Source organism: Parambassis ranga, chromosome 1 (genome assembly GCF_900634625.1).
Source record: "Parambassis ranga chromosome 1, fParRan2.1, whole genome shotgun sequence".
In the NCBI taxonomy this organism is placed as follows: Eukaryota; Metazoa; Chordata; class Actinopteri; family Ambassidae; genus Parambassis; species Parambassis ranga.
In genome coordinates, this window is record NC_041022.1 from 13,225,881 (window position 1) to 13,370,059 (window position 144,179).

Sequence of the window (144,179 nt, forward strand, 5' to 3'; positions counted from 1 at the left end):
ATAAATAAATACATAGCTTAACTCCTATAGTATGTTTTTAATCTGCTCTCATTGACAGAAAGTGCCTCTGATGTGTGTAAAAATGAACCAGAATAAGTAATGTACTAACATTGTGCTGTCCTCTGAAGAGCTGTCATAATTTTGGAGCTTCAGTATTATTTTATTATCTTCTTTTCCATTAAACATAAATGGAAGAGGAACAAGATGTACCTACATGCTGTTGGGTGAAATTCTGAATGGCAGATACTGAATAGAATATTAAAATCCATCATTTGAAGCATTCGAACTGATGAATGTTTTACATCATATGTTTCTGCTCTGACCTGGTTAGATAAGAGTACAGATAGAGTCCTTCTGTCCTCAGGTGTCTCATTTCTGATGAAACCACAGACAGCCTTCAGCGAACACAGACAATCAAATTTTACTACTTAAATAATCTTCAAATCATGGATGACGGTGCAAATGTGAGGTTTCCTGAACATTACGCACCTCCAACCTGTTGCTTTTGAGGAACTCCGTTTGTCTGCACGCACAGCGACAACAACAGGAAACATGAGGCTGCTGCTGCTGCCGGGCGGAGGGTTGGCCTCCCGGTAATGACTGGAGTCAGGTAACCACCGGACAGACCCACTCTGTTCCTCCACTCAGACGGAGGGGAGCTGGGGGAGGAGGGGGGGCTCAGACGCGAGGAGATACAGGACGGACTCACCTTCACTCTCAGTGCTGCTGCCACTTTCTGCTGCCGTTTGAGGAAAACTTTGTTTTTTAAACTCTCAAGTTAAACTTTGGAGCATTTTTTGTGACGACGCGTCGTCCTGCGTTCATGCGTGACGACCGCGTCATTTTGGAGACAGCCAGCTCAGCTCAGCTCAGCTCAGGTGTGCAGCTACACGGGGGAACTTTGCGTCGTGTTTAAAACTCTTTACCACACTTCACTGCGCCTGACGGAAGACTCGCTCCCTCTCTCTCTTTTTACGCGGATCTAGAATTTCTCCTCTTCCTCTGTTTACTGGACTTACAATATCAAGAAGCTACATCAGAAGCGGTAAGATAATTATTTATTTTGGCATATTTTTGGGTTTCATGCATGAATTTTAACAGAGCTTTGGTGTACATGTTCGGTTGACACCTTTTGAGCCTGGGCCAAGTGGTGGAAGTGAGTCCGGGCAGGCAGAGTGGGACAGCCCCGGCAGCTGTTGACTTGCCTGACCTCTGTTAAGCTTTTAAAACTAATGAGTTATATATTGATTAAAGCCTCTTGAAATAACATTTGGCCGTTCAAAAGTCAATTCTGTTACGTCCTGGCAAACTTTGGCCTCTTACACCCTAACCTCAAACCACCACAAAGATGATTATGCATTGTCTGGAAGTATCCTTTCAGAATAAAGTACATGATGAGCAGTTTTTCATACAGTTCATACGGTTTCTGTCACTGATTTGTATGAGTCTCAGGTCTCCCAGCAGCTTCTACTGCTGTAGTTGTTTCAGATAGTGACACTTTTGCAGCTACTGTTGCAGCTGCATCTCACCTCCGACCCACACAACCCCCCCCCCCCCCCCACACACACACACACACACACACACACCTCACACACACACACAGGCAGATCAAGATTTCACATTATGCCCGTCAGATTAACCGCACATGTTCTCCGGGAGTGAAAACATGACTCGCCTACTTACAGCATAATGCACAGCTGGGTCATCACTTTTTTAACCACCGCCATGTCAGATCTATGTTAAAAAAAGGAGCCACTTGCTAACTTGCAACCCATCAAACAGACTCTGCTTAGCATGCAGCTGAGCCTGCTGATTTACAAGCAGAGATCCCAGCAGGAGTTCCTGACATGGCTCGTCTTCTGTCAAGACAGGAGAAACCAAAGGGTGCCTTGAGGCCACATCCAGCGGGTGTTACTCACCTCTGGCTTAATTTGGCTCTCAGGAAAGACTTAACTTTCTTGAAGGTTTATTAACAAGCATGCTTATGGCTCAGATTTCAAAGAGACGTTGGCTCTTGTAGAGAGAAGTATGTGTACCAGTGACCAAAGAGGCCAGCAAATTACAGATAAGCACTGCTGGTTTATGGCACAGTTAAAAAGAATTAGGCGACACTTTTCTTTTTAGATGTTGTGAGGTTGACAGTGGGATCAACAGACTAACCCTTCGAGAGACCTCTTCACACTCTGGCTCCTCGAGGTGTACAGGCTTCTCTGATCAATATTATACCGGCTTTAAAGGCTTCACACACATGATTTGGGTTAAAGTGGATTGTTTTACAGTGTTACACATAGTAAACTTCAAACTTTTCCCACTTGCAACAAGCTACTGCTCATTTTATCTGGTGATCATGATGACAGGTCACACCCTGACCTGAAGATGCCCTCATTCAGGCGACCACGTTAGGATGTATATCTACCTACATGCATAAATCGCCTTAAAAATGTGGCTGGCTGAGTTTCTCTATCGCATTTTCATCATTCAGAAAACAGATTGAACTGTTCAACACATGAAACACTATTTTAAATGTGGTCTCTTTCAGTGTCTGTTTCTCTGGTGCCTTGTTTGTTAGTGTTCAGCTGAAAAGTTTTGTCTTTGATAAATACAGCGTAGAGAGCAGGTCGTCAGGCTCGCCTTTTGCAAAGCAGCACAGTTTTGATATGAATCCGCACATATGTAGCCAAATGTACAAAGAGGGAAGGGTGGGCGAGATGGTTGGTAAAGACAGATAAAAAGGCAGGAGAAACTGTGTGGTCGTCAGCAGCAACACCAATCAGCAGGAGTTTTATCTTTTCAAATCGTGTTGCAAAGAGCAGAGGAGAGTCAGCCTCAGTGGGAGATTAAACAAGAGAAAAGATAAAGGGGAGGAGACAAAAGAAAAGCTGGAGTGATGAAATCCACCACTTTTTAGCTTGGAGAATTGGGTGATGGATGAATTTTCAGCGGGGTTGGGGGGATTCCTCACAGTCTCATCACCTCTAGTATCTCTCTGCTTGTCTCGCCACCCTCAGCAGCTTTACACATCTCTGTAGCAAGAAGGCAGCTGCACTGCGATGCCCCCTGCACACTGTGTTGCAATAAGACTTCTGCCCTCCACTCTCAGTCTTTACTGTGTGTGATATTTCCACTGCTGTGTTTGTGCAGCGTGAACAAACAGACCTTGCTTCAGGCTGTAGTTATTATTATGGCTAAACAGAGTATTAAAGTGAGATGGTTCACCTGGAAACAACAGATTATTATGACCACACAGGAAGATTTTTTTTCTTTTTTTCCTTGTTGGAACAAAGAAATCTCACCACTCAAGTTTGTTCCCAAGGAAACAACTTTGGCACAAACTGCTGAGAGAACTCACAGTTCACTGTGTCTGTGATCAGACTTTGGTAATGTAACTGAAGTCTACGGCTCTGAGGGGGCTGTTCTGTATCAGCTTTAGGTCCTCATAGGGAAAGACATAGAGACTCTTTACTTGGTCTGATAGTCAGCACAATGTTTTGACTCACTTTGGTGATTCCAGTGGTGACCCCCGACCTACTGAATATTCTTTAGTCAAGGGACTAAATGAAACGGCTGGCTGTCTTTTCACTTACTTCACTTTGTCTTGTTGCTTTTATTGCTTACTGTACGTTTTGTGACACACACGTGCTGTCAGTGTATGCAGGGAGTATGCTTAGCAGTTGGATTGGACTGAGGCCAGAGGTTGTTTATTCTACCTGTAACAAACACCGATAAGCTGGTTAATCTGAATATTACAGTTGGTGTTGATGGACTAATTTCCTGTATGTGGACACATATTCTCCTCAGTGAGCTCACCTGACCTGCAGCATGTTTCTGAAATATGTCACTGACTCAGTCCAGACTTGAAAGCCACACCCCTGCATTCAGCACTGAACAACAGTGTGAATTTCATCCTTTTGTCTTTTATTTTTGTGTCTTGTTTATGCTCAGAGACTCAGACATTCTTTAAATCATTCAGTGTGTGTGTGTGTGTGTGTGTGGGTATTCCTTTCATCTGCAATAATCTGTTGACTTAAAGCTTTAGAAATCCAGTCTGACAGTTGGGAAAAGGAAGAGGACAGAAAAACATTTACTATCTTCAGTTTACTGTGCTGTACTCGGAACACATTCTCTACTTTTATCATCGCCAACAATGTGTTAATCAGGCGGACAGGGATTAGACAGTTAAGTAATGTGATACGGTCGTAAGAGGAATGGTCTGAGGAGATAACTTTCTGACAGACCTGAGCTGTCTAACAGGATAATGAAGTTTTAGCTTTCTGGTATTTACCAACAGCCTACCCATGTATATCTTTTAAAATTACAGTCTAAGATTTTAATCTCCATTAAGCTGCTCACAGTTCATTCTTATTTTACATATTAGATCTCAACAATGATATAAAAATAATAATTTTTATATGTCTACATAGAGAAAAAAAATGACTCAGCTGGTCATCTATTAATTATTCAGAGCTAAAGCTGCAGATGAACCCTCCTCTAATGGGTCACAGAATATGGTGTAACATCAGGACAAGAGCTAAGCTAACCTGTTTCACTTTAGCAGAGGAACTCTGTCCACACTGTCTCCACAGACCAGGTAAAGATGGAGGAACCATCTGTGACACCACCCATATATTCTAAAGAGGTGTTAAGCTCAGAGGCATCAAGCTCAGCCATCTTTGCAGTGGCTGACTTTGTCTGACTTCTTAATCCATCACTCTTTAATTATTGATGTGTTTAACCCTCAATACAATTTAATGAAGGGCTTCATGATGATTTTTTTTTGCACCAGATTCAAACTCTTTTGTCCTGCTGTAAAAGTTGAGTATCCTAATATTCCTGCAGGGTGGGTGTTGGTGCTTAGGAGACATGATCATTGCTCACTGGCTAGTACAATATTTGGAGGTAGTGATGTAGCTTGTACATTTACCCATCTTAAATAATGGATTATTGTCTGAGAGTTAGAGGCGTGTGGTTTTGTAGCTCTGGTTTTCTTTTTTTCTCCTTTTTTTCTAAACTCTAAACCTCCCTCTACACTATAGAGACTATTATAAATTTTATAATAGAAAAGAAAAAAGAGCAAAAACATTCTTTGATTCCTGCTGCTCAGTTCTGAAAATCTGCTGTTTTTTAATGTATTATTTTATTATTTTTATTCATTATTTATTTGTTTTATATAACAAAAACAAGATGATGATCGCGTGTTGGGAAATTTCGAAGGGTGAAATTTATCATCTTCACATTTAATAGACAAAATGATTAATCAAATAAAAATAGAGGATATAATGAGGTAATCTAGGATAATGAAGGTAATTATTAGTGGCAGCTCTGATCCAAACACTCAGATACACTTTGCTGTTTCTTTTTCTCTGTACAAATGAAACAACAAAGATGGCATAAATAATGCAACATATCAAGATGCCAAACTGGAAACAAACACATGTGGTTGTGGTTACTAAGTTACAGTGTTGGGTTAGCCAATACAGTAGAATCCCACAGCTCCACACACATCCAAATTATTTTTATCTGGCTGTGTGTTTAAATGCTGGCAGAGCACGGTTAGAGCGGGTTACATGCACTAAATTGATTGAACACAACAGGATGTTAATGAATGCAGAAGTAGACCCACATTTTTTGGTTTGTCTGTATAATTGCAATGTTCCCATAATGTAGGGACGCCAGCCAGCTGTCTTAATGCTACATATACATCCTAAGCTGTGGCTAATGTGTGATGTTGTTGTCCAATTAGTTTTATGGTAAAATGTGTCTCGATGACTGCCAATTCACTACTAATTTGGAAGAACCTCACCTGTTGAATCTATGTGAAATCCACTGATTTACCTAAGCTCATCCTGTCTGTGGGTTTGTTCTGCTTCCTGGCAGAAATGCACAGAAACATCAGTTTTCATCATCGGAGGAGGTGCAGCATGTCTTCATTTCTTTTTACTGCTTTCCCCTGAAAGTCTGACTTTCTAATTAGTAACTGTGTCCATCACACATTAACACAGCAAAGAACAGTTATCCATAATTGGAAGTCCTCCCATGTTAAATGTGACCGTGACAGATCGAGATGAGGGTTTTGTACTAGTTCATTTTTAATATGATTTGGCCTTAGGCAAAGCAAGGCAGCTTTCTTTGTATAGCACAATTCATACGCTGGGCAGTTCAACAGAAGAACAAAAAGAGACACTGTCAGAGTCAGAACGTCTTACATCGTCTCTGAAGTTATTCCAGTTTTTTTGCTGCATTTTAGGTAGACGGTTCAGAAACATGTGCATCATACTCACGATCTGAACGGATGCTCTGAATGTTTGCGTTCCCACACTTCTTTTATTTGACCTGGCATGCAGATTGTGATGGAGACTTTTTAAACCTGCTGTTCCATTCATGTCTGTTATCTCTGATCAGCGGTAGAGAGGTCAGGTCAAAAGAGAGTTTATGGTATGTTTTCTCAAATGTGTTTATTACCTTGGTGTATTGACTAACACGTGAAGAACATAATCAGTTGCTGCAGAGAGAGGAGAGAGATTCCTCTGAACCAGCCTGTTGACCCTTGTGGTGGTGGTGGTGGGCAAAGTGTTGTTGACAGAGTTATTAAAACCCACAGTGTTAGGTTGTGGGAATGAGCCAAGACCTTTAACCCTGGTACAAATGACCTTAAGAGCAAATATGCTTAGAAAACATTGATTGAATGCTTTTGGAATCAAAGCACCCCAGAAATGTCAGATAAATGTGATCCATCCACCTGATCTATCTCTGTGTTCTTTTCACATATTGCAGTAAGCATGTGTTGATTATTGTACTTCACACTTTTAGGAAAGAATTGCAGCGTAAGGAACCTCTGTGATGACAGGTGATCATCAGGTGTGTTGAAATAGGGCAGAAAAGCCCTCATTTTTGGCACCTTCTTCTTGCTATAGCGAGGCTGTTTCTTCAAGCTATTTGCTTGCAGCAGAAACAATCTGCCTCCAGTGTGAAAGCACTGAGGAGGAGGAGGATGCAAGGTTTCCATACTGTACAAAAAGAGTCAGAACTGATATAACTGTTAACTGTTTCTAGCCACATTTCACTGCCCAATCTACCAAGCCATTGCTACCCCATGTTCCATCACAATAAACCCCCTGATGGCTCATATCTGAACAGTCCCTCTTTCCCTCTGTACACACAGAGTGCCTCATAGACAGCCTTGCTGCATGTGTTCAAACAATAGTTGTGGGTTTTGTGAGGTCAGCTGATCAGGGTGCAGCGAGAAAGCTGTTGGTGTGTATTATTGACTGAATGGTGTTTCCTTGTGTTACCTGCACTGCAGCGTTGTGTTTGCAGTGTTGTGCTGTATTGTCTAACTGTGATTTGGGCTGCAGTGTGTTATGTGACAATATGTGTGTAATTGTGACTGAGCTATGAGGCCCAGCGGCCCACAGGCCTACAGGCTTTTGACTCCATGACAATAGTGAAAATGAACCGAGACCGGATTACACCAGTCCCGCATTCCTCTCCAAACCTGTTTCACACAGACACACACACTCTAATCCTGCACTCGCAGACAGACAGATCACTGGAGCAAGCCAATACATGCTTTTCACACTCTTGTTCAAAGTGCAAAGAGAACACTTACCAACAGGAATACTGTCTGCACATGCTGAAAGTCAGAAACTACCTAAAAACAAATCATTGATCACCATCAGTAAGTTTAACTGTGGTTCATCAGTTCTGCTGCATCACTGCTGTGTAGTCGTGAATGAACAGTCCTGATCTAATCTGCATAAACATTACTGACATGTTTAAATTGATTGGTATTTAAACCACGGTGAGTTCACAGCCTTTGTTTATTGCATTCCATGGCACTGTGGGTATGCAGCTTGTCAAAACCTGCTTACCATTAACGCCGTTAACCGTCTCCCTAACTCAGAGCGTGGTGAGTGATTAAACCACAGAGCAGCAGGAACACACAACCTGCAGCCGGCAGCTTCAGTGAAGATCCACACTGACGGCACACATCAGTGAACAGAGGAGGCACAGAGCCACTGTGGGTTAAAAAAAGGTCAGCCTGCTTTTATTTCAGTGACATTTTCTGCACTCTGCTTCTAAAGTGCTGCAGTTGGTAAAAAATCACGTTCAGACTTTTTATTTTTTTTGTGGAAAGGACAAACCGAGTCTGTCCAGACCTTTTCAAATGCTTCCTCTTACACCATCTCTGCACAGGACTCTTATTTCCAGAGAAATGAAATAACACACAGCCACCATTTCTTTTTATTATTCATTCATCTACCAGTTATTGTTATTCTTAACGCTGAAAAAGTTCATCACATTAAACAATAAATCCCCTAATGGAAAAAAAAACAACAGGATTGGGTATTGCTGAGCTTTTCTGTTTCCGGGCTTTCATTGATCATTTAACAAAAACAAAAATCCTTCAGACGGACTCTCCAGCATCAAAATTCTCCATGCTGCTGATGTCACGCCACACTGCTCTGCTGTTCCCACTCATGTCACAATCGTGCTTCCCTCATAATATCTGGCCTTCTCTAAATGGATCTGCCCACGCACATCTCCTCCAGCCTGGCAGCCAACAATCAGTGTAAAGGAGGCGGAGTCATTGTTAATTGACCTATTTGTTGTTTAAGTATGAATCCATTTTTAGTAAATCCTTCAAAATGTCACCATAAAGATATCATCAGATATGCAGTAAACACATGCCTATGACTTTGTATTTCTGTCGGTGCAGTGATGCAGGTAAAGCTACTGTCACACCTCAGAAAACCTCTGTGTATGTGCTTGGACACACACTGATGAAATGGAGAGAAGCTCCTTGTATAATGTGTGAAGATAGAAAGTTTATCTGGTGTCACAGCTACAGGTTTCGTGTCAACACTTGTCTGAACAGGTGCCCTAACCTCAGATCCTGCTCTCTTCCCACCACTTCCTGTAATTTAAGCTCTCACTGTGTTTCTACACAGAATTTTCCATTTATGTTGTGTCTTTATCTGTGATGCAGATTATGTGGAATTAGACACTACAGTATAACCAGCTACAATGATGTCCAGTTAGTGGCTCGAGGAATCCTTACCCTCAGCCACAGCTCGCCTGTAGACTTCACTCCTCTGTAGACTGTGACTCCTCCGTACACGCACTCATTCCACCTCAGGGTTCAAAAGCAGTGCTTCCCGCTCTTATCATGCCAGTTAATACACGCCTCGACTCTGTCTGTGCACAATGTCTGTGGAGATAAAGCTGTAAATAGCAGGATTTGGTGAATACTAAAACAATGAAAGCACAGTGATTAACTGTCTGACTGGGTGAAGGACGACAGTTAAAAACCTATTGTCTCCAGTTCTGAAGTCGTACGAGGTCATGACTGAGTGTTCATGTAAACAGAAGGCCGGCAGTGGACCAACAGTTACCCAGTGCTTTTATATTGGTATGTTTGGGACTGAGCAAACAATTCCTTCATGTTTTACCTCAGTCTGTGCAACAAGTTTGAAATCTGTGTAAAAAAACCTATATCAAATATTTAAGAACGGTTTTTATTTGATGCAAAGTAATATTTATGATCCCTGAAATTTCAGTGTTGGTAAATCAGACAGTGCCAAGTGTTATTTTGGGTAACTACAAGTTTCAAAATACAGCCACCAAACAGCCTGGTGTACACCACACACTTTAAATAGGAGCTGAGGAGTTACCTTCTAAATCCTGATGGCAGTTTAATACACAGTTCTTTAACAAACCCAGAAATATCGCTGAAAGTCACATCTATGTTAAGATTATTGTACTAATAATGTTATAAACCTCTGAATCCCACTGTCGGACAGCTGAAGTGGTTAGAAGACAGTTACCTTAGAACAATCTGGTAGATGAGTGGTTTGTAAAAAATAAAATATGATCATAAATATATCCTTGTAACCTCTAGTGACAAACCTTTAGAGCCACACTGGCGGATCAGAGCTCTTCGCATATCACAGCTGATCACAGTGCTGATCAAAAGAGCTGTTGCGTTTCAAGTGATTGACATTTCTAAAACTGAACCATAGAGGAAATACATGCACTTGACCAATTTGACAATCAAAGTCCTTCACATTTGGATTAACAGAACGGATAATCCTGCACGGTAATCATTTTCCGTGAGCCTAGATGAGTCACTCGAGCTGCTTTTTCCTCTTCACCATGCATATGTATGTTCTGACCGTGTAATCTCTGCAGCTGCTCGGCTGATTTGATGAGTGGATGACAAGTTTCTCACAAAGGCTTCAGCACGCTGTCTCTTCTGATATGTTGCTTGGCTTTAATGGCCTTCAGGACTGATTTTCTTACCCAAACCATTACGGACGTAATGTTTTAAATGTTGTGCGGCAGATGGTGATTTTTGACACAGCTAGTGATCAGACGCTTGCCCATATTGGGAGCCATTCAGAGGACAGTGTCAAGCAGTAGGTAGTCATGTACAGCAGTTAGACTTTTTTCTCAACCATCTGTGTGTTTGGCTGAAGACAAAATGACTTCACAAACTGTAGTTGCGACAGCTTTGAATATGTCAGGAAGCGCAGGAAGTTAGACCTGTTTGATAATTATGGAAGAGGCCATTTTACTGTGTGTCCAGGTGTCCTAGTCTTCACTGTGTAATTGCTTTTTGTAAGCTATTTATGGCACGAGAGAAGAATGCAGTATGATCTGCTTCAATTCTTTTTGTGTATCAATGGAGCTTTGATTCATGAATTTGTTGGAAACTATGTACCGGTACATCATGTTTTTCCTTACTTCAGCCAGAACAAACATGTAATCAGAATTCAAATGTACTCTTTACTCTCCAATAACGGTCAAGATGACAATCTTGCTCTCACTATCACTTTCAACACAGCACAAGTCTGAACGCTGTACAGTCAGAGTAATGGACAGGCATGCAAAACATTACAACCAAACAACAAGTCCAGGCGTCAGCGAAGATCCGAGGAACTGTGCAGACTTGTGGCCAACATGGACAGAAACTAGAATGAAAGAAAGGGCGTCCTTGTCCAGCAGCAGAGGGAATATGAGGCCAGGGTTTGCAGAGAGGCAGAAGAATGCATGCTATGGCTGTCTGTCTCTGTTATGGGAATAAAAGTGCATGTAAATGGTAAACTGTGTAAGCTTAACAGGGGCTTTAGAGGCACCCATGTTACATGGTGTCAGGTAGCAATGGCAGCAGGCTAAGCAGGATACTGTCGATGTCTTTTCCCCAGTGACGCTTCTAGTTACTCCTGGGGGATCCTAAGGCATTCCCCAGCTGCAATCCCTCTAGTGAGTTCTCCGTCTACCCCAGTGTCTGCTGTCAGCTTGGTGTATCAGGTAAACCTCCACCAAGCAGGCCTCCTGACCTGACACCACCTCAGCTGACTTCAGTGTAAAGGAGCAGCTGCTCTATGCTGAGCTCCTCACCCTGCAGAGGAAAATTTGATTTTGTTCCGTTTACCTCGTTCTATCAGAGACTACCTGATTCTCCCAGACAGTTGAGGTGTAGATCATTTTGTAAATACAAAGCTTTGCCTCCTGAGTCTGGCACAGTTCCTGCTTTAGTGCTGACATCTTACCACTCCCTATGTCCATCACAGTTTAGATGTTGCATTAGTTTTTGCCCAGAGTTTCTGTGTGTGTGTGTAACCTGTCAGCATTGATCCCCCTCAATCCTTTTTATGACTACATAACTTAAGAGACAAAATGAGAGCAAAGAGAGTCAGTGCCTTTGAGTTGGTATTGTTTCATCACTCTTTCCTCTCTCAGCACTCTTTAGTGCATTAAACTTGCTTCGAGTGTAGCCACCGTACACTGGGACCTGTTAGCAGACTTCATTTGATATTCCTTTGCCATGATTCCTTTGATGCTCTCAAGCTAACATGCTCCCCTGTGATCATTTGTGCAAGCTTAACACACATATCTGCATAGCTGATAAATATGGGATTGGTGTGTTGACGATGTCTTCTGTGCCTGTTATTTAAGCCTGAGAAGTGCAACAGTGACGGATGACTGGGACCGACTCTGTGATGTGTGTTGTTGATTTTGATAATCCCCGACATGCTCCAAAGTCTACTACACTGTTAGCTTAGTGACGTAGGACACATCGCTCATTAACCCTCCATTTTGTTCAGATGGACAGACACACACGCACATGCACACACAGAGCAGTGGAATGCAGTGTTTTCATTCCCCTGACCTGGACTGTCAATCAAGGGAATTTGGCCGTGTGCTGTGTGCAGCAGCACCATCTAAGCAACACAAATTCCACCCATACCACCCACACATGTACACCACACACACACCCTCTCACTGTGTGTCAGATTTATTTCTATCCAGATACACAGGATATCCATCTCCAATAATGCAATTTCTGCTGCAGAGTCTGAAAAGCAACTAAAAATCAATAGCTGATGAAAAAGCACTTTACAACAATTCGCCCTGTCCATCGCTTTAGCTGGAGAGTGATTGCTTCTCTGATTGCCCCGCCTCTGATTGAAGTTTTATCTAGGAATTTGTTTGTGGGCTGTTTTAAATCAGGTTCTTCCTGAGCGATGGGCAGTGACGGCAGCAGAGGATGCACAGGTTCAGAGATCAGGGTCGATGCGATGGTTGACGTTCCGCTGCATCGTCTGGAGGATGATGTTTGTGCTTTTCCTGTTCCTAAACACATGGGTGGACGGATATTTTGAACTCTCTGTGGCCTTGGAATACTTTCTTTTCTCACAGACCAGGAAATGTAAAACTTGATTGCCCCTGAGGTTTAAATGCTACACCCGAGTGCTCCGTTCCTACATGAGCTGAACAGAAGCAGCACAGTGAGCAGCGTATAGAGGCAACTCTGCAAATGAGCCTCAAGCAGCCACTTCAAAGCAGAGCTCCTTCTCACATAGCATCACTAATACAGGTATTGTAAATAAATAAAAGTATCAGTATCAGTACACAGGCGGGCTTACAGTGTTCCATCGAGGACACACAGACTGGCACTGAGGACGTACCAGCTTCCTGCTTTCTCTACTCATTCTCTGTTATTACTCCCATCCCCCCGAACGTTACTCCAAGAAATGGAACAGAAACTTCAAAAACGCAGAGGAGCGGCGTGGCCAGCGGCGTGGCCAGTGGCGTGGCCAGCGGCGTGGCCAGCGGTCTAACAGCGTCGAAATTTCCTCAACACACAAAAACAAAATGTTACCGGGTGGCCTTTTAATGACTCCCTCAGCTCCTTCTTCCCCCACCAATATACCTGAAGCTATTTAATGACTCAGTGTGCCTTGTGTATTTACAGAATCAGCTGGTTTAAAGGTCTGTTCATGCCTTCCTGACAAAAACGGAATTATATTTAGAGGGACTGCCCTGGTAGACTAGTTCAACGGAGAGGTTTTGTCAATAATTTAGCAACGCCCAGACTGAAAGGTGCCCTGTGTCGCAGTCTTGTTAGAGTCTCATGACCGAAAGTTCAGTTTTCACTGACCCTGTACTCTAAACCCATGCTCTCATATCAGCATTTTAGTCAGCTGTTAGGAAAGTTCCAGATCTTTGAAAACCAGCATTTAAATTTTTATCATTTGTGCGTCAGTGTGTCTACATCACAGCCTTTGAAAGAGAGAGTACACCAGCACTTACATTGTATTCTGTAAGCCAGCTAATGCAGACCAACAGGAGCCAGCGGTGGTATGTAAGCGCTGCCTATCAGCTAACACTGATTGTGCTGATTGCCTCTCCTGCGGTCTTTTCACAGGCCTTCTTTTTAAGCCCTCAGAAAATGAAATGCTAATGCTTTGGCTTTTGTGGTATTTGCTCAGAGAGAAAATAATATGAAGTCACTCTCACAGTCATTTGAATTTAGCTCAGCACCAGAATAGAGAAGTCGCTCTGGTCTTTTGATTAAAACACACTGCGCCGTCTTGCCTTGTAGGAACAGCAGTACTGCTTAGACACCATCGCTTTTCGGCTGCCTGCAAGTCGGTGTCACACGAAAAGCCAACGAACTGTGAGCCGTGATACTAAACGATTCTTTTAATTTCCATTCCAGACTCCCTACTGCTCCTCCATCTGTTCCCGCAAAGCTCATTATATAGACTTCATGACACCCCACAAGGCAAATATACATTGCTATGTAAACATGCACACACACACTCAAGGAATATATACACTACGTGCGTGTGCACTGGGATATCCTGCTGACAGTTTGCAGTGAGGCTGAATGCAGACATCCCTTCTTGTCATTATTTTCACTTAATCTGTCTGCTGTTTTTTGTGAATTATTTAATACAGAGCTCAAAAAGTCAATTAATTGATTAGCCAATCTGCAGAAAGTGAACTACTTTCAATGGACTTCTTTAACCCTTTCAACACGCCTTGCAAACACATTCCTGTTTAGCTCACGTAGCCGTTTTCATAGAGCATGTAGAGTTTATTGAAGAGTACCATTCTCCTCACGTACTCTGCTAGCCACTGTTTGACGTTTGTTTCTTGTCATTTGTCTCTTTAGCACATTCTCTGTGTGAACTCATCTGCAGAGCTGACTGCTGTCATCATGTGTTTTTGTTGTCCATCAAATGTCAACAATAATTCACACTTTCTACACACGCTCTGGGGGCCTGGAGGATTAAATGCTCACTGTTATAAAATAATGTCAACAGAATGTGAAGTACAAAGTACAAAAGTACCAAACATTTTTTTTTTAAATTTGTTACAGATATTTAAAGCTCAGAAATGGACATTTCTTTTGATAGAATATGAACCTGTCTTGCACATTTCCATCTCCACGACCAATCCTCTGCCTGCCTCAGCTTTTCTCTCTCCTTTTGTGTGACTAAGTGCAAATGGAGTATAGGGTTGGTGAGAGAGAGAAGAAGAGACTGGAAGATGTCTCTGTGAGTGTGTGTGTGTGTGTGTGTGTGTGTGTGTGTGTGTGTGTGTCGGGTCATACCACTGAGGTGCCAACTGCAGGACACACATTACTGCCTTGAAAACCAAACATGCCTTAAATGATCTGATCTGTGCTGGCAGGTAACAGGTGTTACAGGTGAACCTGCATCTGTAATTAAATACTGCATTCATGTCCATTGCCGTGTGCCTTGTAGGTTTTGATCTGCTGCTGCCTGGCTCTGGGATGAATTGGATTTAGTGTGAATTAACAGAGAAGAGGCTGCAGTGCAGTTTTTGTTCAGACACGCGGCACATTTTGCGTCGTTGGGCTGTATGAATACCACAAGATGACTGTGGGAGTTGTGTGAAAATTCACAGTTAAGGTGCTAAGATTCATGGTTAGATAAAGATATCACATTAATAAAGCTTATTAAATAAAATAACAGAGAAGAAGCAGGTATTACTGAATGATTTATGGTATCTACAGTTATCCTCTGCTTTATTTATCTGTTCTGTATGCATGCTGTATGCATGTCTGCCCATTCAGGAAGAAAGGATCCTTCCTCTGATGATTTCCTGTTGTTTGCTAAGGATAGCTCGGGTTCTTTAAAGTCAGGTTGCAGGAGGTAGACAGCACATTAGCTACAGCGGGTGGCTTTGTCATTCTTTTTAAACAGAAAACTGAAGACTTTAAAATGATTTATGCTCCACCAGGCTCCATGGCAACAGTAATTTTAGTTGCTTATTTATGGTCTTCCATAAATAGGTCAGCTGTTTATGTTATTTAGTAACACCATGTTAAACATCACTCTCTAAAGAAGTGAGGTGTGCCTTGTTTTGGGTGGCTAAAATTTGTTTTTTATGGAAATATTTTTTGTAGCACCAGCAAAAGAGGTAATACAGCTTGTTGGTAGTAAAAGATATTCTAGTGTTATATAGTGTTGTCTAAGTTAAAACTGTCTGTCAGCCTTTGAGTGCTTCATTGAACAGGCTTTCTTGGCTCAGATAATAGCTGGGTACAAAAGCCCCAAAGTGTGCCTGTTGCCTCCAGAGTGTATCAGACACAAAGCAGGAGCAGATTGATAATGTTTAGACCTGAGTTTTAAATGAGTCGATTTCATGTCCTCTTTCATCTTCTCCTTACCCATCATTCTCTTTTCCATCCATCTTGACTTTCTGTGTCTCTTAACTTTTTGACTTTGTCAGCCTTCCTTTCCCTACCCTCCTGTATCATGTCTAATTATCGGAGTCAGTGTGTGTCTATGGGGAGCTCCTCAATACCTCCTCATCAAAGCCTCTGTTTGTGTTTGCTTGTTTATCTCTGGCTGCTATTCTAGGCGCTCTCCTGTAGCCCTGATGAGACACAAGCCTGCGCTCCCTACGGAGGCTTATACTGTAAGCTGTCACCGCACCTCCACTCATTCAAAACCCTGCCACAATAAGATTTTGTCTTATTCTACATATAGTCGTCTTGAAGGTTGCATTCAGACTTGTCTTTCAGTCCCTCTCTATATGTTGGCTATATTCTCATGTGTCTTTGCCTGCTCTCTGTCAGTTTTCAATGTAATGAAAGGCACGCTGGGGGTTTTTCCCTTGTCAAAATATTTCCCTTTCCTTCTTCTATCATCTTCGTCTGTTTTTACCTCCATGTAAAGTACACCTACATTTTCATATTGTTCTTTGTGGGTGTTTTTAACTCTGTGACCCCTTTGCCACCCACCCAACACCTGGAGGCTGCCAAAGGAACTCCTTCAGGTGGTGGTAAGTAAGTAAGAATTTCTGGCTATAATAACTTGCTCTACCTAAGGCCCTTAAAAGAGCTTCCATGTCGGAGGAGCAACAATAGCACTGCTGAGATGCCTTCTGGGGAGAAGTGAGACCTCATTTGTTGAGTGTATATGTCAGGAAGAGGAGGGTGTTTGGGGAGTAAATGAGCAACATGGCCGGGGGTTGATGTGTCAGAGGCTTTTCTGGCTGCTTAGTTTATTGAATTTTAGGTGTCAAGTGTTGTAGTAACAAAAAGGTCACAGTTTAGAATGCATATTCCCGTTGGTGTCTTTAGACCTTGTGTATGCATCTGGAAAGCTGTGTGTGTTGTGCTTCAAAGCCCTGTGATGGCGATACTTATGACAGTGTGGCATTTGATCTAGAAATGGAACCATGCATCGCTCAGATCTCTGCCAATCTGTTGCTCTGATGGCTAAATGTTTGCGGGTGTATAGGACAGAATTCCTTACATGCCACACAGGATTGCTAATAAGAACCCACCCAGTGCCGAACAACATGTGCGCCAAAAATAAGTGTTGCTGTTGACTTTTTTTGTTTTCCTCTAAACACAGGCTTATGGCAGGAACCCGCTAATGACTGAGTAGCTGTGAGCCAGTTGCTATGTATGTCTCTTTGCTATGCTGTCTCATGTACCTCTGAGTTCTGGGGAATGCAAACATCCCGTTCAGTGTCAGCTGCAGGGGAAAATAAATATTATCTATGCTGATTTTCTTGGAGATGACTGAAGTAGGACAAAGGACAAAAAGCTTAAAGGGGGGTGGGGAGGCATTTTTTTGTGATGATTGTGGGTCATAGTAGCTTCACCTTTATTGTGCAATTACAAACTTTACAAATAGCAGCAGAGGCTGACATCCAGCATCTTGTTACCTCTCATCAGCTACTCGTGTACCTACTCTGACTACAAGAGTTTTGCAACTGGCAGAGACACAAAGCAGTATCCTAGGAACCAGATAAATCTGAGGGCTCATTTAATTTGCTCTGACAGAATACATCTGGCCTCATTCCACTGATTTCCACGGAGGCTTGCACATGCGGGCCAATCACATTTCATAATACGACTGATTCGGCCACCGCCCAACTGTATCAAAGTAGAATGAGTCAATTTGGGAAAATTATAAAATCAAATAGTCTCCTCCCACATTTACAAATTTAATCCAACATTCATGAGGAGCATAAAGAGTCCCTGTTTATAGAATTCTGTGTCATCCTGGGGAAGTGGTGGGAGGCTTCGGGTGCCAGATCAGGTGAACACTGGATGAATTCCACATTCCTGGATGGCAGCCGCCACCACTGTGGGCTGGTGGAGTGATGTCCTGCTCGTTTTTTCAGCATCCCACGCTGAAATGTTTTTTTTTTTTTTTTTTGGTTTAACCTGTGTTTATCTCCAGCCATCAGCACCAGCTTTACATCACATTGTCTTTTAAAATGGGACCACCCCGAACTGACACCATGGTGATTTTAGGTCTTCGTTGACCTGTCAACGTCATGTCGTGTCATATGGTTTTAACGAGAGCTCTATATCGCCTTTTACTATAAGCCACAAAGCCAACAGGGCAGGTGTGATGCAGTCACTCTTCAGAGGAAATATAGAAGATACCTACAACTGATTTGTTGTAAAATATATCCACTCATGTCACAATGCATTTTAGTCTGAGCCTGTTGATAACTAATGAACTGACAAACACATTTTTTTATCTGGCAGTAGCAGATAAAAATGCTCCTAAAAACTCCACTGGATACATCCAAAGTAATGTCACACAGTGAACTCTGGGAACAAATGGATCCAGCTGAGGTGTCTCCTGTTTGTTTAACCTCTGATCTCTAACCTTCAGTCCTGTCTTGTTGTGTCACAGGTGCTGGGATGGATGAGGCAGAGAAGTACAAACAGCGACTGGAGGCCATTGCTGTAGGTCCACACACACACACACAGACACACACAGAAAGTTTAAAGAGACTAAATTTTGCTGTTGGAGCTGTCCGTAACTCTTAAATGATTGATTGAGTGTGCAGTGTGGTGAGTCAGGTTGTCCCTGGTCCCACAAAAACGGCACCACGACAACTACTCTCTGAGCATGATGGGAACTGGAGTAAATTAGTGTCATTGTCCTTATAACAGATGGTTGACCGACTGTACTTTTACTCTTTCCCAGAGATGTGATATTCACTGATCCTCTATGTTTTTATGTATTTATACATAAAAACATTGTTTCTATGTTTGCTAACCTGACTCTACAGTTCTACCTTGAAAATAATGTCCCTCCTCATAAGACTAACCTCTCATGATGACCTTGCTTGTTACTGATTCCCTCTATTTTTTCAGGAAAAGCGTCGGCTGCAGGAAGAGCAGGAACGAGTCAGAAGAGAGATGGAGGATGAGAAGCTCAGACTACAGCAGCTCAAGGTCTGACACACGCACACACACACAGTCAGGATGAACTAACCTCATTCATTCACACACACAGCCTTAATTTCACTCAGCTAAAATCCTCTGCAGACTCATTCCAGCTTGTTAGCTAGCAGATTGCCTTCAAACTTATTCCCTTCTCTCACACACACACACACACACACACACACACACTGTGAGTACAACCTTCCCCATATCCTGATTCTGCCACTCCTGTGCAAGGTTAAAGGCAAGCCTTCCTTTGCTGAAATCACTTTTTATGTGAGTGTTTACACACCCAGCAAGTCACAGAGCTGCTCTATTGTTTTCACTTCATCATTTCCAGACTGGCGTTCCCACTTCCTACTCAACTGCGTTCGGCTGGCCTGGGGGCACATTCCTGGAATTTTGTGAAATTTGTGCAATTAGTTTTAATGTCCATGCAGGTATGCATGAACGTATGTGTACGCGAGTGTGTTTATGAAATGCTTTTTCATGAAAAATGTTATGCATGAACTCAGCTGTGTGTGTGAGTAAATGTGTGCACGGTGCTTTAAGCTGTTGCAACAGGCTTCAGAGATTAATCTTATAATGATTATTCTGATACTGACTGTCTCACAGGAGGTAATACATCGCAGCTTTAGTACATTCATTAGCCCTGACATTGACTGTAACCCCCAGGTAGATGGAAGGATGTGATAGGAGGGAGCAGCAGCTTATATGCAGGTCCTGACCCGCATATAAGTTTTTAGAGGGGATGTTTATAAAGGGCTGTGTCCAGCTAGCCAAAGCACAGGGAGGGGAACAGAGCCAGGCTTGTTCTGTGCCGCGGGTGGAAACACAGAGATGGTATTGTGACGCTTATAGTTGGGTAAGTAGCTACAGTTAGCAAATTTTGGTGCCATGAGGTGGAAGAGGGCACATGAGAAACGGGCAGATAGGATCATAGTGTTGTTGACGTTTCAAACTGAATTTTCATGCATAAGAACAAATAAAAGTTCCTCGCGGTTTATTTCTCCTTCTTAAGGTCAGCAACACACAACAGGATTTCCCAGAGGTGGGAAAAGTAAACTGTCTGGCTCAAGGGCATTTTTCCTGCACAGATGGTTGCTGAAACAAGCACAAACAGCCAAGATCAACTGTTTCAATAAGGTCATTCAAGGTTATTAGTCCTGACATGGAGGAGATTACAGCTGGCTTATTATATGTTTGCATGAATTAGGTTGTTTTCTTTCTTTCAGTTTCCTGTTCTCAGTTGTTTTTATATCTACATATAAATGCAGACAGAGTAGCTGACAATTGGTAAATAGCATAATTAGCGTCTAATTAGCGTAATTAGAGATATATACACTTTTTAATTATACTTTTTAAATGTTTCTGTAAAGCACCTGGAGACCATTGTTATTGTAAAAGGTGCTTTATAAATAAAATAAAATTGAAAATAAAATACATTTGGAAAATGTAAATGTATGTATCTTGTGCAACAATTGTCAATGAAAAAAATGTCTTGACTAAAACTGAGCATTTGGTTTAATAAGCCTAGCAAATGACTCCATGACCACCATGACTATAACATCATTTTTTATTTTACTTGCATCATCAGAGTTCTCTTTCTGATTGTGATATATTACCAAGCTTATTTGACACCAATAGTAATACCTCTCTGACTGTGTTGCTATAATGATGAATATATTTTTTAATAATGTTGATTTTTTTCTTAATACCTAACACGGATTTAGTCAGCCGCGAAACAACTGCAGAGCATAAGCAACACATTTTTATTGTGTCTACTCTACTGCAGCATCAGTCCCCACAGGATGTATAGTAATCTGCCTGTTAATGGTTAATGTGCTCGCTACATGTTGGGTTACAGAGCACATTACTGAGTGACCTGAATGACCTCTGTGTGTGTTAAATGTTCTTTAGAGGACACTTCAGGTCAGCTGGACCTTTGCCATGTGTTAATAAACACAACAAGACACATAATTGTGATTTTACATCGACATGTATTGTACGTTTGAGAAGGACTGTCGGTGAGTGTGGTGTGAACCCGTGTGAGAGATGGTTGAAACTCTTACAAAAACAAACACACAGCTTTTAAAGGGTATGTGCTAGATCCCAAGTGGGGGACAGTTGGAATGTGGAACTGGTAAATAACACAGCAGTGTGAATGAAGCAATATCTGGAGAATGTAAATGAACAGGGTGCCTGTTCGACATCTGTGATGCCTTGGATGAGAATGTTCAGAGAGAAGTCTGCTTTAAAAAAAAAAAACTACAGAGGAAACATGAAAGTACGTGGTTTGGTTTTCTGCTGCAGGGTCAGGTCTGTTCACACGGAGAAGGATGTAGGAATAACGCTATAAATCTGTGCGTGCATTCTCTCTCTTTGATATGCTCATTGAGAGGAAGCCTGGTGAGGTGGACACACAGGTGTTTCTGTCTCTCACCTTTTCTCTCACCCTCACCTACTTCAAAAAACCACATTTCCTACCTTTCCCATGTCGGTTTCTCACTCTGTGTTCCTGCTCAGTAGCCTACACCTTACTCCTCCCCTCTCTTTATTCTTCACCCTTTTGCTTCAGCTATGTCCAAAAACCCCCTCTCCCATCCTCTCCTTGATTAGTCATCATCATCATCATCTTGCATAATGTTATTTTATGGGGAAAAAGTACGTTCTGGGATTGAATGTGACTTGTGTCCACAGTGAACACTCATCAATAAGCCGGTATAGTTATTTGTGGATGTGGACACAGGGCTATTAATCTGTTCAGATTGATTTAGTCGTCAAATTTTGGAGATGTCACAGTGATTTCTGCCTTTTCTCTAATAAATTATAACTAGCTGTTGGCCGAGTGACAGCACCGTCTGTGGATTTTTTTTGAGCAACAAGATCATGATTGATGCATTGCTAATTAGCTTCTCAGCTTTATCTCCTGGACTGTACTCAAAAATAACATTAGAACTTAAATTCACTCGGTTTCCAGGCAACCACAAACCTGTTGCTGCTCAACTGTAACCACTGGAAATCTGTTAAGAGCAAAAGAGCAATCTGACTTCTACATCTGTTGGTTAATTTGGTTAATTGGTTGTATTTGTGTCTACTTCTTCTTGGCCTTCTTGACCTTTTTCCCACTGCAGAGGAAGTCTTTAAGGGACCAGTGGTTGATGGAGGGAGCACCCTTGTCTCCGACCTCCATGGATGCGCCTCGTTCTCCTCTGTGGGGCACTCAGGCCCAGGATATGGAAAAACATGTTGACAAGTACGTCCACAGTGTGTGTGTGTGTGTGTGTGTGTGTGTAAGTTGGGGTTTGAGGTCTGTGATCATCTGAGACAGGAATGTTATGTTTTGTTGTCTTTGGATGGTAAAAACTTAATGTATAATTGACAGCAGCATTCCCTTTTCTATTCTGGCTCCCTTGTAATTTTTGCTGTAGTTCTACATTATTTTTTTTCTTCCTGCTGGTAGCGAACATGCAGACAGAGAGTAAGAAGGTGAACTTGTATGCATACCTGCCAGACTTTTTTCCCCCACCCTGGACAATGTTCTGAGCTCTCTGAAGAGTACACTGTAAGACACCCATCTAATTATTTTAAAGGTCCACAGCTCTGCCTTACACTACAACCTCACACTGTACAAGGCCTCAGGGGGAATTGAATCATACTGAAAAGAAATACTGCAGTATTTTTATGGTGCATTTGTTGTAATATTATTTAAACATTTATTAATCTATAAATCAATTTCAGATTAATTATTTTGTTTTGTATAGTTTCAATGTGTTTTGTTTATGTTGCCATCTTAGGTTGCAGTCAGAGAATCAACGGCTGGCAGAGGAACAAGAGAAGCTGGCTGCACTGACAGAGGATGGCCAAATGGTGTGGAACTCACACACACACACACACACACACACACACGCTGTGTGGACACAAAGGGGAGTTGGAATATGTGTTGAACAAGCTTACTCCATCATCTTCCATTAGGCAGAGAATTTCCCACAGATTCTGTCTGCGGCTCTGTGCCATGCATAATGCATTTCCTCTCCTAATGTACCTTTGATGTAGCACCTCTTGTTCAAAAGCAGGAACTTTGTGAATGCTAGCAGCCCCATTACATAAACAATACAGCACTTGATCCAGTCTGGAATTATTGTTTCGAGCTGAGCACAAATATGTTTACCTCACCTCACTGGTGGAGCCGTTTATAGTAGAACAAAATGAGCCGTCTGACCTCTTTCACTGTCTTCTTCAGGGTGTCTGAGTAAATTGTCTTATATTATATTTGTCTTAACCTTTTAGACCTAGAGCTAAAATCAACTGGAGTCTTAAGCATTTAATTTTAATAGCTTGTGCAGCTTATTGGGCATGCTGTCTGTGATGGAGGAGACTTGAAATGTATGACCTTATTCACTGAAGTGAAAAATAAGCAGCAGATCTTTGGTTGTGTTTGTATAAATACTCTCTGATGTGCCAAAGACTGCAGTGACACATTAAGATTCTTAGTCTGCACAACCACACGTATTTTACAGATTACTGTCCATCATATTTGTCATTATAAATCTGAGCACAATAGGTTATGGGTAAACTGTCCATTGGTTCAAGGAAGACCCAGAAAATCATAACCTCAACACAAACCAGCACTCACTCAGTCTACCCATGTCAAGTTGGCGTCTTAAGCATCCGAACCATTTGTGCTGACCAAGTGAAAGATGAGCTAGAAAAGCCCAGTCTGCTCTGATTGGTCAGCTCCGATGACCTGTGCAGGTACTGCCCCGTCTTCCCACATCTGCTCTGCCAGTGTTTTTGTAACCAGGGAAGCTTGTGACAGATAATATTGACCTGGATTGTGCATCAAATTGTTCTGTAGGCCCTTGTTTAATTAAGAATACAGTAGTTTAGTGAACCTGATAACATGCAACCTGCCTTGCAAAAGCCAGTGTTTAAGAGGTTTAAGGCAGATTCCTGCTTTGCTTTTGCACTGTGTAACTGTACATTCAAGGCTTGTTTGGTATACTATTATCATTCATTGTAACCTTTTTCATGTACACACTTATTGTACTTGCAAAGTGTCAGTGGATATCTGGCCTTCCAGCTCAATCACTCCCTCTTGTGACCGGGCATGCAGCTGGGGCTTCTTCTCATCATCAGTCATCTGAAAGACTGAAGTGGAAAGATAAATTTGTCTGTATTTCTCTGAGCTGTCTAGAGTACGATGGGAACTAGACAGCACGAGGAAATATATTTCATAGATTTTTTTTGTCTCTGTTTCCTCAAAGCTCCTGTGATGTTCTAGTATTTGCGTTTCATTTGTTGTCTGCTGTGTTGATATGGCTTTCAAAATACACCAGAGGTTCAGACAACACAATACAAACAGTCTCCTTTCATTTTTTTTTGTTATTAAGTTGAGCAGTAAATTTAATCCGCTTCTGTCTCTTTTACCCGACAGGACGCTGTTAATGTGGCAGAGGCTGGAGCAGGTAAGCAGCGTCGGATTAACCTTTAGGTTAAATTAACATCACAGTTGAACACTTTTTTTGGAACATGACAAGCTTGTAGCTTCAGAGTTTGTAACAGAGTGAAGCTTTGCTTTTTATCCATCTGCCTGCACTCACTCAGTGGTATTCTGTCCAGGGCAACACCTGCAGTTCTATTAACAGCTTAATCAAGAGCTGCACTTCCAATGCTGCTCTTCCCTAATTAAATCAGTACATATTGTGATTTGTGCCGCACATTCTCATCAATATTATGACAAGAAAAGGAGGACAGGTGTGTCGACTAATACGCAATGTACTTCTGTTCTCTCTATGACCTTAAATGTGCACCTTCCTGCAGCAAGTCCTTAAAACAGTCTGTTTATCACAATTCATTGTGTCCTCAGAAACGGTTCCAGATGTTGTACAGAATGGAGAAAAGCATGCAGCCATATCAGGTGGGTGTAGAGTTCAGGTACGTTTCTAAGTGTGCCACACTAAGTTACATCTGTAAGCTTTTATCAACGTCTGGGAGCCTGAAAGCTGCATAGGTCCTGCTCCACTGGTTAATATGCATCTCATCATCTTAAACCTCAAAGAACATGAAATCCCCTGTACATGTACATGTCTAAGAAATTAGAATAATAAAGGAAGCATAGTCATACCTCTACTTCACACAAAGACCATATGGCCCATAGTGTATGAATAATTACACGTTTTGCATTTAAATGCAGTACAAGCAGGAATGATCCATATTGTAGTTCTTGTGTGCGTCACAGCCACAATCAAAGCTCACAATTGGTGAAAATTGGTGTAAGATGATATTAAACCAATAGTAGATTCTTGTGCTTTATATTTTTCAGAAACGACTAAACACGGAGTGACGGTAACCCAAAGCCTACTGGATCATCATTCAGTTGTCCTGACCAATGGTGAGGGAGACTTGAAAGCAGACACTAATCACAAAGCAGCAGAGCATCAGTCAACCACAAATGGACCAATCAGAACCACTGAGGGTGTCACCAGCACGAAGCTGGAATCGGATCAGGGTGTTTCTGAGGCTGAGCCTGGTCAGGTTCCAAACATCATTACTGAGGAGGATGATGATGATGATGAAGGGACTCTGGTGATGAGAGCAGAATGTGTGATCATCACAGATGAAGGTGAGGATGTGTCCGAAGAGCTCACATCCCAGGAAGAGCAGCAGCCAGCCATAACAGACACAGGCGAAGAAGGAGTGGAAGAGGAAGTAGAAACAGAGACAGCACCAGAAGCCTTCACAGAGTCAGAGAATAGTGAGGCAGCTGTAGCCAGTACAGAGGGGCAGCCAGGCACTGGAGCTGAAGACACAGAGAGCAGTGCAAAGGCAAAAGAAAATGAAGATGCAGAAACAAAGGCTGAAGATCCAGCCTCTGTGCAGCTGCAGTCTCCAGCCGATGCTCTAGAGGGCGCCACAGTGGCTTCTGTGCTCATTTATTCTGAGGCACAACCCTCCAGTCTCAATCCTGAGTTAGAGGCTGTGGGCGAAGCTTCAGTAGCTCCAGAGGCAGCTGAGAAGGCATTAAAAGCCCAGGATCAAGCCTGTCCGCCTAGTCAGTTCCATGAAGTTCCCCTGGGTGAACCACAAGAGACCCAAAGGACAGAGGCAGGCTCCAGGGAGCAGGAACCCCTTCTGGTGAAAGTCACAGCCCCCACCACCAAAGCCATGCTAGTAGGAGCTAACAGCCCAGCCGGCACAGAGACACAGAGCCCGACCAGAGCCAGCCAGGGAGAAGAGACACAGGCACCCAAACGCAAAACCTGCCAGTGCTGCTCTGTCATGTAAATGCCCTCTCTGTACATCCATTTCCTCTCCGCCTGCTAGTATCCTTCAGTCTGCCTCTCTGCAGTTCCATTCACAACACAGTCCTTCCTTCACCTCTTTGTTTTATGCATCCATCTGTTTTTGAATCTGCTTCCCTTTCCTCCATGCTCCTCTGCCAACATTCCTTGTATTCATCTTGAAATGTCCTCACTCCCCCCCCCCCTTTTTGAACATTGATACTGCAACAGGAAGTAAGAGAGGACTTGTTTTCAAGTGTCATGAACGCTCACCACATAGAATATAGTTTTTAAATTTATTCATGGACCAAATCCTGAGGTGTGTGTGTGTGTTTTTTTTAACACTTTGAGATTGATGAATAATTTTCTTGGCGATGATGATCAACATAATATCCATCATTTAGGTGCAGTTTAAAAGACTAAATGTGTATTACTTTAAAACTGGATACATGTGGTTTGGGGGAGATTATTTGTCTAATTTGAAGCTGAATTATTTTATTGATTCTGGACATTCATTAGATAGATTAGGTAATACAGATATAGAGTATCATCTTTATTTACTCTGTACTCAGATGACTAATAATATAAAATGGTCTAATATATAAACAATGTGCACCATTGAATATTTTGTGGGTAATTTTCAATTTTAAAAATATATATTTTAAAGAACCTGAGAGTACGATTCTTCTTTCTTTAGTGTGTGTGTGTTTTTATCAGATGTGTTTTAGTGGAAAGGATCCAGCCTTCTGCAGCGCTCGGTGTGTGTGGATGTATTGATATGATTGGTGAACGGTTTAATAATTAAACAGACATTGTGATACACTGGTTGGCAAACTCATTCATCCAAAACCACAGCATTGCTTAATAATGCAAAACAGAACACACTGAATGAGGTGTAGCGTTTTGGTTCGTGGTATTTACTGGTTTTAGTGGCAGCAGAGTCTCAAAACAGGATTTGTTTTAATCATATATCTTCATACAAATCACACATGTGCCTAACCTGCATTAGTTATTGCGTTAATGAGCATAGTGTCAAGCTGAAGACTAAAGTTTGGTCTACTTTGAAGACAACGTTTGTTGCCCTTTATTCATCATTTAGGTGTAAAGATTGTTTATATTCCTCTTTGTGTTTTGTTTGCTCCTACAGCTCAGAACAACCCGTGTTGCAAGTTTATTCACATGTAGTATGTTTAAATGTGAGTCTAATAGATTTGTGCAGAAAAAAAAATCACATACTTCACAGGGTTGTGCCGGCTATTCCCTGCAGCAAGTGTCTTAAATCCTGCACTTACACAGATGTATGGAGTGTGCCGAAGCTGCCTGACATCACCTGCAGTGTCTCCACCTGCATCTGTAGTTGCTCTGTGGCTAACAGCAGGAAAAGGGATGCAGAAGGATATCCTGTTACTGAAAAAAAGCCCTGCTGAGGTGAGAGCTCCCATGCTGTCCCATCAAAAAATAATGGGATTTCAGAGAATTGTTGCACGAGGAGACAATACCTCTCTAAACCAGGCAGTGCTGAGAGGTCGACTCTCTTTCAGAACAAAAAAAATAGAAGACAGAGGTGTAGACGGACCTCACAGCTGATTTGTATTAAAAATCACATTTTATACAAAGGTCCTCATTTCCCCAGTTTGTCACAAAATTTGAGACAGACCCTCATCTGAAAGATCAGTTATCAATTTATTTATTAAGTCTGCAAATTGGAGTGCATAAAATCCATAGTATATTGTAGGCTATTGTTCCAGTTTAAATACTGTAAATGAAGTACATTTACAAAGTTCCAAAGTACAACTTGTTAAGCAGTATTTTTCCATTTCATTTGATAAACACTATATGACTAATCAGACCACATCCTGTGTAAACGATATGTTATCATTACTTAAAGTCCACATGATGACTCTGCAATGGAATTTTACATGTTGGAAAACTAAATGTTTGTGAAGCTCTAAAACCAAGAATGCTTTTTCATCAGCTGCATTTTTCACTGTGAAAGAGTACAGCTGAGATAAATATCCCAACAACAGCAATAACACAACAGGTCTGCTGTGCTGCTACTTACCGTCCTCTGTCTTGTGTCTGTGAGCACCTGGTCCGACCATTTGATTGGGTCGATACTCACATTTTGTTGGAAGATGGACTCTAATTGCAGGCAGTCAAAAGGAGCCTGCGGCTGCATGCAGTCTACAAAGAAGAGAAGGTATAAATGTTGATTTCCACAACTCCTTATACAGACTAGCTGACCACATCGGTGATAAATGAGGATATCATCTACACACCATCGCAGAGGAAGGCCACATCGTTACAATGAGGGTGCACACCTGTAACTTTACTGCAGCTGTCCTCCATGCATCCTGTCCAGACTGTGTGCTGCTGACCCTGGACATAGTCACCCCATTTTAAGTCATTGGAAATGCTATGTTTGTTTCTTTTTCTATTAGCTCATTTGCTAATGAAAGTGATCTTGTCATCTGTCTTCATGTACACTCTGTGTTCTTTGTTCTGCTTGTTAATAAATAAAATATATAACTCACAACTAAAACGAAGGCCTCATTATCAAAGATCCCATAAGACTGCAGCTTTGATTCAATGTAAATAAATTCATGACCTGTTCATGATCTGGAAATATGTATGCTCATCTTTAATCTATAATTAAATCAGACTTGAAGTTTTCAAAAAAAATCTAATTTCACAATCCCGGAGTTGGCAGAGAGATGGGACTCTGCCCTCTGGCACTGACAGTGTTGCATAACTGAAGGTTTCTGATCCAACTAGAGTACTTGTAGACAAATATTCTCAACACAACCATCACATCTACCATAATATAATGGTGGTTGATAGATGTGGGGTTTCTGTGTACCAGAGGTTGCAGACAGCTCAGTGTGAAGAAACTTTATTTCAAAGCTAAGAAGCAAATTTAATGAGACAGAAGTGGAAATCAATTCTAAGTTTAAAGCAGGTATGTGCTGTGAAATTGAACAAACCAAATAGACACTCAATAAGTGAATTGCTTACTTTGTTATACAGTGCTGCTCTTGCTGTTTGCAGGAAAAAAAACAATACATGAGAGATACATACAAATTATGAGTAATTGTGATGTAAAAAGACCATAAACCACATCTTTGAAAGAAAGACGGTGGGCAGAGGATCACTGTTCTCTCATGCATTTACACTAACCAAGTAGCCAACCAATCTATGAGGTTACCTGAGGTTGAGTCAGTCCAACTTTACAGGATAAATAAACATGTCAACAATCAAGTCTGCAGATAATTTCTTACTTAATTTTAATATTATGCATAGGTGTGACTTTTGAGTAGATCACCTTGACTTCTTGCAGAGGTGTCATCTGCTCCACTTGTACTCCACCTCTTTGGATTAACCAGGAGTGAGGCAGGGCCAGAGACTGCCAAGATGGCGACGGCCAGAGCTGCCACATGGACCTTAATAGAAAAAAGGTGATTTTCAGAATTTGTTCCCTCCCAGCATGGATTTAATGGCACGCAGCCACTTGTTTGTGTTAGTTGAAGAAAGACACACTGAGCGCCGAGTTTGTACAACATGTATGTATAACAAGTGTTTATGTAGCCTACATAGAGCTCATGTTTGTAGTTCATGATACCACAGCAAAGAGCCAACTGGAGCAGTGTTTCCCAACCAGTAAATAATGAAGGTTGAATAAAGGGTGGGGCACCGTGGACTAGAGCAACAGAAGTGTAAACAATAATTACGCACAGACATTACTCGAAATATTACTTCTTTCTCAAGAGCGGAATCCACACATGGAATCAGACCTGTTTTTTCCCCGATTGTGAAACTAGTCCTGTACTAGGGGGGACCAGACTAGGAGGTCTATAAAACTGTGCAGATTACTGCACCAGCCACATTTTAACTTTGAGGTGACAACAACATGAAACTTGTCGTGTGTGCCATCACTATCCTCTGCTTGGCCTCTGTGAGCCATTCAGCTTCTCTGGTCTGTGAAGACTTGGTTCGGCCTTTAGATGGGGTGAACCTCCAACTGTTGGAGGGGAAGTGGGCTATGGTCGCAGGCAGTCTGAACCAGCTCCCGTTCCTGGAGCGATTTAAACAAAGGGACAGCGCTTCTGTCAACTTCTCCAGAAACACCACTGATGCCAACATTTCCTACACTAGCAGCATCAGTTTAAACAACACGTGCCTGTACAAATCCTACAACATCTCCCTGGATGGCAGAAGCTTCAGCTATGATGGGACCGACAAAAGCAACCTGACTGCAAACTTTGTCCACACGTCCTGCAATGACTGCATGCTGATGCGTATGAACGTGGAGTCTGGGAAGCGGCAGCATTTTTACCTGTTCAGCAGGAGGAGACAGCTGGAGCAGAAGGAGATGGAGGAGTTCAGAGCTCAGGTGGAGTGTCTGAACATGCCTCCACCTGCTGTGATGGATCCTACCAAGGAACTTTGTCCTGAAGAGACAGCTGGTAAAACAGAAGAGAAAACAGAGGGACAGAAAAACTGAAAAATCTGACAGAACTAGTAACTGAACACCTAAACTGTACAAGGTGAATGGTTATGAACCATTGGATGTGTAATCTTATGAAATAAATAAATTGTCATTTAAGATACAACTAACTATGTTTGTTAGTTCGGCTCGGGTAAAGATTTATTCTCCTGATGCATTAAATTCAGATTTTACTTGGTTACTATCTGCCATGCATGATTTCATACCATGACGTCTTAGAGTATTACCAACAGTAACCTTGGAAACACTCTTTTCAGGTCATTGACTAGCTCCTCCCATGTAGTTCTGGGCTGTTTCCTCACCTTTCTTAGGATCATTGAGACCCCACGAGGTGAGATCTTGCATAGAGCCCCAGTCCGAGGGAGCTTGACATTCATGTTCAGCTACTTCCATTTTCTAATGATTGCTCCAACAGTGGACATTTTTCACATAGCTGCTTGGCAATTTCTCCGTAGCCCTTTCCAGCTTTGTGGAGGTGTACAATTTTGTCTCTGATGTCTTTGGACAGCTCTTTGGTCTTGACCATGTTAGTAGTTGGAGTCTTACTGATTGTATGGGGTGGACAGGTTTCTTTATGCAGCTAACGACCTGAAACAGCTGCATCTGATTTAGCATAATAAATGGAGTGGAGGTGGACTTTTTAAAGGTGGACTAACAGGCCTTTGAGGGTGAGAATTCTAGCTTATAGACAGGTGTTCAAATACTTATTTGCAGCTGTCTAATAAAAATAAATACCATAGTTAAAAAATCATACATTGTGATTTCTGGATTTTCTTTTTAGATTATGTCTCTCACAGTGGACATGCACCTACGATGTAAATTTCAGACCCCTCCATGATTTCTAAGTGGAAAAACAAAATAGCAGGGTGTTCGAATACTTCCTTTCTTCACTGTACATCATTAACAAGCTAACAGTCTTAAAATAATAGTAAATGTGTGTAAAAGTAGAACCGAAGGAGCATGAAGCAGCTGGGATTATGATCAACAGGCAAAACAGGACAGCTGATAGACTGTGTGGGGCAGATGTGCGGGCAGCTGGGGACAACTACTAAGGGGGTGGAGCGGATTCATCTGTGGAAATTCTCTAAAATGATTAACAAAAATCGATCTTTGATTTGTCACAAAAGCTTTACATCTGTGGACTTGGAGCTGAAAATACAAACTTTGCTTTTTCAGCAGATTGTGATGTGCACGGTGTCACAGACCTGCTGGCCATTCTTGCTGTGTATCTAAAGAAGTACCTGGAAACTAAATGTACACTTTACAAGTTTATTCAAAGGGGACACACAAGTTGGGCTGAAAATTCAGAGGATGAGCAGAAGTACAGTCACCTTGGCAGGCTTGCATCTAAAATGAAAACAGGAAATCAATCCAGATATTTTGTTTTTATTGTATTGAATAGGCCTACATCATTTTTATGTTTTGTACAATTTATTGATGTATGGATTGATGAAATGATATTTTTTACTGCTGGACATTTTAACATGTAGGTCTACAGGGATTTTTTAAAGTGGATATCTCCAAGGCTGAGAAGTGAAGAACATTTGGAAGTGTTAAAAATTGCAGTTCCCCCTGCACCCTCTAGGGGCTGACTCCCATGTAAAAATGGCCATCTTTAGAGCAGAAGTCAACATATTTACAGCCTGGTTCACAAAAGTTTTGGTCTTGATGAGTTTCCTTTTTTGTGACAACTCTACAGAATATATTAAGACTCAAAATTCTGCATTATTATGGGCGTGGCTGCGTTAAGGGACAGGTGAGTTCTGACAGAATGAGTATCCTGCTTTTGCGACTGCCTGCCTGCCTCAGCTCTGCCTCAGCTCTTCATCTGTCTTCGGAGTTTAGGCGCACTGTTACATTGCCAACATGGTGATCATCAGAACCTCCCACAGACATTAAACCGGCTCTGCAGAAACCTGTGGCTGACTTCACGGACACTCTGTCTCACTTTTAGGGATGGCCTCTAGCAGCCACGTAAGAAACTCCATTTGTTATTGCTTTTTTTTCTCTTGCTGTTTGGTTAAAAAAAATACGCTGCTAAAGAAATTCTACTAAGAAAATGAATTATTGAATGAATCATTGTTTGTGTAGTTTTGCAAACATGCTCCAGCAGTTTCAATATGGTGAGAGTAGAAATGATTTTGATTGATATGGTTTTGTTTCAGGCATTATTTGATATCACTAAAGTAAAATATAAACCACTTTAGAATCCTTCAAACAGTGAATATTAGCACAACTTCAAACCAGGAAAAGAATACAGAACCAAAACAGTACAAACAGTACCTTTGTTGTGTTTGATCAACAATAAAGGCACTAGGAGGAGCATCCAGTCCAAACAAAAGTACTAAGAACATTGATTTGTTTCATAATCACAGAAACCCCAATGACAAAAGGACTCTGGTCTCTGGTATTTTCTGTATTGTGAAACTGAAAAGTATATAAAGACAAAACCATCCATATCAAGTCATAAAGTAACTATTCCAACAACATGCAGCAGATTATGGGATCAACACACAGAGTCATGTTGTCTGTGTGTGTCGTTCTCCTTTGCTTTGTGTCTGTGAGCCGTTCAGCTCCTCGGCCTTGTGAAGATTTGCTCCGGCCTTTGAGTCAACTCGATCTTCACCGGTTGGAGGGCAGGCGGGCCATGGTCGCAGGCAGCCTGAGCCATCTACCATTCATGGAACGACTGAGAAGCGGACACAGCGCCACTGCCAGGTTCTCCAGCAACAGCAACGAGACCAGCATCACCTTTAAACGTAGCAGGCGTTTAAATAACACCTGTCACTATGCATCTTACAACGTCTCTCTGGATGGTGGCAGCTTCACCTTTGACAATGTCAGCACTACCTTCATCCATACGTCCTGCCATGACTGCGTGTTGCTGAGCTTTGATGTGGAATCGGGGAAGCGGCATCATTTTTACCTGTTCAGCAGGAGGAGACAGATAACACTGGAGGAGGTGGAGGAGTTCAGAGCTCAGGTGGAATGTCTGAACATGCCTCCACCTGCTGTGATGGATCCTACCAAAGAACTTTGTCCTGAAGAGACAGCAAATCAAACAGCAGGACAGAAGGACTGAAAGAAAATTATAACTTCTTTTGTCCAAATAAAATTTTGGACATGCTGACACAGCATCATCAGCTGCATTTTGTCACATTCTGTTTTATTTTGAATAAAATAGAAATCTTTTAAACTGTAGTAACTGTGTTTTATGTCAGTCAGCAGCATGTACTGTCTGTCTGTGTATATATTTCACAATCACAAAATAAACAGATGGACAAATGGACTCTGCTCAGCCCTATTGTGAAATCTTAACTTTGTCAAACTATAAAAGTGGCTGTTTCCAGCAGTGTACTCCACTGTGTCATAGACATACATGAACACTACCTGCACACAGTGTGGTAAATAACCAAAAGACATGTTTGCTGTGTATGTCATTGCTCTCTTCTGCTGGGCGTCTCTGGGCCATGGAGCTCCTCTGGCCTGTGAGGACCTGGTCCGGCCTCGGGATGGCCTGAGTATCCAGAATTTGGAGGGCAGACGGTCAGCGGTTGCAGTCAGTCTGGCGGATCTAGCATACCAGGAAAACGTCAAGCGCAGAGACAGTGCCACCATTAACTTTGCCAACAGCAGCGACACCTCCAAACTTTCTTTCATCCGCAGCTTCAGGTCTAACGACAGCTGTCAATACTTGACGTCCAACATCACACTAGAAGGCAGCAGTTTCGCATTTGAAGAATATAATATCACTGTCACTTTCCTGAGTACTTCCTGTCCTGACTGTGCTCTGATGAGGTTTGACGACAGCTCGAAGAAACCGCTGCGTATGTACCTGTTCAGCAGAAGACGAGAGTTGGAGGAGAAGGAGATGGAGGAGTTCAAGGCTCAAGCAAAGTGTCTGAACATGCATCCCCCTGTTCTGATGGATCCTACCAAGGAACTTTGTCCTGAACAGATCACCAGAGGAGAGAAGATTCAAAGACAATATGCCTAAAGAGAGACTCCTAATCATCTTCTTGGCCACATAAATCAAAATCAATACTTTTGTAAATGCTGAAGTGTGCAGCTTCTCATGGAGTCAGTGCATCCTCAAATCAGAGAACCTTAGATCCAACATGGCAGAAGTTAGGTAAAGTTTCGTTTGTTGTTATTTAAGGAAACAGAGTCACAGTCAGCTTTATTGTCAAATCTGCTATATGTGCTGGACATACAGAGAATCGAAACTTTGTTACAAAATTTTCGTCTACTTAGAGGACAATGTAAATGTAAGGACTGGATACAGGATATAAAAGAATGTAATAAAATTCCTGTATAATCACACAGATGGAAACTTGCTGCTATAATTAAACTGATGTCTCCAAAAACGATACATTACTCATTTTTCAAATAAACAAAACATTATGTGATCAATATTATATTGTTATCACAAGGTTTATTGCAATAGCATGATAAATGTATAGGTCGTAATAATATTAAAATATCACATTATTAATGTGAATATATCTTTAAGTATCGGAAAAATGGCAAAAAAAACAACTTGTTGGCAAATAATGTAATGCAGTTTCAAAACATGGAAGGACACTGTGGAGTATCAGAATTGGCCCTTACGAAACTTTTTTTTATTTCACAATAATGAAACATACACGTAGATCATTGATGTTTACTGATAGTGCTGCAACACTTGATGCAAGTTGTTCTGCAAAGGAAGCACTGTTCTTGCTGTGACATAATAAAGAGGACATCTTCACACAGAGTCTGATTTCACCCTGTGCAGACATGAATGTTCTGTTTTCCTCCACATTCTTCTGTTTGATGTCTGTAAGCCGGTCGGCTCCTCGGGCCTGTGAGGTCTTGGTCCAGCCTTTGGATCAACTGGTTCCTCATCGTTTGGAGGGCAGATGGGCATTAGTTGCTGGCAGCTTGAGCGATCCTGCTCATCTGGTGTTCCTTAAACACGGAGACAGCATTCCAGCATTTCTTTTCTCCAATGGTAGTGCAACCTCTTACAACATTTCCTACACACCCAGCATCTATGTCAACATTAGGTGACACTGGAAGGCAGCATCCTCATCTTTGCTGCACTATACGTGCCACTTCAGGCATGTTTTGCATGTCATGTAGACACAGTTTAGCTTTCCCTGCACCATGTCATGAAATCAAATGATATATGGCAGATGATGGTTAGGGCTAGGCTAAGGCAGTCTTTACCTCGATGTCCCAAGTATAAATCTATAGTAAAGATGAACCTGGTATACCATTTGATTGCTTTTATTCACTCATTTCATTTTGTAACGTTTTTAAATATAATTAAAAAAATAATGTTGTATTTGAGGATCTCTATTATGTCTGGCATAACAAAGATGGTACATAATAAATCACACAACTTAGGCAGAAGTGCTACTAACAATAACAGATAGTCGGAGCCTTAAGTCTGATTACACATACGTACTCGTTTGTTGTGTCTGTGATTACACCATCTCGGAAAACACAGGGCTCAAAGTTTCAACACAGAACAAACCTTTCTCATTCACTGACTTTCTGTATTTGCACAGTAGTAGGATGTATCCATAGATTATTAACTTTTACTATACAGCATTGCTCTATAAAATACCTGCTGTAAAAAGTACAATTTCACCCACACAGACATGTTTGCTCTCCTTTCCAATACTCTCCTTTGTCTGATGAGTTTGAGCTAGACGGCGTCTCCCAGCCTTTGGATCAGCTGGGTACTGATGGATTGGAGGGCAGATGGGCATTTGTTGCTGTCAGTGAGGGTGACCCACCTTTAGTTGAGGACATAGGAGACAATGGCAGCAAGGCTCAGAAGATGTCTCCACCTATTGTGATGTTAGAATCTTTGTCCATATCAAGAAGTCAGCTTTGATACATTGAACATGATGATCTAGAGAGAATCTGTACTTCCACACACTCATTTATTGAGTCAGTAGCATTTAGAATTCATACTTTAACATATGACAACATTAGACAACATAAAGCCTGCCTCAAAGCAACCAAAAAGGTGAGTTAGTGATTAGTGATACAGTATTATTTATGCAGTTTAGGTGAAGGAAATCAGACAGAAGAAGCCATGTTTGGCTACTCTGAGCACACAGAATAATATCAGCTATCAACACAGACTCGGTAAGAGGTTTTGCTGTGTGCCGTCACGCTCCTCTGTCAGATAACTGTGATCCGCTCGGCTCCTCCGGTGAATAGCTGGTTCATCCTCTGCATGGCTCCACATCATTTTGAGGGCAGATGGGCCTTATTCCCTGCAGTTGTTCTCTCCAGACTGTGTGGTAATGCTGTGAGGTTGTGAAGTCAGTTAAGAGGCATTATATGGACTTGTACCTGGAACAGGAATCTGGAGCAGAAGGAGAGCTGAAGTCTGATGACCTGCCTGCACCTGTTGTGATGGATCTGAACATGAAGCTTTGTCAAGAGCAGCCTGAGAGCCAGCAGCAGTCCAGGAAAATAGAACAGCTGAGAGACACATGAAGGTCATATATATATATATATATATATATATATATATATATATATATATATAAATTCAGACACTTTCACCTTCAATATAACTATCCTGAGTCGTCCATTATTTCATTATTTTGTAATAAATAGAGATGTCCTCTTGCGTACTCTTAGATTCTGCTAATAAGCAGACACCATGAGTGACTTTTTTCCCAGCTAGCAAAATTGGTGTGGCCCAAATCTGTCTAACTTCAGCGCTCTTATCTGGCCTCCTGGAGTGGAATGACGGCACTCAAGTAATCCACATCTGTTTGCCTTATCTGAGCCACAAGCAGGCCAGTAGCCATATTTCCACCAAAACATGAACCTTATATGATGTGGGCCACTAGAAGCTCACATCCATTTCATCAGGGCCAGATGAAGGCCACCAGTGTTATATCAATGCCAGAAGTAGGTCACATTCACCTGCTATCTGGGGTTGGTCCTCTTTCTTTGTTAGCATTTAACAAATAGCTTCCTGATGTAGTGCAGTAGAGTGGGCGGGAACATGGAACGTGTCAGAAATGCACAAAACAATGCATTTTATTCATGCATGTTTGTGTAGCTCTCATAGATCCAGCTTTGTACTGCATATTTTTTGTCAGATTTAACACAGGCAGAGCTGAAAATCAACAGTCGCACAGAGTGAAAGAAAAGATGCACCAAAAGACCCAAGGACAACAAGAAGGAAAACAAAACACAGCGACACAAAACACACCTAACAGTACTTCAGTAGTCACCAAACTGAACACTTTAACATTCACTGTGCCTGAATAACACCGGATTTTGCCTATACTTATATATAAAGCAGGTAGAAGAATTTGTCTTTTGGAACTTTACTTCTGGCCGTGTGTGTGTGTGTGTGTGTGTGTGAGACAAACCATGATCTTTATCTAATAGCTGACCCCTAGCTGAAATAAAATATTACAAAACATTTGACACAGTGACAAGTGACATATTGGATGTCATAACACATGTCAAACACAAAGATAGCTTAAAATGTGTCGTTAAATATCATTATTGATCCACTAAATGCACCACTGAGCGCCCTCCTAAATGCACCACTGAGCGCCACAGGAGGCCATTCCTTCCTGTGGCCATCAAACTGTACAACTCCTCCCTCTGAGATCAGATTATTGTAGATTTATTGTAATACTGCACACAGTATTAGTTGTATTATATATGACTATCAGTCTTCACTTGCCTGGATTCTACTTGAATGTTTATTAATGTTTAGAATTTATTAGGTTTTATTTTTATTTTACTTTTACTACTCTACCTTATTTTATATTTCTAACCTGTTTTTTGAGTATACATGGAGCACCTGGAATGAAAGCAATTTCCCCCTGGGATCAATAAAGTATTTCTGATTCTGATTCTGATTAAAAAATATAGAAAATAAATTGTGTACTGATCCTTTAAAATTTAGTTGTGACTCAATGGAGTTTGCATTCATTGAAAGCATATATTTTGTTGATCTGCATAATGTTGCCATATGTTTTTCATCACAGATGTAAGTGATATGATCACATCTCCCTGCCTATATTTTTGGTGCATTGTTTTTTATTCATTTGCATGGTGTAAAAATTAACATGCTTTCCAGACTAATTGGATTACTTGCATACATTTTCAAATCCACAGCAGTAGGGTAAGCCTCCAGTACACGTGTTTGTGCACACACACTCATTCTTACCATGTGTTAGTGAATGTGTGTGCAATGATATGCAAATGAGGGCGTGCACGAATGGTGTAGTGTGTGTACAACAGAGGAGATGCAGGCGGTGAGTCTCTGGGGCTGCAGGCACAACAGATTCCTTTTGTGTTGACTAAACATCAGTGACCTGAAACAAGTATTCTCAGAGATTTGTATCTGTCATTTGGAGGGCATCTTCAAAGCATTTGTAAAAAGGTATGTATAATTTCTATTTATTAAATCAACTCATATATTCTGCCAAATAAATAAAACAGTTTGAATAGTTGGGTTTGATGAGACCACTGTTTCTTAATGTAACTTTGTTGTCACACTGACATATCACTGCAAAATGTGCAAAAAACTTTGTCAACAAATATTAATCTACATCAGAGCTTACTGTAAATTAAATATGAAGTTTGCTGCATTTTTTGCATTTTTGTCAAATGTCCTCAAATCTTACTCTACCGTAGGACAGAGCTGACCTCAAAAAGGAGGGCAAGTTTGTTTGTAAGGCCTGTTGCAGATGCATTTTTAATGATGATCATGATTTTGCTGTTCTTTTTTTTTTAAATTAGGCCCTTTGTAGATAATGAGCAAAACACAAGCCTTTTATGTAATGAAGTTGTAATCCGCAATCTCTTGCAATCCTTTTTTAGTTGGAGAACTTCTGCCTGTGCATCAAGACAACATGTCACATTAGATGTACTGTATAGTCCCATTCATTTTTTGCAGCACACGTGCAGGAAACGTCTTATTAGAACGTGCCACAGTTCATACTTAAAGCTGTCAGATTGCATCAATGAATACAAACAAGGGGTTTGTTTCTCTGCAGTGATGTTGCAGGCTCATTGTATTAATGGTTTAAGCTTGTTTGTTTCCAGCAGGATTTCTTCAGATGTGGGTGAATTGAATAGTTTAAGTACAGATTTGCTGCAGAGTTTAACCCATTTAGACAATCAGCTTCTCACTATGCCCTGTTTTTGCTGCTCCAATTCATGTAGGGAATTAATTATTATTATTATGCTACATTTTATGAACCACAAGAGTCTCTACTGACGTGTAAATGGACTCGTAGCAGGGAACAGGCTGCATAAAGTGAAGTATAATTACAGTTAAAATAATTATCTATGATGATGTCCATGATTTTGTAAATATTTGCTTTCAGATCTCAGAAAAGCTGCAGATGAGACAGATGTCAGACGTCTCTTCTCCTGATTTATTCTGTAAAATACAGTTTTAGTGTCAGAATGTTGAGGAGATATGTGTTTTGTAAAACATGGATCTAATATTTGTTTTGGGGCAAAATAATCTGTCAGATTCTGCTAGAAAAGTGATATATGTGCCGCCACAAAACAAGTAATAAGTATTTAGAATGTTACCAATCTAGTGGCAGGTGTCAGTGTTGATATTTCAGGGTATTTAAAACATCCCGGTGCTGTACAGTGCTAATAAGGGAACATAGTCTCCATTTGTTTTCTTTGTCTGAGATGTATAAAGGTGCAGTGTGCATGAACTAATTTAATGAGCTGAAATTATTTCTCATTCACACAATAATGAAGTAATAATGAAGAAATGGCATCTACCCAAAACACCGCCCTCACTAATGGCTCATGAGAAAACGTCCAGTCGGACATCAGCCAGGCTACATTGCATAATGGAGCATTTTGTGTGCTCAGTAATAAGTTGTTTGTGTAGCTGTTGTGTGACAGAGTACGATGAGTTCATCATGCAAACATATTTTTATAAACTTTTTAAGACAAGGGTTGACAATATTCTGCTGTATACAGCGTTGGCAGTAAATGGAAGCTCGAATAGAGGAGCCACAGTAAACCCAGTATGCTGCTGGTGAGGTTTTCCTCACATCATCCCCATTAGCTCAATGCTCTTTTTCTAACATTAGGCTACATTGTTCCGCTGTGGTATCCACACACTCCCCGCTCTGCCTGCCATGTCACGCTGTCATCCCTTATAATCTCCACATGAAGGGGTGTATCTTATCTGTCCATCGGTCCCAGTTCATCAGAAACAAATCATCCCCACTGCTGTGTAGTCTACATTAATGATCAGCCACAGTGCTGGAATCCAGCCGAGTCAGAGTGGCTTGGCAAGGATCACCGTGGATGGGAGTGGGAGTTTGTCAGGATGCAGGCTGGGTGGAAAATGACAGTGATTTGTGTGTGTGTGTGAGAGGGGGTGGAAGGGCAATAATACTGATAAAGGGCAAGACTGTGTGTGTGTGTAGAAAAGGAAAAAAGCAGATATTAAAGGATCTCAACCTCCCTTTAGTGAGTACACCCTGCGGACAATCTTATTGTTAGTTCAGATTGTGTTTGTTATACTGAGCCATGCCCAGTCCCATAAGCTGATTAAAGAATGGTGTGCTCAGCAGAAAACTTTATACGCTGCACGTGGTGTAGAGTAGTTCCTACATCTTAAAGCCAAGCACAGTGTTGTAAACATCCTGCCTGTTGTATAATAATAGAACCACTCTGTGTCTCTGTATTTGCCATTAAAGAGGTGGGACACTGATATTGCACTACACACTGCTCTAATCCAACACTGGTATGTAAGAAATACATTATGTAGGTGGGTGTATAAAAGAAAATCAACCTGCAGTCTTATTCTTCTCAACAATGCTCATTTAAAAGATATCCAATTATTTTTGGTGTTGTGATAAAACCTTCTCATCGCTGGTTAATGAACATGATAATCCTGTGTGCAAGATCATTCATCCACCAAGGTGCAGATAAGGAGGGTGAATAATGTAAAGTCACCTAGGGCACATAAGGCTAAATTCTGAGCAGTGCAAAAGCAATGGCACAGAATCTTCCCTTTTTATACCAATTAGTCACTGTGCTTACCTTGCTACGTAGCTGGGCTCTCAAGAGATCATCAATCATGTAAGACGGTCTTTATGGTAGCCAAGAAAAACACAAAGTGGCAACATCCAGGGCTGAAACTAGTCATAATTTGGCATGGCATGTTAAATGTGTCCAATGTTGTAAGATGGTATATATTTTATTATATGTATAATAAAATTTATTATGTTTTTAATAAACATAACCATGTAGTTTTATGCAAATATGAACATAAAAGTTCACTACATCAGCCACAAGACCAGATTTTACTTATTTATTAGGAACAATAGATCTATCTTTTCGTGTGTGTCTGAGGACATGCTGACACTGTAACTCACATTATGCAAAGGCAGGTTATCTTGACAAAATGACAAAACAATGTTGTATTTTTAATGTCTTCTGAAATGTGTGTCCCGTACTTTCTGTTGTGTTGCAACACAAACTGAATGAGGTATAAAAACACAAAGGGAAACATGTCAGCAAGCACAACACAGTCCCTCAGTAAATGTCACAGTGAAACCAGACAGTGATTCATCCTCTTGGTAATATGAGCAAGTCATTTGACATGCGCTGGAATAACAGTATATAAAATGGTTTGTTGTTGAGCTCTGTTAATCGCTCTGCTGTTCCCCTCTCCCCTCTGCTTTCACTCAGACTGACTGGCTCGGGGCCAATCTGACCGTTCCGAAGCGCTTTTACATCAGCACACTTGTCACCATGACAACAAAGCCTGTGGCCCGGCAGGAGCGGGGTCCTGTCAGCACACTGGACAAAGCTGTCAATGAGCCTTGGGTGCAGGGTGAAGAGGGTGCAAGCTTAAGCCACAGTGCTCCTCAGCAACACAAAAAGGCCCCCAAGGCAGAGCCTGAGGAGGACATAGACTTCCTGGAGCCTGAAGCTCAAATCAAAACTCTTCAGGAGAGAATTATTGAAATGGAAAATCAGGAATCCACATTTGTTAGTATGTGCACACCCAGGAAAACACAAGAACTAGTGTCCAGGAAACTATCAGCATTACAGAGTGAAGAGAGGCACGAGGAGCTTGTTGATCTGTGTGAGGAGGCTTTCCCTCCTTCCCCTTCCCTCTGTGCCTTATCAACAGCAGAATACTGTGAGAAAGACAGTCTCTGCCTAGAAGGTGAGGTGACAGAGTGGATCAGTGATGTTGTTGTCATCTCAGATGCTGCAGGAGACCTTACCTCTCCTGATAGCCAGGATAGTCAAGAATCGCCAAAGACACTCAAGTTTGTGGAGTCCATTGATCAGCATGTAGAGTCATCAACCTCAGAGGAAATGACAGAAGGTGATGTGGGTACAGAGGAACATGTTAGAACTGAAAATATGTCACAGCCTTCTCACTATTTTTCTTCTGACAACTCAGATGATGCAAATTCTGTGAGTTCCCCTCCTTTTGCTGATGAAAGTGAGGAAGAAGAGACTGTGAGTGTTGAAATAATGTCCTGTCAGCAGCAGTGGAATACTAACAGGGCTTTTCTACCACCACATGCTGCAAGTCCTGCACCCAAACAGCAGGGGGGGCTGTTGCCACAAAGGCAGTGTGAACCTGCCCCCAGGGGAGTAAACCAGGAAGCTCCACAACAGGTGCTTGGCCAGAGATCTCCACCTTTGTCGAACGTTGCCATGGAGCTGTCCAATGAGGGTGCGGCAGCTTCTCAAGACTGTGTTGTAGCTGTGAGAGAAAGGCACAGCAGGGCGGGGGAAAGTACAGAGAGAGAAAATGAGCAAACAGGTGGCGAGGAAAGGCAGAAACACCGAGGACTTCAAATAAACAGGCCGGCTGGGCAGCAACACCAGGGAGGACTGTTAAGATATTCACAAACAGTCCAAACACAGGAGCATAAGACTGGAAAATATAGCAGCGGTGTGTCTCTTAAACACAGCAGACACCCCAGGATGGAGAATGACTCATGTGATGACAGCCAGAGTGACAGCGGACTGTCGGCTGACTTCTCTCCATGCAGCACTTTTGAAAGCACCACAGCCATCTCTACAGTCAAAGAGACTCCCATTGAGAGGGAAATCCGCCGGACAATAGAGCGAGAACACAGCCTGAGAAGGTCCAGAGGGCTTCCGAATCTACCCACCGCTCCAGAGTATGTAGAGGTCCCTTTAAGAAAAACTGTACTTTGCCAGTCACTACCTGCTAAGTCTGAGAAGTATCAAGTCAAAGACAGGGAGTTTGCTGGTAAAAAGATGCAGCATGAGATCCACGAGGAGACCCAGAGAGAGCAGGATCTGGTCAAACTGGGGAAAGTACTTGGCTTTTATGACAAAGGCACAGTTCGTCAGATAAAAGAGAGGAAACAGCTTTTTGAGGCCTTTCAGACACCCAGTGATCTTACAATCCCCAGCAGAAGTAAGACCACATCCTGGTCCTCTGCCAGTGATGGTTTAACTCTGGAGAACCAGGAGGACATGCCATCAGATGAATCCACGATTGAGGGCTCATGTATGGATAACACTGCCAAAGGACAAGGTTCAGATAAATCCTCTCCACGAGGGCCACGCTTCTCTGAGGGGGCAGGTCATCAGGTCATCATCTTAGAGAATAACTTGAGAGTCCCAGTACAGAGGCACTACCATGTCAAACCAGAACCAGAGACTGTTGTCGACTCTACAAATACTTACACGTCATCCTCCAACACAGAAGGACATATTGGTCACAGAGAACAGGAGGAAGATGAGAAGGAAGAGGAAGTGGCACCCAAGGAGAACCCTTTTTTCAAGCTGCGCTCCTCAACTAATTTAGTTAAAGTAAAGCAGGATATCTTGGAGGCCCAGGAGAGGGAGAAGCAGCTTCGCCAGCAGAGGCTCAGCCTGTATGGAGGCAGAGGAGGTGCAGAAGAAGAAGGGAGAGGAGGACAGAGGGCAGTCAGCACGGAAGGAATGACTCCCACATTTTCTTATTCAGAGAATGGACTGGCTGTTCCTGACACACCTAGGCCTTCATCCAAGGGGAGACCTTCTGCAGGTTGGTGTCAGTGTGTGTGTGTGTGTGTGGATGCTTTGTGTTTGTGTGTAAGATGATGAAAACCCCCTGAAACAGCCCAGCGAGCACATTATTTCATTTTCCTCATGGTCAGTGGAAAACTTCAAAACAGCTTTGGAAAACTAGTGTTCTCTGTTATGAGCAATAATTTTGCACTGGAGACCATGCGCTGGGCAACAGGAGAATAAAAATCTGTGACTCCACAATAAATGTAACATCTATCATGTCATATTAATTGCAGAAGCTGAGGCAAGGAAAACCCTGGGTCATATCTCGACAGCATGGTGTCAGCATGAAAAAAGAGTGCTGGAAGAGTCCAATTTTGCGATGAAGTCTAAATTCAGAAAGTTCAGATAACAGGCAGCATGTGCTGACAGGAGGCTAAAATAAGATTGTAACTGTGTCTCATTTCAGAAAAGTGCTACGTGGTACTTCCTTACATCGAACATGAATTTCAACATTTCAAATCAAACACAGTAACCTGTGTGCTTACCAGATGTGACACTAATCTCGCCCACATTTTGCTGACAGGAGTTATTAAAAAATACATTTAAAAAAATGAACTTGGTCCTGAAAGTGCAATGCAATTTGTAATACTTTTGCAAAAAATGATAAGATACACAAAAGGAATCTGTGTAAATAGCTCTCTGGACAGTTCTATTCACTACATTAGCTGTGTCTCGGTGTCAGGGCCACATTGACACAGCAGTTCCACAGCAGTTGTTAAATGAAACTGTCTAGTCTATGGAGGATTTTAGATTTGCATCACCACTAGCTGTTGCTATCATCCAGCAACCTTGAGAAGTGCATCTGATGCTCCTTGGCCATTAAAGTTTTGTCTGCAGGGTCTGATGTATTCTCACTGGTGCACAATGGATCTTGGGATATGCTGGGTTCCTAAATTAACAATCATATGATGTGAACATGTCTGTAAACCAATGTTACAGATTAAATTAAGCTTATTTTAACTATAACCACTTTTATGTACTTGTATGTGCACCTATTGAAATTTCCCCTGACAGGCCTGTGGCACATCAGACAGCAAAGGCTGGGAAGCAGTGCTGTTTGTGTTTGTGTTGGTATGAACGGTTGCCAATGTGTTATTGTGACTGTGTAAGACTGTAAGAATGAAAATGTCACCAGTCATCTTCGGCTGAACAATGGCTGATATGCTGACCAGGGTGTGCCTCCACAGCTCTTGTATGACCATGACTCAGTGTTGCAAAATGAGCAATTGCTTTATACATGAAGTTATATAACATTTTTATATTCCTTTATATTGGCAGCCTACTTTTAGTTTCTATTTCCCAGTCTTCATCTTTCTCTCAGTCTATTCCCTCTGCGATCTTTTTCCGTCTCTTCGCATCTCTCTCTACTGCTTCACCGTGTTCACAGTTAATTTGATTCAAGGAGGCCGTGTCGCTCACAATGTGAAGCACAAACAAAATCACAGGAACACCTTGCGTCTTTGCTTTCCATCCTGATATTAATTGCTCCTGTCTGTTGTTGCAGCACGACAATCAGTCGGCAAGACTCACAAGTGGCCTCCAGGTCAGACCGAAGAGGAGAAGATGAACCAACCAGAGGTGTGTCTGTTTCCTTGCTTGATGAATCTTAAGGATTTTCTACCGTGTGAATTAGCACGCCACCCCTACCTATATGCACACATGGCAGGAAAATGTAGGCAAATCACCACCCTGAGTCTCCCTGGACTGCAGCTGAAGGCTTTGTTGTGTCAGTGTGTTGGTTGCTGGCTTGTTAAAGCACAGGCACACTTCCATACTCTGTGCTGTGTTGCAGTATTTACTGTGTAGACGGAAAATTATTATATCAATCAACATCGCAGGGTCACTTTGCAGTGTTCAGCTTGAACTTTAGTTTAAAATAACACTGTGTTTTTAATGGGTCCAAGGCCCTTGGGAGGATGTCAGCATCTCTTTCACATCAAGTAGGGGACGCAAATATCTGATAACATACTGAACCCACAGTAAGGAGCTTATCTCTGTAGATAAGGAGGCAAACAGTCCTGAGACTGAGAGGAGGTGGGGGGGGGGTGCAGTGAATTTGTGTGTGTGTGTGTGTGTGCAGTCAATAGAAGGGAAGAAGTGAGTCAATTGACAATCCTACTGATTTCCGCTACCTGCCTTGTGGGTCTCACATCTCTTTGAAACTGTGCTCTCTCTGATTAAAGTCGAGTGCTGCTCTGTGGTGTCAGCTCTTTAAGTCAGTTTGGTATTGATACACAGGGTTTTAGCGGCACACTTCAGATTGACAGTAGCATTAACCACATTTTGCTCTCTTTCCTTTGGCTGTCTCATACCCTTCCCTTTTCTCTCCCTCTGTCTCTACTGGTTAATTATCTGCTTCATGCACACAGACCTGGATCCTGATTACGGTTCAGGAATAAAGGAAGAAAAATGGCCTCTGCTGTTGACTTAGTCATACTGAATTTGGCCTGAGATAACAGTTTCTTTAACCTCCCTTTGACTTACAGTGCTAATGATGCTCAACTGAAGAGATGTCCTCTGGAGGAAGGAAATGTATTCTTTTCTTTTTCTCATTATTCCTGCTACATCAGATCTACTGCTTAATTCTTTTTCTTTAGCTCCTTCCTCTTTTACCTTGCAGGCACCACTTACCGCCACTGTCCCCTTCTCTTTTTTTACCCAGGTGCTTCAGAGTCCACGGACACCCAGACGGAAGAATCCTTTAGTGCAGCACTGGGAGTCAGGTCTGGTCAATGGACACAAGAAGGATGATGACTGAAAAAGCTTCACAAATATTTGAAGAGGAGGGCTGAAATAAAGAGAGCAGAGACAGAAAAAGAGGCAGCAGTGATGAAGAGACAGAATGTGAAGTGAGAAGGAGGTCAGGGATTGAGGCTGTTAAAGGGGTCAGGAGGATTGGGAGACAGGAAGATGATGGGAGGTGGAGTGAAAAGTCTGAAGAGTCCTTTAGTGAAGGAAAAGAGGAGGAGAAAAAAACTCCAAGACCAATGAATGTAAAAAGTAATGCTGCACCTGAGAGAAGATTGTGTAAGAACTGGATATTCAAACCTTAATGAACTCCTTTAACGGCTTATTATTTCTAAATTAAACAGACATGTGTCATCAGCAGTGTGATGTGCTTGATGCCGTCTTACACTGGATTACTACACCTGTACAATCTCATGCAATCCAATTCAACAGTCATGCAATAAACCCTGTCTTTATATAACTCGGGCTTTCCAGGTTTTATTGACACAGCGTTGATCGTGTGAGAGTTGTTGAACTTTGTGGCCGTTTCAGAAGCACAGGTTGTATTTGACTGCATTATGAATTTGTCATTTTATCACTGCAATAAAATATATATAATAAAATATGCATATGTATTTAACAATCAACAATACTTCAGAGCTGCGGACCAGATTACAGGTTTCAGAGCTGAATAATTCACACACAAAGCTGCTCTGTTGTTTATTTATTCTCACTCTCCCACTAACTTACAAAGGGAAAACACCTCTGCATTTAGGGTATAAGTGTGCAATAGTTCCTATGACTGTATATTTTAGCCACAACATAAATGCCACTGATCCTCAGAACAGTCCTCTGCTTTATGTTCTGTCCTCATTTGGTTCTTACTGTGTCACCATGGATACAGGTTTGCTAGAATTGAGCAGCATAAACACCCTGGTGGACCTCTGTGTATGTGTGTGTGTGTGTGTGTGTATAGATGAGAGGAGACCATGCTTTGGTGACCTCCCAATCTCCTGTGAATTATTCATCACCTCATTCTGACTGGACGGAGCCGGCAGTGGCATTGGCAGTACGTTATTAAGGTGGTGCAGCGGCAACTTAAGTGCTCAAAATTATTAATAAGCTTCATTCCTCAGCAGGCAGCAGTTTCTCTCGTGCCGCCCCGGTTGCCAGGCTTGTAAAACATACAGCATGTTCTGTTTCTGAGTAATGCCAGTCAAACTTTAAAGATACCTTCTTTTTTTACTCTACCAAACATGGCAACTCATCCAGGTCTTATCTGACTGCTTTTCACATGTGTGGACCCAATAATAAGCCCTTTCACCTGACTATCACCCGACTCATTTCCATGATTTCTTTATCACATCTTCCAAAGTCCTGCTGGCACCAAGTCATCAAAGCAGCACCGTGAGAGACACATCCAGAGTATTACTCACGTAATACCTTATTGTCTGGGGGACAGAAGTATGAGAAGACTCAAAGGGCATGTGTGAATGTGTGAATGTGGGATGAAAGTGCAGGTATACTTTTAGCTTTTTCAACAGTGCTATTTGATGCTTCCTCTTCTCCATCCATCCATTATCTGAACCCGCTTCATCCTGCAGTGCAGGGTCACCGGGGGCTGGAGCCTATCCCAGCTATTTACGGGTAAGAGGTGGAGGTACACCCGAGCCAGATCACCAGTCCATCACAGGGCGACATACACAGACAAAAAGTCATTATGCTTGAGCCTAGCTGAGGTAAAATATAGTTTAAATCATTTATCAAATGTTCTAAATTGTAGTCTACAGGTTGAACTATCTACAGTGTCATCAGAACGTAATCTTAGATTCTCACAAGTATAAACTCATAAATGACTCATAAATCAAACACACATGAGAAGATTTACACCATCAAAGTGCTTTTTTTAAAGCAGAATGTTACTGCATCCTGACTTCAGTAAAGAGGAGGGCATGCAGATCATGCATCCTACCCACAGTATGTTATATTGTTATTGCGTGTGAAGGTTGGTCTGTGTGGCCCAAAATAATAAAAGTAAATGAAACAAAATAATAATGATTTATATTTATGTTGGTTGGTTGGTCACATGATCCACGACGTGCCCTCACTGCCCTTACGTGCCCTGTAGCTAAGCGCTGCTAAGCTGCTACAGACGGTCGGCCACTGCTGGTGGAGAAACCGAGAGAGTAAACAGCTGGTCCGGTGAGCAGACCTGCAGCGTTATTTGTCATCTTCCAAGATGACTGACGAAGTGAAGTGAGCCATGTGTGCAAAGTCAGACGACACACACCTCTCGCAGGTTAACCACACACAGGGACGTCAGGCTTCTTTCTTTATTATTAGCACTAGGAATAAAAAGCAGATTATGAATGGATTAAATTTGTGGCTATACTATGAAATGTCACTGTGTGTGTGTGTTTGTTTGATTCCATGTTACATTCTTTATTAATATTGGTTGCTATGGTTCACCCAGTTATATTATAAGGTATGTTGGTGTTTAAAATTCATGCTCCATGTGCCCGCATTGAGCACCTGCCCTGTTGTTTCTATTCTGACTCTTTGTCTTCACACGTGGCCCTTTTGTATCTGGTAATGGCTGGCAGGTGTGTGTGCTCTTTTTGTTTTGATGTTTGTGAGAGATTTGGATAAAATGGCAAAGCTGAGTCACAGAGAATCAACACCTGGATTGAGTAAAGTTGTTAACAATCAGCACACATGACTGAAGTCTTACTTAGGATCCTAAAACAAAGGATGAAAACCTTTGACTGAGGAGAGAATCTGCTTTTGACATGAGACAGGACAGCAAGCAGCCCAGGAGTTTTACAGTTTAAACTGATGATGAATGAGTGAGGTGATCAATCATCACAGTAAAAAAAAACTGGGGGGTTGCAGTTCTCATGTTTTAATTTGAACTGAAGGCAAGCTTGTACAAGCCCACACTGATTTTCCCCTCAGCCTGCATTAAGTCAGTTATGCAGCCACATTTTCTTTTGCCTTTGTTTACTTTAAATTATTAAATGAGTTGCATTGCTGGGCACTCGCCGCTGCAGATGGTAGGGGTGAACTATTGGCAGTGGTAAAGCCTTGAGAAAATCAGAAAATGGCAAAAGTTTTGTCATTATCTACAGGGTGTAATCGGGAGTTAATCTGCCTAAACCTTTACTGTAGTCTTTACTTACTAAATTAATGAAGCAGAATGCATCATTCACAATTAAATTATGAATCCAAAACGGCTGCCAGAACGTTTAGATGAAATGCTAACACCTGTTATTGTCTTAGATTTCAGCTCACACCTCCGAGTTCAGTCGCTCCTTAAGCTGACACATCGGTGACACATTATGGGCTGACTTTCAAGGGACTATTGATATCAAGATTACCTGTGTCATTCAATATCAACCTGACCCACACACAGAAAGGTTGCCATGAGTCAGCGTGATGTGAGTGCAAATCAACAACGACATGTTGCGTTCACACCGCCAAGGGCTGTTATCATTATTCTGCTTCTTGTTCAAACAGATTTGCCTAATGCCATTATCTGCAGCTGAATATCTCCACTGTGCATGCACATGACCACACAGGAAGTCCAAACAGTGACTCAGATGTTATTATGGACAGGATAAAATTAAGCAATTTATACCGTACAAGACGTCAGTACTTTCTCTATCTGTGTGTGTGTGTGTGTGTCAGCCACTGATCGACAGCTCTGTGCAGCTATAGAGGCCAGTAAAAGTAATAAAACTCTGCTGTGCTGCCTCCTCAAGTACAATGACAGCCGGTCTCCGCTGGGTTATTGTCCACCATAAAAACCACATAAAGACGTAGGAGGTGTATCTCGGGGCCCCCTCAGTCCTTTTACTTTCTTATTTTCTGACGCTCTCCTGAGCATGGCTGTTCATCTACTACAGTATCAAAGTAATCAGTTATTGTTCTCTTATCAATAGTATTCCAGATATTGCTTCATGCTAGTCAAGGTCACAATCATCCACAGAATCCAGGATGTGCTTTCTTACTATAAAGGAGGAACTGCTTTCTAAGTGGCTCTCAACAGTATTGGCATTGAAATTGTATTTAAACAGTGCCCTCTAGAGAATATTTAGCAAAACTACAGCAGGTAAGTTTACATGGGTTTTTTCTTTTCGTTTTGATAAGCATCACTCTTTTTGTGTGAAAAGTAATTTAATCGTGCCTGAAAGCAAACAAGGCAGTGAAGCTACAGCTCAGTGGGAACAGGCTTACCTGAGCATATTCTGTCGAATATTTGGGTCTAGACCATGGCAATGAGACATATTGTGTTAGAAACAAACCTGAAAGATAGTTAAGGCTTAGAAGAGTGCCTTAATGGTTTTTTTCTTTGTTCCTTTGGCTTAGGATTTTGTTATCAACACATTCAGTACTGGTCATTTTCTGCAGCAAAGAAGTCTGTTCAAATAATACTATCAGTCACATTCATCTTTAACTTTCGATATAGTTAACTTCAGTGTCAGCTTACCTGAATTTCTAGCTTTAAAAAATACTGTCATGTCCAGCCACACGATTTGTTAAACAGCGCACCTTCTCAGATTTTGTAAGTTTGTAAGTAACTTACTTTATCTGCTCTGATGAAATCTACAGGGTAACAAAGATGCATGTGTGAACCGATTTGAGTGCATTGTTCCTGTCAATCATGCCCTCTTGACATCATTGTGTGTGGCTGCAGTATAGACACACAGTACCTGTAGCCAAATGATTTTTTTTACTATATTATTATATGAGGATGTCTAACACAACCTCAATGTTTAATTTTAAAGCCGAGCAGCTTCTAAACCTTAGACCTAGACCTTAACATACAATTAGGTCAAAAATAATCCTTGAAGGATAAAAAAGTACACACACCACATACATATTTATAAATACTTATAAAATCTATTTAGATTCAGATGGGTTAGTTACATGCGAGATCAAACAAACGTCATATCCTGTCAAATTGTACAATTACTGCTGAAATAGGAACTGAGGAAACAGGATTTCCTGGCCTGGTGTGCAACATCAACTGATGCTACATTGATAACCTCTGATAAAGTATATATATATATATATATATATATATATATATATATACACACACAGACGGGGAAAGAGAGAGAGAGAGAGACTTATTCCTAATAGGCTGGTGTTGTGAATGTGAAGTGAGAGTTCCAGAGAGGGGATCTGGAGGCTGTCGCAGGTTCCCCGCTGGGCCATTCCTGCACATAAACAAACACATACAGACGACCTATTAAAGATCTAAGCGTGGTGCAGTTTCCTGTAGCATAACCCACCACTCATTTTACACCTACACATAAATGAGTCAACAACTTACATTATCAGTGTGGTTAAATACAACATACAACAATTCTGATAAAGATATTTTTACACAGTTGCTTACATTGTTGTGCCACAAATAAAATCTGCTTCTCTTGTTAAAGTTTTCTGTCACAGTGTGTCTTTGTTCCTCTTTGTGTCCACCCTGTTTTCAGCATTTGCTGACCAACAAACTAACCCACCGATACAGTTCTTTAATCTTCACTGCAATTATGACCAAGGCCTAGACTCCAGAGCAATGAAAGTTGTGTCTCTTATCTTCTTTTTAAGTGAAATTACTGCTGAATACTCTGTATTATTGCTGGACAAACATCTACTGTTTGTCTGACCACTGGTTACGTTTTGCTTTTTGCTGATGTCTGCCCAGAAACAGAGCTGCAGAGTGAGAGAGACAGGGAGCCTGCAGAGAGCCTTTATTGTAACGAGAGCTCTTGATCTTGAGCTCATTAATGAAAGTGATTACAACTAATGAGAAGCATGCTCAAACACTGCACAACAGCACTAATGAGGAAAACTATATGTGTGATTGAGTTGACAATGTGCTCGGGCAGGGGGTGTTTGTTGATTGGCAGTGATTTGTGTCTGTGTCTGTGTTTATAGCAGAGGGATCAGGGAAGTTTACTGTTGTTTGTGAAGCTATAGCAGAAACACAGAGGCCACAGAAATACCAGAAATTCCAGAAGAAAGAGTCAGAAGAGAAACTTACAAGAGAAAGCTGCAGATGATCTGCCTGGTGAACACTGTTTAAGTGTAACTTGATCATTTTTGTCCTGCAACTTATTTTATGTAAAGGCAAAAACCAGCAACTAATTAAACAACATCACTCGGGTCAATAATACACACGCCAGATACAACACATTAACGTTTCTGCAAGCTGCAAGCACAAGGAAAATGACCCTTACTCAGAAGTCCGAGGTTCAATTCCGCTGACACCATGAGTTTATTTGTTTTCACCTGCAGCTAAGTTTAGTTTTAATGTTTTGCCATTTATTTGGCATACAAAAACTACTGGTTAAGGTTAGATATTAAAAACAGGGCAAGAGGGTTAAAAATCCTCTTAAAACAATAGTTGAATTGATAATACTGAACTAGTGAATCTTTAGAATGAAAACCGTTTCTGTCGTGCCCCTGTAAGCCTGCCCCAATAGACATGTAGAGATGCTGATGGAGAAATCCACACATCTGTGTCATTTGTAGGACTGAAACATCGGCCTTGTGTTTTCCTGGTGGGGATGGACTGCAATTGAAGCTTCTAACTAATGTGAATACTAAAAATACTAAGTGTGTATTTATTAGCATGTTGCAGCAAATGCTTTTCCTAAATATAAACCACTGTTTAGTTTGTCCATTCTGGCTGAGCTGATGAATTAGCTCCCATTACCTAGTTGTCACATCCCGAGATGTGAAGAGTTGATTCTAAGCTAACATAAACAGAATAATTTTGTAGTTGTTGGTAGTTTAGTGACCGGCATGCAAATGTAGTGGTTCGATCCCAACTCCTCCCTAGTCACTGTTGTGTGTTCTTGGGCAAGACACTTCACCCTAGCCTGTGGCGCGCCTTGCTAGTCATTGTATGACACTGCTTGGCAGCAGCCGTAAAGAATTTCCCTCTGGGATTAATACAGTATCTAAAATAAAAAATAAATAAATAAATAAGTTCATGTGAATAATGTATTAAAATGTACTGTTTTCTATGACTATAATGCACCATACATTATTACAGAGGCATCTTAAATACTCATCAGTATGGAGTCAGCAGCAGTTCAGAAGATCAAACTGTGTCAGCATTTTGTGTAAAAATTATGTTTGTTTTGAAAATTCTCCTCATAATGAGCAGAACGATGTGTAAAGGTTAACATATACCACCCAGTTTGTGGCATATTATCTCTAATGTACAGTTCAGAAACCACTCTTTGCCATAGTAGCAAAGAAAGCGTTCTTGCAGAGAGAGAAACTTAGCAGGAGAAATAGAAGAAAGCATGCTGTGGCAGGTTAATGGTGTGATAATCATATAATATAAGGTGAGTACAAAGATAAATAGATGCTCTATAATCCTAATCATGTTTGACATTGCCTTTGAGAATTTGTATTAGCACTAGGCGAGGGTTAATATTTACCTGAGATGTGAAGCTTGTACGCCTGAGTGTGAGGTCTGAAATAAGGGAATAAATATATTGAAGGAAATATTCATGCAGTGTTCTGCCTCAAAGGATCAATATTCAACTGAAAGTCAAGTGTGGATGAAAGAAAGACTCACCTACGATGTGGTCCTTGTCATGAACCTGGATCCAGAACTGTGCTTCCTCTCTAAAACAGTGGCCAAAATTGAAGCTTTGATTAAAACAGGCCTGTTATTAATGATTAATATTGTGACAGCAGGATTAGCGTAGCATTATGCATTGAACAACAATACCTTTTTTTCTTTTCTTTGGCTGCTGCTTTTACTTTTCAAAGACAAGAAAAGAACGGAAACAATAAGTTTCACAGAGGAAGAATGATCAGAGAAGCATGAAATTTGGTGTGTGTACCTTTCCTGTGTGCCATCACAATCACAACTGCCAACGAGCTGAGGAACAATACCACAGCGGAGATGGAGCCCAGCACAAGAGGCCAGTCCACACCTGACAAACCACACTGTCATTACTATCACACACTGAAATCAATGGGAATATAAAGCAACTTTTAATTATGAGCACTAGCACTAGTATGAGTTTTATCTGATAACTTAGAGCTTCATTTGTAATGACTGCCGGCCTACCTGATGATGAAGGAGAGGGAATTCCTGAAATTAAAAAAAGGGGAAGCAACTATGATATTTTCTCTAAAATTATAACTCATTCATATATAGCAGAACTTTAAACTAAACTGTACCTTTAGTTACAGCCAGAGAGAGGCTTCGTTCAGAGTCACTCCATTTGCTTCCCAGCAGCACACTATACTGGCACTGATACAGAGCCACTAGAGTGTCCTGGACAGGTATGGGGAAGGTGGCATGATGCTGAAATACTCTGGCATGTTGAGTGGCAACAGGAAGTTCCTTATCGGCCAGGTAGAGGGAGAACACAGCGCCAGGGTAGGCAGCAGACCCAGTGCACTGCAAATGCCACACATCTGTCTGCTGCTGGAGGACAAGTGTGGGGTTTGGCAGCAGGTCTGGAAGCATCGAGACAAACAGGTGTAATCGGTTTAATTTTTTTTTTAACAGAAAGTACCCCTTCCCCTTTCAGAAACCACTTCTGATACATTGTGTATCAACCAAAACTGAGAACTGAGCACACCAGTGGGAATAATTATCTGTTAAAGTGCAGCCACATTTAAAATTTCAGAATCTGTGGAAAATCTTCAAATGCTTGACACAATTAAACTGGTTGCAATTGAAATTGCCTAAACTGGTCAATGAGACCAGACACAGAATTTTACAGGGCATCAGACGCATTTGTCCTCACCTGCAATATTGACTTGAATCACATTGCTGACAGTTGAATTAACTAATCCTCTTCTTTTGTGGGTCTGGTAGATGCAGGCGTACTTGCCCTGCTCCCCTCCTTTCATTGGCCCCACAGTGAAGGCTCCTTGCTGTGATTCAAGGTTTTGGTTCAGGTTTGCTTCCTGACTTGCCCTTGTGTGAAGAACAACAGACATAACTTCTGTTGGCTCCTCCATCCTCAGCAAAAGGAAGGTCATTGGTTTGTTAGACTGGGACTGGGACAGAGGAAGATGAGCTGGGACGGTGCATCTGAAGGACAGTGTCTCTCCAGGTCTCACTGCACCTGGCGAGGGCTCCACAGACAGCACTGGAGGGATGGGACGAGTGGGGGGGTCATCTACAGGGAAGAGAGGGAGAGAAATATAAAAACCAACAATAAACCCAACCACTAGTGCACTAGTTCAACCATCATTGGTTTACCAAATGACTAAACAACTTCCCCCCATAACTGTTAACAGCAGGAGCCAGTGCACATTGTGCTTGATGATTCTGTGTTTGTGAGAGGGCGTGTGGCTGTTTGATGATATTGTGTGTGTGTGTGGGTAGGTGTGTAGTTTCTCTATGAGGAGCAGGATGTAACTACCACAGAGCAGAGGACAATAAGAAACCACACAGAGCAGCTGCATATATCCGAGTGTGCTTTGAGAGGTTGGAGGAGAGCGGATGGGTGTGTATGTATTTTACACCACATGTCGAATCACAGCTGGATGGAGAATAAACAGACTAAGTCCTTTTTAGAATAATGCAATAGATGATACATTGTCACTTCCACATGTTAAAAGAGAGAAACATGTACCAACCTATTGGGTTCTCCAGTTGCAAATATGGACTGAAGGCGCTGTAGAACCCCTCCGGGTTTTTGAACAGACAGCAGAAAAGGTTAGTCCGGTCTGAACCCAAATCTTTCATCCTGACGGTGAACTGAACCTCCTCTGCATCAGACTGTGGAGCCTGAGTGTCCACCTTAATTATAGGAGAGAAACAAAAAGCAGAATTAAAATCACAGTGATCACTCTAAAGAAACTTTATATATGTAAGACTTTTCACCTTCTCAGTGACCTTGTAGAGCATGAACACAACACCATGTTGACCTTCAGGAGCTCGGCAGACCAGGACCACAGAGTCCTTTAACCTCTGTTTGATGCTCAGGGTTGGTGAAGGAAGTGTGTTAGAGGCAGTGGAAGCAAGTCCTCCTACACAAAAGAAAGAAACAAAGATGTTACATGTAGCAGGAATTAGGTCAGTGACATAACTAAATATATTAACCTATATATAAGTACCTAAATATAATTTTCACAAGGCAGAAACAAAGTGTTAAAAATCATATTAAAGAGTTTATGGCAATCACTGTAGTTTTTATTCTTATAGTGAATATATATATAGAGGCTTTAGGTGTAAACAAATTGACAAAAACACTGAAACTTACCCCAGACTGTTAGAGAAGTGAGTATCAGAGTATATATAAAAGGTCCACCACCAACAACCTGCATCCTTGACACAAGAAGAAGAAAGACTGAATAAAAAAGGCTGCTCTCTCTCTCCTTTTCTCTCCCTCTCTTCCTCTATCTGTTTTCTTAATACATGCGACATCCTCTTGAAGGCAGAGCGATAGAGGAAGTCCATACGATAAACACACTTCCTTTTTTGGCCTTCACCGGATGGACTTCAGCACCCCTATTCAATGGGAACTTCTTCATTCCATATTTTGTAATAAGATCATATGATAATCTTGTTTTTTGTGTAAAAACTTTTTTCACATTTGTATCCTGTTGATTCTATGCTGCCATACTTCATCTGTCCACCAGATGTCCCTGCATGGACATTCTTGTATTAGACAAGTCATGTGACCCTCAGCTGTGGTTTCTGACAATTCCTAAATATGTTTCTACTTTGACTCTCAAAAATGGCCTCCATTCATATAGGTTTATATTCTTAAACATTGTTCCATGTTGGATCACCACAGGGGTTATCCCATCCTGTTTATAGCAGTTTTTTTTCCTCTCTACTGCATCTCCTTTCAGCCACCATCAACACAGATTAAATACAGACCAACCAATTCAAGTAAGCATGGTTCTTCAGGGAATATTGTAGGAAGCTTGATCTGATTTTGCATCTCTGAGGATAGAGCATAAGAAGTATTTCAAAGAAAACTGGTCTGAAAAAACCCTACAAAATGTTTATTATGCAAAGAGGAGCTGAATTTGTAACAGGCCTGTCTGCAGATGCTGGAAGCAGAGAGGAATTTGCAAATCGGATGAAGCATTAGTCCACTGTTGGATGGAACCCGATGTTTATAGACTGTATCAACAAATCCAAACTGGAACATGGTTCATGGAGGAGTTAGATTTCTTTATTAGTTTGATTGCTGCATTGCTGATTGCAGCAAGTTCTTCACCCTCTTTCCCCTCTTTCTTTCTTTCTTCTATCTTTCTTACTCTTCCGTAAGTTTTTTGGCGCAGCGTATCTTCAGCATACATTGACCGATTTCAGCCATTCAACTATCAAAATGTTCATCTCACAGAGGACATTCCGGGTCAACTTCAAGTTTTTTCAAATATTAGGCTAGATTTCGGTGTCATTTTTAACATGGGAGTCTATGAGAGAGCCCTTCAACGAGGGTCATCTGCCAAATGTATCTCCTCCTACAAATTTCACGCTACAGACTCCATTTTAGTCTTGAAACGCTCATTAGATGCTGCTCTATCAAACTTGTATTCAAAATTGTCTAATTCCAGATCGTTTCCGCATGCCAGGCTGTCAAAGTTGGAGTGGTTTTTTAGGTCTCCTCTGCTGTTACCATGGTGACAGGCTGACACACAGAGGCATACAAAGCTCTGAATTGCTCTGATTCTCCAGCAGTTCAGAGTAATCCTTCACATCAGCATTCAAAGCAATGCTGCAGCTGCAGCAATCAAACTTGCATTTTTTTCAGGAAATGCCCTTTTCTAGTTAGATTTCTATATTATATCAGATCTTTGAAGGTGTCCTTACACTACAACAGCTTCGTCTTTAAGAGACCGTTGGCTTTTATATGCTCAGAAAATCTGTTTCAGCATTTCCATGGAGAGAAAACTGGCTATTTTCAAAATAAAACACAATAGTTCCCTAATTTCCATACTTGCATATAAGAGGGGCTGTGTGGAGATGTGTCTGTCCTCCATAAAAACTGTTATTGGCATACTAACTGTGTTACTTCTGTGCTTCTTTTATGTTGAGGCTGTGCAGCTGCCTGAAGGTGACAGTAGAGGCAGGTAGAACCGAATTTCCTCTGTCAAGAGGTGAAATTGTGTTTGTTGAAGGATGTTTGTTCTTTAGCTTTCTGGCTAAAAGGGAAAAAAGAGAAATAATATAGTCCAATAGCACATGGGGAAAACAGGTACAATATATTAGAGCAGCTGCACGTTGACATTTTTTATTTATTTATTATTTATTTATTTTCTTACTTTAAAATAATAGTTTACATTCATTTCCAATGCACTAATTCATACATTTATATTGATAAATATTTCAGCACATGTGGAATTTTGAGTGTAAAGTTTACTTCCGGGTTTTTCCGTCCATCAGCAGCACCCCCCCCCCCCCTCCTCCCTCCTCGCGCGCGCAGCAGTCAGTAACATCCACGAGCTCCATGTGTCACACGCGGGCAGCCTGTTTCCAAACAACATGGTGGTGCTGCTGCAGGTCACGTCGAGCCAAAACAAGCCGAAAGTTTAGATTTAAAGCAACAAAGCGATGGATGGGGACTGCGGCGCTGAGCCGCTGCACCTGCTGTCATTGCTGAGAAGTCTCAAAGAAGTGTTCGACGTGTGTGATGAGGACTCGGACGGTTTTATCCGCGCTGAACGCCTGCTGCAGCTGGGAGCCCAGTTTGGACAAGAGGAACAGGTGAGAACATGCTCAGTGGAACACACACACAACTGAATCCATCAAAGTGGAAAGTACTAACTGTGTAACTAAATATGAGACTTTTCTGAGACTAAAGGCTCCTGTCTCCAGTCTGTAATTAGGGACTTTCACACTGATGTTTGCTGGGGAAAAAAAGCTTAAGAAGAACTTCGGATTTCATTTGTTGGCACATGAAGCTAATTGGAAAGAACTCAGCTGGACCCAGAGAGGAGCTTCTGTTTCAGTGGAGTTTCCTAATTAATATTTCTATATTAAAGCCAAGCAGTCTTTGTTCCTTGGCAGTGCAGCTGGTGGATAAAACAGCCACAGGCCAAACAGTTTGCTGTTATTTTACCTCTCTGACCTGAAAGTTAGGTTTAAACAAGGATCTGTAAATGCAAAATGAGTTTCAATATCACACCGGTCTGCAGTGCAGCACATTAAAGGCATCTTATGTCTGTACTGTCACAACTTCATTTAAATTCACATGATTCATTGATTATATTAGATCATATAAACTAGTTGAAAATGATGAGTATTAGACAAACTGATCATTTTACTGCAAGGCGACAGTCTGAGATTCTGTCTCGTCATGCCAAGCCTAAAAATATTTAATCACAGAACAAAAATCTAATTTATTTATACAATTTCTGCATTTGAACACCTCAAAAGGAGATGTCTTCTATTCAGCCTGCTGTGATCTGATCTATTGACTAGTTGATCAGTCAGTTATGTGGGCGTGTATGTTTATATGTTGGCCAGTGAAACAGCAAACGGTGAACCTGTTCATGGCTTTGACACAGTTCAGCTCAGTGGAAACGTGGCAGGTGACAAGTTTAAGTGTGAAATAAATGCCATGAATAAAAAAACACTAATAATATAACACACAAATTAAAAAAAATGAAATTAAAATATTAATTATCATCAGCCGATGTCTCGTGAATAAAATAAGGATTTAACTATTTAGATGTTTTTCTCTGCATGGACAGCCCTTGGTGCTCACTGCATGTCAGGGTAATTGAACAGCATCTTTGATTTGCTCCCCAGCGTTGTGTTGCTTGTCAGCAGGAACATTGTGGAGGCACTGATTAGCCCCTGAGGGAGGCTTTGCGCTGACCTGGGAAATGGGTTCATAAGAAGAAGTGAATGCAATTTATAACTCAAGGACCTACATGCTGGAAGACACTGTACAGTATAATGCAGTACATATTACAGTGCACTTTGTGACTGTTTGATTCCTGTATATGTATATATGTAGTGTGTCGGTTGAGGATTTTATACAGACACCTTGTGCTGTACACACACAAACTCACAGTCTTTTGTGTTTTTGACTCAAAATGAATTCACAGAGCTGCTGCTAGTTTCACTGCGTGTGTTTCCCTCACATGTCTTTGTCCTATATGTGTAAATCCCACGGGTTGCTCTGTGACAACCTGACCTACTATACTGTGCACACTTAGTGACTCTCTCCCTGTTGTACAGTCACATGCAAATGTGTACGCACATACATTATCCTCCAGTTTCCTCCTCTGACCTCGTTTTTCCCCTTCACACTGTCCTTAATAACCGATGTCAGAAAACCCTTAACTTAACTTGAACAGCACCAGTCGACCTACTGTGTAGGTCGACCTACACAGTAGGTCGACTGGTACACAGAACACAGAAATGTTTAAACGTTCTCAATAAGTCATAGAGCCTCTTTCAGGTGAAGAATGTTTTCAATGCACACAATGTATGTTTGGCTCCAGTCTTTGTTTAGGTTCAGTCCACAATATCAAATTAGGACATATGTTGTTTTTATCAGTAAAGCCATGTAAGTGAATATATTCTTGTTTAAAGATGCTGAAAGAAGATATTTATTGCAGTTTATATTTTATTGTTGGAATAAAATTATAATGATTTAACATCACATGTAAGCTTTTTGCAGAGCATCTTACAGGAAGGTATGGCTGTTATATATCTTCTGTTATATCTTCTGCAATTCTGTGAAGGACTTTTGGAGGTGATAATGAGTCATGTAATGATAATTGTGTGTGTGTGTTTTTTTTTATTGGTGCAACATGTGGCAGTGGGAGGCAGAGAGCTGCATAACAGCCACACACATAAATATGAATACACACAGAAGTGGCCGTTTGAGTCGTGGTAATAAATACTAGATTTTTGAATTGATAATAGTGTAATTTTTCTTTTAAATGGTAATAACATTTCCCATGACAGTCCAAATCACTGCCAAGTGATTTGAGGCTGCAGATTTTAGTACATTTGCATAAGTTTAATTTTTTCAGCTACTTTTTTGTACACTATCAGTAAATTAAGAATTATGTTTAAAATACCCTGACGGCAATCATTCTTTCTTTGTGTTGAAGGTGAAGAAGTTGGCCAAATGTCTGCACACAGACTCTTATGGGAGGGTCAGTTACAAAGACTTCTGCTGTGGTGTTCTCACAATGACGGGTAAGATTTTCGTAATGGAACTACTTTTTTTTTTCTTTTTCGCATGTGTCTGTATGATTGACTGTTTGAGTGTTTGAACATGTGTGAGCATTACAAAGAGGTTAAACCAGAAACAAGTCATGGAGAAGAGAATCTATTAAAAGTCCCTGAACATGTTTTTGTTTAGGGGACACAAAGACAGCACTACAACAAGAAAAAATATATTACATTTGATGTGGCTGTGGTTCAGAAGGTGAGCAATCTAACAGCAAGGTTGGCAGTTTGATTCTAACCTGGCTCCATGCAAATAACTTTAAGTTGTTCATAAGCTCTCTGAGTACCTTTGAGTATGTTAAATGATGCGACTATAGTCACATTTATGTCTACAAAAAAATCCATTCAATTCGATCAATGTAAATATAAATAAATGTTATAAATATGCTTAACAGTCCCTCTTTTCTGTTTTGTTTTACACAAACATACAGCTGTTAACTGTATGTATGAAATACTTATTTATGGGCATGTGTTTGAATGATCTTACTCTTTATTCTAAATCATATTGCATGATTACATAATATGTAGATTATAGTTTAGCAGTAACACATATTCGCTTTATTGCAGTGCTGTTCTCTGTACACACTGAGGGCTTCTGTAAGACCAGGTCAGACTATCCACAACAGTTGAATCACTTCAGTCAGGATAGGGGACAGAGTCTGTCTTATAACACTGAGTTAGAGTGAAACTAATTTGGTTTTGTTTTGTTGAGTTGATCGGGCATTAATAATAGGATGATAACCTGTGAGAATACACAGCATATAATGTTCATTAACTTTCCATCACATCCATGATCTTTGACCTCCGTCATCACGTAAAAAAACCTTTTAGGTGACTGCATATAAGATTTTTTTTTTTTTTTTTTTTTTTTTAATACATCATAACATACTTTTTATGTCCATACTTGTACTGTTTTGGTAAACTGTGACCACTGTCATAGGAACAATCCCAGTGTAAACTACCAGCTCAGCAACAGGCAGTAAACACAGATCTACCTGGTGAGCATTTATCGGCGACATTTCCCACCACAGTTGGTGGAGACTACAGCAGAATATAAAAACATGTGTGCAACGTGTATTTTAACCGTTGTGCTTAACTTTCTGTCTGAACTGATTTGTTCCATTTTGGCCCAAGCTCCACTTTAGCCTTTCACTCTGGTTAGTGCTTTTTGCATCTATCAAAGTGAGGCAGCAGCATGTGGTTTATGCAATGCAGTCATTCACACCTTTTTTTTATATTTGCAGGCCATGTCAGGTCAAAAAATGAAGCACAGTTCATCAGAGGCCCATATGTGAGAGCTAAGAGTCACAATCAGGTAGGAACAGTGTGTGCGTCTGCATCAATCCTTCAGTACTGCTTGAGCTTTCACTTTTACTGGTTCGCTGAAATCTTTCCACCCTTTGTTACATTCAGATGATACCATAATATTATGTATTATAATATTATATTATTATCTTAAACCCCAGTCCCTTTCAGTTTTGGAGTTTCTAGGACCTCTAGCTTGTGCCAAACCATCCTGTCCACTTGGTGGTAGTGTTCAGCAGCAGATGTTAAGGCATTAGACACAGACGTTAGACATTTCAGCATCACAAACAGAAGAAATAATATCAACATTACTTATATTAAGTTAGGTACTAAAAAAAAACTACTCATACCTGTTCCAAACATTCTGTCCACGGCTCTGTAGTACAACATTACATACAGTAGCTATGTAATGTTTGCAAATGATATGATTACCTATAACATACCAGACATAAACCGGTGCAGGAAGTGTGTATCAAATCATGCAATAACTTGTGTCAGCTTAGTTACAAAGCTGACTAATGACCATCTTTGATTTTATATGTAACTTCTTGCTGTTTCCATTCATCTTTTGATACACACTGAAGTCGGGATACATTGAGATAAAATGAATCAGCGCTATACCACACATTACAGAAATAATAGGAATTGTAATTATTAGACTTTTGAAATATTAGCTCTGGCATTAATTGATGGTTTTAACCGTTTTAATGTACATTTATGGAGTGCTGTGTGCAACAGTTTGCATTAGTTTTCAGGTTTGTGTGTTTTCTGTTCTCCATTCACTTTAAGTTATAAACTGCAGTGTTTCTGTCTTTTATGCCACATGTGTAGGAGAAGTTAAGTCTTTGCTGCCATTGGTACAGTAAAACATTATACAAAAGGAGAAGTGCTCTTAAAATATTCACGCTGTCTGTAATACAACACGGTGACTGCCTGCTGAGTCTTTGATGGGCAGAACAGAAGCACTTCCCTTTTTAGGTAAGGCTCCCTTATTTGAGCTGTTCTTTGTGACACATGGCATATAAATAATTGTCTGGTAGCAGTCATTTAACCTCAGACTCCAGGAAGATGTGTGTGATTTGATCTAGGATTCCTTTGCTCATCATTTTGTCCACACAGCAATAGGTAGGTGTGAGTGCTGATGAAGGTATCACAGGCTGTTTTGATGTTGATGTTTGTTTTTTTGCATTAATGCAACAAATGATATGTTGTGTTTTTAAATTTAATGAAAACATAAATGTACCTTAGGATGATATTATTTACAAAGCTTAAATTGACTAATGTTAACATCTTTTCTGATGATTAAGATGACTTTAAATTATATTAAGCTCAGTTTATTTCAGGAAATGTTTGCAAACTATCACAAATATTCAGGGTTCAGGTTAGTTCAGGTAACTCCTGTGTGGCAGCTTATTCCAGTAGTTAGTTGCATTACTAGTCTTCCCAGTTCAGAGTTAATGATAACTATATAAACTCTAGGCGCTCTGCAGTGTTTGGTGCCTTTTTAAGTGATGGTAGATCTGCTTACAGCTGTTGACGTGAGAACAAACTGGCCTGGCCTATATACATAATTGATCCGATGTAAAGTTGAACCGCATAGAGGCTCCTTTACAGCGATCATACACGGCTCTCACTGCTGAAATATTATGTTCATAAATACTTTTCCTCTCTTTTGTTGAATGTTTTCCATTTAAGTTAAATGCCTTTAAGGTCTGTGCTGCTGCATGAAGTAGCCATGGCATGTATACTCAGTGGAAGCTGCTGCAGCCAGTTGATGTTACACTGGTTTCAGTACTGTAGTAGTAAATACAGAGAATAATCTGCAGGTACATACAATATATACAGGTAAAAGTCTTATATACACACACATAACAGCAGACATGCATACACAGTTAATGTAACTGAGAAGTTTGAAGTGCACCTGACCCTGAGATGATGCATTAGTCACAATTACAGATGAGTTAAAGAGTCTGATGGTGGAAACGATTTCCTGTACCGTTCCTTAGAACTTCATTACCCTTAATTAACTCCTTAATTAACACCTCCTGAGTATACTGGAGGTATTTTGTCCAGTTTTCTTACCTCATTTTTGCATTAAAGACTCCTGATTCTCTGTAGTTGGATGAAAATAAGTTGCATATTTGAACGTTTACCTGGGATCAGCAGAAGTTTAGTTATTTGAGGACACAATGCCAAGTTGTGGAAAAAAATGTTAGTGTTGTGTTGCCATAGCATGGAGACAGAGGAATCCCAGAGCTCCCCAGGGTAACCCTGCCAAGGTGTGTGTGTGTGTGTGTGAGAGTGTGAGGGAGTAAAAGAGGAGAGGGAGTAAGGTGAGAAGTGTCTCATTATTTCAAGAGACATTGTAGGAGAGGATTTATTAGCTCGCCTTCTCCTGCTGCTTGGCTTCGCACATTGCTACAGTCTCACATGCACACACAACACACACGTGTATGTGAGCATCCAGGTGCTTGCTGCAGTTAAATCTGTCTTTCCTACATGCCAACATTTATTTCAGCACCTGCTTCGGCCATGCTGAGTCTTTCCCCTGTGCACAGACTTTGTGTGTGTGTGTTTTGATTTAACGTAGATGCTCAGCTCGTGAGCTAAAAAGGCAGAGATAGAAGGATCAATATGATGAAAGTAGGCTGTAAATAATACATTTTATGGACTGGAGCAAAAGACGGACTTTGTCTTCAAATGTATTGTCACAATGGACATGTTGTCTTTAATGCACTGTCCAACATCTGGCATGTAAGCATATTACTGCAGCATGTCTTTAACACATTTACTACCTTATGAATTAGTTATGGTGAACACTATTGTGCTGTTTCACATTGAGCTGGAGCAGCAGTATAAAGATGTGTCTCTGTTCAGGCATTGCACAAGACTGCATCCAACTCCTTACACTACACTCAGTGGAACAGCTCATTTTTCAAGGGCAAAGACAATGAGGCCATAAAGTCCATTTATCCATCCTTGGATGGACAGTCGGCCTCTCGACCTGAACGTCTTAATGAGCTGAACCACCTCACCTGGCTCCTCTCACTGTGGGGAACAGTCGATCTACCTTGAGCCTCCCCCAGCTACACACAGCAGACCTCTTCCTGAAAATATGAGATAACTGTGTGGTGGCCTAGATTTGCCAAAAAAAGAATAATCAATAATTTACACCATATTTGTCCTCACATGGAGAGATGTTAATTTTTTTCTGCTCATGGTTCCTTGCAAGTCTCACACTCACAAATGTGCATTCCTGTCAAAACTTGTCTAATTTTCCCCATACTTCCTCTTCATCTCCGGCTTGTTTTGTTTGATCTCTGTGCTCTCAGTGAAGAGGCATCCTCCACGGGTTATCATCAGAGAGAATTTGATTTTAATGTTTGGACTTTACATGTGTGGTTTGCGGGTTAAACATAAAAAAATTAGGTGTGACTTTTTTACGTTTTCCTGTATTTTTTTCTCTCCTGTCATCTTTTATACATACATTACTCTGTGGTTTAGAGGGCATCGCCTATGTATGTTTTTTCCCATAACTGCCTCATGCTCTGCTTTACCCTTTGCTGTTTTGCTGGAGCTTGGTTCCCCTCTAATGTTTCCTTTTATCAGTGGCCTCATTTCTGTATCTTTCTGTAAATTCCTCTTCCCTTTCTCCCTTGCTTGTCCCCTTGCTACACTTCCTTTGATTTATCTGTCTTTTTTCTCTTCCATCATCCTCCACATCAGCACTTCAGATGAACAGCGAGGAGGAGATTGCTCTGCCAGTCGCTCCAGTCATTTCATGGTCTGATTAAAGAACTGAGACGAGATATAAAAGTCATGAGAGTATAAGAACGGCAAAAGTTGAAACAAAGATAAACAAAGCAAAATTGAAAAGGGAACAAGAAAGAAACAATGAGAGAGAGTACAAAGGGCATGTTTGTTGTTAGACATTGTTTGTGCGCGGTGGGACATCGAGCTAAGCTGCACTGTGCAGCAGAGGTAACATCTCTGTCACTGTGCAACATTAGCACTTCCTCATTTGACAATCCCTTCTCTGAGCTGTGTTTGTTTTTGTGAGTGATGGGGCTCTCTGCAGAAGTTTCAGTAAAGGTCAACAGCAGACTGTTTACAATATGTTCATGTTTCTGTTCATGTACTGTGCAGTAGTTCAGTTTCTGATGGAACTTTTTGAAGGGATTTGTCCCCATGTGGCTTGATGGCAACTATAGCAGTGTCAAGGGAGATGTTTTAAAACATTATTTATTTTTTTAAGGCTTTTACCAATCCTCTTTCACATTATCCCACCAGAAATACCAGTAACTGTGCAACTGTTCAGCCAGCATACCCTGGTTAGAAGGGCCTTTAGAAATGGGGCAGATGTAGAACATGGAGGGGCCACATCTCAAAGCCAGCCTGGGTGTACTTGGGGATCCAGAGAATCTAATGTGAAATGCTTATGTCAAACCCAAATTGAGTAGAGTGCCAAAAACTGTATCTGTATCCAAGTGCATTACTGGATAGATCCATGACATGTGATGTTTGGACAATCTGAAACCAACATAGGGAACTTTCCTGCCACATTAAAACCAATTCATTTTAATCATGGCTGCGCCGACAGCCATGGAAACCTCAAATTAAGAGATGCTCTATTGTGAGGCATCTGGCATGATGTGATGTGACGGCACATTGTGACAAGCTGTCTTTTAGATTTTCAATTTTTCCTGTGATCAGAGTGCTGGCAGTGTGTGCCTTTTCTGTGATGTGTGCTAATGGCATAGACCTTTTTTCAGCTGCTGCTGTTGAGCCATACTGACATATATAGTAAATATATATATAAGGTAAGCTCAGGTTATAGCCTTCTTAACCAGAAACTACACTCTTGGAGAGCACCTTAGAATGATAATGATGTATGATTAAGGCTCATTCAGTTCAGTTCAATCACTATAACATTTACTTATAATTTCTTATATAACCTAGGACTTTAGGTTAATTAATTAACTATGTCTTTTAACTTGGTTATATTACATCGGTTCTTATTAATCACTTTGTCTTTTCCCTGAATAAAATCATACCAAAGTTACATTTTTAAAACTTGGAAGGCTTTTTCAACATATACACAAAGCAAAATACTCTTGAGCACCACTGAACAGACCTATAATACATCCGAGCAAAGAAATCTATGGAGTAGCCATGTTGGTTGTTTACAAATGTCACATGATAGTCCAGTCTTCAGGCCTTGTGGCTAAACAACAGTGGTTTGAACCAGTCGGTGTGTTGTAACAACTGTCTGTGGTGTCATCATTTGCTTAACCCATCATAGACACTGATAGTTTGTTCCTCCAATCAAACTGTTTTTTAGGGTACCTAAATGTTTCTGTGTCAGGTTGGCCAGATGTTTTCAGAACAAATGTCTGAACTCTCTAATTTGTCAAGTTTTTGGGGGGTATAATGTCTGCATATATTCTATGCATGGATTGATATATAAAACTTGTAAGAATGTAAGATTGTATGGTCTGTAACATTTACACACACACTTCATGCTGCGATTGGCCCTGTGTATGGATAGTAAAATTTGTCTGGGCTCTGAAGATCTCTTTTTCCATTTTACATGTGTAAAAATGTGCAGCACTTTGAATGTCTTCCAGGTACTGTCTGAAAATGTACTTATTTTAATAATACCCACTCTGTATAACAGCTGGGGTTTGACTCATCTTTTTAAAGCGGCTACTTATCCTTTGTAGTAAGGTTTACAACACAGTGTGTAGTGTAGTAATGGTGACACAGCAAGAGACGGGTTTATAGCAGAGCGATACATAAAATATGGCATCTTACTTGATGCAGAATTTAAAGTACTGTGGAATTTCAGCCAGATTCTGTAGCAGTGTAGCATGTGGATTAACCAGCTGCTGCCAATATACTGTATGCCCAAAAGCATGAATCTATTGATAATTGTTGTATGTATATATTACGTTGATTAAGTATATTGAGTTTTTGTGCTATGGGAATACTGACTATGTGAGCAGGTCTTCGTCTGACTGAGTGAGTGAAGAGAAGAGAGAAAATGATGGGGTGGTGATGACAGCTGAAGAAAAAATAAGTGGAGGAAAAAGTCAAGGATTTAGGGGCACATACATAAAATGATAAAAGGAAAGATGGATGGGTTGTGGCGGGTTGGTGTGCGTTGATGGATGTTAGGGAATGAGAGTCTGGAAAGAGATAAGGGGGCAGATGGAATGCAGATGAGGAGGGGAAAAGTTGAAACAGAACAGAGAGAAAACAAAGGAAAGATAAGAGGCAGACAAAAACAGAAGGCTGAGAGAAGAGCAGAGTCAGAAAACAGATTACACCTTTATCTAATTTACTAATGGGTGAACTGTTTGGCCTGTGGTTGTGACTGACAGAACCCATTAGTACAAGTGACACTCATCAGGTCTCGCTTCCGAATCAGTCACAGGCCTTCCTAACCAGATGGAAACAGGATAGAATGATATGGTCAAGCTGAAGCAGGCGCAATGGCTTACACACACACACACACACACACACACACACGCACACACACAAACCTAAGCCTACAATTAAAATTAGTTTTTCAAAAGTTGATAATAAGACAAAGGCACTACACATTATCTTTAGGACTGCAGACATTTTGAAATACCCTTGAGAAAAGCAGCAGGTCAACCCAATACTGTGGACTTGCAAGAAAATGCAGGCAATGGTGTGATCGATGGATAGTATCAATAAACAAATGCAGCACAGCATCCTGATCCTTTTTTTTTAAGTGCCTATTCCTGCAAACCTTGAATGTGTTCATGGAACGTTTTTGTGTTTGTTTTCAGGGACTTGTCACATACAGATGCCTCATCAGTCCCCTCAGTTGTCATGTCAGTTTTCAACATGCAGAGTTGTGTTATAGACCTTAGCTGGAAGTCCCTTTTCTGTAGGTAGGGAAAAAACACAGAACTCAGGGTGGCACCCTTATTGTCTCAGATTCTCAGCAGAATTAAACCGGGTACACAATAGGCTGGCGGGAAAGTAGGGGAATTACACATTGTTAATTTTAGAACACAACGCTGGCACACAGCTTTTGGCATGTGTGTGTGAGGCTTAGTTAATTAAAGTTTTGAAAGTCTCATAAACATACATACAAATACACACACACACATTATACAGACACACTATCTGGAATAGAAACAAGGCTCAGCAGTCCCACCAATGACAGTCAAGGACACACAGCCACCGAGCCGACATGATTATCCTGTAACTGCCCAGCTATAAGGGAGGACTGCTAATGAACAGAAACAACATTCGTTCACACTGAGACCCTCCCTCCCTTTCTCTGTTTCTCTCTATCTTTCTCTTGTGTGCACACACTCAATTTCTTCCATGATCTTACTGATTAGCAGTGGATATAACAGCTGGTAGCACACATTAAGCTGTTTTCCAGCTTAATGTGTGCTGTGCACTTTTTTTTTGCATTATTAATGTTGGATTGTTACTGTGTTTTCTCTTACACACACTCATTTCTACTTTCTGATAAATGATGTTTTTCATTGGGCTTTGATTACCTCAGCCAGTCTCACCATGTTGATGCAGTGTGTGTCCCTGGGCTTCTTCTTTTTTTGTTATTAGGAACAGACTTGCATTATCTACACCTTCTAATCTCCTCCGCAGCTGTAAAAAAAACAAAACATTTTAGCAACGTTCCTATTGCTGATATGAGCACGTCACATCACATTACTTCTTAGCGTGTGGTGCTGTCAACAACTGATATGACGAGAAAAGGCAGAGCCAAAGAGGAAGCTGGTTTTGTGGAATTAAATTCTGCTGTTCCTCTTTAACTAGACATTCTGGAAGTTCATGTGACCTTATTCTGACTTTGAGCAGGCTTTGAGTTTAGCTTTCTCTGTGTGTGTTTGTGTTGCCACAGGACCAGACTGTCTGTTAGTGGACAGAGGTCACCCCCTGCCAGCAGCAGCTGGGAGGGGAGCATGAAGCACGAGATTTTAGACACTCACACACAGTTGGAGGATTAACTTACATAGCTGCACTGCATACCTGGAATTGGCTTCTTTGTGTTCCCATACTAGGAAGCTAATACATTCAATAATCCAAGTAGGTGGTGGCACATACTTACTGAGATGCATAGGCAGTCAGGCGGAAATGTATTTTTACTTAAGGGACTTGTTTTGTGGCCGTGTTGTTTTCCAATCACTGTTGAGAACTTCAGAACTTCCACATCCACCTGGAAATGTATGCTTTAAAGTCCAAAATGCACTGTTTATCATAACAGGGAAAACAGGAAGTGTCAGATGTTTACACTCTCTGGTGGTGCTTGAAGTATAGTATATGTGACAGTTTATATATATATATATATATATATATATATATATATATATATATATATATATATATATATATATATATATATATATATATATATATATATATATATATATATATATATATATATTCTGACTGCTTTAGAGGTGCAAGGTGGGTTATTTGACTTTGTTGTCATTAGAAATACAAGTGTGACCTTTACCAACTAAATAATTGAACTGTGTTCAAACAGAGGCAATGGCACCTACAGAAGCAATCAATACATGCACAGCTCTGGCTTTACTATGTGTGTGTCAGTATAGTATGTGCTTATGCAGCCCTCTTTATTTGTGTCAGTTTGCGAATGGACACTTTGCTTTGCCATCATTTATAGCTGTTTATTTTCTGTTTGGGGCGACTCTTTCATCACAGTCTGCAGCACAGAACTCACACAGCTGTGAAGTGTCCCTCCTCCAGTGAATTAGGAAGGAAGAGTGAAATCAGTCTTATTTCTTTAAAACATACATACATTTCATCAGTTTAAAATAAGAGATGACATCCCATTACTGCTCAGTAAACCCAAATATGACCCTCTTGGCCATAGCAGTTGAAGGTGGTGTGTGCACAGTGTCGGGGTGAAAATCCCCTTGTTTCCTTCTGATCACCCCCTGAATTAGTTTGTAAGGAAGGAGCGGATAAATTCTGGTCTCAAAATTATAATTTATTAAACAATGAGGCAAATTCTGAGTCGCAGAGCTCTGGGTTGTTGCACACACAGAACCAAACAAGAACAACACAAGAACAGGACAACCAACAAGAACAAACAACCACACAGCAACAACGAACAATGCAACAACCCCTGGACATGGAATTCACACATTGATATACCCCATGGGCGTTCCTGCCTGCCGGCCCACAGGGGCATCTACCGCCCCCCTGCAGACCCTGGTTCATACAGCAACTAGACCATTAGTGTTTACTGCCAAATAAGGTAAAACTTCAATTCCTCAAATCTCATAGGTTGTGAGTCCAATCTGGGGGTGACCATAAACTGGGTACTCAGGAGAAAAACACATTCCTTTAGAATCTGGCTTTTATCAGGTCAAAGGTGCTGCTGTCCTTAGTCTGAATTTATGACCATCTCGTACCAACCGGAGCTCTCTCCAGAGAGCAGAAAAACAACTGATCTCATCTGCCACAGCCTGAACTGCAGAAAACAACGTTATATGACACACTATGAAATTACTTATTAATACATTCAGTATCCTCGAATTACTTTGATTTTCTATAAAATTTCCTAACACATAAACACTTATGAAAATCACATTATTAAGCGCTAAACACATATAAACATGAATACTTATATATCTGAACAAACTGCATGTTAACACCATGCAGAATAAATTCTTTCACCCAACAATTCCCTCTTTTGAGCTCTTATAAGAGCTCACAACAAATCTTCCTCGTCGTCACCTGGCACGGGCACCTCTGCTGCCAGCAGAGGCATCTGATATGAAGGAGAATGAAAACCTGAATCCTGCTTTTCAATTGCTGACACAATTAACCTGTAACCTAAACAGTGCACACAGGGAATATAACAACAACAACCACATATAGTCAAAATACCCAAGAATGCTGCAAAAAAAAGTGATTAGTGACATACCATACTACCACCTTCCAGGGTCCCAGCACCCTAATCAGCCAGTTGTCCAGTGGTTATCTATCCCTGAGTGCTCATGTAACGTACTGGAAAGAGTTCTCAAACCTTCTAAAGCTTTAGTGACCTTACCGTCGGAAACCAGATCCCCATGCATCGTCTGGATATAATGGGGCAGGTTCAGTGCACAGGTGGGGCCTCGCTGATGCACAGGCAACACAACCTGACATATTTTGCTCCCTCACCTGTTTTACCATCCATCTGAACCAAATATTATCATCCTCATATCCAGTAGATAACGCTAATACATCAAACGGGGTGAGCTTATGGACTACAATGTCGGGTTGGGAGTCCCAACATTGGCCAGGCACTCCAGAAGATTTAACATAAGGGTTGTGGTCCAGGCCAGTAATTGATAACATAATGGATTCTGCGTGCAGCTCCAATCTCTTTGTATATGGAAATACCCACTGAACAAGATCCGCCCGCCTGAGGTGGTTTTAGCTTTTTTAGGTGCCCAATTTGTGTGCTGCCACCCCAATCCACAAACATAGACGCCATACTGTCTCCACGACACATTATGTCCCCCGCAGTTGATTACTGCGCACAAATCAAAGATAAAAGAGAACTCTGAACCCTTATAGTCGTCTAACTCTATACCTCCCCGTTTCTCACACATGCATCTCCTCCTGTCCCTGGTGCTCTCCTCACCCTGCGTGTGCTGGGCCCTGGATTTGACTTACCATTGGATCCTGGAAAACTGACAAAATAATTATGTACACACAAAAATAAAGTCAAAGATACACTAACTACAGACATGAAAACACAAGCTCCCAACACCCTCCAGTTACCCCACAGTCCCATCTTGTCAGCCGGAGTCTTCTTGACACAGGAACTAGAACCTCTGCTCCTGAAACTTTAGACCTTCCTCTCGACAGCTGACCTTACTGATGACTGTGGTTCGTTTCCTGGTGGGGTAATGCGCTTAACTTCGCCTATCACCCTTAGTTGGAGTGATGCGCTTAACTTCGCCTATCACTCTTAGTCCCACGCTGATCCTGATGATTGCTCATGTATGTGTATTCACCGTCTCATCCTCTTCAACCAAGTAGGGTAGACTACCTACTGGTCACACTCCTGGTTTCAGGGGATTATTCTGCCCCTTTCATTTTCTCCTCCTCCTGCTGCTGCTGGATGTCGCTCAGCGTTCTTCCCTGGTTCTGTAGCTGGGGTGCACTGGCTCCAGTGATACCAGGTGTCTCCTTTGCCTTTCAGCCGCACCGCGTGGGAGGTGCGCTCCACCACCTGGTAAGGACCTGTCCACCTTGGCTCCGACCACTTTCTCTTTATCACCTTCAGGAGGACCCACTCAGCTGTGTGTGGCTCCTTCTGGACTCTCCATCTCTCCTTTCTCCTTTAATACAAATACTAACACCAAAGCTTTAAATTCATTATATTATGGTTTATATTAATACCATACTGCATACTTCTTCAGTCTCAGCCGGCCAGCTGGTCCAGGAAACTGTCGACCTGTAAGAAGCTCATAGGGTGTACATTATATGGCGTTATTAACAGAACATCAATACAATAGACAATACTTGAACCCATATAAATTTGGTCTGTGCACAGATTTTAGCCAATTTTTGTTTTAGGTTGTAGTTTCATCCTTTCCACTTTTCCCTGTAACTATGATTGATATACTGCACCATACCTATGTTTTAGGCCTAAAGTCTGCTCCACCTTTTCCAAGTCTAAACTCTTAAAATGAGATCCATTCTGGGAATCCATGCTGTGGAATGTAATAGTTAATCAAACAGTTTATCATCCGGTTTAAAACTCAAATACATTAATCCTGTCTCACCCTCTTTTTTCTGAAACAGAACACCATTCACAGCTCCACCTGTTTCAGAAACATCAAGATAAAATGGGACTAAGTGATCTAGGAGAACCAGATCGTTATAGAAGTTGAGACAATGAAAGAGACAAGAGTACAGGAGGCACAAAACCTACATCAGTAAATGATGAAGACCAGATGTTATGTGGTAGTGTGGCTAACATCTCCTGAGCCTTATTATGCCTCTACTGTATGAATGGCAACCTAATAAGCTTTAAAGGATGAAGAATTCTAAACACCTATCCTCTGTGCCTATTCATTAGAAATAGCTTTACATTTCCTAACCATGGAGCCTAATTCTGTAATATTATGTGTGATACAATGACTAAGCAAACAAGTGGCACACTATCATCTGCCATTTTGAGCCATTTAAAACTGTTCTGGTGTTAACTATACGTCAGCAGCTACTCCCTCCTCAGTCACAAACAATTTATCTGCTGTGATGGACCAATGTAGTCCCTCTCATTAGGAGGAGAACCTCTCCTGATAGAAGAGATCCTCACACCTGTCATAGAAGAGAATAACCTACAGGGATCAGTGGACAGCCTATAGAGTCAGAAAGACATTATCCAGGGTTTCCACAGCTGGAATAGACTGAGGAGACCGCCCCCTTAAGGAGACTCAGGTAAAAACGAGTCCAGCAGATATCTTCACAAGACATCTGTATCATAGTGGTTCTCATCAGCCACTGTCCAGCTACTCCAACACTCTGGAAGCATAAAAAGTCTGTCCAGTATGAAAAGTCACTATTAATCCATCTGGGGAGCACATAATGGAGGTTCCAGTTTTGATCAACAAGTCTCTGCCCATCAAATTCACTGGTGATGAGCTGGAGCAAATGAAACAATGTCTGTGGTGCTGATAACACAGTTTCACAAGTTCTGTGAATGGCAAAGGTTTCCCAAAAGAAGCCAACCGACGAAACGATGTGAGATGCCGGTGTGATCTTTGACAGCCATTTCCCTGGGGAGGATACCAGGGAGCCCCTTGTGGTCACTGACGGGGCTGCTTGTAGTGACAGTCTCTTTCCCAGTGGCCAGGTTTTCCACAATAGAAGCAGTCACCTCCACTCAAACCGCTGTATCCACCCCTTCCATGCCCCCCTCCCCTACGGCCACCCTCTTTTCCCCTCCAGTTACCTCCTCTATGATATTGACCCCACCCACCTTGATAGTGGGGGCGGGTGACCCAAGATGGGGTTAAATACATATCAAGATTTCCCACAACTGGGGACTGTGGCTGAGGTGGGGGAGCAGGCTGAGGCTGAACCACCCTCTGTGATGCAGGGGTGTATTTCTTCATTTTCCTCTGATATGCTGCTTTCTTTCTAGCTTGAGCTAACTGCAGCTTTAATAATTGTGTCTGCAGCCTTTTCATCTCCATGGTCTCTGTGTCTGTGTGTAGATTCATATGGTGTACAACATGTCTCTTCGAAGCAACAGAATCACTTCCTGGTAAATCAGGGTCATTTTTCTGGGCCTGCTGAAGCAACAGGGGAAGCCCCTCCTCTGTTGCCTGTCTATACCAGTGCTGCTGGGCACCAGGTTGACTAGAGTTCACTCCTATCTGTCTGTTGCTCGCCCCCTCCCATCAGGGACAGTCATGATGGGGTACATCCCAGGAAGTGGGGTCTGAGGCGAAGCAGAAGCTACAGCAGAGGCTGGTGAATAGGGAGGACGGTATCTCCGCCCCCTGAGTTCCCTCGCTCTCTACTTCCTGTTTAATGTCAGTGGTACTACCAGACTCCTCACAATCATCGTCTATGCAGCACAGATATGCCTGATATAGAATCTTACGTCTCTCCTCATCAGCCTGCACTGCCTCCTTCAACTCAACTGTCTCTAACACTAATAATCTAATAATCTCCTCCTTTCTCTCTCTCTCTAGTTTAACTCTATTCTCCACTGTTGCAATCACACTTTTTAGTGGCTTTTATCATCTCCTTTCACTCCCTGCTCTGTCATTGCTGTACACACTGCTGCTTCCATCTTAGCTGCAGCCTTCTGTTGTCCCTCTGGTCCTGCCTGTCCGCAGCAATGGCTCAACATCTTACTCATCTGTTCATCAATTGTCTTCCACGTAGACATGATTACCACTCACCAAATCCTTCTTGCGTACCTGCTGTATGTTAAAAATGTACCTTCTATATGTGCCTTATTCTATCCCTCACTGTGACTCTGGCAACAGAGTCACACACCTTCACTTAAACACACTTTCACACACACACACACACAGACACTCATTCAACCTGCAACACACACACTTAGGCCTACACACACACACTCACTTCTCCGACGGCACGGAGTAAACACCTTTCCTCGACGGCGCGAGGTCAAAACAATTAAACACAATTTTCAATACATAAAACACAACTTAAACAATAGGCTATATATTTTCTTCTCTTTTCTCTTTTCTCTTTTCTCGTGATCCTTTTTTTTGTCTTTATTATTTTGTGATCACTGTGACACTTTTCCTCTGTGTGACCCTTTTTTTTTTTTTTTTTAAGCTTTAGACGGTCATCACTGTCGTTTCAGGGGTCATCAAATCCCACGGGCTTTCAACCGAGCTTTATCTATATTTGCGTCCAAATATAGCGGGGGATGCCACTCCCAATGACATAACGCTCATTCACGTTATTGTATTAACCCTTTTTTTATTCTTTTTATTTTTAATTGGTTAATATCTCTCTCAGTGTCACTTTTCCTTTTTCTCTTTTACTTCATCTCATTTTCTCTTTTACTTCATCTCATTTTACTTCACTTATTAAGACTTACAATCTGCCTCTTACAATTTGAACTCACCTCACAAAACACCGTACCCATCCCAGTGACTACTTAATTTAGATTGTCCAATGTGCAGAATTTTGATTAAACAGGTATCTGCTTACCTTGTTATTATTGGCCAGCCAGTAGTCACTCCGTCAGGCAAGATGTCATTTGACCCACACTCCTTCAAGTCCCTGTTCGGGCGCCAAATTGTCGGGGTGAAAATCCCCTTGTTTCCTTCTGATCACCCCCTGAATTAGTTTGTAAGGAAGGAGCGGATAAATTCTGGTCTCAAAATTATAATTTATTAAACAATGAGGCAAATTCTGAGTCGCAGAGCTCTGGGTTGTTGCACACACAGAACCAAACAAGAACAACACAAGAACAGGACAACCAACAAGAACAAACAACCACACAGCAACAACGAACAATGCAACAACCCCTGGACATGGAATTCACACATTGATATACCCCATGGGCGTTCCTGCCTGCCGGCCCACAGGGGCATCTACCGCCCCCCTGCAGACCCTGGTTCATACAGCAACTAGACCATTAGTGTTTACTGCCAAATAAGGTAAAACTTCAATTCCTCAAATCTCATAGGTTGTGAGTCCAATCTGGGGGTGACCATAAACTGGGTACTCAGGAGAAAAACACATTCCTTTAGAATCTGGCTTTTATCAGGTCAAAGGTGCTGCTGTCCTTAGTCTGAATTTATGACCATCTCGTACCAACCGGAGCTCTCTCCAGAGAGCAGAAAAACAACTGATCTCATCTGCCACAGCCTGAACTGCAGAAAACAACGTTATATGACACACTATGAAATTACTTATTAATACATTCAGTATCCTCGAATTACTTTGATTTTCTATAAAATTTCCTAACACATAAACACTTATGAAAATCACATTATTAAGCGCTAAACACATATAAACATGAATACTTATATATCTGAACAAACTGCATGTTAACACCATGCAGAATAAATTCTTTCACCCAACAACAGACAGCATTGTGCCAGTTTGACTGATACAATAATGGGAAGTGTCAAACGGCTGAGTCAGTGTGACAAACAGGATAAATTCTCCATCCTTCACTCTCATTTTGGCAAACGGAGTTTATGCTTTTGTGTAAGCACTGCAGACTAGAGTTGAAATTATCAGGTGACTATTTGATTGATGCTTATGTCATCGGCAAAATGGCTCTAGATGAAGTCTGATCCAAATAGAACTAGACCAAATTACTCAAGATATTGAAAAATAACCAGTGTTATTTGGCTGAGTGGTACCAGTCTGCTGTCAGGGGTCATGGTATATGAGTGAGGTCCTATTAAAAATATATGTCATATCACAGGTTACCTGACTGAGAGGCCCTTTGATGTAAATCATGTAACATAACCGGTGTTACTTGGCTACAGGTCCCCATGAACATAGTAGCCATATTGTTTGGGTCTTACATGTAATTTGAGAAACTAATATTTGTTAGCATTTATTCATATTTGTTACATATGTGCTGTCTGCTGTGAGTTTGGCATGTTTTAGACCCTTAGCTCTCCATCCATATTTATTTTTGTCCTGTCAAATAATGAATAGTTTTGGCACATTTGCTGTAATGATTAGACATTTGTATACAACATCTTACCATCTCTCATAGTTTGCCTTTCTCTCCCTTGCCTCCGCCATCCCTTCATAGCTGCGATCTTCCTTGTCCAGTGTGGTCAGAGCTCTCTATCTGTTTTGTCCATAATTGGTGTCTAAACTGTTTAGTTGTTCTTTTCATAGCAGTTGAACTAAATTTCTTACCACAGCTTTGTTGTTCTCAGCCTCTCTCTCTCTCTGCCTCCAAATCTGAGCCAGCATTTCTTAAGTTGCTGAAGGCTGGTGTGCAAAACACTGGCTCTCTCTATGTTCTTCCTTTATTTTCACTCTGCAACTTGTGCAGCTCGTTTGAGCTTTGCCTGACTCAGTCATTGATTTTTCTCATTGACTCTTTAGATCTTCTCGTTCCCTCCCTCACGTTGCAGTTTTTATTTGATCCCCACTTTTTCGTTTGTTTTCTCCCTGGTTTTCAATCAGTCCACAGTGCTCCAACCTTGTTTTCTCCAGCATCACTCTCTTTGTCTTCCTCCTCTCGCTCAATGTGGTTGTTTAATTAGGTCGCTGATTGTCCTGTGATGTGCAGACTGAATAAAAAAGCTGTCACAAGAGCTCAGTTCTGGATCACTACCTCCTTCTCTCTGTTTCTCCCTGTTTCATATACAACAACACAGATACACTATCATCTCTCTTTCTCTCTCACACACACACACTCACTCCTAGTGGGAGTTATGGCATTGCATCACAGAGTGTGTGAGGTGATTAGACAAACTGACTGAAAAAGCCTTTAAGGTATTGCCTTCTTTTGAAGTTCGTGGGAAGTTTGTTAACATGACATTTATGTGATGTAAAGGATCGCTGAGTTTTGTTCTCTTGTCAGAAACACATCATGAAAGAGGCTCAACTTCCTTCTAGCAGTGACTTCTGTAACATGTTAACAGGACTATTTCACACTTTGCCACCATTAAGGAAGTTTATGCTTGCTCAAACTGTTTCAGCAGGTGTTTCAACACAATTGTCGCATCCACATCTACACACACACAAAAAGCAATAACCCTACAGCTGGTTTTAACCCTTGAAAGAAAATAATTGTTGTGGTTCTTCCTGTGCCTCTAAACCACAAACACACTGTGGTTTAGCTTGCTGTGTTCAACATGTTAGAATAGTAAGCTTAATATTGATCTGTGGTCAGACTTTGCAGCAATGCAAAAAGAGAGTCATCTTTTATCGATGTTGGTCCAGTTGTTTGTGAGTCTCAATGTGAGTATGTTCATTTGTCGCATCTCTGGATGCTAATGCTGAAGAAGAGTTCTAATGCTAATTAAGGAAACTGATGCTAAATAATCAAAGTGGAACTACACTTTGCTTGCTAGGGTGTAACTACAGAAACTGATCAAATTTAAAAGAACAGCTCATAGTTACTTCAATACAGAACACGCAGAGAGAGGGCAGCTCAGCAGGGCTCCTACCAAGCATTTGAAATAGCCCCCTTTAGCCAGGTTTTATACTGTGGAGAAGGATATGGAGGAAAGTTCATCAGCAATTATGGATTCCCTACCAGCCTGATAGACTCCATGTGTTTTTTTCACCTACCTTTAACAACACATCATGCCAGGTGTGGCGTAGATAGGGTTAACAGTAGTTGAGACAAACAAATACCACACACACACACACACAGATTCTTTGCTTTTACTCAGATGACCTTCATGGTTCATTGTTTCCCCTCCTGTCAGGCTAATTAGCAGCCTTTGTTTAGCTGCATTCCCCCTCACAAGTTGCCTGTTCAGTGTCCACCGTAACCTTTTAATAGAGGAAGTCAAAACCTGAAAGCCCTAATGACACTTCTTCCTCAGCTTTGAGCTGCAAAGGCAGCAGGGCTTTAGATAATGTTTAGTGTTAAAAAAATACACAAAGCTCTCGGTCTTTTCCTCACTGTGTGTTTGTCTCCTTCTCATATCTCAATTTGTAATCGGATGTGTCTCTTAACTTCTTCCTCTTCACTGCTTCATTGATTCTTCTGTCACCAGCTGTCCCATAGGTCTAGTAGTGATTTGATAGATGGACACTCAGGTTGTGTATTGATCATCAGGCTTTGATGTGTTGTCAGTCACCTGTTAGTCAGCCCTGCTCAGCATCCTGACAGTAAAGAGTGTGTCTACCAGTGAGAAAATACCTGAAAATGAGGGTAAAGAAATCATCAGTACATGCACTTTCAAAATTGTCACATTTTTCTAATGCATTTGAGTCTTCATGAGTCTTTTGTGCTGTAAGAGTAAAATAAATGGTGATGCACTACCATGCATGGTCCCCTTAAGTTCTCAGGTCCACCAGCCCTACATGCATGTAGGTGTTAGTTTTTCATTTTTACTGTTTGTCTGTGATAAAGTTCATTTTGTCTGAATGTCAGCGTGCACTTCATGTCTTTTAATGGCCCTCTCAGAGAACAGTGTCTGTACATACACAGCTGAATTCTCACCACAACAGAAATCAATACCTCCACAACTGCGCGTGAGTTTTCCCTGCAGGCAGCACTAACCCAGTAGCCTGGTTTCACTCATATTGAAGCCCCATGCACACCAATAGAGAGACATGTCACACAGTTTGAATGGCCCATTTTGACACGTTTGAGCTGCAGTGCTGTGTGAATACATGTACCACGGCCCTTAACGATTAATCGTATGTCAAATTATTTGAACCCTAATGTGTGCTATTTTTTTAAATTGTGTCAGAAGTGTGTCACGCTGTATGCCTGCAGTTATGTGTCTTGCCTTCTGATGTAGTGAAGCAAAATTGAAATGTCACTCCAATGTGTCATTCCCACTTGTCAAATTTATAATTTCAATTTCTCACTTTTTCTGTCAAGCCAGGCAAATTCCAGATGGCAAATATAACGATACATCAGATTTCAAATGCTTTTCAGTCACTCTATCTGCTGCTCGCTCGGCTCGCCTTCACTGCCAGCATTGTCACTGTACTCTGTTAGTGCTTGCATCTTTCCAGATCTGAGGCTGTGTAAATACACTCCTCCAATCCCTAACTCTGCATAATTATAGAGGATAATTATCTGAAGTACACAATTTTAAATTATGTGTACAATTACTACAAAATTATACACCAATTAAAATCCACTCTGTGACTGTAGTGCAGTGGAAACGATCAGAGACAGAAGCTCTAAAGGAAATCAGTAGACTGCACAATCAGCTGCAGTATTGAACATTGAATTGACAAATAACAATTCAATGTTCTGTGAGGAGCATTGTAGATTGCCACAGAGCTGGTTATCCCTCAGGAATGTGTCACAACAAATAACCAAATGTGCTCTCAGGTTACTGAAACTTTATGGACCTGATGGATAAGAAGCAGATCTGGGATCGCAATCAGCAATTCATAACCTTCTGTTCACAAAGAAGTGAAAGGACAATCAAATGAATAAATCATTTTTGCTCCCAACAAAGCCAAATCAGCAAAGTCTGAAAGAAAAGGTAATGGTCTCTATTTTGTAGGAGACAAAGGTAGTGCTGCAGGTGGACTGCCCAGAAAAGGATCACATTGTTAGGGGGGACTGTTACTGACAATGCTAATGGCTAACATCCAAAGTACTGGACAAGTGTGAATGTACAAGGAGGCTAAAAAACTTATTAATAACATCACATAGTTGTATATGAATGATCATGCATGTGTTTTTCTCACACATCCAAAGCTCTGTGTATGCATAATCATCTCAGATATGTGCATACACAGCACTTGGCCCAGATAACAGCAGCCTACCAACCCACTGCCCCCCTGAAGAGTGTGCCTGCCTCGTTTGCTTCTTCTAAGCTTCTTCTGCTCTCCTGTTCCTCTGTGGAGCATCTCCTGCCCTATCCACCTCCCACCCTCTATCATTCGTCTTGCTGCATTGCGAACTCCAGCAGCTGGTTTAGAATCCCCACAGAGCTGTTTGAGCTGAACACTGCAACTAGCACATTTGTTGGGTTTGTGGGGTTTTTAATACCACTGTATGTGCGAATGCACTTTAGCATGCATCCATTCATCTATTAGGAGTATATAATCCTGAACCTCTATCTCCTCCCTGCCACCAACCCTTATCGCATTAATGCTGCACCTCCCTTTGCTGCAGACACTGATGTTGTCCTATGTCTTCTCCTCTCTGAATAGTATTAATACAAGTGTTAACACTTTGTGAAAGCACGTTGTTTAAAACAGACCCTTGGCCCATAACTGTGGTGTTGTCTGAATGAGGCAGGTAGACATGAATAGAATTGTAAATGGCTTCTATGAAAAGGGGGAAAGGGGCCAACCCTCTAACAAATTGCATATAAACAAATAGCCACAGGCCTTTGGCTGAGGTACTGCCAGCATCTTTGAGAAGTGAAGGAGGAGGAGAGAGAGAGAGAGAGAAAGGAGGCTGCAACATGGGTGCATTCCTTTCCACATAATTAGGTTTTATTTGGCTCCTTCCACTTGGATCATATCTCTTTCCTCCTCTTCATCTTCCTCACCTCCTCCTCCTTTTTTCTTCATGATTCTATTAGCATAAGACTACTTGCATAAAGAGTTAGTACTTGAGCAGCTAAGATTCTCTGACAGAGAGACAGCAGTAAAGTATGAGTCATGAAATTCACACTGAGTTGCTGAAAATATGTCAACAAGCGGAAGAGAAAGAGAGATGGCGAGAAGGTAAAAGGTTCGCTGACATTTCCTTGTAATTTTAGCAGGATTAAGTTTTGGCTCAGCTGCCATCAGCTCCTGCCAAGGGCTGCTGAGTGCGGTTACTGGAACAAAACATGAAGTGGTGAAACCTTAGCTAACACCACACAAACAGAGGCACAGGAGCAGATGTATCCTTATACCCAGAAAGTGTTAGATGTTATCATCAGAAAAAAAAAGTGACAACCCAAACACTGTTTTGAAGAAAGATATAGGCTGTAACATAAATAAAACAATATACTATCATGTAGAATTATAAATGAGAAACTGAAACCTTCTCCTGTGTTTGCTTTAAGTAGCACAGAGACCAGAGGGGATTTGTTGTTACAGCAGTAGCGTGTGTGCGATTTATATTTCTACAGCATGGGGAACAAGTCCTTCAGATGTAAGTAGGACAATAACAACATGGCAGCCAGTGAAGTTCTCAGATGACAATATTTAGAGAAAGCGGATCATCACGGTGGAAGTTGATTTTGGGTAAAAGGACACAGCTTAACTGAAATCAGGCTACCGCCACTTTATGTCTTGAAAATGCATAGCTTCATATGAACACAGCTACATTATACTGATAGTTTAAACATGTTGATGATGCTATCTAACTCAAGCTCTGCCTGTAATTAGTAGAGTACAGCTATGTTCACATCATCCTCAGATCCGGTTGTGGCCCATGGGGGTTAGTTGTTTGTAAAACTTAATTCACTTTTCATTCTGCAACAGATGAAACAGGACTGATAAAACATTATACTACATGTGAATTCAAAGTTTTCAGACCAGTCCAAACAGATGAAAGGGAGGATTTAACAACCAGTGCTCACCAGAAAAAACACAGCAACTGTTTAAGTGAATGAAACTACAGGGCTTTGACCCTCCTTTTATAAAACATATTAGCAAATGTAAAAGAAGAAGAAGAGTTTTGTGCAATAAAGCTCACATTAATTACTCTGCCCATCAGGTTATAAAAATTCATACTTATTTTATGACCACTACATTGTATCCGTAAAAAAAAATTCAGGAGCTAACAAAAAATGTTTTATGTGTAGATCAACTGCTGTGAATTTTTAAGAGGATTTTGTTTAGGAGGGTTGAGGATTTTCTCAGCTTTAAATCTTATGATCCAGCAAAGGAAACGCTAACATGTAAGTCAACTGCCTGCCTTGGATTTAGCCCAAGTCATGTTGGTATATACACAGAGGAGCAACAACACAAAAAATGTTCAGTTCGAATTATAGGTGAACAAATTTCTTTGATTTGATAATTAAAGTAGTTGCAGGTTCGTTTTCTATCATGTGATCCAATATTGATCACATATCTTTTCATTAATTTCATTGACGAACAGAGATACAAAAGAATCCCTTATGAAATCTGCTGCATCACAGAAGACAAACTGCTTTAGTGACAGTAGTCACCTTCTTCCCCCTCTTTGCAGCCCACACAGGCTCTGGCCTCTTCCACTGCAGAGACAGACACAGAGGCAGGCAGGGCTTCATATGCAAATATAGCCTGAGTAGGCGGCAGCCCCAGAGCAAAGTGTGCAGCAATGTGAGAACTCTCACAAGCCCCGCCCACAGAAGCCAGTTGCCTAGCAACCACCTGCAAGGAGGAGGGAGAGGGGAGGGGAGGAGGAGCCATGAATTCAACAACTGTTGCCCGATCTGAGCTCTCACTGTGTGAATGCGAGTCAGCCTGCGGACCAGTCAGCGAGGGAGAGGGAAAGTGTGAGAGGTGCAGAGTGTGTGTTTGTGTGTGTGTGTGTGAGAGAGACAGATCTGCAGCCTGTGTTGGTGTAGGAAGAGTCAGGCAGCCAGTGCAGTCTTTTAAAGTGAACGATACATCCTGCCTCTGTCTTTGGACTATACCACTACCGGCGGCTCACCCTTTGGACTGTTCCGGCGCTTCCTCCTCTTACTGTTAAAGGGAACACCTGTGTGTTTTGTGTGTGTGTGTAAGCTGGAACAACGTACTTAGCCCTGGTGGAACAGGGCGAGTGGATGACTTCAGTGGATAAGGGTTTTGCCGGTGGAAAGAGGGAAGCTGCTGACCATGGACTCCCCTCAGTAGTTATCGGGGTAAGAAACTCAGACTGCACCCTGAAATGTGAGGATGATACTGACAGAATGAGAACAAGACACAGAGAGGAGTCCTTAGAGGGACTTAGGGCTTCATTAAAAAAGCAAAAGCATGCAGAGAGCAGAGGTAGTTTATATATTGGGTGGAGGACTGCTGTGTTAAAGGCGGGGGGCAGCTCAGTGCCAGTGCAGAGCCCATTGTCCCCCGGTTTTTGTTTGAATGTGTGTGTGTTGCACGTAGTTGACCCGGCCTCGCAGCTTGCCTGTCTGTCTTGCTCAGCTGTTGGTGTCTGTGTCATCTCTTGTACACAGTCCTGTCTCTTCTGTCCATTCTGTTTTCATCCCAGTGTCCCTTCCTGTAATCTTCTCTCTGTCTCACTTGTTCTGTCTCTGGTGGTGCGGTTCAACATCTCTCTGATGGTAATGGGATTAATTGGAAAACAAGGTAGCTGGAAGGACAGCGAATGACAGGCGGAGAGGGAGAGGGAGTGATCAAAAGAAGGGAACAGGACAGATATAGCAGGTCAGGGTGTAGATTCACGTTAGCTTAAATGTGAGAGCAGCAGGTTTGTTGTCTAACAGAACAGAGGGAATTTAACACGAAAGACGGTGTCTGAAAAACTAAATGTTGCATGGATATCTAAGAGTTTTAGAAAATCAATAAAATGTATTGATTTTTTTCTTTATATGGTAAATCCTGTGACTTGATCAGCACTGAAAATGACATTCATTGTCAGCATTTATAAGTTACATATTTAGAAAAGTAACCCTCAGCAGTCTACAGGTGTCAGTCTTCTTAGTCCTGCTACTGTTTTAAAATCCAGTCCTCTGTCCAGGTGATTTTATGTGTATTGTCAGTGGCGACATGTGACGTCAGACTTTGTAGTCGTTTTGAATACTCCTGGTCTGTGACTGGACGTTACATAATGAGATTTACGCTTCTTTGGGGCGAGCAGAAAATGCACTGATCACACATCCAATTGACGTTCCTGGCAGAGTTTATCAGTAAAAATAACATTGTTGCTCCATGACACACGGTTTAACATATGTTGGTTTTTACATTAATTTTTAATTTTGTTTTCTTAAGCAAGATTGTTGTTCAGACAAGTGGCTTTCCCAGTGCACAGCGTGTTCGCTAGGACTAGAATAACTAGATTAACATGCAGCACTGAGCTGTACTGAATGAATGGAGGCTAATCTGCAGCAGTTAAAACAGTCACTCCTCTCTCACACACTAATACTGAAGGAAGAACATTAATCTGCAAACAAAACCAAGAAATATCTCAATGCAGACAGGAAAAGTAACAGAATGCTAAATTTTGGATCACCCAGTTCACACACAGCAGCTGAATCCACCACCTGCTGAGGGTCTGCCAACAGCACACTCAAGTGCCTCCATTCAACGGACGGCAGCAAGTGGGCCGACAAACAGTCACTTAGCAGAAAGACAATGGTCTTTGCAGAAGAAAGACAAGGCACTTTATCTTCTTTAGACATGAGTTTGATGACACTGGAAGCACGTTAGACACAGAGTCAGGGTTTTCCTTGAATTTGAACTATGAATCATGAATTTTGCAATCTGCTACCGTGAGGATGATAATTCAATGGAAACATGAGCCTTCTCAAATGCTGAATCAGACTGTAAAACCAAAATAATGGTCTGATTTAACAATTAAAATGATAGAGATTTGGCGGGTCTGTTGTCAGCCAAACATTTAAAACACGACATTTGAAGATGTCAGTGTGCGCTTTTTTTTTTTTTTTTTTTTAGTATAAATTGTCAACAGTCTTGATATTTTGTACATCATCCATGAATTGCTAAAAGCCTATTCATCTGTTACCGTCCTTGTGGCTAAAACCAAGAACTGATGACTTGGAAATGAAGCCATCCATAGCAGTTGTCAAACACTTAAGCGTTCAGGACAAGTGCTTGACACCTAAGGGGCAAATGGATGAACACATACACACAGACCCACGCACAATGCATTCCCGCTGTTTGAGGGTTACAGCTACCAGATATTAAGACTTTTGTTACACATACACAAATATTTAGCCAATAATTGCAATGCCATTGTTCTATTATTGTGATATTTATACTTTTTGATAGCACTATTCTTTGTTTTTTTACTCTAACACAATCCTACACAAGACGCGTACTGCAGCACTTGGATCACTTGATCGAGGGATGTATTTCAAGTTCTCCTTGTTTAACGGGCCTACCTCCCCACACACACACACAGACACACAAATAAAAAAATAGTTGATTCAGAATTACAAGGGTAAACAGAGGCACACACTCTCTTTCACCTCTTGGGGCTTTCTTTGTGTATCTAAGGTTTCATTAAAAATACCTTCACACAGTCTCCTGTGTGTCTCCACAGTCCCTCCCTACATTGTCCTTTGTCCGTCACAACATTCCTCGTAATCCAAGAAGCTACATTTTCTCCTAAAATGAATGCGTGTGTGTGTTTCTTCCCACATAAAATTTGACTGAAAGATGAATGAGAGAGGCGAGGCAGTAAACAGGTCTCATGTGTTTGAGATGAATTAGCAGAAGTTTCTCAGTGTTGACTTAACAAAACGGTAGTGAAACATGAGTCATTATTTCCCATCGTGTAAGGTGTGTGAGTGTGACGGAAGAGTATCGCTTATCATAGGAGCTGGATAATACAGACACACAGGCTGATACATGCACATCAACGCAGCTAACGGATAGCAGTCCTTCCTGCACATTTTCAGCTGCTGAAATAGGCAGATCATGTATAATAAGGGTTGACAAATTGACATATCTTGCCGATTTTGTTTTGTCTTGGACTTTTAGAGTCATTTTTAATTACTCTAAAAGTTAACCTTAAACTCCAAGAGCTAAGATGCATGTACATGTAACTAGAGCTGCGTGACTTTCTATCTGAGATGAGATGAACTCATCACCCGTTATACTTCATGGTTGTATCCTATGTTTATTTATTTATTTTATTTTCTAAATAATAATAAAAAATGTCACATTTGGTCATATAATAATGGAACTAATATAACTGCCAATGCTTATATTAGGAGGTAGGTTGGGGCTGGGGTTGGTACAGGCATACGGACCTTCAGTCAGGACACTGGGGTTTCCATCTCCTGACATCAGGTGCTGTTTTGTGTTCACTCATTGTCACAGGTTAAGTTTTTCCCCTTGTGGTGGGGGTTAGACATAAAAACTACCGGTTACAGTTAGGCGTTAAAAGGGAAAACGAGTCCACAAGGGGAAAAGGGAAAAAAAGACTTTTCCAAGGACTGAAATGTCAACCCAAAATCACAGTTTAACAAAGTGTGTTATTTCCAGACAGAAGCTAGGATCAACCAAAAATGCCTGCAGGTGAAAACATCTTATGCGTACAGTTTTATGAATTAGAATAGCTTTTTCAGGTTTGGTAAAGCTTCTTAGGTCTACCTGCCGTAGAGCTTCTTATTACGCTGTGTAGGGATCTGAGACTCAAGCTCACAACAACAGTTAAAAACCCTGAATATCCAAACCCAAGTTAAATAATGCACTTTATAGGTAAATATTTTTTGTGGTGGCAGCATTTGAGAAGCTCAGAGCTGAGAAGAAATGAGAGGAGAGGATACAATTAACAAAGAGACAGACAGATGTAGGAAAAGCCTCTGCAGAGAAATGCCTGCTATCTCTGCTGCTCAGTCTGACAAACACAAGCAGGGAGACTCTGCTGCTCTCCCTCTCTGTGTCTCTCTGTCTCTGCTGCACGTCTATTCCTGTTTTGTTTCCTCTTACCCTTCTCCTCTTCTAGTCCTTCTTGCTTCTGACTCACATTCAGTCAGAGTTCCATCAGTGTGGATTGATCCCATTGATGTCAGTTACATCTTGCTTCACTCCCATCTTCTTTTACATAACACTTGTTTTGCTTGGTTTGACAACAACAGGATGGTTACTGTCCAACAAATATGCAACAGGAACTACACCTTTTAAATACTCATAAGCTGTATAATTCCTTTAATCTTGCTTTTCTCATCAGACATGCCACAAAAATGTTCCCTAAATATTTATACAGGGTGGACTCCAGATGGAATCTCAGCTCTCTTAAAGCGCTCGATCTATGCATTTCAAATTTTTTAAATTTCTTGCATTTTAAAAGAATGTGTAGGCAATTTTCTTCTGCTTTATAACCAAGTTGTTATGCATCTGAACAGCTTGAACAACTGATATAAAATAAATTAGAGAACACCTTAACTGTTCTTCAGTAGAGAAAATAAAAGTGTTTAAGTCATACTAATCTTACCCAGCCATGAACTGGTTACTGTTTTTGCATTAAGATCAATATGGCCTTGAAATGCTTGCCATCCACATAATTCTGCACTGTGCCAGCAGAGCAGATTAATGATTTGTTCTGCACTATAATGGTATTGACCTTCAACACTCAGTATAGAATGAATGTGAGGAGAAGTGAATAGAGAGAGTCTATCTTTTTAATTGCATTGTTGTTGTTCAAACTGATAAAGAGAGTCTGCAGAGAGACCTCAAATTAAACAGTCTTTCCCTAATTAGTCCGAGTGTGTGTTTTTCATATATGTGTAGGCTTTTGTTGTACACAGGGGTGTACTGGCACTGTGGATTTAGTAAATACCTTGATTGCTACAAAAAACAGCAAGATTCCTATATGTCAGAATACTTGGCTGATTATGGTTGGATTATTTACAGCACTCTTGTTTGACACTCTTTCTGGGAACACAAACTAAAGTGGGGCTTTTTATAAAAAAGTAATCTGTGTCTTGCTGGTTTTGTCTTTAATCATTTATTTCTGAACTTACTCCACCACATAAATCTGCAGCTAGTCTTTCATGGACTGAGCTAAAGCAGCCCCCTTTTCCATGTGTCCTGCAGCATTTAAAGTGTCTGGTTATCACCGAGCAGAACAAACAAGTTTGACTTCATTGTGCCATACATTAATCAGACTTTACCCTCACAACTCACTCAGTACACTTAATGTTCAGTGTGTGACAGCAGCAGTCAATTCTCTGCAAACAAGTGTCAATCCTGCATGCTTTATTCAAGCAGCACCTCTGGCCCAAACCAAACTAACTCCAGACTGTGTCAATATCGATACCTGAATTTCTGATGACATTAATCACTTATCACTTCTTTATAACTAACAACCTACCCGTATTAGATAATGACATTTTCATTTCACAAAAAGTAAGACATAGGGTGTTTTAGAGCAAATATGTGATGACTGGCAGACATGCTTAGACTTGCTGAATGATATTTATTGTCATTGCTGTCTCCCAGGCTGAGAGGAATCCTGTGGTCAGCTGAGGGACTCTAATGTTTTTTGTGCTTTTTTCTTTTTCTCGTTACTTTTTGTGTTCTCCAGCTCCTTTCAGTTTCATAGACACAGCTTATACTTGACTTCCTTAGAATACCCTTAACTGATATACACATAAAATTTGCATTTTATATTTGAATGTGTCACTATTTTAACATCAGCCTGGTATTCAGGTTTCTCTCATTTCCTTTAATTCCGACTGTAACCGAACATGACCACATGTCTGAATAAGTATTCTTGACACTTTTGTTGTTGGTGTTATGATCATTTGCCTAACATGAACAAGACTTTAATGAGCGGAAGCTGATCAGATATCTAGGAACAGAGGAAATACGAGAGGCCATAAAGAATATATGATGTTTCAGATGGGTTTCTGGAGGGAGGTTTTGAAGTCTGAGTCAATCTAAACGCAAACAAACACACATTTCATAATAACCCCACATACTAACTGCATCTTAGTAACTAATACTGTTGGAGTAATTGCTGTACAGTAACATCATCAGGGTTTCTGTTCTGTAATCTTTCGCAATATTGCTCAACAAGATGACTCAGCAGTGTGTCAGGATTGTGCCAACATGGCGTGTTTGGTAGTTGCTAACAAAAACTTATGCTCAACTGGAAGTTACTTGTACAATTATTCTCAATGTAAAAAGATGTTTAAAAAAAAAAAAAAAAGTAGCATCTATTTTTTTTCCTCATTAGAATCTCTCACCTTCTCTTTAAATGAATCATCCATCTCTCACTTCAGCTTAACATTTCTATTGTAGCTGCAGTGGATGTGAGTAATAGAGGCTTTCACTCATCCTCTTTCTTTGAGAGCATCGTGTTCATTGCTCTTTTCTGCTTTGTCTAAGTCTGGGCTGACAGTCTTTTATGTTTGTACTCAAAGTGTATGACCTCTGTTTACCTTTAGAAAAGAATGCCTACTCAGCCATACGTGACATGTAATAAATGATATGCAATAAATCTCAGCAATGAGAATGGACGAAGAGAAGCTAATATTAAATACTGTGGTGTAACGATAACAAAAAAATATATAATTATGAATTGTGAATTGAAGGCTTCTGTTGTCTTCATTGCTACCCTGTTTTTATGCTGTGGGAAGTGGGAAGATAAGAGATAAGATAAAACTTTATTAATCCTGGAGGAAATTCTTTTGCCAGAGGTTACAGGTTATATTAAAATATACAAGTATAAATATCCAACCACTGTAACTGTGCACACTGTATGTTGTATAGCTGTGATATAAGGTAATGATAAAGGTGCTAGATATAAAATATAGACCAGTGGAGAGTATGACCATTATGTGGAGAAAGAGCAGGAAAGGGATGAAGGGTTGCTGTATTAGGTTAGACAAACAGATTCACAGAAAGATCAGGAATTATTTTTTAATGTTGTTTACACTAAAATATCTGCAACAGCTTGCATGCTGTGCTGTGTAGTAATAAAAAGCTGCATGTGCTTCACATTTTTCACAGTTTAGGATGGCAGTCTGTGAAAACTTAGCCCAGCCAGACAATGAACTGTGGTAAAAATCCTCCCAAAGTCTTGTCGGGCTTCAGGCAGCACAGCACATCTTGGCATCCTCTGTTCAAAGCCAATGGGAGTTTGGATGCTGTTTGGCCAGCCAGGTGTGTTTGTGCTCTGAGAAATCAAGCAACTGAAAACACTGTGTGTACGCTTGTGTTTTGGCAGTTTAAGCCCCTGGGCTATTTGAGTGGGTACAGAGAGAAGCACACTGTAATCACACACACGCACACATGCACGTTTACTTGACAGCTCGGGGATGATTGTTGTTTTTTTGACTCACCGACAATCAAAGGCTGCAAAGTGTAAATCAAAGTCTTTAAATACTTGGAAATGAGTTTCCTGTGTATAGCTTACTGTGTTTTGATTAGATCTGACATTTGTTTATCGTTTATGTAAGCTAGTACTACAATACTACACATAAAAAACCTCCTTTTCTCTTTTTGCAACAGGTGTCAAGTTGCCCACTGTGTTAGCTTGTTCAGTTCCATGAACTGTTGTGGTGGAGTGCAGAGAGGGGGGAGGCTGCCTGTTTTCCTGCCACACACTGTGTTTCTTTCTCTGCTGCTGGGAAGGAATGCTAAAGAGACCTTTATCCTTTGTTTTATTCTGTGTAACTCAGGCTCAGACCCCATGCTGGCTCTTTGTATCAGAGCAGGACCTCAGCTTAATATGTGGATATTTTCTAACATGTATGCCAGTGAATATTTAAGTTTTTATGGTCTGTTTTTGTATATCTTGTTTTATTAGAAACTTTAAACCCCCTTTAAATCAAATATACACTAATCCTTGTTATAGGATAGAGTAAACTTGGACATCATCTTCAAGCTGTGCCTGTCTGCATGAGAGAGACAGAAAGCAGTCTGCAGTATTGTCTCACACTTATCTAAATGTCTTCAAGCTTCTCTGTTACCTCTGCCTGTGTCTCATCTCCTTTCCTCACAGTCTTGTCTAATCTGACCCTCATAAACACTCTTCTGCTAATTCCCTTTCATCCCATCTTGGCTCTGTTTCTTATCACCTATTTCTTTTTCTTACTTGTTAGCTGTATCATTCTCTTCCTTATATACCTGCTCCCTGCATTCTTTTCTGTTTCATGTCACTCCTTCTGTTCTCCTTCCTCCTTGTTTACCTGCCTGCTCCTCCTCCTCTTTCTCTTTCTCCATGTGTCTGTGTTTCAGCTGTTCAGTCATGCTGAGAGAGAGTCTTATTTTCTATTGCTTTGGACCAGATATGAGCTGTTGTAGAAGGGTGGAACAAGATGGAGGGGGACCTTTGACCTTTGACCCCACAGCCTTTCACCCCCCTCAGACCATTCCCACAGTGAAGGAATTTACAAAGTGTGGGATCCATCCTAAAAAAGAATTGACACATTTTCTCCTGCTTATTTGAATTAATTTTTGAGATATTCTAAAATTCCAAATTTGAAAATGTCACCAGTATCACTTCAAACTCTTTTATTTCTGTTTGTAAATATCTGAGTGTGTCCACTTTCACTCACCTCTAAACTTCTGTTTGATTGATCTCCAGGGTAGTGAGAAGGAGCAGGTCTGTCCGGTCATCATGTGCACGCGGGCTTTCCCTGACCCCATCTCTGAGTGCCAGCTGTTCCCTGTAGAGGTGGAGGAGCCCGAGGAGGAGGTGGCAGAAGAGGGCAGGGAGAGGGAATCGGACAGGGACAGCGCTGTGGAAAGCACCCAGGGGTCAGAAACATCAGACGGCCTCACCAGACCGGGGGACAAGGAAGACGCTCTGGGGGACCTCTTTCTCCCTGGAGAGAAGTAAGCCCTGTTAGATCCTTTTTAGTGTCTGCCCACATACTGGTGATCTTTTGAATGTCTGTTCCACTATTTTTTGTGGTATGTATTTTAAATGACTATACTCACTGACATTTTCTCAGACTTTCTTTAATTTTTTATATTTGCAGACTGAAAATGGAAGATGAAGAGTCCTTTCATAATTTGTGTCTTTACTAGTTACTCTCTTCTTCCTCAGGTGTGGTCAAACTAGTATCTCTGTGACCTCTGATCTATCAACACGGTCCTCGGCTTCTCTGAACGAGGAGCAGTTTGAAGACTACGGAGAAGGGGAGGAACCAGACTACACTCCCAGCAGCCCCTGTCCAGACGACGAGACTCGTACCAACGGCTACTCCGACCTCGGCTCCTCTGTTCCCTCCAGGTCAGAAAGAGCTAAAGAATAAAAACCCCTCACTTCCCATTCTTATATCCTGATCAATCCACCTGCTGTACTGATGCAGACACACATATACAGGAATTTTGCACTTAATTAGTGAGATGACAACTGTTGCTTTAATTAACAAATGTTTTCATGTACTGATGACCTGACTGGGGTTGAATATTCTCTTGCGATTTGGAAACTAGATATTATGAAATAATCAGAACTATCATCCATCTGCAGACTCCAGGTTTAGGACCCACTGTGCAACAAAGTGCAGATCATTTTTGTATTGCGGTCTCTGTAGCATCAACTCCATTAAATTCTAAGGATTTGAGTCTCTGCACTGAGAACTCCAAGCATCATTACCTGACTCATAAAGCTCTAAGACTTGACTGTTTTGCTTAGTCGTTCTTGCCCCTAAGGCCACATTAATATTCATCAAACGTCTGTGTTTAATGGGATTAAGTCTTGCAGCTGATAGACTGGCAATATAGCTCCATGCTTCTTTTCATGCATAGCAAGCAGACAAAATGCAGCCAAAGCAGAAGGCAGAGAGATTTAAATTCAAAATGAGGCCCAGATTTACAACTCAGCATGGGAACAAAGTTTAAATAACTACAGTACAAAGTGGGTGAAGGGGACACTTGCTAATTTAGAAACTCTGCCCCCAAAGTGAAAAGTACAATTCTGATTTTTGAGCTTTGAGGGATGGTTTAAACATCAACTCTAAACTGTGTTGACTTTCTGTTGGGAGGGAATTAAGGGAAACTGTGAAAACTACAAAGTGAAGGAGTGCATCTTTGGGTCAAACCGGCACTGTAAGGCCTTTCTTTATTTTGGCAACAGATTTTGTAATGATGTCAACCCCCAACACACAGCAGCACAAAGACAACAGAGAACACTCAATGAATACCTTTATGTAGTCTTTTTTATCCAATAGTCAATTGGTGTATATCTAATTGTGTATGTTTCTGTGTGTATGTTTACAGTGCAGGGCAGACTCCCCATAAGGTACGTCACCATTACACCGGTGAACTGATGGACGTTTACTGTTCTCAGTGCAGCAAAAAGGTCAACCTGCTGAATGACCTGGAAGCTCGCCTCAAAAATCTCAAGGCTAACAGGTAAGGGACACATACACACACATAAAATATAATATGTCTTATGTATAAAAAAAGATGTAAATAATCTAACATCAGAAATATAGGTTTGAGCTTTGAGTAAAAACTTAAAACTTTAAAAAGTTTTTTCTTCTTCCAGATCATAAAATTGGAAATACTGCTAGTCTATTTTTAGTCTTTCACTTGGGGAACAGAAAGTGAACCTGTCCCAGATGATCTGAGAGATCTAGACAGTTCAAGATTCATTGCTTGGTGCAATGGCTAGATTTCTTTTTTTTCCCCCAGAAAATACGATCGGCTCTGCAAACAGAGCTGTGGTCAGCCATTGAGTACACTGTTAAACACAAGTCACAGCTGTGAATGTTGCTATGCGACAGGTGTGTCAGCTGATGACGCAGATAGAACAACCTTTGTGGTCTACAGGTCTACTGTAAGGATACATCCCCTGTATTGGGACATTCACACACAACACATTACAACACTCATCAAATGCCAAGCTCTACCTGATGATGAGTCATCAGATGTTAAAACACAAACATGAATACTGCCATACCCAGCTCCTTTTAGAAAAACTTCTAAATGAACCGATAAGGTCAATAATAAGCTGTTACGTGCACTGTGCAAAATTTGAATTGTCTTGGTGTGCGCACATTTTACTGGTCAGGCTGACTCAGGACCCACTATTTGCTGACGGCTTGTTTTTTACTGTAATTTAATCATAATGATGTAATATTGTTACACAGGCATTTAAAGTCTTCCTCCTCCTGCCTCACGCATGAGCTGTCACATCATCATTCATGAGCACTCACACACAAACACTAATTGATTGTTATATAAGGCTGTCACTCCTGTTCTTACCCTATTGTAATAGCAAGAGTATTATTGGAAACATAATCTTTAGTGACCATTAATGGGTGTACAGTCCACCTGAAAACACAACTGCAGACACAAAGTAGATTGTGAACATTAACTTAGAGCAGGTAGTGTCTGTGGATATAGCTGGACTCTGCTGGTGCTGCAGGATTTTCTTCCTGCAAAGAAATGGCTCTAAAACTCACCATGGCTCTCCTAATTAGAACTGCTTTCCCCTTATGAATAATGGAAGGAGTGAGAGATGACAGGCTAAGAATAACAGAGCCATTCCCCTTTAAATGAAAATTTATCTATGAAAGAAATTACTTTGAACAGAGCAAGGAAAAGGATGGAGGTGGTGAGGATGGAGGTAACATTTGGAGTAGGACAGCACGTCATTTGACTCAATGTGAAAATATCAGAAAAATAAACCTCTACCAGCTCACATTAAGCTCCATATTTAAATATAAAATTGGAGAATTAATGTCAGCACTGTTTTATACATCTTCATGTACATGTAAATTCAGATACTTCAGGTTTTCAGGTTAGTAAAATGTGTAAGTCAGACAGAGTTTTAACAGGACACTTGCCCACCTGTAGCCACCATGGTTCCATTGTGTCAGCTCAGAGGTCAGAGGTCATATCTAAGCCTCTATTTAAAAAGTACACACGAGCACTAAAAAAAGATTGAAGCAAGATTTTGCATTGCACCATTTTGAGCGATACATGAAAGTTGAAGTTCAGAGCCCCCTGCTGACAGTGTTGCTGCACTTTGCCCTTTTTAACATTAGATAAAAGGGAATCATTCTGTCATTCAAGATTACCCAAAATTTCCAAGAGAATCGTCTTGGAGGTTTAGCCTTTTAGACACTATTGTGAAACATTTCTTAGAAGGCTCTTAATATTGCTGCTTTCAAGCTTCTTCACAATGTGTGATCTATCAGGATGGGTATTGATGGTTAAAAATATGTTTTCTACCACATCCAATCTTCCCTCAAGCCACTCTCTTTTGTGCCAGAATTTGATGATGACGTAAACGTTATCATCAAATTCTGTCAGCATCAGCTGTCATATGTGTAACCCCCACGGTGTGTTTTTGCTCACTTTTGTTAATCTAACGTGAAACCCAGCACAGACAGACACATGAAACTTAAAGTCTTTAGGCTTTCTGTCCCCCTGAGACAGATGCTGAGCTCACAGAAATCCCCCGTTCTTTAACCCAGGATGGCACTTGAATTAACATTGACATGTCCTTCAGACTTTTTTTCTCTCTTATTCACACATATTTATCTGACACGGTGAAAAGCCAAAATCTTAATTGCCGTCAGCTGTTCCTTCCACTGTCAAGTCCAAAAAAACAAAAAAACAAAAAACTGTCTGATGTGATTTTGGTTTTTGTCTTTGCAGCCCCAACAGGAAAATATCCAGCACTGCTTTTGGAAGGTAGGCCATTGTACCTGTGTGTGTTTTTATTATACAGCCTGGCCTGCACGTGTTTGTTCTGTTTGTTGACATAGTCACACACACAGTGAGATTAGCAGTTACTGCTTCCTTATCTGGCAGCAGTCTGACCATCGTGACATTGAGTTAATTACTAACTAGTCATTGAGACAGGGCATATTGAATGACCTGACCTGTTACCAAGCACACTGTAAAACCTTTTGTTTCGTTTGGACATCAGCTTTTAGAGCATACGTCATGGCATCATCCTAAATAGTCGGTTGGTCTGTACTGGCTGAGACATTTTGTATTGAAGCTTTTGTCCTATTTACAGCCACAGAAACTCAGTTACAGTGACACAGTGAAAATGGCCTGTCAGACCTGATCTATGTATTCAATATGAGGCTTTGGCTCTCTCCTCCTGTTCTTTCTACTCTCATGTCTGTCTGCTTTGATTACTTCTTACTCTTTATAGCTTTCTTTATCTCCTCTCCTCTCCTCTCCTCTCCTCTCCTCTCCTCTCCTCTCCTCTCCTCTCCTCTCCTCTCCTCTCCTCTCCTCTCCTCTCCTCTCTCCTCTCCTCTCCTCTCCTCTCCTCTCCTCTCCTCTCCCTTTTTCACTAATCTCACTAATGGAGCAGAAGCTTGCTGTCCTTAAGATAATTCATCAGTATAAATAGGGGCAGCAAAAGTGACATTACAGCATAAATATCACAGCTGAGTGTAGATATATACACACCTGTGTGGGTGTCTGTGAAAGACTGCTAATTTCTTTCTGCACCACTTTCTCTGCTTGGCACTGTTCTTATATTATATGATATGAGCTACCTCTCAGCAGCATCACCGCAGCACACACACACACACACACACACTTTTACTCTCCCCTACGCATACAAATACATATTTATGCATGCACACTCAGACCCGGTCCTTGCCTGGATTTGTTCCCAGCTGATTTTCTGAGTTTCTGTATCCCTTTGTTTGTTTAGGCAGCTCCTCCACAACAGCAACTTGAGCAGCAGTAATGGCAGCACAGAGGACCTGTTTAGAGACAGCATCGACTCGTGTGACATCGATATTAATGAGAAGGTACGAAGGATCATTTCATTTTGTTTGTGTCAGTAGTTTATCTTTGACTCTATGACTAAGAGCATAGCATCTTAAATTGTTCAGTGTCATTCATTATTTCATTATGTTTATGATGTAAATTCAGGTGAGTTCTCTTGAGAAGAAGGTGGCCGAACTTGAGCATGAGATTCTGGTGAGTGGTGATCTCAAGTCCAAGCTGAAGCAGGAGAACACACAACTAGTACACAGGTAGAGTCACTAAACCATCTCCAAGATTTATTGTGGTGTCGATGTATTACAAAAAAAAAATGGATTGTGTTTTTTTGTGCTAATTTTATGCAACCTCTCCATGCTTAGAAGGGACTAATTTTCCAGACATAATTTGATATATTATATTATATATTATATAATTAGATTTCAGGAGCAATTTCAAAAATTACACTCAGCTCAGCTATGATAGCTGATAATTCTGTATTTATTATAAGGGTTCATGAACTGGAGGAGCAGCTGAAAGACCAAGAGACACGTGCAGAACAAAATCTGCAGGAGAGGCTAAGACGGCACAGAGAGTCCTACAGCAAGATGGAGAGAGACAAGAACACACAGATAGAGCTGCTGACCAACCGGTAGGACAACCACACATGATAACATACACATCAACATGTGTTGTCATGAATGACTTGTGTATAGGTGAATAATGTGATTCATTAGATCGATATCCACACAACCCCTGCTTACCCTGGGTTTTTTTAAGATATGGGGACATTGATGTGCCTGCTTATTAAGAGAAAATGTAAAACTGTATGCTAAAGAGAGCTCGGAGATCCCTCCTGGGGATGCTGCTTCTGCAGCTACAGCATGTACCGTGGTTGTTTGCCAAAAACTGTCTTAGCTGACTGCAATATACTAGTCCTAAGTGTACTTCAACACATTGGAATTTGTGTCTTTTAGAGTCAAGCAGCTGGACGAGGAGAACAGCGAGATGTCTCTAAACCTGTGCCGACTCAAGTCACAGACTGAGAAACTGGATGAGGTAAGTCTCTCTGAATATTTGATTTAGTCAGTTGTTAGTGACACCACAGCACCAAGCAGTAGCTTAAAAAATAAGAATATTCACCCCAGCATTCACTGCATATTAGAGACCAAAGTATATTTTACCAGGCAGTAAAAATGTTTATTTCTGCTAAAAATGATATCATTCAATATAATGTGCACTACAAAACAGAAAAAATTATTCAATAAAAGCTTTAGCCTGTAATTGTGAGTGTGTCTTTGTGTCTGTGATCAGGAGAAACAAAGGATGACAGACAAGCTGGAGGATACAAGTCTGCGTCTGAAGGATGAGATGGACCTCTACAGGAAAATGATGGACAAACTGAGACAGAACAGGCAACAGTTCCAGAAAGAGAAGGAAGCGATGCAGGAGGTGGGAGGGATTATTTTATGTAATCATAACCATGCAGCAAAATGCACTGTGTGTTCACTCTGTTCCTCTTTAACTTGTGCAGTCAGTTCAGCTCATACACCAACAAAATGGATGGATTGGTGTTATATAATATCTCTCCTTTGTTTGGCATGCAGGTAATAGAGGATCTGCGTCGCGAGCTAGAGCACCTGCAAGTCTTCAAGCTGGAGACAGAGAGGCCAGGCCGGAGCCGCAGTTCGTCTTCTGGGCTCGCAGACTTCAACAGCAGGACCAGGGAGATGGAGCTGGAGCATGAGGTCAAGAGGCTCAAGCAGGTACTGATGAAATGCTCTGTTCACATGTCTTTGTTGTGCGCAGTCCGCTAAGTAGGTCCTGAGTATGCCTTAATGCTGAGAATGGAATGAAACCTTTTGTACACATTTCTAAAATCTGCTGCTTGTCCCTAGAAAGGTTGCCGCACATATGTAACAATTTTCAGTCACTGTTACTTGTGGATCTCTCTAAATTTAAAATATTGTGAACCTTTTTTTATATTATAGAATATTTGAGGGTTTCACTTTTATATATTTTATGATATATGAAAACATATGAAAGCAGCCCTCAAGGAGACATTTTAAATAATACAGAGCCAGTCTGTCAGAACTGCTGATTCGCACAGTGTGTGTATCTTATCAGTGACTTGACAGGAAAAGGTCCATGTCCTCCTGTAGCCTTAGGCTCAACTAGTCAGGCATGAACAGGAAGGATAAGAATGATTCTAAACTCTCCTCAAACTGCAGATACTTTTTTATGTCTGGCTTCTTCCAGCAATTTCAGATTTTAGAACAATTCCGTATGATGAATTGGAGTAAAGCTGTTCGTAGGTACAGGCATCCAGGAGAACTCACTCTCTTATTGCTTGCCTGTGCACCTCTTTAAATGTCTGTGAGTGTGTGTGTGTCCAGCGATTTGTGTCCCAGGACTTTCTTCCCTCTGAAATCCAGCACCTGGTGTTGTCTGGGGCTCGGCTCCGTCCCGCTCTGATGGTAAAATTGTTTCTGTAACCTTTGACCTCCCGATTAACTACTAATCACAACGGAGTAGAGAGAACGTGCCCAAGCTGAATTGGGGTCAGCACTGCAATTCCCTCACTAATGGTTGGATGGTAGGATGGAATGAGGGAAGAGCAAACTGACCTCTTGTCAGCAGCTCAAGGCAACTAAATCATGGAGCTTTCATAACAAACACACCAGACAAAGCAGGGGAATGGTCTGTTCTGTAGCACGCATAACTCATTTTATGTCCTATAGATGTTGCCACAGTAGATTGCTGTGTTTGCTTTGGATGGTCTACCAACACACTGTGCTGTTGTATGGGCTGAATGATGCTTCACTATTGACAATATATGTTTTTTGACACATTTGTGTGGTTCTGATACCTTTTAGTGCTTTTTTTTCTCTCTTACCTCAACCTTCCACTGTGATTCTGTATTCCAGGAGAACCAGAAGCTGAAGGAGCAGAATGAGGAGCTGAATGGTCAGATCCTCAGCCTCAGCCTGTATGAAGCTAAGAACCTGTTTGCCACACAGACCAAGGCCCAGTCTCTAGCTGCAGAGATCGATAATGCCTCCAGAGACCAGGTGCGAAGTGATTAGTTCAAAATGCTTCAAATACTGTCTGATATGCCAGATATGTTATCAGCAACAGGGATGTTTCACAATGCACTTAACAGTTTGCTGAGGTCATGTGACATGGGTATTGTCCATAGGAGAATAGCTGCATGTCCTGAATCTGCCAAAAGGCAAAAATGTAAAAAGAAGACATATACATATACATATGCTGATCATCATCTAGATACACATAAATCCCAACAGTTACTTTCCTCATTTGATCACATCTTACACTCTGACCCACCCACTTACAAGACATATACGTTGATTTCAGTTGAATATACCCTAAAGTGTGTTTTATTTCTCCTCAGTTAATGGAGGCCCTAAAGGAGCAGGAGGAAATCAACTTACGTCTGCGACAGTACATGGACAAAATCATTCTGTCCATCCTGGATCACAACCCCTCCATACTGGAGATAAAGAACTAGCGGTGTCTCAACTGGAATGAGAATCGCTCCTGAACTCGGTGGAGTGAGGATCATTTCAGTTGTTTGATCGGGACTTGCAACTCGAGTCTGGAACCTGTACAGAGGACGAACAGCCGGTCTTGTATAAATAGACATGTTGCGCCCCCTGCTGTTTGTAGTGAGAAGTACTTCTCTGGCAGGAGAAAAGGATCGCGCATTGATACTACTGTGACTGTTGAAGTCAGTCTGTCCTGTCTTTTTTTCTCTGTCTTCGCTGTGAACTGTTCATGACACAGTTTTGATCTCTGTGTGACAAACTGGGAATTTCTTACCAGGACTAATGTGCATACAACATGCTTTGAAGAGAGACTCGGTGTTGTACACTGGGCATACAACCTGGAAAGATGCAGCAAACGTGCTGCTGTACCTGATGTAATAATAATAATAATAATCATAATAATAGCTGTAACATTTTAAAAAATACAGATGTGAAGGCAGATCAGTTCACTGCTGCCTGACCTGTAACACACCAGTTTGGACTCTACTATGGTTCAGGTGTTCTCTGATAGCATTTGAGATGATATATGGACAAGCATGTGCTAAAAGAAGAGGAGAGAAAAGGGGCAGGAGTCAGAGAAAGAAAAGGATGTCTACATTATATGTTAGGTCAGATATGTAAGAGGCTTTTTGTAAAGTTGGTGAAGGTACGTTGAAGGTTTTTATTTTTGTTCATTCTTGAGAACATGTCTTCCAGGAAACCTTGCCACAGCACTTGCAGTGTCAATCAGTCCAATAGTGAATATTTTTTCACTGAGAAGTGGCCCTTAATTATTCAGACCAGTTTCACTTTGTGGCACCGAAGCTGCAACCAAGGAGTGTCTTTAAACTGTAACTTCATGGGTGTTTGCTCGCAGAGTTTAATAAAGATTAGCTGTTGCCAGCAATAGACCAAGAAGATGTTGCACAGAAATGTAATGAAATGAATGTACAGGATGTGTGGTGGATTTACACTGAGAGTGACTGGAATCTATGCTCAGATACTGGATGTGACTGAGAACGTCAGACTCACTTTTTTGGTACAAAAGACTGGATTAGGTGGCAGATTGTAGTTAAAGCCCCGATGGCTCTCTGGAACTCTCTAATACTGTAAATACCATGAATGTACAACTTGATATTTCAGTTTCTGTGTGGCCAAAAGAAAGCGTTTTAAAATCAAATCTCTGTAACTGGTAAAGACACGTGTACAGTATTTAGTACTGTAATGAAAGGGGAAACGATAACAATCTGCTGTATTATAATTATTCTAAACTTGAGTTTTGCTTCCTTGCACAAAGAAAAAAAACTTTTTTGTTTTCTTCTGCATGGTTCACATGGTTTTCTTCTGTCTGTGCCTTTTCAGGACATTTTTTGCGAGATGACGTTGCTATAGATTTACACGGTATTTTGAAGGTACACTCTATGTCATTGTCTGACATATTTTCTTGACTTGTAAATGTTGTAATTACATAGTGATAATTTGTATTCATGTGCCACTCGCCACTCTTTTTCAGATTGATACTGAGAAAAACTCTTTTATACAGTTTTATCAAGAAGAAACTTGTGGTTGCTTAGATGTCCTGTTAGCGGTATAGCACAATGCTTTGTATGGTACATGAGCCAGGTTATACTTTGTCGGTGTAGACTTTCTTTGACACAGTGGGCGATGTTTTTTGTTGCTGTTTAGTTTTTTATTTGTTAGTTACTGTAAGCCCACTGATTTGCTTCAAATCAGCTTTTTATATGGCTGTAAACTGTCTTCCTAACTTAAGCAGTGAGCATTATGAGCAATATTAACTTATTACCAGTACCTGCTGATTTGTGTCATGTTTTGCTCCACAAATAGTTTTTCTCTCCAGCTGCTTGTGCCATTTTGATTAAAAAAATAAAAATAAGTGCATTGATCTGTTTAAAAAAATCACAAACTCATGTCTTTTAGCTCTTACATTCTTACCTATTAGGGCTATTGTGCTATGTACTCACATTAAATGGCAATAAAAATGGCTTTAGCAGTGATGTTGGCTCATGTCTGTGTCACTTTAAGTAAGTGTTTCAGTGTCATTAAAACAGCTGGCATTTCAGTATCTAGTGTCTTCCTGTGGCTGTATGAATACAATCTTTATAAAATGATGGAGTGGGACTCCACCAGTGTAGCTGTTCTGCAAAGTACAATATGAATTTGTTATGATCCCTTGGCTGTTTGTCTCCTGGAGGGCATTGCTTACTGTTGAAACACTATATGGTTTCACTCGTGGTTATGAGTAAACATTGTAGTGGTGTGTGAAATACCACATAGGACAACAACAAAGGTTTAATTTAATTTGAATTAAGGTGCCATGTATTGGCTAGTGTACATTTTAAACATTAGTTTGGTGGATTTTTAACACAAAAATGTTGTTCAGTGTTCTCTGGCTTGTTTTTCCCCATAAGGTACAGTTAAATCTTAAATAATGTAAAGAGGGCCTTCACCAATGGGATACACTGCTCTAGCCCAGTTAAATAAATCATGTTTTACTCGTCCCCTTTTTAAAAGATGTTTTTGATTTTTCTTTCAGTGTCTGTAACCACAGTGACTTCTGACTTCTGTCTGACACCATGTGCATACCCTCTGATGCCCAAGCATCAACATGGAGAGCTGCTGGAGTGAGAAGGATCCATGGGAGATGGAGATAAGAACCAATTCAGTTCCTTTCATTAAAAGTTGTAGAAGACGCATTGATTGGTTGACGAGGAAGTCAGTCAAGAAGATAATTGGTCCTGACAACTTCCGCGATAGAGAAACGAGGCTAATGCGGAAGTGTATTAATGTGTGATACCGCTGTTGCCCGGCAGGGGGTTGACTCCAAAATGCTCCTGGAACTGATGGCCTGTTATTTAAACATCACCAATTCCATACTCAGTACCTCTTAGAGGACGCCTTGTAGTCATTGGATATTCATCATTGTCAGACTGTCAATGTAATAAAATGTATTTTTTTTAAACATAACAAACACAGATTGGGTTTTGTTTCGTGTGTGTCAGCGCCACCTACAGAGAAATCCTTTCCACTACCTGTTGCACGGAGCAGGCGTGCCAGCAGCAAGAGTCCAGGTAAGAAGTAAATTGAAGTGGCAGCAAAATGAACGTAGCTGTGAGATTGGTTTTCATTTCAAGTACTAAGTAGACGTTTCCCTAGTCGTGTGGTAACTTTTAGAAAGTATTTTTTATTTGGCAAACAGTAAACTGTAAGAAGCCGACAGAGTGATGGCTGTCAATCAAATAGCTAACGCTAACTAGCGAATCTCCTGCCGTGCTAGCAGCAGCGGGTTAGCTTGCTAACGTTAGCTGTGTTTACCGGCATGTAGCGTCATTTCGTCTCCATGATTTGATGCTAGTAGCTTGTCAAAACATAATAATTGGTGTTATTGGCTGCTTTTGAAGTAAATATTTCTCTCTATATTATCTGTTGCTAGGAGAATAACAAAGCGAGCTAAGGGAAACTCAACTCAGTTGATACAGGACTAAACAGAAGGATACAGTATAATACCGTGGTAAGATTAAAAACTGCCTCAATGCTATGCTTCTAAAAAATGTACAAAGGCCAGAGCGGCTTAGGTCAGGGATTCACAGTAAGTACTCTTCAGGGGCCATTGTAATGCTGTAAATGTAATGGCAATTGTAGTATTTTGTTACAATTTACAGTTTAGCTGTCTGTACACATATATATTTAATTTGCTTGTGATAATGACAACATTGTGTACTTGTTTTTATTTCTCTGTTCACTTAAATTAAACCCTCCAACTGTGCCTTACAGGTCACACAATGCCTCAGAATGGTTTGAACTTAGAGGGCAGAAGAAGGTGGACACACCACAGCACCTGTAAAGCCAAAGATGTGTTCAATGGTCAGTTCCCAGGCTCTGGTTCGTTTGTAGAAGCAGGTGTTCACAATGACCGCTCAGCTGCTGGCAGCAAACCCAGTGAGAGCACACCGGCTGACACGCTGCAGAGTCCCAAACCACCACGCATGGTTAATGGTTATATTAACCATGGGTACAAAGACAGGAATACAAAAGCAGCACCTTCAAAGACACAGAGGAAACAACAAGGCACGAAGTCAGCTGCCATTGAAGTCTCAGCAGCTGGTCGGATCAGTGGTGCAAGTGTTCCAGGTGGTATCTCAGTCAATGGAGATGCCAGGCTAGACACTGCGACGCTGCCCCATAATTTTGTCCAAAGTCTACCAAATTCCAGCTTATCAGCAACAGGAAAAGACCAAAGAAGAAGAAAGAAAATCAGACACAAGAAGAGGTGCATATACTATCATAAACTTCATTTAAATAAACGATCCACATTCTTTACACACTCCTTTCCAGCAGATCTGCCTTGCTTGACTACAGGGTGAGTTTTTACAAGGTTAATGTAGGAAATGTAGTATTTCCTTGGAGAGGCACCTGAATATTGTTTTTAAATGAAACAGTGAAAGAAAGTTAAACGGTTAAACATTTTCTGGAATTTATCACCTTTTATGCAGACAGCGATTTAATTCAGCATAGCATAAAGGTGGAAAACTGGTGACAGAAACAATCCTGGTCACAATGCAGTGTAAACATATCTGTTTATAAATAGCAACATATAGATTAACAAGAACTTTATCCTTTTACAGAATCCCACTACCACCACCACCACCACCACAAGAGGAGGAAGACTGGGAAGCTGAGATCCAAGAGGTCACACTTGACAGCTGGGACAAGATGTGTATTGGGATCAAGCCTAATGGTAAAGAAAAAAATAGTTAGTGGTTTGATATTTTTCTCTGTCCTCAGCAGTTTAGTGGGTCTCTAATGGTGTTTTTAGTCATAAGAACTCTGAGCTGATGTGAGATAGCATGGTCATTTACAGGAGTAGCTCATTTGTCAGTTCACTCAACATTTCTCTTTCAGTTGTGGTGAAAGATCCATCAGGCTGAAGAGGTGACAGAGTATTGTACATTATCTCTTTACCTGATCTGTGGCTTGATAAGCCAGCAAAGCTTTTCATCTATTTTCTTCTTCAGTCCAAACATAACTGATGTCTAGACACTGGCTGGACATAAATGGATGCACACTGCAATTTTTCTGATTGGCCTAGGCATACAATCCTATTTATATCGTAAGCTCTAATACCAACTGATTTTTCAGTAATGATCTGCTGTAGTATCCTTACCACTAAATTCAAATTGTAAAACAGTTTCTCAATGGCATGTAAAAAAAATTTCTATTACTCTGCTGCCTTCCCAGTTGAACCCACTTCAGAGATTTATCCTGCGTTCATTTAATCTGACGTTAAGTGTTAGAAAACTATTTTTAGGATTCAGGTCAGCCCTGGACAGCCGTTTTACTGGTACTCTATATCTCCTACAGGTCCAGAAGATTTGCTCCATTTTGCTTTATGGGATTTGACCCTTAAGCAAAGGAACGCACGGGACTTACCTGTCACAGCCAGTTACAGTCCATCCTTACACCACCCACGTCCCATCAAGTGGTCCTGCTGCAGCAGACCTACTGAGCCAGACCAGTTTGCAGATGCCGACTAGTAAGCCAGACATATGCACATGTATTAGAGGATTAATTGATATAAGACTTGCATATCAAATAGTACCTAGGCTTCTGATTTGTTTTATTTGGCAGTTTTTCCTCATCTAAAGCCTTAGTGGACAAAATATATAAGGTTATTATCTATGCTAAGTTTAAAAAGTCAAATGGGCCATGGCAGTCACATAGGGTACAATTGAGTCTTGGTTGCAGTCAGGTGGATTTTTTGTTGTTTTTATTGTAGATTTTATGTTTTATCTTCAGATTTTATATTTATTTTATATTACAAAATTATTTTGTAGTTAACTACCATGTTTTATAGTTGCATTGTTGCAGCTGCTACAGCTATGTATCCTGTTCCTCTACATTCCATATTTTCAGAATTCTCCAAGTCTAAATAAGTGAAATAGAAGTTTTAACATTTTTCTTAAATGTCTGAAATTCTGTATAAGTGATCAATTTTATTGTTTATAAATTGCACATGTTCATAACAAGTACTTTAATTTCAATCTCATGGAACAAACTTGCTTAAGAATTTATTTTGTAGCAGAAATACAGTTTATGCGCCTGTTCAGATTATCAATTTCATTTTCACGACCACATTAAGTCAAAGTTTCCTTTGCCTACTTACATTTTAAAACCGTTTTTCTGTCATTTAATCACATAAAGTAACAGGTATGCTGGTTTATTTGTTTCTATATAAAGGCAATTCTGAATGCAATGACAAGTTTCTACCACTAGATGGTAGAGTTGGTGTAAACTTTTATTTTCTCTGGGTTACTTTCACACACCTTGGGGAGTTCAATGGGTTCATTCCCAAGGACTTGCGAGAGACACAAGCACTTACTTGCATACTGCTTAACCCTGTTTCTCCATGCTGTTTCTTTCAAAATGCAGCCAAAGATGGGGCTGCAGAGAGCTGATCTGATTAATGTCACCACATCACACTAATGCAATAATGCTCACAGTCAGTAATGGATTGAGATCATAATCTAAATCTGTAGCTGTGCTCACTGATGGCACTTTGCAGTTGAAAGTAGCGCTGTTTTTGCAAAAGTATGAAAGCAGAAAGGCTGCAACATCAGATCCATCACTATCAAAGAGCTAGAGTTGTTTTGATGTTCCCCAGCCTTCTTCCATTGTTGATGTTAGGGGCAAATATAACTGGAGGAGTGGTGATGATCCTGTTGTGCTTTTCTGTTGCAGGCACTTGTAGAAATATGCTTGCAGACGGGGGACTGAATAATAACGCTGAGCGCTTTGTAAGTCTCATAGGAGTTAGCCTTCAGAAGAGTTTCAGGCAGTTTGGACCAAAGTGTAAATATTCAGAGAAGGATCACATTACGTTTTACTGATTGGCCATAAATATGATACTGTAATTGTGAAATACTGTCTCACTTAGTATGTTTATGTCCCAGCTGGAAGGTGTTTGCATGTCATCGTGTGCATCCTGGAGGTGATTTGGCAGTTTTGAAGACTTTGTTTAGTTAATGAAAACACTAATTTAGCATTTCAATGAATGTGAATGTGACCTGTCCTTTACCCCACCTTTTACCCGTAGATAGCTGAGATAGGTTCCAGCCCCCTGTGACCCTGTACTGTAGGACAAAGTGGGTTCAGATGATGGATGTAACCCTAACCCTAACCCTTAACAAAATAAGGGGTTTAGTAAGGACTGGATGATTGTCTAAATCCTAATTTTGATATGTGTTTATCCGAAGGGTTTGTTTACAGGAATCTAACCCATATTGAATGTCATTGTTACATAAAAGGAAATCATAATCACATTTGTGACCCTAAGTCTTGTACATTTTAAGTGTTGCATTGTTGGTTCCATGTCTATGTGACTTGTCTTGTTTTATTGTAGGCCAGCACTATTAGTCTGTGCACAAAGCCCATCTGTTACCCATTGTCATTGGTGCTCACTTTTAGCTCTACGAGGCTGCTTCACACTCATAAATCTTGATTAACCATGCAGGATCATAAAAAGGTATATCTGCTTTAGCAAGGGATTTCCCTTTCAATGCTTTAGTAACTGAAGTAGACTTGAATTATGAATTTGTGGGGGGGGGGGTGTTGGTGGTGTTGGTGTGTGATTAATGACCTACAAGTCTCAGCAGTTGCTTTCAACACATCCCGTGTTTGGACAAATAGGCAGATACCCTGGAGGTCTGTGCTGACCGGCCCTGCTTACTCTCCTTTGGCGTGGCTTAGTGATTGTTGTGGTTTTCTATTGTGGCAAAGCAGACTGACTTATATACAGTTATACAGGTAATACACTTACCCACTTGTGTTATAATCTATATGTAGACTTGGACTGCAGTGAGATGTTCTCAAACTGAGAGGACCCTGGGGAATCAGCTCCATGCCTTTAGAACTGCATTTCTCAGATGTGAATCACCACTAGTTATTTCCTCTGGTTACAGTATGACCATTCATTTGGGATTCATCATCTTTATTGATCTGGCAATGTAATAGTTTGTTAGCCTGGTACATGAAGAGACCCTCGAGGGAGACAGGAAGGAGGATTGTGGTGAGCTAGAACTCCTGCAGCTAACCAAAGAAAACACACTGTGGTGGTGAGTTGACATTAGTCACGAAAATCCATTATTTTAACTCAAGGGTCCTAGATTGATAAACCCATATGATCAAGAGTCTAGCAATAATCTTTTATTGGTTGGTTTGGATTCTATACCACTGTGGAAACATAAGGGCCAGTGAGTGTCTGACATTCATACCTGGCTTTATGTGTAAAAACACTGATTGATTCAGGGAACCAACAGAGAAACTCTGTTCCCCTTAAATTCCTCCAAATGTATGGCATGTAGCATGTGCTGTCTCATATTACCGCCCCCCCTTTTTTTTCTTCCTCTAAATGACCTCCCACAGTGCAAGATAAATTGTACAAGGAAAGGCAGCTTATTTCTTCTCTGTGACTCACCTCTCTCATGGCTTTTTCATCTCTCTCCAGTGTGTCCGGTCATTTTCTGAGCCTTCTTTTGATTGATCTTGTAACAGCGTTTTGGCAAGTACAGGAAGATGCCTGTGGTGAGCTACAGCCAGAACTAACCAGTACAAACGCATAAACACATTTGCCATTTTAACTTCTAGATTCCAGTAAATCAGAGTCATTCTCTGCAGTCCACTAGTTAAAATTGGTTAAAGATGGAAACTACAAGGCTTTCTGGAAAGTTTGCCTAAGTTCGTCTAGATACATACATTCTTGTTTTCACAGAATTTTGGCAGCATTTGATCGAATGGCTTTTTGGCAATTTTATATTGTTTGCATTTTGTGCGCGGGGTGGTGGTGAATATTCTATTGCTTGTTTTATACTGTTGGAATGTGAACATTATAATTTCTCTCAGAGTTTGTATAAAGCTACTTGTATCACTTCCAAAGAAGGTTCCTGGTTTCCTGTCATTGTAAATTGACCCAGTAGGAAGGAAGCCAAAGAGTAGAGATCTGGGTGACAGACCATCGAGGAAAAAATGCGCATAGCGTGTGGAAATAGCTGGCAGCTGTGACTGTGGAAGTTACGAGAGCCTGATGACCAAGCACACTGTTTGTTAACATTTGGACAAAGTAGAAAATTGCTGCAATGCATCTAGATGTCCTTCCAACTAGGTTAGCTTGTTGCACTTTTTTAACCATCTATAGGCCTTAACCTTGAAAACATTTTATTTGAGGATTGGGTGGTGTAATTAGGTGTAGTGTTTTGAGGTGGATTGTCCTGAGAGGAGCAGTTACCACATCTGGTGAGCAGAGGAAGGGCAAACAGATTTTGCTGAGTCAGAGTGATTGGAATCAGGAGGCATTTGCCTGGATGGAAATCCTCACCATATGGCTGCACTGTACAAGCTCTACATGCCCAGGTCTGGTAAATGTACTGTGAGTGTCATTTTAATGCTGTCGCAGGACATTCTTGTTGTATAGTACTGGTGAGAACATATACATGCAAAAAGTATAGCAACTGATTACAGCTACATTTAAGACTTAAAAGGCTTAATATCATTTTGCCACACATTATTAAAGAGAATAGTAAAAATGAAGGATACACCTTCAAGCTTAGAAACATGTAAGAATTTGTGTGAATAGTCTCCTCCCTATTTACAAGTAGATTAGGGTTATACTGCCTGAGACTTTTCGGTTAGTGTATGGTTTATCCTAGCCTTCCTTACATATTTAAAATATAAAATATCTTTTACTAGTTAGTAATACAAAAGACTGGTATGAATTACATTTTGACATTTAATAGTCTCCTAAGGGAAGAAAAATATATTTTAATTCCCAAACTTTGTGTATTTGGGATAAACCTTAGTGTTGTGTAGAAGGTAAGCTTATTCACATGCTTGTTTCAAGTTTAAGAAAGAGATAGCAGAACAATCAGTAAATTAAAGGGTTATTCGTCAGTTTGCAAGCATCAATAAATGCCTGCAGTACCGTGCCAGGCCCAGACAGCGGCAGTGTTTATCAGCCATGCTGTCACTGACCCTCTGGCCTGTTGGGATGCTGGGCTCGTAGCTAGGCTGGCTGCTATGCACTGGTCTGTGACGACCTGCTTGTCTGGCTGCTCTGCCTACCTGTCTGTCCCCTACTTGCCTTACCTTTATCTATCTTCCTACCTATTTGGTAGTCTCTTACTGACAGCCTCTCTATCTTGTTGTCTGACTGCTCTACTGGGTGTCTCAGTGCTGCCTCTCTGGACGTCTGCCATCCAGTTGCAATTTTTGCCTTTCCCCTTGCCTGTCAGTCTTGCTGCAGTAGCTTTCCAGCTGTCACTCTTTTTTCCTTTCTGTTCGTCTTTTTCATCTGTCCATCCACCCGGCTGCCTGTCTGGCTGTCTAGCTTTCCAGCCGAGGGATGTCTGGTTAGGTGCTGGATAACAAGCACCCTGCAGACCCACCACTCACATACAAGAACGGAGATGTGGAGGGAGGGTGAGAGGGAGGAGGAGGAGGTGGCTGTGACAGATGAAAGGAGAGATAAATGCAGAGAAAGGAGGAAGAGATGAATAGGGAGGGAGCACATACAGTTACAGAGGGTGTGGAGGGAAAGGGTGAGAGGGAGGGAAGGAATGAACACATGGAGATAGATATTTGTTAAAAAGGAACAGAGGGAGACGGCGAAGGTAGGGTGAAACAGATGGATAGGTGAGAAAGCAGAGTCAGTGAAAGTAGTCAGACGAGAGATGGAGGAACAGAGACAAGGCATGCTGCTTATTATTAAGAGACTCGCACTCGGCGGCTGTTCTTTTGCTAAATTAACACGCAGATGTACAGTTAGTCTGAGGAGCAGAGCTGTGACTCTGTGGGGACTTAACATGCACAAAAACATCCACTCACTCTGTCTCTCTCTCACACCCTCTCATACACATGCACACCTACACAGGCAGTTATCTAGTGTCAGACTCCTGGGTCTCTGCACAGTCATTGTGATGAGACCTGCATCTGAATTACAGATGAGACCGTCAAGTGCAAAGTGCTGTAGACAGAAATACAAGTCATTTGTATAGTACAGACCTTTGACTCTTGTTAATGTCATCAAGTTACCTCAGCCTTACCTGTCTTTCTACATGATGCTTTGGACCAGCTTAGTAGTGTGTATGTGTGTGTGTTTATACACATATGCATGGAAAGAGTTGTCTGTGTATTTATAACAGGCGGCATTCCTCCCTAAAATGTTCAACTAATATTTAAACTAAACTCCCTCTGCAGTTTTTCACTGTGGTGATCATTCATAACTTCAACCTGCATTTGCTGAGCTTGTAGTTAAGTCTGTGTGTGAAAGCGCTGGAAATAAAGACAACAGAGGAGGAGGGTTGTATCAGCTTCTTTGATCAGCAGGGCAGAACCTAGAATCCTCATTCTCCACATTGCTCTTTGGACCAGTATGAGGAGTTGTAGCTAGCAAGCTTACACCTCCCACACTCATTTGTACAACACAAACACAACATACGCAGACTGTCTCAACACCATACATCACTAAGGAATCTGCCCTTTTAAAGATGAATTACATACACTTTCCTGTCTCTGTCTGCCTCTCCCTTTCTCTCTTTTCCTCTTTATCTCTCTCTCTCTCTCTCTCTCTCTCACACACACACACACGAACACACACCCAAACACAACATACAAACTAAATATGATTGCATTCAAGGCTCTAATCTCTGATGCAATCCATTCAGAAAAACGTTTTTCTACCCTTCTTCTTCCCTTGACTGTCTCAACCCATGTGTTGTCTTTCCATGCCTTTTGTAGCTGTGGTCATTGGAGCCATCTTTGCAGCTGTATCCACAGTTATAACTAACTTTCCGAAGGGGAAGGCCCATCTGACAGCACATAACAAAGGAATGTGACCTTACTGTCACAGCTGATAGAGATATCTGTGGCCCAGTGTGTTAATTTGCATTTGCCTAGCAGGAGCTGGTAGTGGAGTTCAGCTGTACCGAGTTTGTTACAGACTCAAGTAAGTGCTGTGTAATATTATGGTGGTGAGCCATCACTATCCTTGATCCTCAGTTTGATGCACTTGCTATATAGTGTGGCAATGTAGTAATGATGCTCCCCCACCATCCACTGGATAGGCGCATATACACATTTTCACTTACCAATCATTCAGTTACTCACTTAATAATTAATAAATCAGTTAGTATCAAATCTGTTATAGTATGTTTCCAATAGCTATAAGGGTGAATAATAAGCCTGGCTTTTTTTGTTATAACCCATGTCCTACACCAAACATTGACACAAAACCGAGCTGTCTGAAACCAAGTTCTGGCACAGTGCAAGCAGAAAAGTGGCATCTCATGGAATGGCACCTCTGTGCTAGTGGTGCTGTAACCTGGCACCAGCTGCAGAGAGATGGCAGCAGGATGGCAATGTAGCAGGCAGACAAACAGAGGGAGCGGGCACAGTATCCAGGACAAGCAAGGTCGTCGGCAGGTTGATTGAGTGCTTGTAGGCGTGGGTGACCTCCTTCGTTTCCCCTTAGTGGCAAAAGACAGAGGAAAGGAGAGATCTTGTATTGCTGCTTTCTGTCCTACTTTCACCCTCCCTCCTCTCTCTTCCTCCCTCCATCTCTGTGCCTGTAGTTGCAGACACATTCACTATAGAATGCATTTACACACTACAGCACTGTATACTTCCATACATGCTTATCAGGGAGTTTTCTCTACTGTATTTACTACTGTACCTTACCACCCACACTGTAAATGAAAAATGTACTTTGGTTTGTCCATATAATACCTACTGGACCTTGACCATGTTCACTATATAGCATCAAAGCAGTGTTAACTCTGTGTACAACTTTTTCTTTGTTAGCCATCTTATTCATGCCATCCAGCTCCAGCTTGTGTACAAGCAATAAGCATTAGCATGGCCTTGCTTGCCATGCCTATAGATGACAGACGAGCAGGTTAGTGAGTCAGCAGGCATGCATGTCTTTGTGTGCCAAGAAATATAAAAGACAGGCTAAAAACCTGGCCATCATGTGCAAATAAGACCAGCACAACAGGAGTAGTAATGTGGAGGACAGAGAGAAAGTGGAGGAGGACAAGGAAGATTTAAAGGAATAGTTGGGAAGCATTGGTATTGGTTTCCATCCAGAGACTGGGAAAATCAATATTACATTCACGTCTGTAGGCTAAGTGTGCAGATGCAGTCTGCAGCCAATTAGCTTTAACAGCTCGCCTGAGTGTGTAAAAAGGTGTTACATGAGGCAGCTGGTTTCACATGAGACATTTCATCATGCTAGGCTTTATGCACTAAATTTGGCATTGCCATACAATTTAGTAAGATGCTATCCATTGTCAGTATATGGTTATGTTAAATGCTCAATTCTGATTGAGGACAATCATTGCACTGACGTTGCTATGGACATACTTATTAATCACTGGGTAAACCCCCCTTCATTGTAATAAATCCTGAATATAATCCTGTTTAAAAGTACTGTTGACCTTATCATCTATATCTAAACTAAGTGGACATTTTTCAAGGGACTCTTTTGTATCCAGTGTTTATGAAGCCTCATTTGGCATTTATTACTTATTTCTTGGTTTCAGTTCTCCTAAATCTCTTTCTCATCCTTTTCTCCGGAGCCTCTTCCTTCAGGCTTTGGAATAATCCTTTAAACTCCTGCACTCACACTCCTCATTGGCCCCCATTGCTGTGTCTGTGTGTGTGTTTTGCTTGCTTTATGCATTGGTGTTGTCACCTGCTGGATTTGAGGAACTTTTCCCTGTATCACACATCACCTACTGTACCTCTAGGCTGTGCTTTCAGTACCATGATAGGTATACATACTTTGTCTGGAATAAAGCCTTCCGGTGGTTTCTAACAGGTGCCCTTAGAAACTCTAATCCATGTCTGCTGAGATGTGTGGCTCGGATGATGTGTGTGTACGTGTGCGTGCTGGCATTGAGTCCCATATCCTCCGGGGGGTCATCAGGGGCACTCACTGTAAACAGATCTTCGTGGGCATCAGCAAATCCCCTGACTGGACCACGTGCTCTTTGCCATTCTATCAATTTCTCTTCCACATACACACAAACACACACTGGCAGGCAGGCAAATAAACACGCCCACTCATGCATTCACACATATTCCTTATCTGCTGTTAAGAAGCTTCAGTCTGCGCACACTCTGACACACACACACACTGTCTCTCTCTTTACCCCTTTCCCTGACAGCAGGGCCTCCCGCTTGCTTTACTGTTTCCAGGAAGCGGGTAAAACCAGTCTTGAGTTTCCCTCCCCTCCGTTCCAAGCTTCCAGGTGGAGAAAATAGACTCTGCTGTCGCCCTTGTCCAAATCTGTCCCCACGTTGGAGTGGAAAACAAACAGTAGAGCTGTCTGAAAGGTCCAGGGGGACATGAGAACATGCAGCATGTTTGAACAGAGCCCAAGACGAGAAATGAAGTTGTACTTGGATTCTCCTCTCTCCTGCCATCATATATTTGTCACTTGACTGACATGACTCACACACCCTCCTAAATACGTTCGTTTTGAGTCACTTACACCCTCAGCTGGTAAAGAGATGCCAGGCTATCCAGTGGTTGCTTCTCAAGATGTCCACTTAATAATGTGCTGCTCCAATCAGTATAGACACTGATATCTGTAGCCCTGTGGAATCATTACAGCTTAGTTTGAAAAGTATTCTCAACTCAGCTGTAGTGATTCCTAGAAGGAGCGCAATGTTTAGTTGCTTCCTAGAAACCATCATGAGTCACGTGATAGCATTGTCTACTTCCAAGTGGCACCTGGTCCTGCTTGGTTCTGCCTTTTTCTAAATCAAGCCCAACCCCTGGTAACTGAGATTCTTCCAGCTTTTACAGACAGCGTTCAAATTATAGTTTTCAGCAACACTATTAGGCAGTGTAAAAGGAAAAGTGTCACAGACCACAGACTCCTTAAGTTGTCATTTGTTTACACAAACGATGTATTTAAGGGGATTGATAATTACAGGTTGTCAGAGAGCCAATATCCTCCTTTATTATTGCTACGCTGACAACATTGCAGTCAATAATCTTATTTCAGAAAAGCAATTTAGGTTGTTGTTTTCTTAGAAGAGATACGATCACATCTATTCTCTTCATTTTTAAGGTTGTGTTGAAAGTATTTCTGTCAGGCAAAGAAAGAAGCAATTTCTCTGAAAGTCTTTGTAAACTTCCCACACAACAGCTTTCTACCATTTTGGCAGGGCGCTCTTAGTGAGCAGTGTTTTGGCATGTCTCCCATGTGTGTGTGATAGTTGTTTGCTGTGCTTCAGGAAGGCTCACTTTGCCAGCGGGCCTGAAACAATAGAGCACGGTTTTCTTAGCTTGTTGCTGCTCGGTGTAGGCCTTCGCCTGCAAGAGCAAGAGGGAAACTCCGGACTTGCCACCTCCTGATTCTCCTCCTCCCCTTTCTTCTTCTTTCCTCCTCCTCCTCCTCTTTCTCCACTCCCTCTCTCTCTCTCTCTCTCTCTCTCTCTCTAACCCATGTGATGACTCAGAGAAATGTGCTTGGCTCCGGTCCCCTTGCCAAAGCGCAAACTGAGGTTTGATGAAAACGGAGTGAAATTGAGAGAAGATTTCTTTATAAGAATTTGGCTAAATTAAAGCTTTAAACCTTTTCAGGTGCAACAAGTTCAATAAGTGCAGTTAATCAGAAAGATTGGTGGAAGCTAGACCACAAGGTTTCATGTTTCCTAACTTATTCAGACAGTTGCTGCCAAGCACAGTTAAAAAAAAAAAATCGAAGTACGTTCAGTACGGCAAGTTCTGACAGACATATGCTGCTAAGATTTAATTTAGGATTGCACTAATTTATCTTGTCAGTTTTCAATAATAAGGACCTAAATTTAATGCCTTTCTGATAAGTGATGTCTGTGTTTTCAAGTACCACTTAAAACAAGATTCACTGAAACCTTTAAATAAAGCATGGTTATTTACAGAATCTTTTCTTCATATGAATGCCTTTAATATTAGATTTTACCCTTACTTGTACAACAAACAAATATGAAAGTAAACTGATATTTATATTTAGTTCATTTTTGTAGGGTTTGTCCAAAGGGTTGACTGGAAAGAAAAAATAATGTGTAAAATACGTATCTATACATGGCAGATTTTTATATATATACGAGTAATATAAAATGAAATTTGAAACTGAAACTTCACAAATGTACTATTTCATAAGCTTGAAAGTAAATGATAAAGTGGTACAAATAGTTTCAGAAAGGTTTCTTTGTGATTACATTTTAGTCTGTAATATTTACTGTATTAATACATTTAAAAGTTCTAAAAATATAATATAATATTTTTCTACAAGAGATTTTAGAGAAAGTCATATCTCTAATATCTTTCTCATGTATTTCCCCATTATTTGCATATAGGCTATGACAATTATATGTGTACCTAATAACATTTATAGTATGTGCTGTTACACAATAACTTCACATGGAGGGTTTTTAAAAAGTAACTAGACTAACAACTAATTTGCAAATGTAACATTTTTGTTTATTGTTACAATAATTAACTATATTGATAAACATTTTATGAAAGATAATATTGAACAACAAACCATTTTAGTATTATTCTTGTATATATTTTGGATTTTGTTTCGTTATAAGTTTTAAATATAAAACATAACAATAAAACATGTTCCTGTATTATATATATTGCCATTATTTAAAGAAAATCTGAACTTCAACAGTTATTTTACTTTCACTATATCCTTTTCTTCAACAAATGAAATGCGGATATTCTCCTGGACTTGAGAGATTTGTCAAAATGACAGAAGACAGAGTTACAAACGGTTTTATCCAAACTTGTTCTTTCTTGTTGGTTTCTGTTTTCGGTTTTATGTGTCATCGTGGCTAATCTGCAACTCTAGAAAGAAAAAATAGTAGCTTTGGTATGTCTTTCCAGTTGATCTTTTCAATTTTATTTTTACCTGACAAAGTAGCCCTGAATGGTAATTCACTAGTCATGTTATGATATACTTTAACTCACCTTCTTGTTAAATACATTTGCCACACACTACCACCATTTTCCCCACTCTCCCTCACTTGTATCAATTATTATTCTCTATCTCTTCCAACTTGAGATTGTCTTAAATTACAGCACTCACTTGTTATTTTTCTCTAATAATACACTACTTTCTGGCAGACCTGAAAGAGTTTACTGCCTCTGACACCTTTTATCTGTTAAATCTGCTCTTCATATTATTCCTTTTTATTCTTTATTCATCCCCCACCTCTATTCTCGCACAACAAAATCAAAAACCCTTGATAGTTTCTGTCAGAAACATCAAGTCTTTGTCATGCTCCTTCATCTCAAAAGGACCTGAAGAATTCAACAAATCTCCCAAAATATAATATGAGAACACATGCACACAGATGGTTAAACATGTCGGTAAAAACACATACGGTTTTCTTGGCAGTATTTTACTGTGTATTAAAGTTACTGTTGGCTCTAATATATTTGGCCAGATACAATAGCTGCTCCAAAGCTAGCATTGTTGAGGGGGTCCCTCAGGGTTTGTACGTTGGCCCTGTGCATTTTTTTTGTCTGGAATAGCATCTGCTTTGTTCTTTGCTCTGAAGTCTCATCCTTCAGATCACAAATCCTACTACTACGACTGATCATAATAGCTCAAGCCTATTGCCCCCTATGCACACAAACACCCACAGAGACACTGAAATTCAGTTAATCACTCTCTCCTGAAGGGCACACACATAATCAAATAGCTTGTGAAGTAGTGGTGGTAAATCTGTCCTACTGTGAAGGAATGGGTAAGATCTCCTAGCTTGGAGTCTGTTTTAAATGTGGCTTCCCTACGTGACACGAAGAGTATACTTGCTGCTTTATGTATTTATATACCATGTTTCATACTCTATCTCTACTGTAAATCTGTGTGCACCTGTGTTGGTTGGTTTCTTTTTTGGGGAGGTAGGCTTTTTTTATACAGGAAATGAGATTTGTGCAACCCAACTGATAATGCACTGATTATTATTTGAAATTACTCGCCCTTTTTGTTATGTGTGCCGAGATACACATACCGCATGTGACTGCATGCATTAATGTGTTGCACATCTCTGCAGACTCAGACAGCTTTTACATGGTCAGAGAGTGTGTGTTTGAGGAGACAGGTGTGTATAGCTGACAAAATGTGTGTTTGTGCATATACATGAGTGGGACAGAAGCTGAATGACAGTTTGTTTGAGGACTGCCACTGAGACAAGAATCAAATACCACCTCAACTCTTTGCCCTTCAGCTTGTAATCACACACACAAACACACACAGTTGCACATATCAGACTTCCTCTCTGACATTCAAGAACACACTCCTCTATTCTGATGTTCCTCTAATAATACTATAAAACAAACAACAGACAAACAAAAAATGAAGCACTCCAACTGCAATGATTTTGCTTTCACCTGCCTCTTTCTGCCAAAACACTTCATCTGCCAATAAACATCAAATAAACATGAAGACACAGACACTGTGTTGTCTATCAGACTGTACATGGGCTTGTTAGCACTCCCATGCTGGTTCCAGCTGGACACCTCTGGAGGTTGGCTTTTGTCAGATCTCAGAATAGGTGTGAGTAGGATTGAAACAATTATTGGACTATTTATTGAGAAGAAACAGAAAAACAGGAGCAGAAAAAAAAAATAGTTATTCTTGCTATATACGGTGTTTGTCTCCATAATTATTAAACACAAGTAAGAACAGACACACATATTTAGACGATTGCTAATGTTGTTTAAGGTGTGTCTTGTTGCAATGCTCCAACTTGCAGGCCTTGGTGCACTTGACCTAGATTACTTGATGCTATACATCTCAAACAGGAAGTTGAAAGTAACAAATACTGTCCTTGCTAAAATACAAAAATGTGTGTTCCTTTGTGACTCACACTCTGACTTGGTGTGGGCCTATTCTGAATTGGGATTCTGGTAAAGTCTACCCTGTGAGGGGTGGATGGGAAGGATGGAGAGTGGGTGTGGGAAGACAGGTTGTCACCCCACCCTTTTATAGTGAGATAGAATCTGCGCAATGACACTGAGTCATTCCTGCTTGTTAACCTCTCCTACTTCGTATTAGTACCCTCCACCACAGTCACATACCACACCCTATCCGGTCTTACACACAGTATACAGCATGCTGAAGACCCCTACAGGCATTTCTTCCAAATCTGGGTCAGGACCCAATTGTGAATTACAGGAATATTAAAACCTGCTTCTCAAATGTTCTATTACCATTTTTACTATTGCCCTTTCTTTTTACTAGAGACGGTAAGTCTTCCTGTGTCCATGCTATATATGAACGAAACACACAATAGCCTTTAGATGTGTAATTTTACATACCAGGAGAGAGAGTGTTGCATCATTCAGAGAACAGTTTTCCCCATGATGCAACCTATGCTGCAGATAAGTGAACAGAACAGTCTGAAAAATCTGTCTGGATTCACTGGGAAAAACATGTTGTAAAATATGACCAGTCAGCCACACAGTCTTCCCAAGGGTTTACTGAACACCGTCTTTAGCAACACAGTGCTGACCCGTCTTAATGCTCTGTGATAACTGTAGGCCTGCTCTCCTTATAGCATCGGTCAACTAAACGGGTTCAAACTTCCTAAAATAACATGGATTTATTTTTTTAAGACTTTGGTAACTACCAAACCTTTTTCCAGCAATGCCATGAGGTTCACATTTGTGGTTTTGAGATGACTCAGAAGCTATGAATTGTAATAAGTTTGGTAATCCCCTAACTTTGTTTTCTGAGCAGTCACCTGGTCAAAATTTTAATTTGACAACTTTCCTATCCAGATGAGGGTGTAACTTTATTAAACAATGTGGTGAACAAGATGCCAATAATTTCCATAAAACATATAGTACTATATATACTGTAGTTGTATGGCTATGGTAATTAAAAGTCTTACAAAGCCCATTGGCTGAGTGGATGTGGGTTGGATGTTGGCAGTAAACAGTGTTGGAAACCAGAGTTCTTGTTGTGTGTCATACAGCTGCTTTTTCACTTTTGTTTTTAGTTTGATTAGGTTTAGGCACCAAAAGTACATGCCTGTCAAACATATATAGTACACACTTTACTCAAACATTTTTTGGCTACCGTGGCATCAGGTCTTAACCTACACTGAAAATTTTACATGGACTTATTCACACAACTACAAGAGACAACAGACCTATGCAAACACCTTAAAAATATGACCACTACTGTTTGTTTGTGCTGAAACTTTACCTGCTAAACATAAACTTCTTTGTATTGTGACTGTGAGCATTAGAAATTGATAAATATGAAGAGCATTGGAATCATAAAGTTTTAACTCTGTGTGCCACTTTGCCCGTGAATACTTCTATTCCAACTTCGGCTGTAAAGGTTAGTCACCATGAGCAAGACGTCTCACAAAGTAAAATGTATGAACTTACTATTCATGTCAATGTTTAACTTTAGATTATGATTCTGTTGCTGTGCACACTCTAGCCAAGACCTTGCCAACAGAAAATATATATTGCTACAGTTCATTGAGCTGAGTGAAATATCTCAGCTAACTCTGAGTCACTACTATATCACTAGTGCATGTAGTAAGAAAGTGATTTGCAGCAAGGTATAAAAATATAAGAGGAACATTGTTTTATACAAAGTCTGTTTATGTAAAGTATTTCCTCTGTGCAAAAGTTTATTTTTAGGTTATGCATATTTTCTAGGATGCCTGTAGCAAGAGAACATGTAGAGACATTTGCTCTGCTGGAAGGGATGTCAGTAATGGATGTGCTGTGTGTTTTAATAATTGTCTATATCTCACAGGTAGACAGGTTGCCCCAGGGATAACTCCTGCCCTCCAGCTCTGACATTTGCAATATCAAAACAAATGTGCTGAATAATCCACTTGCTTTTTGACTGGGAACTTGACCTCCATGCACAGAGAGAACATTTATAAATTTGTTTCTTTTTGGCAAATTGACTCAACTGTTAGATTAAACTTAAAAGATAAAACCTTGGGCCTGTGCTACGTTTGATTTTGTTTAGCGCTGTTACTTACAGTATGGAAGTGGACTCTCAGTTTAACAGATAAAAGATAATATTTCCATTCTATTCAAAGGAAAATAATGAAAAAAAGACATCCTGTGAAGGTTTGTTGAGAAAATCTTTTAATCATGTAAAAGGTCAAGACACAGATGATCACAAGATCAAAAGACCATAAAGTTGACAGTGAGTGACTGCCTTTTAATCAACTTATTGTCACAGTTTAAAAATGGCACACACACTAGTGTGTGACTTAGGCTCTGTGACATGCAGAGTGATTCCGCCAATGTAGACTGTTAGTGTGAATTCTGGCACGAAGCCTTCAGAAGGCATTATTTTATACTGTTGTCATGATAAACAAGTTTAGGTTCTTCCTTAAAGGAACTCATCCAGCAGTGCAGTTTTAATATTTTTTGCTCTTATATTTGTCATGGTTTTAAGGATGATGCAACTGAATGTTCACTCACTTATCATTTACATCAACCAGTAGCAAAAAGTAATTTGGCACATTTACTGAACTACCAACATATCACCAACAAAACAACACAAGTCACTTGTTTCAATGACTACCAAAACAACTTACAAGGCTTTTTTGTCATTGGATCAGTAGCCATGTATAGTGCATCAAATAAGAATGTAAATATCAAAGCCATTTTTTCTTTTTTTGGTTTCAAAAATCAAGTTCAGTCTAGGATAATAAAAAACACAAAAAAATTAAATTGGAAAAAAAAACATATGAGTCTGGTCGATTTCAGTTGCTGGATGTTTCTCAATGTTACAAAAATAAGCCAATAAAATGAATAATTCACCCCTGACCAGAGGGTAGGCTTGTGAAAAGGCCAGTGAGTGATCATGATGGTGTGTCATGTGGGACCAAAAAGGCAACTAAGGCCTTGTTTGAGGAAGGAAGTCAAAGTACTTCAAAATAGATTTGGTTTGCTGGTATGGTTTTTATCTTTTAATCCTTCTTTCTTTTCTCTGCTTCTCCTTACACACACACACACACCCATGCAGCAGGCTGTGTGATGTGGTGGGAAGACCTCGGGAGGTTTGGCTCCTGGTGGTTACTGGAAGCAGCACCAGTACAGTGACTTGATCCCTGCTCAGCAATTGGATTGGCTTGATCTGGTCTCACCGCGGCCATGGAGATCCAGATCTGCCTGGAGACTGAGAGGGCCTGGGGTGGAGGGGTGGGGGGGGTTACTGAAGAAGCAAAGGAGTTTTTATTAAAAGGCTGTCTGGCTAGAGTTGATCAGGAGTTTTGTGTGTATGTGTGTTTTGAATGGGGCTTTTTGTTCCAACGTGACTCACCATGTTCTAGCCACGGTTGGTGCCTGAAGGGACAGATGAAGGGAGGGTGAACTGCACAGAAGAGAAAGAGTTGATGTGGTTAAGTCATTAGGAGACTGCATGTTCGGTTGCTATGTCAAGCTTCGGCCTACTTCTCTGATGAATCAATATGCCAAATGTCTGCCTGTAAAAGAGACACACACACAGCGTAAGAGTGGATCCATCTTCTGGTTTGCCTGGCTCCAGATTAATTTTAACCTTTAGTCAGCTCCTCCACAGATTGTGTGCACTAGCATTGCTAAAAGTAACTTTGGTACGACATCAGTCAGAGCAGATGGTGCTTTAGATTGCTCACTACTGCTCATAAATTTGCCAGCAACATTTTTAGGGAGCAGAGTTTTGCAACTAATTTGATCATGCTTCTGAGGATTCTGTAAAAGTTTAAATGAAATCAAAAGGAACGATGTCTTAGTATCTTAGAGACCACAATATGTTTACAAGTGTTCAAAAGCTTCAGCAGATAGTGTCTTAGGTGTGCCTCACATTTTTTTTGTAATATCCATTTTTTAGCAATTACTGCAATTACTTGGACACTAAGGCACACTGCTTTACAGCACACGATCACTTGTACGTACTTGCCTGAGGGCTCTGATCACAAGTGAGACAGTGTTATTTAAAATCCCACTGTTAGCCTCAACAGCCTCGACACTGAGTCTTTCTTTGGTATAGCTGTCTTGTTCAGAGGTCATTTTAACCCTTGTCCCTTTTTCCAGCCTTTTTTTGTTTGCTGATCATTTTTGCTTGTGGCATGGATTTTGCAGGATTTCTTCTCTCAAGTAAAATTTTTGAAATCCAATATTGTTTCTGTTACGTGTCATTTATACTTACTCTTATGGATTTTGCACCCTCTGGACACCTTCATGGCCAAAAATGTAAATGTCCTAAACCTGCTATGAAATTATCATACATCAATATTCCTTTATGCTTTTTTTTCATAAATCACTTAAACTTCAACCTCGCTCAAAACTACCAAACATTAAACCGCTTTCAGGATTTTAACCCTTTAAATTCCAGTTTGATTTTTTTTTAGCCATAGCCTCTTTCATAGAGATCACCCTGTAATAGCAAGAAGGCCCTCTATGATCACTCAGATCCAACATAGCTGATGCAATGCTGCCCCAGTGTGTGTGCTTTAAATGCTGATGTTCCAGTATCAGAGGTATAATACCACAAAAGCGATGACATCAATTACCATGTAACTCATCGATCCCTGCTCTTCCTCACACACACAGACCTCAATTTGACTTCTTCTGCTGGCTTAAATGCACAGCAACTGTTGGGAGAGAAGATAGACTGGATGTGGTATCATGATTTACACATTTTAACATTTTAAAATATTATAAATCACCTTACTACACAGCACCCACCACCTGTTGCTTACACATGCATACACACATACACAGACAGCACCCGTTTTTCTTAGACACCCCTCCTTTGTTTCCAAGCACTCATTGTCACCCAAGTGTGAAAGAAACCTCCACTTGAGGCCCAGCTATAACCACCTCTCTGGCGCTCTCCGAGAGGTGGTCACACACACTCATTGGTCCCTGTACCCCTTCACTCCAGAACTGTTTGCCATGGATGTTTCAAAACCATCTGACCTGGCTGTGCTAACGGGTGGCTATTTTGGGAGAGGGATGGCAAAACCGGCTGCTACTCACGATGGATGATGGAAAAAATGAGGGTTTGCTAAGAGGGAGGTCCGCCTGTGTATGTGTGCAAACATGTTTGTGTGTGTGCAAGTTCACAGCCAACTATACCAGTGACTAAGTGCCATGTTGGGGTCATGTGTCACTCTCTAGGCCATAGTGGCTTCTGTTGAAACAGTAGATATCTTACTCTTGCAAAACCCAGACAGATGCTGATGTTCATTGGTCATTTCAGCCTTTCACCCACATCATTATCAACATCTTGGCTTGGCTTTATAAAGGCAAAAGGGATGTTTTACCTCAGATAAAATCCCTCTTTAAGGTGATGTCAGTGTGTGTGTATGTATGTTTTTGTGTTGATTGGCTTAAACGTCCCCATCTAGCTTGTGCATGTTTGTTCCCTTCAATGTTTGTATCATATAGATTTTTTAAAACAAAGTTTTCCATTTATCTCCGGGGCTGTTGGAAGGCAAATCACCAGCACTCGGTGCCATATTTAACAGAAGCAGCCCATAGGAAAAATGTGCATTCAAGCCCTTCGGAAAAGAGCCTGATCAACAGGTTGAGCAGTCGAACATGCCAATGAGTTCGCATAGCATCTGTCTCTGTTTACATCTGAAACATCATCTGCCACTCTGGGACTTGACTAATGCATGCAAGTAAACGTGTGATGGCCAGAAGTGAAGCCATCATGCTTGACGTGTTAAAATTGAAGCATTAAGCACATACGTTAAATGCTAACTATTACAAAAGATTCATCATCATATAAATAAATGTATAAATTGGCTTGGTAGTAATTTTATTTGACTGTGATTATTGTTAAGCATTTCTAGACTCTTGACATGTTGCAGTCCATGTGACTTGCAATGAGATTACTCTAAGGGTGAGGATATTTAACAATACACATACACACAAACACACACACACACACTAGGGATTGGCCTGTATAGTGTGGGCCAGTTCCTCCTACTATTCCTCTTAATGTGTCCCTTGTGCTGGAGGTGTGTAGCTGCCAGCATTGTTCGCTTGCTACACTGGACACTAACAGCTGTGTGTATTTACTGATGATAAACATTCACTGCACTGCAGTCGTTTTAGTCTTACAACTGTGTTTAGTTACTGTTAACAGTGGGTGTTTGAATATAGGATATGGAGAGCTGTCTTATAAGTTGACGTGCCTGAGTTCATTTCTGCTTTTGCTGTTTTATCTGCATGTGTCTGTTCAGTATCTGGCAGAACTGCAGTGCTGATAAGGCGTGTTCCCGCTGGACTGTGTGAGCAGTTCCTTCAATGCAACTCCAGGGTGTGGATCACAGGCTGTACAACCAGAGCCTCTCGATGCAGCTCCTGGGTCAGGCATGTAGAAATTATAGGTAGGCCTGAAGATGAAGCTTTAGGGTTGGGTTTATAGATTTTCGAGAAAGAAGACCTTTCTGGGTTTCTCTGGCATTATTAGGATAGTTCAGGGATAGTTTACAGGTTAGTTACAGGATAGCTAAGCTGAGGCCAAAAGATATTATAACCCCCTCACAAAAAAGGATAATTCCCCCTTCCAAGATCTGGCCTGTTTCTATCAGCTCTTCATTTTATTGAATCTAAGGTTCATGTGACATTTCTAAGCAGTTTACAATTTGCTTTGTTCAGAGCAGTTAATAAATTGAAGGAATTCTGTGGTTTGCCAAATTGTGCCTCAGGAACAAAACTCACACGAACACAGATTCTTCAGGCATGACTAATAGTGATATCAACACATGCCAGATAAGGTACTGAAAAGTGCTGCAATTAAAGAAGTGTCATTGCTCTTTCTATGAAAACAGCATTTTTGAAATGATTTTACTGGCAAAGGTCCGAGTGTAACATACTATAGTTTATCAGATGTTTGTGTGATGGAGCCGTATATTTTATGTGTGGAATGTCTGACTCATTGTTTCTGTGTGTGTGACACATCAACAGAAAGGCTGAGCTAAACTAGGCTGGTTAGATCATTTACACATTTCCCCAATGTGTTCAGAGGACTGTCTCTTTAGCTGTCACTTTGCATAGAGAATGGAGGCCTAAAACCCCGTTTTACATAGCAGTTAAACCCGATAACGTGTTCTCTTTTTTAAGAACCAAATCAGCTTCCTTGCTCAAATATGTGTATGTGTGCTATAATGTAAACAGTTCTTGAGTTGTTCAACAATTTCAACCATAGCAGATGTTTGGAATGACTTGAAATATTTTGTGACTGATATTTGTGAATGGAAAATGTTAACCTCCATGTGATTAGTACAACAAATGAACTAATCATGCGTGTAGTCCTTTTTAGAGCAGAGATATTATAGCCTGACCAAGCACAAAAACAACCAGGAAACGTCCTGAGATGTAATGATGTTGTCTTTTAAAACTAATTTAACAAAGTTACAGAGACATTCCAATGATAATTGTAATGCATATCTGGACATTTTTTGGTTTAGCAGCAATATGAAATATATATGTTGTATTTTATTTTCTATATAGCAACAACAAGCAATTTTCATTTCTCAGTCTCCCATGTCAGAAGGAGTTTTTAGAGTTGGTTTATTGGCTTTCTTTTCCCCTTTTTTAAAAAATATTTTGTAAATGTTATTAATTATATCTATAAACCTACAGTACACTACAGAAAAGTTAGAGGGGAGCAGCTGAGGGCTGCAGCCCAAGCTGCGGCGCCTCAATCAGGACACGAGGAGGGCATGCTGGTACACATCAGCTGCACTTTCACACAAGCGATTCTTCTCCTTTATATCCTTTTTTTTATATGCAGGTAGTCCAGACGTGAAGCACAGGGAGGTTTTAACCCACATTCATCTCTACGCCGCTTATTTTGCTGCATACGTATGCACTTTAATGTCATTAATCTGCTCCAAATATGTGTCATAAAAGCATAGATGGCACAGAGAAATACTTTTAACTTTATACCAAACAGATCTGACATTTGGTAAAAATAGCAACAGCTCAGATAGTTCTGAGGACCACAGGGTCACACATAATTTAACTGCAGCTGATAAAGTGTGTCAGTGTGACAGCTCCCCTGTCTGAGGTGATTTGTCATCAGATCCTGATTTTTCCATGTTTGGAATGCATTAATGACATTGTATGGCTGTTGTGCATCACACTCTGTCTTTAAAGTCATCACTGGGGCAGGGTGAAACTGTGAGAGAGGACAAGTAGAGGAAAAACAGGCGAACTGGCAACTTCACTGGTATGTTTTTAAGGCAACACAGGCGAACTGGCAACTTCACTGGTATGTTTTTAAGGCAACATAAACTATATTAATATAAAATATAATATAATAGATATTATATAATATTGTCTAAAGAGACAGTTAAGAAATCTTGATAGAAATTCTGCAGACATCATTATTTTTAACAAAAACATTTATTCGACATTTTACACAAAATTCATATATAGCAACAATTTTACAGACTTTATTTTTCACATACTGTACAGTACTCTTCATTCATGAAGTCATTAACTCCTTAAGGCAGCCATTACCTAAAGAGACCCTGACCATGCCTCTTGCTTCACATTTAATTCATCCTTTGCTTCTTTGATTCTCTCATAATTAGCTTCATAATTAGCCATGGTCACATATAGGCCTGCAATTCTTAGCTTCTTCATGCAGCCTTCAGCACTGCACCAGACAATTAGCCCTTTTCATAGAATGACTGTGGATGAACCCTGTAACCTTGTGTTAGTGAACATTATTCTGATTTAAAGTGCCCCCTTTGTGGATTGTGGCCAGCTGCCTTGGGGCATTGCCTTTCAATGACACTACCTTGTGATAAGATTACAGACACACATACAGTAGTTTATTACTCATTTGTGTTCAGTTTGATGTCATCATTTTGGTCACAGTTTTCCAGCCTGTTAGGACTATCACCCAAAGGCTCTGTAGTGGTGTGTGTTATAATTCTCTCAATGATTTTTAGAAAATGATTCTGAGTTCCATACTAGTTGCAGACTTCGTACTTTGTCAATAAATAATATGACTATAGGATATAACACACAATATATCACTCTTACCTACAACCATTTTGACAGCTGAATGTTAAAGACACTGCCGAGATTGGTTAATAAGATAAAGTACAGGATACAACTTCTGTCATTGAAGTATTTGGATTTAGCTCTGCATGATGACAGAAGTATGTTGTGGCGTCAGGGTGAATGTGTGTAATACAAACCAACCATTGTCACTAAGAGTCATCAGGCCCTCTAGGTGAGACATTTATAGGACATGACAAAAAAATTCAAAGGCTTCATTCTTGAAAAACATGAAGTCTTTTGCACTTCCTTCCCCCCCTCCTTGGTTAACATTGCTCTCCTCGGGCTAAGCAGCTGATTTATTGACTACACACTGCTGCGGCTGAATGTTTTAAAAGCAGGGGATTTTTTAGCTCAAACATTTTATGGACTTTGAACCACGAGACTCAGCGTGGCGAACGGGATGGAGACCTCATGACTGCCGACAGTCAGGACAGGCGGGGAGGCACAGATTCCCCCACCAGCTCTCTCTGTGGGACGCTTTTGTCTGATAAGAGGTCATGCACCACACCCGATTTAAGTCATGTGCTCCTCATTGGATGACGAGCAACATAAGACAACAGAGATGTGTTCTGTTGTGTGTGTGTGTGTGTTTAGCTAAGGAGAGCAAATGCTTGGTAAATTTCGTGCATGTTTGTTGTTTAAGGTCATATTGTGTCCTTGTCTGTAATTCTTTGCTGCATAGCCAAAAATATGAAGACATGTGCTGGACAGGAGGCGAGGTGCTGTTGTCCCTGTGAGTAGGCGTATTGGGTCTGGGTCAAGGGTTTTTAGAACTTAAAGACCTTAACTCTGCTTGCTCCGGGGGACTCTTATTCCACACCCATGCCTCATTCTATTAAACTCTGGATCACATCAACATTCCTGGAAGTAATGTAGACACAAACCCTACAGATAATCATGCACAATATATTCCTGCTGTGAGATACATTCTTGTAGGCAGCTTAAAAACAGGGTTTGTCAGCCCTGATGTGACAGCTGGGTCTGATGCTGTGTTTTATAATTAAGGTGCTAGCTTGAGATAATTCAGGTAGCTACAACCTATTTTAAAAGCGATCTGATATTTGGTTGTACAGTATATACAGTAAATGAGCATTAGACACTTTGTGAGCTTTGAATACCCTTCTGCATACTTTCCATTCATTGGATGTGTTTGCCCTGCTTCTGTGCTTGGGGATCTGCTGGTTCACAGTGACAGAAAAATGACATGTCACCTATAGGTTTGTCAAACTAGGCTTAATATCTGGCCTTGAATTCTTAGAACACAATACTGTCAGCCCCAGCAATGTAACTTTAAGCCTGTCAGTTTGAAAGCTGCATTCATGGACGTCTATGCTGAGGATAACATCACACCTGAGTAGACATGTTCCAGCACAAGAAGTCACAAAACCAGCATATGTTGTTATTAGCCTTTGTTAGCCATACTGGTACCCTGGTCTTTGCTAGAAATGTAAACATTTTTATTCCATTGCTTAGCAGAACTTTTGCTAGACATTTGTAAATTAACAGTGGTGTCAACCAAAGAGCTCACTGCTAGTTACTGCGATGTCCATTGTTTAGCTCTGGTGGTGACAGAACAATCTCAGCTTGTTAAAAAAAATAAAAATACTCATGACACCTGTAGCCAGAGTCCCTGCTTAGCTGTATAGATGTTCTAGCTACTCAAGCTAGTTCTAGCTACAGAAGCCACAAGTCTTTTCTTTCCCTCTTGACTACAATCTTCCACAGTAGTAGATTTTAGAATCACTAAAATCACTAATTTTGTTTAAAACATGTGGTTTTAGTCAGTTGAAAAAACATAATTTGCTGCTCTGTCACTAATTCATTTATAAAATAAATTAAATTGTAAGGGCATGACCACATTGTTTTAACTCATAGGAAACATGGTGTATAATACAAACATGGTATTCACCGTAGTGAGTTCCCACAAGTGCAAAAATTAATCATTACAAATATACAAATCATTGGGTTAGATGTAGCAACACTTATTACAAGCACTAAAGCAAGTCCATATTTGATTAATTATCTCCAGAAAACTCACACTACATGCTCCTTCTCTTAATATTTAAATGTAGCATAGGTGATGCTGTCGGAGTCATTGAAAGAACATACTGTACTGACATATGGGCATAATACACATTGTTCTCTTGTGTACAGAATATAAAACAGTTGCATATTGACCTCCTTTGCTGTCTCACACACACAGACACTCCTCTGCTCTTATGCCTTAATCACATACAGGCTCATTTCCACTCTACATGTTTACCCAGACAGATCAATCCAGCTGATCCAGCAGCTGCTGGACCTTGATCTCCAACTGACCCTGAGAGATCGAACTCCTGTTCACATGTTCACTTAATTGCATATGTGCATACATGGAGGACATTTATGTTGTTTGCATTTACCATACATATTTGGGTATGAGAGCATTTGAGCAAAGTCAGTGTTGTCAGTCTGTGTGCTGGCCTCTATCAGTCTATCAAGTGGAGCAATGCTTGCTGAAGTGTGTGTGTGTGTTTGTGTATATGTATACATTCACATTTTTCTGCATGCTCACATACTGTGTGTCATTACCTTTACATATCATAGTAGTACACATATATTCTACAGTGTGTGCTACCTGTGCGTGCGCCTGCATGCCTACGTACTGAATGCATGTTCCTGTATTAGCGTGTGTGTGTGTGTCAGGAGCTAGGGTTGTAACTCACTCTGACTATGAGCCGAGGCCCCTGGCAAGGGAAGCTGTGGGCCTGGCAGGTCTCGGCAGGGCTCTAAAGCAGCTCTGAAGCTCAGCTCGGCTTCGCCGGTGGTTGTGGGCCCGTCTCCATGTCACACTGAAGTGGCATTCACGAGAAACTCCTTACTGCGAGGCCTCCAGCATGAAAACAGGACAATGTCATCATGTCTTATTGTTGGCACCCATGTTAGCTGCACAATGGATTCAGAGTCACTGAGCTGAAAAGAAGCATGGACATTTATGCCAGTTGATTTGTGCAGTGTTTGCCATTTTCTCATGATGAATGGCAGTAAGGGTACTGTTATAGCTGCTGCAGGCCTGCCAGGTCTGCCTTTGAGAAAAGGCAGCGATGTGGCACCTCTTAAATTTAAATAAAACTCTGTCACTGGCTCTTTTTCTTACTTTTTAAGCAGCAATGTACTGGATGCAGGTACATGGAGATTATTTTAGAATAATAAGAATCTCACTGTTAATGCAGTATGTACAGATATAAACATGCTTATATTCCTTTACCACAGGGTTCATGGCTTGCTAGCTCAATGTAAAAGTATGTACTCCTAAGTTAACATATTAATCAATCATTCTCTGTACATTTTACACATTTACAGTAAGAATACAAGTCAGTTGACAAGACAATTAGTTCTCCTTCATGAAAATATTACCAGCTTCACCCACTGGCTGCTTGCAACATCTCAAAAGTCTGTATTCACTGCAAAGTTAATAACTTTGCACAAGAACCAGAACACACCCATGTGATTCCTGATGCCGTGTCTCAAATCGCGTTCTTCCATACTTACACTTGCTATTTTGAGTAGTGTGGCAACATGCAGTGCACTTTGAGTATCCAGATGGTGTACTCATAATGGTCAAAAAGTTAAGCGTGAACCGATGGACACTTCTCACCCTCAATAGTGGCCATCTTGGCTTCATAGCTTAAGAAAATGAGCCTGCTATGACGTGCTGCATGATCAAAAACTTATCGAAGGACTGTTTTGGTGTCTAAGGAAAATTGTATTCCTTTTGAGAGACACAAGTTGTGGATGTGTGTGTGTGTTTTCAAATTTTCTGCTCAGGTAGGGTGATAAGTACAAAAAAAATCTGGCCATCGAAGCATCTGCTGTTGCAGTCAAAGCAGTGATCACTGCGGTTGGATTAAAGCTTTGAGTGTGTTTGTATCTATTTTGTTTTTTTCTGATGAGCACAGCATGTCCAGTTTGAAATGACACTAACCTATTAAAATTCATGTGCTGAGCAAGTATACAGTGTACTACAATTAACATGCTCACCTGCAAGTTAGTAAGATACAACATTAGTGTGTTAAGCTAAACATGTCCAAACACATCACATTAATATGGAAGCATGTCATGTTTATTAAATAAAGCACAGCTCAGGATGATCTCTTGATTCTTTTATTTTGACTTGTTTACTATACTGTTTATTTGACCTAAATTTTACCTGCAGCCGCACATATCTGTAATTCTGTAATGAAGTGAGAAGGCTTGTTGTAGCATTCTCAGCCATCTGTCTGACCCCTGAATCATTTTCTCAGTTCTTCCTCCCTATGTAGTAGTCTCAACAGTTCACAGTTTTACTATAACATTTTTTGATTACCGTATTTGTAAACACAGTCTCCATTTTGCTTCCACAATAAAACAAATATGATTGTAATTCTAAGACGCTGCCCGTGATGGTAATGCTGCTGTCTCTGAGGATGGCTCAGGCAGCACACAAAGAGCAAGGATGACAAGAGAATAAGACTGAAGGAATGAATTAAATAACAAAAGATGTGAAAATGAAAAGTGTATTAGGAGACGAGGCAGTAAAAATTAAAAAGACAATGATAGGGCTGTGGGACAGGATGAAGGTGAAATGGCACGCAGAGGGGTGAGTGTGGAGCAATAGTGAGAGCGGGGTTACGGCCTGGACTCTGACCCAGATTTTAAATATGGTCTCTGACAACCTGATCTGACCATGCTGCTGTGTGGTCTTCCTTTCTTTCCATTCGTTATGGATGCATGACGACCACACGGCTCTCCGCACAGCACTCTGTGCAGTTGTTTGACGAGTCGGGGCACGTTCATTTACTGCAGCATTAAAACTACGACAAACTTGAGGTCAGCGTGTCAAAAGATTCTCTTACAGTTTTTTCTCTCACATTGCTTCTATCGGAATCTGGGTGTTCATCACACAAGATTTGAGGAGGTGTAGAAAATTATGGTTCATGTAATCACTTTAATTGCTTTACAACAGTGTTTGTATTATGAATAAAAAGAGATTTTCCGTCCTTTAATTCAAAGAGGTAGGCAGAAAATTTCTCTCTATACCAGCAAGAGAAGAACACTAGGTGCAAGCTAAAGTCTTTGGCAGAGGTTGTTGGCATTCGTTCGCGTTTTGCTTTTGCTGGTTTGTTGGCAATGCCCACGCCTGTTTGGTTATTTAATGGCCAAGCAGGAGCTATAAGAAAGAAATAAGAAATATAAGAAATCAAGATTCCGGGCATTTGGCAGGGTTATGGGATTATTTTTAATAAGCAGTATTAATATTAACAATAACATCATATTATAAAGACACTTTATCACAGAAATGATTGTGTACATGCGGTTGTAATAATCATTATTTTGTCTTTACATTTAAGAAGTATTCAAGTCTGTTTTTGGATAGTGTGCAATCCTTGAATTTATAACCTGCCACCCTGAATAAACATGAGCTAACACACACACACAGACACACACTGTGTGTTGAGATCGTTGGGAGTTAGGTGACAGATACTGAGAATGCTTGGGCCTAAATTAAGCCCACTGCTTCATCAAAAACATCCTGCCTTCCTGCTTTGCCCAAAATGTTTTGTGTGGTGACTTCTAAAAGGGGTCACAGGTAAACTAGTGAGAACAAACACATATACTACTCATACACACTCAAGGCTTTGTTTTTGTTGTAGATTCCACAAGCAAAGGAAAAAAAGGAAAACTTGTTTTAGTTTAAAGGTTGTGATAATACAGTTTACCTTCATCGACTGCATTTTTAAGCCAGACACATGGACAAGTTAAGTGTAACGCCTAACCTTTGCTTTAAATGTAGCATTGTTCCTCTATTTTCTTAGTTTCACTTAAAGGTAACAGCTTCAGTACTTATTTCCATATGCTCACTGGAAAATAGAACATATTCACCTGCATGTATACACAATCACAGTGTGACCCATATACAGTAAAAAAAATGGGTGGGAGCAGGGAGAGGAGGCAAAGCAGGCCAGGAGGAAGGGAGGAGAGTTCTGCACCACTCTGCTCCAGCTCCACTTCCACTGGTGACCCCACGGCTGTAAATCTGAATGTTGAAGTCTATTCCTTACTTCTTGTTTTTTTCCCCCCTTTCTCCCTTACTTTGCACATATCTTACACTTGTCTTACACTGCACATATCACTGACTAGAAGAGGAATCATTATATCCCTTTGGCAAGTCAGATGTTAATCTGTTTGACAAGGGAGCTCAGGAGGTGAAATAAGTGTTTGGTTGCAGATGTTGTGGACTTTAAAAAAATATATATATATATATATAATATGACGACTGAAGCTAAACAGATATGATCTGCCTGACACAACAGAAAATGTCACTGTTGGCCTCCTTCTGTTAACAGACAACTTAATGAAGCAATTGCACTGCCTTGACATTCAGTTCTGTCAGCAGAGCTACATCACTTAAAACAAGAATTAAGCCATTTTTACGCCTGCTCATTAAGCATGCATGTCTTCTTATTTACACCCACTTCAAAGCTTTCTGTGTGACAGTTGCCAAGTGGGGGAAAGAAAAAAAGGTGAGAATACAGAGTCTCACTAATACAGTCTGTTTCCAGGAAAAAAAAGACTGTGACCAGTTAATTATCTTGATGCCTGAAACACAACATGTTCCTCTGAGCTCGAGCGTAAAAACTGCACACGGTGGTAATCAGCTGAAGAGAGTAAAACACAGCCAACAGTGAATTTGACCAAGGGTTTTTTAGGTTGAAGTGACTCTAAAGATATACTATCTGCAGCAGTGTCACAGCACCTTGCCAGAGCCTACCCAAATAAGTCCCTGTAATGTAACATAGTCAAAATGGCCTCTAGAATTGCAACATGAGCCTGAGAAGAAAACTGCCATAAAGGCACCAAAAACCTATAATAAGTTGCTGGGAATATTTTTGGAAATGGTGCAAAACCTGTCAAAAGTAGCTGTATCAGCATTTTTAAAAATGCATTACTACAAGACTGCCTGAGTCACACGCGTGTGTCCCTGGTTTTGCCATGTTATACTGAGACCAGATGCAACTGACCAAGTATTCTGACATCTATGATTTCACATTAGTTCCAGCTATTATGCAAAGCAGTATCAGTTCTCCTAACAAGGATTTTGCACAAAGCTTAATCACAAATGCCAAAATTGCTGACAACCACAAGTTGGACACAGCCAGGCTAAAACCTCAGCAGGGAACTGAAAACAACACATAAAAAAGTTTTCATCAGATTTGAGTCAGACTTAGTCTTACCAAAACAACTGGATTTTTTGCTTTTTTAAACTAAATTGAAATAACACTTTGAAATACAGTTTTTTTTAAGGAAAAGGACGACGGCATAAATGGGGAACAGAAACTAAGGTGTATTTAAAAGACTGCTTGGAGTCTGTTGGCACATTACACATTAGACCAGATTCTACAGGATTGTACCACATGCATGGACACGCTCTTCGTTTGTATAGGAAATTTTCCTTTATTTCAGTTTATTAAAAAAATTAAATACAAACTGCACAGACATTACACTACTTAATTCCAGAATTTGCAGTTGTTGTGGTTTTCCAGGCGTGCACAGCTGATTCATGCAGGCACGAAATATTAGTGGGTGTAAAGAGTGCAGAGGCAAACTTGTGCATATATACATCACACATTGTAGATTCTCCACATATCTTGTGCACTTCTGGATGTATACAGTTTAAATTTGGCCACCTTTGGCCACTCCAGGCCTTTGGAGATGGAGGAGTGCAGGGTGGCATTAACCCAACCTCCCATGTCGGAACATTACTTTGTTACTTTTAGTCTTGTGTTTTGCTAGGTGTAGGCATGTACTTAGTCAGGTTCCTCCATATCCAGTGTTTGGTTCAATCTCAACCACTTCTGTTGATTTCCTGGTATCCCATGAAGTGTGCAATGCTGTAGGACAACCATGCAGAATTTTGGATCCCTGGTAGCATCTCAGCAAAAAGACCAGTTTGCCTAATTTTTTTGTGTTTGCTCTTGTACAGTAGTTTATTGGCATCTACAGTATGGGTCATTGGCAAAATTCAACACACAACTGTAAACATGGAATATAGCCTGCTCTGAAGTTGCACAGTTGAGAGTGAAAATTTAGAAGTTGAGAGTGGAAATGTGTAAAACATGTTCAAATACATTAACTATACATGCTTCACCGGCCAAAGTTGGATCCAGAATGCAACTCCCCATGAGCATTACTAAGCAAATGGTTTCTCTGAGGTATTAACAAGTTGAGGGTTCAGTTTAGGTTTGAGGTTACACATAGTTTCTTAAGCATTTGATATGTACAGTAGAGCTTGTTGAAATTGATGCACAAGCTTAGGTGACTAAATTCAGGAGCGTGTAAATCTTTTAGGCTTTAATGTATCTATAATTAAGTTTAATTTTTGATTTTATTTGTGCTGGAGGAAAAATCAGCAAGCGCTATTCAGTTAAAAATGCAAACTCACCCAGATAATGTGAGGAATGGTTAAATGGTGTGACTTACTCCTGCAGGAACTGGCTATTGTAAATGCTGGTGGTTATTCAAGCTTTTGACACAATAAATAATGAATGAATCTGTTCAGAGTCTGGGTATGATAGCATTTTAAGTCCAGAGCATGTAGGCTGTGCACAGTTTCAGAGCATGTTAATATGGAAGGACGGGGAAGGAGGGGAGGATGGCAGGACTGATGGGGGGGATTTTTGTTGCACTGACAAAGTTTAGCCAAATTTATCCTCCAAACTCCATCACCTGACCCCTCCCACTTCCATCCTCCCCATACAACCTCAGGAAATAATGGGAGTGTTTATTCTGTTATGTGCATGTGCCTTTTAACAAGTTGATTTATGAAACAAGTGAAGCTGTTACTAAGGCTCTGCTGGCAGGATAAGAACTGCTGTATTTATTTTAGCCTCTCTATCTCCTCAGCTGATATTGCTCTGACATCTTTATCCTCCCTTTGCTTAATTCAGCCAGAGGCAATTTGACAATTAAGCACACAGAGAGCTTGAAATGTCACTAGACGTGAGTAAAGTGATAGGCTGTGCGATCGGCCAGTGGTACTGTATCAATATTTCAGAATCATAAATAGACTCACAGTACTGATGTTCCACAAACTGATGATTTAGTAGGGTTACGCTACACACATTTATTTAAAGTTTTGTTGTTGACACTGGTGTGTCATAACCAATTTTCAAAAAATAAAACATAATATGTGCAGTTATCCTCATTCATAGGATCCCCTGTCACACCCCACGGTAATAAATCTGAAATGCTCTCCCAGCAGTCCCAGCTTTAAGCCAGTCGTTTGCCAGACTGGAGCAAAGACAGACAGTAAAGATAACAAACTCAACTTTTTGGATATTAACAACTTTAGTCATGTGAGTTTCACAAAGATCCACATATAAACCGGCCTCACCATAACAGATCTGTTGAAGCTGGTTGGGGGAGCAGCAAAAAGTCTTCAAGGAATTCTAACAAGTCTAGTTTTCCCGCCTGGCTACACTCGAAGGCTTGGTAACTGTATGTCAGTTATGATTTTTCACTCATCCAAATCATTTTTCAATCAAAACCTTAGTTATTTCTACTTTTGCCTTTTAGACATGTTTGAATGTTTGTTTTGAGCATACTGAGCACTCAAAAAAATACCTCCACATTTGGGGAAATAGGCTTTCTTTAGTTTTTGCCAAGAGTCAGATGAGAAAATTGATACCACTCTCATGTCTGTACGGTAAACAGGCAGCCGGAGCCAGCAGCTGTGACGCAGCCTGTTTTCATTTGGTGCAGAGCTGCAACGATTAGCTGATTGATGGGAAATCAACAGATTTTCATGATAGAAGTATGGAACCATACTGTTAGTTTTGGCATCTCGAATACTAAGTTTTGGTGCTTTTCTTTTAGTAACGTTACAATTGAAATTGTCAACTAGCAGACTAGCCTCATCTGGCACAAGTAATGAGCATGTCAGGGGCAGCAACCAAGAATATTTAGCATTTTTACTGTTTTTGACATGGAAATAAATGTATTAGTAAATATGTTATTATGTTAGTTGTGTAGTATGTAGTCAACACAACCTCATGCAGGCCTACTTCAATGACAAAGCTGAGCTTGCATCACTAGTTTTGCTGTTAAATAGCCTGAAAGACTTTAGAATGAAGACAAAATATATATGCCTGAATGAGCATTTTGTTTAAGGTGTATCAATAATGGTGGCTCTTGAACACTAATTACAAATACACACATAACTATGTATGTTACTGCAGCTTTAGATGAAGGCAGCAGACAGCAACAACAGCATCTTATTAATTATTGCTAAGTTAAGTATAACTAGGAGGGGGAAATTACCATCGAGATATGTGCGAACTGATTACACTCCCCTGTATTTACTCAAGTCATACCAGAGCGTGGTGTCACAGGCTGATTGGCTAAAAGCAGGTCAGATAGGTTCATTCCCATTCTTAAAGAGGGGTGCTGGAGGGATCCACACGAGAAAACGCCTGCTCCAGTTTTTCTTACCCTCTTGCTTTTGTCTGCAGTGTTTGCTCTAGATTTGAATGGTTGTTCTGGTGTCGGAGCGCTGACAGCCCACGCCCTAATGGCTAACCTGGCTTAACAACTGAAGACGAGGGAAACAGTTGATACTCGCATCTTCTGCGTATTAGCACCTCACCAGCTCAGCTATTAACACACGATACCTTGATAATGTGTACAAAAAGTATATATATATATATATAAAACAACATGACATCGTGTTTATAACGATGTGGACTGGTTGCCTGGAAACGAACAATAACATAAAGTTTCCTGAAAGTTTGCTGTTTGTTGAAATAGCACATCAGTCCAGTTAAGCCACAAATTGGCTTTTGTTTGTGGGAATTAAAAAACAATAATTAGTGTGCCATAGTTGTAGGTAGATGTTCTTAACTTTGAATATAACAGGACGGTTTCAACATCTCCATATGATAATATAATCCTTATATTAGGTAGGTTCATCTCAGCCATGCAGAAATGAGCATGCATTTGGTCAAACTTAACTTGAAGGGCTACATACAAATCATACCTAGTTTATAACAGCAACATATATTAAGTTTTTTCCACAGCAGGAACTTAGAACAAAGTGGTACAAACACTTACAGGAAGTACATATATATATATATATATATATATATATATATATATATATATATATACACACACACACACACACTGTCCTGCATGTAGTAATGCTGTATGTTGTACATATTTTTTGCAGTCACACATCCACACAGCCCAAAATAACCTATCCCGTATGCTGAGGAGATGAGTCAACACAAAAACAGCCAAGTATGACAAGAAAACACAAGAGGAAAGAAGGAAAAAAATAATAAAACACTGTGAACCCGAGTGAGAGTATTCTGAAAGCACATCTGAATATTTGTGATGCAAATGTAACATATTTCCAAAACTGTTGGTTTTGGAGTCAGCTGGGCACTGCACCACTGTTCTTATGCCCAAGGAATGAGGAGAAAGTTCCAAGAAGGCACATTTTTTGGGTCGCCTCAGGCTTGCCTGTCACATTGTGGCTGCCATTACTCTGGTGCCAACACGATAGAGCTTTTTCATTTAACTCTTTAAAAAGTGCACACAAACTACAGTGAGTTAAAAATAATACAGATGCTGATATTCCACAGATTAGTCAGCTGCACGTGCTTTGCAGATCAACAATGCTTGGATATAACACTAGAGTGTATAAAGGGTACAAAAACACACACATACAATCCCTCTTTCTCTTGAAAACCAACTATGGAAGATCATGCTGTTCTTGTGACGGATGCATTTGCCAACATTAAAACCAAAAAAGCGGCAATTGATGTTTTTCCAAGTGGCTTGAATGACTTCCACTGACAGTTTCGATAGTAGCGGAAAACCTCT

General features: G+C 40.8%; 5 protein-coding genes across 11 annotated transcripts; 4 read left to right on the forward strand and 1 right to left on the reverse strand.

Moving 5' to 3' along the window:
- Positions 1–611: 611 nt before the first annotated feature.
- On the forward strand, positions 612–26,973 carry palm3 (paralemmin 3). Of its 4 annotated transcripts, none has more exons than XM_028402771.1 (9): positions 13,587–13,648; positions 16,182–16,239; positions 18,486–18,538; positions 18,953–19,033; positions 22,156–22,277; positions 22,819–22,891; positions 24,459–24,489; positions 24,891–24,941; positions 25,323–26,973. In XM_028402771.1, the coding sequence occupies exons 1-9, from the start codon at positions 13,619–13,621 to the stop codon at positions 26,306–26,308; spliced, it is 1,485 nt and encodes a 494-aa protein (XP_028258572.1). In that variant the 5' UTR covers positions 13,587–13,618; the 3' UTR covers positions 26,309–26,973. The 4 variants fall into 4 exon arrangements, with proteins under 4 accessions (XP_028258588.1, XP_028258597.1, XP_028258572.1 ...); XM_028402779.1 differs by having other exon boundaries at positions 13,604–13,648; positions 25,347–26,973; XM_028402787.1 differs by lacking the exons at positions 13,587–13,648; positions 16,182–16,239 and adding an exon at positions 612–1,045.
- Positions 26,974–43,571: 16,598 nt separating this feature from the next.
- misp3 (MISP family member 3) lies at positions 43,572–48,100 on the forward strand. Of its 2 annotated transcripts, XM_028407390.1 has the most exons (3): positions 43,574–44,864; positions 46,395–46,468; positions 47,553–48,100. In XM_028407390.1, the coding sequence occupies exons 1-3, from the start codon at positions 43,787–43,789 to the stop codon at positions 47,646–47,648; spliced, it is 1,248 nt and encodes a 415-aa protein (XP_028263191.1). In that variant the 5' UTR covers positions 43,574–43,786; the 3' UTR covers positions 47,649–48,100. The 2 variants fall into 2 exon arrangements, with proteins under 2 accessions (XP_028263189.1, XP_028263191.1); XM_028407388.1 differs by lacking the exon at positions 47,553–48,100 and having other exon boundaries at positions 43,572–44,864; positions 46,395–47,546.
- A 4,441-nt stretch (positions 48,101–52,541) lies between these two features.
- Positions 52,542–58,018, reverse strand: LOC114438461 (uncharacterized). Its single transcript, XM_028409832.1, has 11 exons — positions 57,871–58,018; positions 57,492–57,637; positions 57,245–57,407; positions 56,404–56,781; positions 55,829–56,110; positions 55,716–55,739; positions 55,486–55,578; positions 55,371–55,401; positions 55,215–55,264; positions 55,075–55,109; positions 52,542–52,839 (listed from the first exon to the last, which is right to left on the reverse strand). The coding sequence occupies exons 1-11, from the start codon at positions 57,932–57,934 to the stop codon at positions 52,756–52,758; spliced, it is 1,350 nt and encodes a 449-aa protein (XP_028265633.1). The 5' UTR covers positions 57,935–58,018; the 3' UTR covers positions 52,542–52,755.
- A 2,082-nt stretch (positions 58,019–60,100) lies between these two features.
- Positions 60,101–106,148, forward strand: rab11fip4b (RAB11 family interacting protein 4 (class II) b). 3 transcript variants are annotated; one of them, XM_028407170.1, is made up of 15 exons: positions 60,101–60,329; positions 62,696–62,783; positions 64,061–64,131; positions 95,491–95,741; positions 95,956–96,141; positions 97,131–97,265; positions 99,522–99,557; positions 100,543–100,642; positions 100,767–100,870; positions 101,107–101,247; positions 101,573–101,654; positions 101,910–102,047; positions 102,203–102,361; positions 103,523–103,666; positions 104,008–106,148. In XM_028407170.1, the coding sequence occupies exons 1-15, from the start codon at positions 60,177–60,179 to the stop codon at positions 104,122–104,124; spliced, it is 1,905 nt and encodes a 634-aa protein (XP_028262971.1). In that variant the 5' UTR covers positions 60,101–60,176; the 3' UTR covers positions 104,125–106,148. The 3 variants fall into 3 exon arrangements, with proteins under 3 accessions (XP_028262971.1, XP_028262986.1, XP_028262980.1); XM_028407185.1 differs by lacking the exons at positions 60,101–60,329; positions 62,696–62,783; positions 64,061–64,131 and adding an exon at positions 65,145–65,246; XM_028407179.1 differs by lacking the exons at positions 60,101–60,329; positions 62,696–62,783; positions 64,061–64,131 and adding an exon at positions 86,720–87,109.
- A 1,792-nt stretch (positions 106,149–107,940) lies between these two features.
- Positions 107,941–109,692, forward strand: LOC114450796 (uncharacterized). The gene is made up of 3 exons (XM_028429221.1): positions 107,941–108,428; positions 108,784–108,896; positions 109,520–109,692. Exons 1-3 carry the CDS (start codon positions 107,941–107,943, stop codon positions 109,690–109,692), a joined length of 774 nt encoding a protein of 257 aa, XP_028285022.1.
- The last annotated feature ends 34,487 nt before the right edge of the window (positions 109,693–144,179 follow it).

Excerpts from the sequence above, each read along its gene's own strand:
- palm3 (XM_028402771.1), top strand. The coding sequence starts at position 13,619 with ATGCAGACCAACAGGAGCCAGCGGTGGTAT. Across the intron at positions 22,892-24,458 it reads TGACAGAGGATGGCCAAATG|GACGCTGTTAATGTGGCAGA; the intron begins GTGTGGAACTCA and ends TTTACCCGACAG. Across the intron at positions 24,942-25,322 it reads AAAGCATGCAGCCATATCAG|ATTCTTGTGCTTTATATTTT; the intron begins GTGGGTGTAGAG and ends AACCAATAGTAG.
- misp3 (XM_028407388.1), top strand. The coding sequence starts at position 43,787 with ATGGAGAATGACTCATGTGATGACAGCCAGAGTGACAGCGGACTGTCG. Across the intron at positions 44,865-46,394 it reads CAAGGGGAGACCTTCTGCAG|CACGACAATCAGTCGGCAAG; the intron begins GTTGGTGTCAGT and ends CTGTTGTTGCAG.
- LOC114438461 (XM_028409832.1), bottom strand. The coding sequence starts at position 57,934 with ATGCAGGTTGTTGGTGGTGGACCTTTTATATATACTCTGATACTCACT. Across the intron at positions 57,638-57,870 it reads CACTTCTCTAACAGTCTGGG|GAGGACTTGCTTCCACTGCC; the intron begins GTAAGTTTCAGT and ends TCTTTTGTGTAG. Across the intron at positions 55,740-55,828 it reads CTCTCTGGCTGTAACTAAAG|GAATTCCCTCTCCTTCATCA; the intron begins GTACAGTTTAGT and ends TTTTAATTTCAG.
- rab11fip4b (XM_028407170.1), top strand. The coding sequence starts at position 60,177 with ATGGATGGGGACTGCGGCGCTGAGCCGCTGCACCTGCTGTCATTGCTG. Across the intron at positions 64,132-95,490 it reads GAGCTAAGAGTCACAATCAG|GGTAGTGAGAAGGAGCAGGT; the intron begins GTAGGAACAGTG and ends ATTGATCTCCAG. Across the intron at positions 101,248-101,572 it reads ATAGAGCTGCTGACCAACCG|AGTCAAGCAGCTGGACGAGG; the intron begins GTAGGACAACCA and ends TGTGTCTTTTAG.
- LOC114450796 (XM_028429221.1), top strand. The coding sequence starts at position 107,941 with ATGCCTCAGAATGGTTTGAACTTAGAGGGCAGAAGAAGGTGGACACAC. Across the intron at positions 108,429-108,783 it reads AAAATCAGACACAAGAAGAG|AATCCCACTACCACCACCAC; the intron begins GTGCATATACTA and ends ATCCTTTTACAG. Across the intron at positions 108,897-109,519 it reads TATTGGGATCAAGCCTAATG|GTCCAGAAGATTTGCTCCAT; the intron begins GTAAAGAAAAAA and ends TATCTCCTACAG.